At 38.2% G+C, this 144179-nt stretch overlaps 3 protein-coding genes and 2 pseudogenes across 6 annotated transcripts in view; 2 read left to right on the top strand and 3 right to left on the bottom strand.

Annotated features, from left to right (window-relative positions):
- Positions 1–18854, bottom strand: part of LOC127633971 (polyadenylate-binding protein 2-B-like) — a 24296-nt gene extending 5442 nt beyond the window's left edge. For 2 of the 3 annotated variants that reach the window (XM_052113340.1, XM_052113341.1), the window contains exons 1-6: positions 18379–18854; positions 11127–11235; positions 10756–10823; positions 4354–4460; positions 3462–3549; positions 3039–3190 (exon numbers count right to left, since the gene is read on the bottom strand). In XM_052113340.1, coding sequence (XP_051969300.1) covers positions 3039–3190; positions 3462–3549; positions 4354–4460; positions 10756–10823; positions 11127–11235; positions 18379–18513 — 659 coding nt within the window. In that variant the 5' untranslated portion in view covers positions 18514–18854. Of the gene's footprint in view, positions 1–3038; positions 3191–3461; positions 3550–4353; positions 4461–10755; positions 10824–11126; positions 11236–17954; positions 18081–18378 lie in introns of those variants that run through there. The other variant, XM_052113342.1, reaches the window with a different exon arrangement.
- Positions 18855–25237: 6383 nt separating this feature from the next.
- On the bottom strand, positions 25238–36888 carry LOC127633966 (zinc finger homeobox protein 4-like). 2 transcript variants are annotated; one of them, XM_052113334.1, is made up of 5 exons: positions 36758–36888; positions 32604–32762; positions 32470–32530; positions 27918–31783; positions 25238–27759 (listed from the first exon to the last, which is right to left on the bottom strand). In XM_052113334.1, exons 1-5 carry the CDS (start codon positions 36761–36763, stop codon positions 27385–27387), a joined length of 4467 nt encoding a protein of 1488 aa, XP_051969294.1. In that variant the 5' UTR covers positions 36764–36888; the 3' UTR covers positions 25238–27384. The 2 variants fall into 2 exon arrangements, with proteins under 2 accessions (XP_051969294.1, XP_051969295.1); XM_052113335.1 differs by lacking the exons at positions 32470–32530; positions 32604–32762; positions 36758–36888 and adding an exon at positions 31899–32455.
- A 1089-nt stretch (positions 36889–37977) lies between these two features.
- Positions 37978–44093, top strand: LOC127634142 (thiamine-triphosphatase-like; annotated as a pseudogene).
- Positions 44094–53284: 9191 nt separating this feature from the next.
- On the bottom strand, positions 53285–109601 carry LOC127634688 (junctophilin-1-like). Its single transcript, XM_052114335.1, has 6 exons — positions 108962–109601; positions 105560–106322; positions 84344–84462; positions 57807–58375; positions 57606–57702; positions 53285–55988 (listed from the first exon to the last, which is right to left on the bottom strand). Exons 1-5 carry the CDS (start codon positions 109338–109340, stop codon positions 57622–57624), a joined length of 1911 nt encoding a protein of 636 aa, XP_051970295.1. The 5' UTR covers positions 109341–109601; the 3' UTR covers positions 53285–55988; positions 57606–57621.
- Positions 109602–120343: 10742 nt separating this feature from the next.
- Positions 120344–123903, top strand: LOC127634141 (ganglioside-induced differentiation-associated protein 1-like; annotated as a pseudogene).
- The last annotated feature ends 20276 nt before the right edge of the window (positions 123904–144179 follow it).

The following is a 144179-nucleotide window of genomic DNA, read 5'->3' as shown; positions in this document are numbered from 1 at the left end:
ATGTCACATTAACAGTACACAAACTTTTCATATACACCATACCTCTCCCACTGCATCCTTAACTGCTGAAACAAGTTAAATGTCTTACAACACTATGCCAGTATTCCCCACACTCCGATAGCCATGACAGTGCTGCTGAAGTCTTAAAGGAATAGTTATATTCTCTTATTATTCACTTAACCTGATGCCATCCCGGATGTGTATGACTGTCTTTCTTCAGCAGAACACAAATGAGGATTTTTAGAAAATGGAGCTCTGTCAGGTGCTTATAACAGAAGTACACTGTTTCCAGTTCTTTGATGGTCCAAAAGTCATAGGCAGCATAAAAGTAATCCATCTAACTCCAGTCGATCAATGAATGGCTTCTGAAGCAAATCGATACGCATGTGTAAAAAATAAATCGATAATTAAAAAGTTATTAACTTTTGAAAAGCACTTCCTGTCAGCAGCTTACGCAAAGCGTGTCGGCGAATTCACATGAGAATTTGGAAGCGGTGCTTATTTACAACAGAAGAATGAATGTCACACAGATTTAAAGTAAAAAAAAATTTCGACTTGTTTTTTTTCTTCCAATTTGGAATGTACACACTAAGTCCTTGTGATGTCGTAGTGACTGTCCGGGTGGCAGAGGCTGGATCCCATGGATCCCAGGCATAGCACATGTGGAGGCTTCACGCCATCCACCGCGGCAAACACACCCAACTCACCACACGCCCCACCAAGAGCAAACCACCTTATAGCGACCACGAGGAGGTTACCCCGTGTGACTCTACCCTCCCTAGGATTCGGGCCAATCTGGTTGCTTAGGACATCCGGCTGGAGCCACTCAGCATGCCCTGGGGGTTCAAACCAGCAAACTCTAGGGGTCCCCATTAATTTGTTTCTTACAAAAACCTATCGATTTGCTTCAGAAGACATTTGATCGACTGGAGTCGCATAGAATATTTTATGCTGCCTAAATATGACTTTTGTACTGTCAAAGGGCTGGCAACTGTGTAGTTCTATTATACGGACCAGACAGAGCTCCATCTTCTTTTAAAAAATCTTAATTTGTGTTCTGCTGAAGACAGACAGTCATACACTCTGGTACGTCATCCGGGTAAGTGAATAATTAAAATTTCTGTGTGAACTATCCCTTTAAAGGAGCCACGCGTCATTTGCAACATGAGCGATTGGTTTATGTGATAAGCCAAACTACCGATCGATGTGAATATTGGCCGATAACGATCGGAGCATCCCTAGAAATGGCCCGTCAAACATCATAATAGCTCCATTGCTTGATTTTAATCCTACTGTAATTTTTTCTACACTGTTTACAGGGTTCACACGAGGTATATAAAGTGCTAAAAGTGCTTGAATTTAGCTTTTAGAAATAGAAGTAGTGGAATACTTGTAAAATCGACTTGATTTAATGAAAAGTGCACAAGATTGAAGTGGATCGTTTACTCCATATATCAAAGATGAGGAATATAAAGAAGTAGGATACTGACTCCCAAACCTCTGGTGAGAGCAAAAAGGTCATTCCATGCCCAGAATCTTACACTGCATGAGGGGAAATGGTTAGGGATGATGGCAATGACTGTACATGTGTGCATTTAGGTTTCTTAATTCTTCCTCAGTTTTCCTTGTAACATGACAACACACAGGATTTTGTACAGAGAGTGCAGACTACAAAGCGTGGTGCAGATACCCCACACACTCAGAGGCATTAAACAGGGGCATACATACAAGAGGCAGGCTTTAATGCACTTTTAAACTACAGAGCACCACATAATTATTTAAAGGTAACAGGCAAAAAATAAATCATTAATAATTTAATTTCCATTCCTGATTTGTGTTGGACTCCACTGCTACATATCTCTGTGTGATGATGACTAAATGCAGACGGTGCCAGCCAAACATCACTTCAGTCATTACAATGGACTTCAGAGGATGAACTGATGCCAACTCCAACCGTAAAACATGGGATACTTCATATTCCATTGTCTGAACCTTGGACTTGGGATAGACCTCACCGAAATTACCAGCTGGTTGAACTGTGATGCACCTCACTGATCTCTGCCTGTATCACCTTGGTCTAATGACAGACTACACTCTTGAAATGCAATTCATAGACTATCAATTAATTGCCAACAAAAGCCTTCATCAGCCAAATAACAAAGGACAATGCAGCTAAATGAACTTCTGCAGTTAATCCAGGATGAACTTCAAAGACATTAGTCATTAATCTTACGAAATATTTGTTTAAACACTGACCCTTAACACTTAATTAGTTTAATAATTTTAAACCATGACTTGCACTGCACATAATTAAGTAATATTAGCATTATTTTCATGATGTTAGCCAGAGGGGAACTGGCCCCACATGTGTGTATTTATCTACATAGATAAAAATTACTTGACTTGAATAGAGGGGAAAGGAAATGAGAAAAACATGTCTGATTTTCAAAATGTTTCCAAAATGAGAAGACACAGACAAAACTAATCTTTCTAATTTCACAAGCACCGGTAATAGTATGCCATTCTTAAAAACATACACCCATGACAAATTGTAGCATCGGAGCATCTACACTTTTAGATACATTTCTACTTTTTTCCTCCATTCTGTTGTCTGTACTCACAGCCCCATTTGATAAAGAATACATTTAGCACTTAATGACAAACACCTAATATATACCTTTATCCTTGTATGATCCTTGATTACAGGCACAATACTTAAATACACACCTAAAAATATAGTGAAAAATTATTATGTATCTTCCATATCACTTCTACAGTTCAGAGATTGCAGATTATTAAATATGAAACTGCCTCCATCCTATTAAGAGTGGTTCTACTTTATTTCTTGAGCAAAACATCCTTGAGTCTCTGAGTTGCAATGGGTATCAGTTGGCCATGTTAACATGCACTCTCTTTAAGTACAGTCTGTCAGATATGCCCACTGCCCTGCTGCACACACAAGTTCACAGTTGCACTCTCTGTCAGGATGAAGCCTGTGTGTCCGTCACAGTCAGTGTATTTGTTGATATGGCGCTCACCTAAAGGCCCGTCCTCTGCCTCTGGGGGGTGTGTAGCCACTGTAGTAGCGCGCTCGTGATGAGAAGCTTCCTCCCCGTGAGCGGAATCGGGCCCGGGGGAAACCGCGGTCTGTGGTGCTAATACCAGGACGATTCGTTCTCTTGGCCCCAACCTGTATAAACAGTTAACAGATCTTAGGAAATATCCTAAATTTGACCTTCAAACTTGTTCCCAAATGTTATTGATTAAAAAAAAAGAAGTTAATCTGAAATAAACAAAAAGGTCCAGAAATTTGACAGCAAGTGTACGGTAAACTGATCTGGGAAAAGGGAACTAAATAGTCCACTTTTACCATTTCTTTCTGCATAAAATTCCAGCAATATGCAAAAAAATTAAATAAATCCAGGGTGCACCTTTAACTTGCATTCAATATCTCATCTCACCTTAATCTGTCTTCCTCTGAATAAGGACTCGTCCAGTGCCATGGCTGTCCTGACAGACTCCTTGTCTGCAAACTCTATATATGCAAACCTATAATGTGAACAGGGAAAATAGTCACATAAGTCCAAAATTAACACAAAAGCATATACTGATATTGCAGTGAATTATTTTTTATCTAAATTGACTACAGAGAGACTTATAACTTTTCAGCAAATATATAAAGTGATGCATGCATCACAAACTAGGTGCCCTTAAAGTAAGATCAAATTGTAAAAAGATTTTTGTAAATAACCAACATGTAAACAGAGCACAGTGTTTGCAAAATCTGTGAACGTTACCCCATGCAATGAAAATGTCAGCAAATTATTAATGGGAAACAGCTTGAGATAAAGAACAATCTCACACTTCTATGAAATATACTCAGTTGTTTATGGCCTCCAAGTTTACATATAGGAGGGTAAAATCTTTACACATCAGCAAAAGGCCATACTAATTACTGCCATGACCTGCAAAGAGCCTAGAGATTTGTATCCCAAAGTGCAGAGGCAAAAATAATGGAATATAAATCTTCATGTTTTAAGATCTATATTCTCAGGAAAAAGTGCTAAAGTTTTCAAATAATTCATGATTTTGCATGAAGCTAGATTTTACTTAACATAAGTTAACTAAATTAAGCTAATTCGCCAGTGCAAATATAAGAAGTGCGTTCTTTTTAACAAACAGCCACAGTTCAGTCACGAGTGAAATGTTTTAGTCCAAAGAATTACAGCAAGCACCTAATGTGTCTATTCTAAGCAGAGACTGTCTGCCATACAACAAAGAACATGAAATGACACACCATAAGATGAAAGGTGGTAGTTATGAAAGACAAGTGGAGGAGAATGTATTAATTACCCTTTGGGGTGTCCTGTAAACTTGTCACACAAGATGGTGACTCTGTTTACGGAGCCACAGCCATGGAAGTGCGCCTCCAACTCTTCTGCGGTTGCACCATAATCCACCTGCAAGAGAAAGATAGAAACATAAAATCGCACAGTTTTCTGTGATTTATCGCGATCAATCATGGTACATGAAAACATTAACATATAATTAAATATATTTACTTTATATATTGTCTGAAAAAAAATAGAAATGTTAAAATATAAAATTTTTTGCAGATAGAGTTAGACACATTTTTACAGGTATAAATCTTTGATAAAAGTATATGTTTACATGCCATCAAATCAGTGGACATGCTGTAGTTAGAAGTTGCATAAAATCTTCAGGCATTTCCCAGTGGATTTTTTTTATATACTGGGCAGATTCAATTCATAGCAAGCTTAAGATAAGCTAACGTGTACATTGTCAATTGGGATGGGTAATATGACGATATTACTTTTTTTTTTTTTATGCAAGAACAGTATGAGAATAGTTTATGAGAATGCTGCAGATGACCTCAGACATCCCAGCTCAGGAGGTGTTTTTAGTTTTTACTTTTTTTAACACTTTATTTTAATTGCTTTTTTGCTTTGTTTGGAGTGCAATTTGAATTTAGACAAGTATTTGAATTTTTTTTTTTTTTTTTAAATACATTTAATTTGATGCAAAATCACTCAATCAAGAATATTCACTGATCCCTCAGCCCGGGTGTTGTCGATGTAATTGGATATTGTGATATATACATACACACACATAAATATTAGGGCTGCAACAAATGATTAATTTGATAATTGATTAATGTAATGATTATTAGAACGATTATTGCAACGATTAATCATTAGCTCTCAACCGATTATTCAGCTTGTGCCCCGGCATGAAAGGTTGTATTACACGTGCTTACGAACAATAAAGAGGAAAACATTTTCTTTTAAAAATACCTCTAAATGACATTCACTGAATTAAAGGGGGAAAAATACTTTTTATTAAGTTTAAGAAATTCACTGTATAAAAAACTATCAAGAGTTTTTGTCTTGTTTTCCATTTAAAATGGTCCAACATCCTAAAAACAAGATAAAATTTACTTGAGTACCATCATATAAAATATTTAAACTTGCTTTAAGAGGATATATCTTAAATATAAGTGTATTTGTTTAACTTGGTTATACTTCTGCGAGAGCAGTAAAGACAAAATATATGTATATTCAAAATCTAAAAGCATGTATAAATATATTGTATGCGGCTTCTCAAGTGAATTTTTTTTTAAAGGATTTCTAGATATTTTAAAATATTTGTATTTTTAATATTATATTCAACATTCTCAGATACCAATTTTTTCTTCTGCGTTATAGCTGCTATAGAAAATTTACATTGTTTTAAATGAGCTTTAGATATTTATTTTGGAAAACAAGCAAAAACAAATCAAAAACATTTTACTGCAGTGTATTATGGGGTGAATACTTACTCTCTCAACTTTGTTCACTTCAGTCCATCTTTAACTCACAATAAAACAATCTCTCTCTTACTAATAAAGCTGCGTATTTCCAATTTTCTTCACAATAAGAAAAGCACAGTGAAATTTTATGATTCAATAAGTCGTGAGCCATCACGTTATAATCTAGCTACAGCAAGCGTAGAGGGGCGGGAGAGGGACGAGCGTCCCCACGACAGAGTGTGCATCAGTCGAGTGCAGTTTCAATCTCTCCCCCTTAGATCGGGACATTCGTGCAACTCATACAAGAGGCACTGACTACACAGAGAAATGCTACAGTCGGAGTTTGTAGTTAATTACATGATTGCTTCTGTATTATTTGAACTTCAATAAAGCTAGAATGCATTAAATAAAACACTGGGGTGTTTCCTTTAAAGAGCTCCGACTCCACTTATTCCACAACGAGAGTGCTTCTGTATTTACTTATTTTGTATAATTCCCTCATACTTTGCGATCTACATACATCACCTGAAGCAGTTTGGAAAGTTTAGTGTGCATCTGGACTGTGCACTGTGTAATTCTTCCTCTCCTCAGTCACACGCGAACTGTAATGCAGCTCTCACACATCATCATTAGGGTTTAATGTGATCTCATGTTACGCTAAAAGATCAAACGACTATTCGACAATGTAAACTGTGTTGACATTTTTTTTTTTTATTGTTGACGTTGCCGATAAGTAATCGTTTCAGCCCTAGTACATATATACATATACACACACACATACACATATATATATATATAAACGTATACATACATACATACACACACACATAATACAAATATATCTGTACATTGCTGCATTCATCTTTCCGTCGATCCTGACTATTCTCCCAGCTCCTGAAAAACATCCTACAGCATGATGCTGCCACCACCATGCTTCACTGTAGGGATGATATTGGCCAGGTAATGAGCGGTGCCTAGTTTCCTCCTGAAATGACGCTTGCCATTCAGGCCAAAGAGTTCAATCTTCGTTTCATCAGACCAGATTGAGAATAGAGAATTTTGTTTATCATGGTCTGAGAGTCCTTCAGGTGCCTTTTGGCAAACTCCAGGAAGGCTGTCATGTGCCTTTTACTGAGGAGTGGCTTCCGTATGTCCACTCTATCAATCAGGCCTGATTGGTGGAGTGCTGCGGAGATGGTTCTTCTTCTGGAGCTCTGTCAGAGTGACCATCGGGTTCTTGGTCACCTCCCTGACTAAGGCCCTTCTCCCTCGATCGCTCAGTTTGGCCAGGCGGCCAGCTCAAGGAAGAGTCCCGTTGTTCCAAACCCTTCTTCCTTGAGCACAGGCCACTGTGCTCATTGGGACCTTCAATGCTGCAGAAATGTTTCTATACCCTTCCCCAGATCTGAGCCTCAATACAATCCTGTCTCAGATGTCTACAGACAATTCCTTGGACTTCATGGCTTGGTTTGTGCTCTGACATGCACTGTTAACTGTGGGACCTTATATAGACAGGTGTGTGCCTTTCCAAATCATGTCCAATCAACTGAATTTACCACAAGTGGACTCCAATCAAGTTGTAGAAACATCTCAAGTATGATCAGTGGAAACAGGATGCACCTGAGATAAATTTTGAGTGTCATGGCAAAGGCTGTGAATACTTATGTACATGTGATTTTTTTCGTTTTTATTTGTAATAAATTTGCAAAGATTTTAAACTAACTTCTTTCACGTTGTCATTATGGGGTATTGTTTGTAGAATTTTGAGGAAAATACTGAATTTAGTCAATTTTGGAATAAGGCTGTAACATAACAAAATGTGGAAAAAATGAAGCGCTGTGAATACTTTCCGGATGCACTGTAAAACTCTCACACACACACATATACAGTATCTCACAAAAGTGAGTACACCCCTCACATTTTAGTAAATATTTGATTATATCTTTTCATGTGACAACACTGAAGAAATGACACTTTGCTACAATGTAAAGTAGTGAGTGTAAAGCTTGTATAACAGTGTAAATTTGCTGTCCCCTCAAAAAACCTCAACACACAGCCATAATGTCTAAACTGCTGGCAACAAAAGTGAGTACACCCCTAAGTAAATGTCCAAATTGGGCCCAAAGTGTCAATATTTTGTGTGGCCACCATTACTTTCCAGCACTGCTTTAACCCTCTTGGGCATGGAGTTCACCAGAGCTTCACAGGTTACCACTGGAGTCCTCTTTCACTCTGGTGGATGTTAGAGACCTTGTGCTCCTCCACTTTCTGTTTGAGGATGCCCCACAGATGCTCAATAGGGTTTAGGTCTGGAGACATGCTTGGCCAGTCCATCACCTTCACCCTCAGCTTCTTTGGCAAGGCAGTGGTCGTCTTGGAGGTGTGTTTGGGGTCGTTATCATGCTGGAATACTGCCCTGCAGCCCAGTCTCCGAAGGGAGGGGATCATACTCTGCTTCAGTATGTCACAGTACATGTTGGCATTCATGGTTCCCTCAATGAACTGTAGCTCCCCAGTACCGGCAGCACTCATGCAGCCCCAGACCATTACACTCCCACCACCATGCTTGACTGTAGGCAAGACACACTTGTCTTTGTACTCCTCACCTGGTTTCCACCACACACGCTTGATACCATCTGAACCAAATAAGTTTATCTTGGTCTCATCAGACCACAGGACATGGTTCCAGTAATCATTGTCCTTAGTCTGCTTGGTGTCAGGGTCTTGGTAATCTTCTTACAGCCTAGGCCATCTTTATGTAGAGCAACAATTTTTTTTTTTCCAATCATTATAGAGTTCTTTGCCATGAGGTGCCATGTTGAACTTCCAGTGACCAGTATGAGGGAGTGTGAGAGCGATGACACCAAATTTAACACACCTGCTCCCCATTCACACCTGAGACCTTGTAACACTGACGAGTCACGCGACACCGGGGAGGGAAAATGGCTAATTATGCCCGATTTGTACATTTTCACTTAGGATGTACTCACTTTTGTTGCCAGCAGTTTAGACATTAATGGCTGTGTGTTGAGTTATTTTGAGGGGACAGCAAATTTACAATGTTATACAAGCTGTACACTTACTACTTTACATTGTAGCAAAGTATAATTTCTTCAGTGTTGTCACATGAAAAAATATAATCAAATATTTACAAAAATGTGAGGGGTGTACTCACTTTTGTGAGATACACACACACAGGGTTTTTCCTGGCTCAAAATGAGGACGAGGTGGTACCATACTGATCAAATAAATTATGTTAAGAACACGTAAACATTGGCTTTGCATTAATACACTCCTAATGACCTGGCAACTGAATAATAGTGTTAATTTTGTCATCTGTTTTTTTTATTTAGTCTTAGTCCTGTTCAAATGTCCTTTTTAGTTTTTATCATATTTATTCAACCTTATCCTATTTGTACTTATTTATTTTTTTCTATTTTTAATGTAGTTTTAGTCAATGAAAACGGTTGAAATTTTAGTCATATTTTAGTAACATTTAGTCATAGACATTTTAGTCACTGAACACTGTAAACATTTTAGCCATAAGAGTATTATTGATGAGCATTTGTCAATCTTGTAATATATATATATATATATATATATATACACACACACACACACACAAACACACATTATTGTTGTCATTTTAGTGTTATTTTTTCACATAAGATTGATCTTATGATGATCTTTTCAATGATGCAACATGTTGCAAGCTGCAGACAGCGGGGGTGAGAGATGAGCGTCTCCGTGTTAGAGTGCTCATCAGCCAGCGGAACTTTAAATCTCTCTCGACTCCCGATGGGATTGGGTTGATCAGCCTTGCTTTATTTTGTAGGTATAGTATCATAGTACCACCTAGCGGTTCGCCGGTTTCATTGAGTTGTTTTTTTTTCTGCAACCAACCGACCAATCAAAAACTGGTCGACCAAGACTCTTCTCATCGACTAAAATTTGGTTGACTATTAGTGGGCAGCTCTATAAAAAACCTAATGGAAAAAGGCAACTCCACAGAATGAGATGCTACCAAACAAGTCATGAAAATGAAGTGGTGCGTGATATTAAAACAGGTGTGACATATGTGCGGTGGCTTCACAATGTTGACACAGAGCAGAAATATGTAATCTGCTAACTGTGTTACACGATGGTGAGTTTTAATTGTATTTTTTTATATAATTACATTTAATTTTGAAGTTCCAAATGTAGGCATTAAAATATTTTTATGTAAAATATAAACCAATTTTTATTGATTTTCCAGAAAACGTTTAACTCTTTCCCCGCCAAACACAGAATTTTCCATGTTTTATGAAAAAAGCTTCCCCGCCAAACACAGAATTTTCCGGGTTTCCGTGTTTTAGGTGTTATACGGTAAGGAAGACACCTGCGCATGTTTTGAAAGAGTACGCAACTCTTTGATCAAAGAAACAGACTGCGATCGTCTCAAACATGAAGAAGTGGAGTATAAGAAGCTCAAAATATCAGACATAAACATGCCTTTTTCTCAGCTTTTTGTCTGAAATGTTGTTTTTTGACAAAACCTACCTCTGTTCAAGTCGCAATAAAAAAAGAACAAATGAATATAAAATAAAATCGTTTTTTTTGCCTAAACGCAGAGGCCCAGATCTTTATTTTGATATATAGCATCTTCATATATTCATGGAAGAAAATATTCTGCGGCCATTAAAGTTTAGCGAAAATCGTCAAAAACCCTGGCGGTGGCTGGCAACTTTTTTTTTAAAACGCTGGCGAGGAAAGGGTTAATATAAAATTATCTTAATTTTTTTTTATGCATCTCGTATTTTCTTTAAAATCCATATATAAAACACTTTTAAAAAAAAAAAAAAAAAAAAAAAAAAGGGATACTGCATTAATTGCTGAAAAAATTAAATAAAATCACATTAAATAGCTTGTGACAGACTAACAAATGCTAGATGAACAATTAAACGTACATTTCCAACGTAAATAGACCTCCCATCAGCTTCCATCTTCTCTTCAATGGACATAATAACAGGGCCGGCTGCAAAGAAAAAAAAACATCCACCAATGTATGATTTTAAGTGCAAGTTTGCAATTTAAACACATTATCTGCAAGGTTATTTCATAACTTCACGGCTGAAATCTAGGTTTTGTTCTGTTCCTTGATATCTTCTCTCCATTGACCTCAAACAGTCCAGTGCTCATTATACTTTTCCCTCTAATGCAGTCCTATTTATCAGCACTGTCTGTTCTGCAGTGTTCTCTTTCAGTACTCCTTTGTGCACAATCTTTCCTCAGACTTGCTCGTTTACCCTCCCTCCCTCATTCGTACAGTCTCACATACCAGGTGGAGGACTGAGGTTCATCTGTTTCTCCACCTCGTTCTGTAGCTCCTTCAGTTTCTCTGCCTCTTCCTCCATCTCTCTCACACGGGCTTTAATTGCCTCCAGCTCCTGAAAAGCCAAAATAATATACATGTATAATCCACATCCTTCCATCAAAATCTATCACACAATTACATATAGCATATTACAAACATAAAATTGCCACACACACAAAAAAAAAAAAAAAAAAAAAAAAACTATTTTTAAGCACTATATTTACTAAATTTCACACTTAAATTTTGTAAAACAAAATATATATATATATATATGTATATATATGATATATATATATATATATATATATATATATATATATATATTGTATTTTAAATGGTAGATTCTTCTGATTTCTTTTTAGTCATCAAATTTTTAATATATATATATATTTATTTTTCGCACATGAAGAAATTGTTAATATATTAGGATGAAGAAAATATCAGTACACACACAGTAGTCCAAGAACCATGGATGGCATGTCACATTAACAATAGCATTTTCTCATAAAACACTGAACCAAACCAACTGCACATACACTGTATAATGAATAAGACATTTACTTATATCACACGTGAAGCGCTTTTACTTTGAAGTTGCACTCATGCAGATCCAGCGCGAGCAGGAATCTCCTGACAGTTTAAACAGCCAGGATCACCTGCTTTGATTGTCATGGACTGACTGTCATGATTTGTGAAGAGGAACTATTTATTGATCCTGAAGTTTTGATTCCGGCTGATAGAATACGAGCTTCAGGTGAAAATATTAGATTGAAGATATTACTTGACGAGAAGAAAACGTTGGATTTTCAAGAGATCCGTGAATTACATCTTTTTAAACAAGATATCTGCATATTTGCATATGGCATATAATATAACTGTATTGATATTTGCCTTTTATAATTAGAAAAGTTACAGGGAACTGCTGAGGACAGACTGTTAGAATACATGCTTCAGAGGAAGATTTATGAGCGCTCCACAAGACAGCTGGATCTGCTGAATTGGTTGGTTTATTAAATCTGTTTAAATGAGATATGCTAATATTTGCAGACAATATATCATATTATTTTTATTGATTTTTGCCTTTTATCATAAGACAAGACAGTTCAAAGTTACAAGGAACTGTTGAGGAGAGAGAGGGAGAATGAAACAGGCGAGCACTTTAATATTATGAGCTCAAACGCATCTGCCACAGCTCTGATATGCGGACCATTTAAATAAGGCTGTGTTGCATACTGGTCTATTATTGTAGTAACACAATGGCACCAGAGTTTCCGCTAGAAAAAAATGGTGCCGGTCGCAGAGGTTTCGTTTTACGGACATTTTGATGATATGCCGGTCATATATATCGCCGCTTAATTAGTCAAGTTGAGGAAAACTGGAGGCAGTCTATGTAACTTAAAAAATGACATAATCAGGCCGTATAGAATGCAACATATTATTATTAGCTTAACTTTCAAATAGACGAAAAAAAAAACATGAACGTCCGATTGGCGTCAATCAACGCCAATTGTATTTTACTGTGGTTTCACACACATTCACTTTTTGAAACATTGAGGCACGGATGTACCTAATACAAATAAATAAAACATCTCCAGTTAACTAGCAGATCATTCATTTAGTCCGTTATTAAATAAGAGATCTAGCGCTAAAATCTGTTGTTTTTTAAATCAAGCTGAGCGCTCGTGTCCGCTGCTATCAGTTGCATGGACGACGCGCTGCGCGAGTTGCGCAATCTTCACTAGGACGCGCGTTTCAATCTATCGCCGTTGCGGAGACTCTCTATTAATTCCGGTGAAATCACAAAATAAAATGCACACAAACGTGTCCCTGCTTGATATAGACTGTAACCATGCACTGATGAACATAGGCTATTCAGTTTTGATGATAGAGAAAAAAAACTGCACGAATGCGCGGATTAGAAGCACTGATCTATCTATAATGAGATGTTCCTGATTCACCATCGTCTGGCCTCTGAAAAAAGCTTTTAAAGCTAGTCTGCCTGGGCCTGGCCATATTTGAAACGTCTCACTCAATCGTTCGTTGTTTAGGTCTATATTGCAGCCGTTTTAGGCGTGCGCTTTATTTGAAATGCAGCATGCGATGTTGTTTCATAACTTTCAAACGATAGAGCCTGTTCCTTTATAACATAGCAAGAGATCGGTGTATTTTTGCTTTATACATTTTAGGCTTATTCTCAAATTCAGATTGTGTTAGGGGGACGGGATTATTAGGCAATTTTAATCGGACAATTTGGCCGGAGAGATTTAATTTTGTCGGACATTTAATTTTTTTACCGGCCAATGTCCGGTAATTACCGGACAACGGAAACCCTGAATGGCACATAACAACAAAAACTGTGACTGATCATTTACATCTCTCAGTTGCTTCACATGCAAGCAGGCGATTCTCAGCTTCCTTAAGAAACAAATCGGCAAAAGGGGAAAATGTCGGCTGATGACGATAATTAAAAAAATCAAACTAATCACTAATCAAACCCTGTATTGGGCATATTGATACCAATTACTTGGCATTACTTAATCCATTTTTTAATATAAATCATTTGGAAACTTTGATGAAGAAAACCTGGGAAAAGAGAGTTCTTGGAAAAAAAAATGCATTAACATTCATTATTTTCAGCAGTGATCATAGTTGTGTTGGGAAGTCCAATTCTCAATATTCACCCGTTCTTTTACATCATCGCGTAATGATGTCACTGTACATAACGCATCGTGGAACACAATGAAACACATTCAATAAAGCCATATGTAAGCGCATATTGTTGATTATTACATTTTATTTAATTAAGTCATAATAATAATGGTGTTTATTGTCATCAGTGTTTCATTTAGTTGTCTTACAATACATAAGCACCAATACTAACAAATGTACTGTTGATGTGAGAGCTGCTGTAACCGAATTAGTGTACTGTTGTCTCGCGAACTGTAGTGAGCAAATCAATGTACTGTTGACGTGAGACCTGCTGCGCCCGGATCATTGTACTGCTTACTCAAGAATTGTTGCGAGAGAGACAGCCCTTTTCCACCGAAATTGCGATGGATCTCGTGATGACTATGTGCTCCACTGGTTCATGACCGGGGCAATCTGGAGCCATTGTAAACAGGCCGCACTTTTCCACTGACCTGAGAGCCGAACGGTGACGTAACTGATTACTGTCTACATGGTGGTTTCACGTGACTCAAACATAAACAAATATGGTGGATCACAGTGTTTGTATACAGCTTTTACTCTTTTTTTTTTTTTGTGGACATATTTAAACATAAGGCTAATGCAATCGAGTATTATTACATTGCTCAAGATCTACTCTAAAGAAGACAGGTAATGTAATTTCAGTATGAAATATGGCTTACCTTGCTAAGTTCTGTAAACGGTTACAGTTAAATCATTTTAAACATTGGTGTAGTAGATGGCTGTGTATTTGAATTTGTCATCGCATATAATATTATTGATTGAGAATCCCACAATTTTACTTAACAGATAGCCACGATCTTCCAAAGTGAGTAGCTGGTCAAAAATCTGCTTATAGAACAAAACAATGCACAAAATAAGATGACAACAGTGTAACGAAAGCTAACAAAAAGTTGGCAAATTTAATAACTTACTGAGATCAGTTGCTGTGGACATCAGCGATTCACTGTTTATCACAAGCGTTACTGGCTGAATTCAATGCCCCAGTTAGTTAGCAGGTTGATAGGTGTCAGAGTAAAAAACATTGCTGCTTCCTCCACAGTTGCATTTTGCTTATGTCCTTTCTTATGGTCATTGTACTCCCTTAAGTGTTTTTCCAATTTGTTTATGATTTGGTCAATTGACCGATTGAAGGCAGCGTGCATCACCGAAATTCTTTTAAGTATTTTTTTTCCTTTGCAATCTCTGAAGTTTATCTCGGATCTTCATAAATACCATATCGCAAGTAGAACACTCATTTCATCGTGTTACCTGAACACTTTTGATGTCTGTGTTTTTTTATTTATTGTTGTTATAGAGTGAAGTACGCCTTGCTGCAGACTAGGGATGCACCGATACCACTTTTTCTCTTCCGATCTGATATTGGAAATCTCATTATTGGCAGATACTGATCCAATACCAGTGTTGTTTTTTTGCATAATCAGTTTAGAATATCTTTACAATATTGTGTGGAACTAATTGGGTGTACTCTTTAATATGTATAGAAACACAAACCTCTAACTACACATTATTTCAATATAAATGTACCGGTATAGCTTATTAAGAAACACTTTATTGTTAACTAGTATACTGGATAATGTAGCAGCAAAATGAACAGTAATTCCAGTATAAGTCATCAGTAGAAAAGAAGCAGTTTTCTTTTTTTTGCAACATTTTAAACTTGTATCTGGACTTTAAAGGATTCAGCTCTCTTTATTTTTTTCAATTTAGTTCAAATACATCAGTCCACTTTTCAATCATACAGTTATTTTTTGGAACCCATTCAACATAAATATTATAATAATATATCTCAATCATGCACCTTTATCTTTTAAACCCTCACGCTTTTATTTTGACATTCTGAACTCTCCAGGAAGTTCTGTATGTGTCTGTTTGTAGGCAAGTTCACAGTAGTTTAATTCGCTTGTTATTCAAATTCTGGTAAAACAAACACCTCCGGTGCCGATCTAAATGGTCACCCATTATTTGTGAGCCGAACTTTTGAGCATCTACATTAGAGATGATGTTTGGGAGTAGCGCTCAAATATTGCACATCGCGTGAAGTGTGTGTGTAAACCAAGGAGCACCATTCACTGACGTGCAGAAGATGCGCGTGCATTTTATATATTTACGTATTAAACACAGTTTTTTGTGATTCACAGAGCTATTGCACGTTTTCAAGTGGCACTGAATAAAATGCATAAGTCATATTAACTACTTTAATGGTGTTTTAATGGTTCTTTTATGTCATTTTTGGAGCTTGACAGTAACAAACATGACTAACACACAGTATCGGATTTGAATTGGATTCGCCGGAACGATAACCAATCCAGGTATCGGAGCATCCCTACGGCAGAAGGTAGCTACTGTTGTTGTTTGGAAAAACGAACATGGTGATAAAATATTTCCACGCACCCTGACGTAATCGGTTCCTGCGTAGAGACCATCAAACTTTTGGGGCCAGTGTCGAACCAGGTTTTTGCCCCGGAATGGCCTTTTCTGCGGTGGAAATATGTGTAACAGTTCAAGAATTCACACCGGGCCAGGAACCCGCACCAAAACCATGTAGGTGGAAAAGGGCTATCAATGTACTGTTAACTCAAGAGCTGCTGCCTCAGATCGGTTTACTGATGACTCAAAAATTGTTGCCAGTGGATTATCTTCATTCGTTGATAAAACGGTAATACAATCAAGTCATAAACATATTTCCAGTACATTTTATTTGTTTAACTCTCTGCTTTTCAGCTAAATACACCACATACATTTCGCCATCACACGTATACTAAGTATCAGCAGCTCATCAGTTCTCAGAGTGTCGGACACCTCTGAAAGAGGCGATTAGTTCAGTGTACTGTTGACTCGAGAACTGTTGCAACCGGAGCATTCAGTCCGATTTGTGAACTAGTTGGAGAGGTTCATTGCAAAGAAGAGTTAGGAAAAGCAGATATCACTAGTTCTAGGATTATATTACTCCTGGTTATCGGCTCATTTCGAGTCTGAGTGTAAGGCACGTCTGAGAGACTGGTTAAGATATTATTCGGAGTAAATTTTGGATCAGTGTTGACTCCAGACTTTAAGTGTTTCAAACGATAAAGTCCGATATTGTGAACTGTTTCAACTCTTTCACTAAAAAGAACAGGTTCAAAAGAACGATTCATTCACGAACTGGACATCACTAGATCCAAGACACAGCATGCATATTCATTCTCACACACGTCACAAGATTATGCACTTGAGGGCTTTCAAACTGCCTTTCATTTCCAAAGTAGACTGTCCACTCTGCAAGACGTCCTTGCAGCACAGTTTTGGATAGTAAAGACTCCCCCCTAAGCACGATGCCATCCGTGCACGCACCACTGTGAGTGAGCAAACACACTTTTGGTGTGTGCGTGTGCACGCGCACAGTTTCGGAAGTGCTGCATTGCAGGGCATTGGGAGTCGATCCCTCCTAAAGATACACAGCACGCATGTGAAGGCCCCTTTACCCAGTTAAATCAAGCAAGTCTAAACAACACCTTTATAACAGTTAATATTTATAACCCATAAGTATATATGACGATCTGCATACAAAGTGACTCGAATGATTAAATACTGCTCATAGAGCATATATTCTGATTGAAAGAACAAAACATGCATGCATGCATGCATGCATTCAGCACGTAATTGCATGACCTACTCTTTCCCCAGTAAAGTTGATGTGTATGGAGAGAGATGCACCAGTCCAACCCTGCACCGCACAATTGGAAGCCAATACACCATCTCCATCCCAAAATGCATCAACGCCAATAAGCAGCGTTTAAACACTAAACACGTCGTTAACAATGATCATGGCAATTGCAGATGTGCGTTAATATATGCTAGGCAAAACTACAGTGCAATGAATCGATTCCTTTATTTGTTACCAATTCGATGCCATTCAAAAACTGATTTTCCAAGCATCTCGCGTTCATTTTTCCATGCGTGACACATATCGCATAACAGTTTGTTTCTTTTCAGAGGCCGACAACAACCTGCGTCTGTTCGCGCAAATTTAACTTACTTTTGTACGCGATAAAATCAGCTGCAGACAACATGTAATAACGCTGATAAGAAAAGAGGCGTGTTTACCGTGAGCCGTCTGCTTCTTTACGGATGGACCCACACTACTGCGGCTAATGGCGGCCTGTCCTACCCTCGCCCCTGTCTATTATATCTCCCGTCTCGCATTTTTGCGATGAATGTTTTTTTCCCCCCACTAGGTCGACAGATCTGGTGCAGAGGAACCCAAAGCGATGTTGCGCCAACATGGCGGCCAGCAGCACGCATTCTACATTCTACAGCACTGCGTGAGCCACAATGGCGGACAATCCGACCTGGCATAACCGGTTTCACGCTCTCATGATTATTTGGTTGCGGTTTGGAATTTCCACATTTTTTATTGATATGGTATTTACATGGAAACATAAGGCAAATATATATTGTTTTAACACGGGTCTAGACACAAAACTAAAACCTAATGTTATATAGCGAGTATACTGCGCCCTTCACTCACCGGATCTTCAATAGCGGCCTCTCCCTCGTCTAATCCCGGTTCTTCGTCGCCGACGCCTGGGTCTTCAAGTTCTGAGTGACCCGGATCTGAGTCCAGCAGAGACTCCTCTGCCAGTCCGTTACCGAACTCCGCCATCGCCTGATTCCCTGTGGTCTGACACGCCTCGTGGCTGCACTACAGGCCGCGACTCTCGCAAGAGAGGATCAGGGGAGGGAATAAAAAACGGCGGAAAACGCCGCTCACTAAAGTTAAAATGGGGAATAAAAAGCCCGTATCGTTTCCTCTGGAGCTCCAACGTGTCCTCCAGCGGGGGGAAATCTCACTTTAACCAGATATAATTAGGTTTCGTTTAACCAATACCTCACACGCTACTTACAACTCTATTTACATTAGAAGACAATTTCAGAACAGCAAATGTGTATTCTTCGCGAGGGCTAGTAGTGTGTTCCACCACAAAAATGGAAGCCGTGGGCGGCGACTCCGAGCACTGCAGGCGGACTATCGAGAGGTGATTGGTCGATTCTGTACTTTTGACACGCCCCCTTAACGTATTGAGATGCTCTTTCAGGACATTTCCCTGAGCTTACCGTTTAGACTTTAAAACAGCTATAGAAGAACATAAAGAACCCCTACCCTGTCACCCCCTTTCTTTCTTTCTTTCTTTTTTTTATTATTATTATTTATTTATGTACTTCAGTTTCTTATCCTTTATGCTTGTCTGTTGTCTGGATAATAAATGTTTGCTATTGTACCAGGTCATTTATGTTTGTAATGTACCTTTCTTACTGCTCAATAAAAGTAAAAAAAAAAAATTCTATGAGACGGGTGCCATTTGTGTCCGCAACGTTTGATGAGATGCATAAGGAACAAAAAATGTCCCAAAGTGTGTTTCCAAAGCTTAAAGTTATTAAATCAAGTGTTCTTGTTAAAATGATACATGATAAAAAATACTATTCTTAAAGAGTAACATACTATTTTTAATAATTTTTCATTAGTACATACATAGCCAATTTCACATGTCCATGTTGACAAACATGACACTTCCATCTAAAATATCACCATATAAGTTTTATATTTTTTTCAAACATTTATTTTTTTCAGGATTTTATGTGTGTCCCTGTATATATGAGATATATTTATTCAAAATAAACCTTATTTTTTTGTAAATATTTTATGATTTGTTTGCGTCCCTCAGTTTGACTTACCACCCCGTCACACTAACTTGTTTTATTTATAAATATGTACTGTTGCTTTAAATGACATCACAAAGTGGAAATTACATAATTTGAGCCTTATAGCCACCAAGAACAAAAGCAGGCAAGTACTGACATTCTTTTACTTTGTTTATTTGTTGCTTTTTCATGTTAGGTAGGGTCCATCAATCTTAAACCAACCACCCCGTCACGCAAAATAGATAGGGAAAACTGTTTTTTATGACATTTTTTACATTATTAATGCAAAGAAAATTATATTTCAGATTGAATGCATTTATACTATGTGCAGAACTTGACCACATGTGAGATCTGCAGCCATTTTGGGATGAAATTTACCACCCATCACATACCACCCCGTCACATGTTTTATTGTGACGTGCTGGTAAGGGATGTGATGGGGTGGTTCTGCTTCCCGTTTGAATGTGTGAAATCAAGGATTCTAATATAGGCTAATCAATTTATTTTCTGTTAACTTAACCCTGTTTGGTTCACACACTCATCACTCACTATATCTTTCAGTCACTCACTCACTCACTCTCTCACTATATCTTTCACTCAATCACTCATCATTTATCTTTTTTATTTACTGTACAACTTCCTTTATACAGTTGAATGCAAAACGTTTTGTGACGTATATGATCAAAGTCTAGAATTTGTTTTTTCATTATTACAAGGAAGAACATTTTCAAAAATTGTTTGTTAATTTTATTGTAAAATGTTCAAAATATCAATACCCATTTCTGAATGTAATAGCAATGTTCTCAAATAATATCTTTGTATCTTTTTCCATTAAATGTTCATCCAACCTCTTTGGGTACTCTTCGAGCAGCTTTTTTGTAGTTTAGAGGGATGTGTGGACACTCCCATTCACAATTATGATGCTCTTTTCAGGTATTCAGAGCATGACCAAAGTTTTCCAATATATATCCAATTTAAATTTTCCCACCCCCAGTTTTATAAAGGTTAAAACCAGCAGATCATATAGAAAAACACATTGTCCTTACCACCCTGTCACAGTGAACCACCCCACCACATCAGTTACCACCCCGTCACAGGGTCATTTATTTTTTTTATTTTATGGAAAGGAAATTAAATTTTACATAAATGAATGTTGAATGATTTTCTTGTTGTGTGGACTAATCAGATAAATGTAACTTTATTTGTATTTTTTAAGTGAATTTGTTTTTTTCAGTACAAACAATGAGGCCATTGAAATATCAAATTCATATTTCAAGATTAAAAATCTAAAAATACAAAAATGTATACAAATTACAGACTTTCTATTGATGGTTTCCAAAAAAGGGACATTTTACTATAGGAAAACATTAGATTTTAAAAATCTATTTCTTGTTTTACTACTCTAATGGTGTACATATTTTCCGTAACAGGGTGGTACGAGAAAGACAATAAAATGCCTGAATAAAAAGGATAATTTTAATAAGGATTTTGTGCCTGAGGTGGGAAAATATGTTTTTTTGAAGGATTAACATATCTTTCAAGTTGTAAGTTTAAAAAAAAAAAAGTTTGTTCTTAATGAAAATTTTGAAAATTGCAAAGTGGAAATGGCACCCGTTTGGCAGAATGACTTGCATCGAGTGACACACGGTGTGACGTTTCCCTGAACTATAGTGCATTGTCGCGTCATCAGTGTCTCATAAAAAAAAACAGCGATGGCGATTGGATGACAACAGCGCCATTCACTGCTCACAGACCACATATTGATTGCAACAGCATGTATCTACTATGAATGCACTGTGTGATCACACGAGGCCACTAAACAATTGCATATTTATCCATTAAAAGACGAATCTCCATGTCTCTAAAGACCACTTCAGCCTTTTAAATTGCCTACCGCATTACGCAAAACATGAAGCAAGTCAAGTGGTTTTTATTGTCGACCATATACAGTTAGTACAGTACACAGCGAAACGAAACAACGTTCCTCCAGGACCATGGTGCTGCATAAAAACAACATAGGACAAACACAGAACCACATGAGACTAGACAACTAAATAAAATACCTATATATATATACCTATATACCAATATAAAGTGCATGTGCAAACATGTGCAAAAACTACAGGACAGTACAAGAAATTTCTAACAATGAACAGGACAATATGCACAGTGAGAGACAGTGCAGTGCCAACCAGTACACAGTAGTGCAAAAAGATGACAGTTTCTAAAAACGTAAACATAACATACTATGAGATAATGTTCTATGCACATAGCAGTTATTGAGGTAGCAGACAGTTATAAAGTGACAGTAATTAAAGTGCAACTTAGGACACGTGTGTGTGTGTCCAACCAGTCTCTGAGTATTGAGGAGTCTGATGGCTTGGGGGAAGAAGCTGTTACACAGTCTGGCCGTGAGGGCCCGAATGCTTCAGTACCTCTTGCTAGATGGCAGGAGGGTAAAGAGTTTGTGTGAGGGGTGTGTGGGGTCGTCCACAATGCTGGTTGCTTTGCGGATACAGTGTTTTTTGTAAATGTCTTTGATGGAGGGAAGAGAGACCCCGATGATCTTCTCAGCTGTCCTCACTATCCTCTGCAGGGCTTTGCAGTCCGAAACGGTGCAAGTCCCAAACCAGGCAGTGATGCAGCTGTTCGGGATGCTCTCAATAGTCCCTCTATAGAATGTAGTGAGGATGGGGGGTGAGATTCTCAGCCTTCGAAGAAAGTAGAGACACTGCTGGGCTTTCTTGGTGATAGAGCTGGTGTTGACTAGGTGAGGTTCTCCGCCAGGTTAACACCAATGAATTTGGTGCTCTTGACGATCTCCACAGAGGAGCCGTCGATGTTCAGCGGAGAGTGTTCACCTTGTGCTCTCCTAAAGTCAACAACCATCTCTTTTGTTTTGTCGACATTCAGGGACAGGTTGTTGGCTCTACACCAGTCCGTTAGCCGCTGCAGGTTAGGTTAACCTATATAACTTTGTGCTTCAAATTCACAACCCCAGTAAATATGAATACAATTTATGTGAAGATGACAACATTTAAATGTATTTAACATATACGTTATTAATATCTGTAAAATAATTTAATTAGGCAGTTTTGTAAAGGGTTCCAAAATGAGTACACCCTTGAACAAATTCAAATAGTGTACTATATTTTAGTACTTAGAAAGTCCTCCATAACTTTTAAATAATACTCTGACCATTCTTGAAATCAAGTGTACAAGTTCCTGATACATTGACACACACATCCTCTTCCACTCCTGGAGGATGACCTCCCTGAGTACTCTGTTTAATGGGGAGTGATGCTCGACTTGCACCCCACAGGTGCTTAAATAGGGTTGAGGTTGGGTGACATACCATCTTTATCCATAGGAATGCAGCAAGGGCTTTAGAAAAATGTTAGGGGTGTTGTCATGGTAATAATAATAAAAAAAAGTGCCCAACTTCATGGTGGGAAGAGAGGGTGGAATCTTCTCTTTAAGATTTTGAAAAAAACCAACAAAAAAAAAAAACGTGTGAGTTCATTATGCAATTGATGACGTACAACTCCCCCACACCTTCAGCACACCTAAATCCCCATATAAGAACTTTACCACCACTGTATACTACGCATTTTGGATTCCATCAGATCCAAAAACAAAAAATGACTTTGGGCTCATGAGACAAGCTTATGGATTCTCAAAGGTCTGCACCTTTATCAGTATGGGCCTTGGCAAAAGCTAAACAAGCTTTTTATGCTTTGGGTTCAACAATGCCTTCCTGCGTGGATGACAACCATGCATTCCACTTCTTTGTAGAATGTCTTACTGTGTGAGATCCCTCCAGTTTAGCTTCCCACAGCATTTGCCAGCTCTGAGGCACATGTTTGAAAATTCTTAGCAAAAATCATTCATCATGAGGTGAAAGCTTACAATGACTGTCAGAATATTTCAGCAATATGGTCACAAGTCCATTCAAATAAATGTCTGTGTTACCTTTGCTACTGTGTTTTTGCAATGATTTGCAATGATTTCCCAATAACAATGATTTGCTAATACTCTTGTACCACTGTTACCTTTTGTGCAATTAATTCATTTTCTTTTTTCATTTACTCGACAACTCTCTCCAATGTGGTCCATTTGTTGTTAGCATTGAGTCACAGAGTGATTCAATGAGTTATGTAAAACTTTTACACTTTAACCAACTATGTCCATTTATATCTGTATGCAGTTGAAGTCAGAAGTTTACATACAACTTAGCTAAATACATTTAAACTCAGATTTTCACAATTCCTGAAATTTAATTGTAGAAAACATTCCCTGTCTTAGGTCAGTTAGGATCACAACTTTTTTTTACAAATGTTAAATGTCAGAATAATAGTAGAGTATTATTTATTTCAGCTTTTATTTCTTTCATCAAATTGTAGTCAGTGTAACTGAGTCAGGTTTGTAGGCCTCACACACACTTTTTCAGTTCTGCCCACAGATTTTTTTAGCAATCAGAGGTCATTGTATTGTGATGACCACTCCAATACCTTGACTTTGTTGTGCTTAACCCATTTTGCCACAACTTTGGAGGCATGTTTGTGGTCATTGTCCATTTGGAAGACCCATTTGCGACCGAGCTTTAACTTCCTGGCTGATGCCTTGAGATGTTGCTTCAATATATCCACATACATTTCCTTCCTCATGATGCCATCTATTTTGATAAGTGCACCAGTCCCTGATGCAGGAACCCCACAACATGATTCTACCACCCCCCATACTTCATAGTTGGCATGGTGTTCTTTGGCTTGCAAGCCTCACCCTTTTTCCTCCAAACATGGGCATTATGGTCAAACAGTTCAATTTTTGTTTCATCAGACTTGAGGACATTTCTCCAAAAAGTAACATCTTTGTCCCCATGTGCACTTGCAAACTTTAGTCTAGCTTTCTTATGTTGGTTTTGGAGCAGTGGCTTATTCCTTGCTGAGAAGCCTTTCAGGTTATGTTGATACTGGACTTGTTTTACTGTGGATATAGATAATTGTCTACCTGTTTCCTTATGCATCTTCTCTAGGTCCTTTGCTGTTGTTCTGGGATTGATTTGCACATTTCGCATCAAGTCTCCTTCCTGAGCGGTATGATGGCAGTGTGGTCCCATGGTGTCTATACTGGCATACTATTGTTTGTACAAATGAACGTGGTACCTTCAAGTGTTTGGAAATTGCTCAGAAAATGTTTTCTGAGATCTTGACCGATTTCTTTTGATTTTCCCATGATGTCAAACCAAGAAGCACTGAGTTTGAAGGTAGGTCTTATTATACATCCACAGGTACACCTCCAATTAGCCTATCAGAAGCTAATTGTCTAGTTGTGTAAAGGCTTGACATAATTTTCTGGAATTTTCCAAGCTGCTTAAAGGCACAGTTAACTTAGTGTATGTAAACTTCTGACCCACTGGAATTGTGATATAGTCAATCAAAAGTGAAACAATCTGTCTTTAAACAATTGTTGGAAAAGTACTTGTGTCATGCACAAAGTAGATGCCCTAGACTTACCAAAACCATATTTTGCTTTTATGAAATCTGTATAGTTAAAAAACGAGTTTTAATGACTTCAAACCTAAGTGTATGTAAACTTCTGACTTGAACTGTAGTTCAGTATAAATCATCTGGCTATTATAAGGAATGGAAACATTAATACATAAACTTCAGTTTATTTGTTTTCTGCATAAGAAAAAAAAAAAAAAGGAGAACCAATGCAAACTGGAGGTACAAGTGAGTGGGAAAACAAGCTTAATCAAGTCTAATTTTCATAACAAGACTGCCACCATTATCATTCAATATGCATATCAATAACATCTCTAACTTTGAGATGCCATTCAAAATAGTTATGAATCAATAATAAAACAGTGATGAGAGTACTATGAAATAGTAAGTAGTACAGTTATAACAAATGATAAGTGTCAATGAAAAAAAAGTTTAAAGATAATATAAAGCATTTCTCCATATTCTACCTATATACTCCGAACAGTGCTACATCGTGCGATCCCACGTCCTGTAGCACTGTACTACAACCCAGTCCAAGTTCATTCAATATGAGCTACAACTTGACACTACGTTTAACAAAAACAACTTGTATTTGCTGGGATATACTGAAACAGAATGTTTCTATGAATTTCAAGTGTTCCAAGTTGAATTGTCTTAAATGCTCTGTAGCTCATGCTTAAACCCTGGACTAGTTCAAAGTGACAAGGTATGGGTAGTTCCTTTGTGGTTTGCATTATGAACACTTCCAATCAAGATTGCTTTTTGGTTTCTTTAATGAGACAAAACAAGAGAAACAACTTTGGAATATCATTTTCTTAATATAGTTCATTAAAAAAATTTTTTTTTTTTAGTTTTGCATTTTGTTATAAGTATTAATAGTATCAATAATAATATACAAAATAAAACCAAAAAGGAAAATCATCTTTATTATTTCATGTCCTTCAAATTGCACCTCCTGTTGCCCTGATGAATAGTTTCCAGGTCCACTAAATGGCACCGTCTTCTCTTCTGGTGGGTTTACAATACTTTAATCTACTCCGTATGAGCACTTGGTTTGCAACACAAAATGCTTAATGAAAAAACAAGAAAAAAAAAAAATGACATCTTCCTCCCATACTTCTAAAATGCTTTTGCTTTTACATAAATAAATGATTTTTGTGTTAATTTCATATCGACAAGCTGGGGATATTCCCTAAACTAAAAATTATTTTGCTCAGAGGGTATAAGGTATAGAATTTTCGATGTTCCACAAATCTATATAAAATTGTTTAAGTAAAGACTTGACTTTGGCTTCGTTCACAATGGCTAGGTCTGATTCACCCCCACCCCGTTTCACTATGTGCAATGCACATTCTTTAAAAATAACATTAAAAGCTGATTAATACTTTATTATAGTTTGACATTACTGTATTTCACCATACAACAAAATTATGTTTATTTTGTGGAACACAAAAACCTATAAAACTTGTCTGAGATTTTAAAAGGGTCAAAGTGCTGTATGATGACCATCTGACACCTTAACGTTTCAACTAGAGCTTTGCTGATGAACATAGGATTGTCATGATGGCTGTTTAAAAATAGCTATTATATGGTTCAAAACTTACTTGTTTTAATGTGTTAGGATTCAGAACACTCTCCCAAATTCTCCAGATTCCAGACTAAACACATTCTCTGCTTTAATTTTCATCCCTAATATTTCATTACCATCAACTGTTAGTATAGACATTTCTTTCAATGAAACCAGTTGTTATCAAAAACTTCTGTTTACAGAATACATTTCTTTGAATCAACAAGACAATCAAAGATAAATTAGTTTAGAAACAACTTATCTATATAGGCTTTAAAACAGGCTAATAAAGACCACCCTGGCTCAAGTAAAAGCAGTACCAAAACATAATTGACAACCCATAGCACTTTGGTTGAGTTTTTGGGTGCTTCCTTACCATAAATTCTCCCAATCAAATAAAGTGTTTTGTGTGAATGTGAGTAGATTATTACCAGACATAACCAAGATGAAGTTGTGAAAGATGGACCATAATCACATAAGCATTAGCATGTCCATGATTACCATTTCAGTAGAATATTTATAGTAAAATGATGCTGTGGCAATAGTTAATTAAAAGGAGCCCTGTAAGTATAGACTCTATGTAATAATGTCTTGCTGATATCCAAGGAGAGCAAGTGGAGATGGCCAGAGTCATCTGGGCATACCCCACTCTTAGAGCCTTGAAAAGAACATTAGCTTAAAAGACCAGCACCCATATTCTGTCTATTGAAAGCCAAGAAGTCTAGTGCATCCACAAACTGCACCAGCTTTAATTAATTCTTTAGCTGGAGCTGCTAGCTGGTGATGGGGAAGAAGACTGGCTAGCAACACCAGTAGATCCAGTACCAGATCCATTGCTCATCACCAATGCTGGCTGACCGAAGTTAGTGGTTCTCAGTGTGGCAAGATGCCGAGGCGAGAAGACATGGTCACGTGCTGCAGCCCTGGATTCAAATTCAACACCACAGGCCTGACACTTGCCTCTTAGAGTCTCACGGCCTGTTGACTGGCCAATGGTGTATGACGGAGTAGGTTCCACAACTGTCAGTTGTACAGGTTTGGGTAGGATGGGACGGTTGGCTCGGAGGGCATTGTATTGTAGGTAGCTACCGGAACTGATGTCTACCTTCTTAGAGGGGTCTCTGGGATTAGCAGACTGTGTAAAGAGGGAACCATAAAAAGAGAAAATGTCTATTTAATTTTCTTTAAAGAAAGTTGTATCAGTAAAATCAGAGAAGTTTTCTGAAGAAAATACAGACTCTAATTGTAATGAAAATGATATTGCTTTGCAAAATAAGACAAGAGAAGTCTTACCATCTTCTCTTGTTGAAGTCTCCAGCGTTTCTCCTTTGCACGTGTATTCTGGAACCAAATTTGCACAACCTTTAGTGGAAGCCCAAGCTGTGTCCCCACCGCATCACACTCCAGTGCATTAGGATGAGCACATGTCTCATAGCATGACTGCAGGATAGACAGCTGAAGACCGTTCAGGTGAGTTCGAGGTCGCCTTGGGGTGGAGTTCTGCTGCATAAAACTTGTTTCTTTTTGGATTTGACCACAGGATGCAGTAACCGTCACAGGGGATGGTGTAGTGGGGACGGGGGTGGGGGTAGATATAGGTCGCTGAGAGCTTAGGCCTAACTGTTCTCTTGATAGAGTGTTTATCTTGAATGGACCTTTTTGAGACCAGCATTTGAGTCCATTGGGTTTCTGAGATGCCAAGGCAGAAGATTTGTTAATTGGCATTGTGGACAATTTCAGCAATTTCCCAGACTCAAGACCTTTGAAATCAACATCCTCTTCATCTGTATTGTCCAACTCAGCCTTTACCTCCTCAAGCTTCCTTTTCTGAGCAGATTGAGATGTTGAAGTCCCACTGACTAACAAAGGAACTGCAAGTGGACTGGCTACTGCCTTGGGAGCTATTTTAACCATTGTAATGGGAGTCGTTTCTGCTTTGGTCTTTGGTACTAATGATGGACTTGTGGACACAACAGTGAAGGGTGGCTTCTCATTTGGTCTACTTGGACCTTGAGTGGGGATTTTCAGAGGTTCATTGACCACCTTAATCTTTGGAGGAACATTTCCAGTCTGGGGTTTTGAAGAGGTCCAGCCAGTAGAGGGACTTGGGTTAGATTTAGGTGGGGTTGAGAATATGGGCTTAGAGAGTGGCCACGTGAACTTAATGAGAGGTTTTCCAACAGCTGCCAAAGTGCCATCACTGATAAAACGGACCTCTCCCTTGCGCTCCCTAGCTCTCATATTCTGAAACCAGATTTGAACCACTTTCTTTGGAAGGTTAACCCACTCAGATATTTGTTCAAATTCGTGTTTTCCTGGATTTGGATCTTTGAAATAGCATCCATAGAGAATATCCAGCTGATCAGCATGAATGATGGTCCTGGATCTTCTCATGTCCCTGAACCGCCGTACTTTAGGCCTCTTATGCTCTCTCTCTTTTTCTCGCTCCTTCTCTTTATCCCTTCCCATGAGTGACGTGTTAACTTTTTCTGCTGCCCTCATGTATACAGTGCTAGTCTTAGTCAAATTATTGCGATTTGATAAAGTATTTTTATTGGAAGATGGGATTGCAATGGCAGAATCTGGCTTTACCTGAACAACAATAAGCCCTCTATCTCCAGGAATGCCAACAGTTGCTGGTCTCAGTCCCAGACCATCGAGCAAAGTGGTTTTCTGTAAGGAGGACATGTTGGCTGAAGAGACAGATGATGACATTGTAGAGCTGTGGTTTTTCCCAATGCTTAGATCTAAAGCAGACTCACAATCATTACCATTAGATAAGGGGAGTGTAAGAGAAGTGGCAGCAACTGCTTGAGGGTTGGAAAAGGCTGTCACTTTACCCCGATCTCCTTTAGCAACCCCAACTCCAATGACTGATGAAGGAAGTGAGAGAACATAAGGACTATATAACTGGGAGGAAAGTGGAGCCAATGAGAGGGACAGGGACTGCAAGATACCAGTTGGGATGCCCTGATCATCAACTGCAACTGAAAGAGGAGTAGGGGGGTCAGCTTGTGCCTCCAACTGAAGATCAACATCTATATCTTGTTTCTCTCGCTTGATTTCCACATCTTCCTTGTCAATCTCACTCTTTCTCTTTTTTCTCTTTGTGCTCAGTTCATCATCATATTCATCTTCTGCATCCGAGAGAAAGACTGTGGTAGAGCGAAGAACCTTTCCACCACCACTTGACCTTTCACCTTTTATTGTCTCTACCTGTGAAGGCTGTTTGATCGGACTGCCTGAATCTTCCCTCACAGAGCTACTTTGACTCTCTTCATCAGTCACAATAACTGAGGTGTAGAACTCTTCATTTTCAGAGTCAGAGGTCAAAAGCAGCTCTCGGGGGCTTCCCTTATCAATACTTTCACTCTCTCTTTCTGCATTACAGGATAAGTCAATTGCATAACTGCCTGTAGCTGATGGACTGTCTTCGTCTTCACCCTCATCTATCATTAAATCACCTTCGTCATCCTCCAAACTTCCATCTCTCTCATCAGGGAAGCTGTCTAATCGGTCCCTTTTTTTTGCATTCCGGGCATCCAAGAACCATTTGCGTACCTCTTCCCCGGTTAGCCCCACCTCTCTGCCGAGGGCTTCACAATCTTCCCGCTGAGGGCTAGATCCTTCAGCCTCATCTCGTGACTCTAGAAAGGCCCACAGAACCTGAGTCTGGAACTCAGTCAGCATAGGACATCCTGAAGACAAGTGGGGATGAGCTTTAGCACTCTTATGGCCTGAAGATCTTAAGGCAAGGTTAGTGTTACGAAAGGTGCAGTTAACAGGACAAGAGCTGTTAACAGTACCTGTATGGCTGAGAGCATGGTCTACTTTGGAGTTTGCATCAACCTCCTCACTTGTTATCTCAACTTCTATTTTACTTTCTTCTTGCTCATTTTCATCACACATCGTGCCATCAGCCATGTACTTATTCTTCAATTGGCTGAGCTCTATTTTGTTTACAACCTTGTTACACATCTCTTTCTTTATATCAATTTTCCAGTCCACATCAGATTTCTGTGACGTTTGCTGATCAGACGGCTCAACTTTTATCTCACTTTGTATTTCTGTCTTGCTTGTCTCTTCCAAATTAATTTGAGTGGTGTTAGGGAGGCCAAATGCAGGCCAATGACTTTGTAAGCCACCGAGTCTTTGGGCCAAGAGAGCCTGTTGTGCGGCACTGAGACCAAGAACTGGCACTGCTTGTTGCAAAAGCTGGTCCGGAGACTCTGGATTCTGGCCCTGAATTTGGGTCTGGAGCCCATTCAACATCAGGGGCATGAGCATCTGAGGCTGGGATATAAGCTGTGGGGTAGCTGCCCCAGGTGTTGCAGATGCCCCAGTTGTAAAGAGAGAAGGAAGGATGGAGTGAGGAAGAGAATTTGGGCTGGAAGTCAGGAGAGAGAGAATAGCAGACATTGCTTGTGCAGAGGCCACTGGAGAAGAAAGTAATGAGGGTGCTAGTTGAGGCTGCACCTGCTCTCCGTCTTTGGTCGTTACTGCTGTGGTCAGGTTTGCTTGTGTGACACAATTGCTGATGGAGGCGTTAACTAATTGTGTGGTGTTTCCCATGGTAATTGCAGCCATGTTTGTATCCATGGTTCCAGTTCCTGTATTTGCAGTGGAACTAGTAGCAGCATTCCCAGCACTCCTGCTGCGACTCTGGTGCAACACAGATTTTAAATGACTTTCCAGGGTGATAGCGTGATTGTAGGAGACACGACAGATGGCACACTGGTATGGTTTGTTGGAGACGTAAGGTCGAGCAAGGAAGGGTGTCGAGTCATTTTCTTTCACGGCCCCTGTTCTCATCCTCTGAATATGGGTGGCTGAATTATAATGAACACTCAGCGCAGTTCTGCTGGGGAATGACTCCAAACATGCATTACACTTGAATGGACGGTTATCACCCTCAGAGCCTACATTGTTTTTGCCAGTGGACCTGCCATTGCTAACAGAAGCCTCTGATGTTTTTACAGTTTGTTCAACATTGTCCTGATCATCACTATCCTCATTTCTCACTTCCTCCATCTCTTCATCAATATCTTTTTCATGTAAAGAACCATCTTTGTCACCTGCATCTGTAGATTCACACTCATTTTGGGAAGCCATTGAGGGGGACTTGGTGTTCTCTAAATGTTTCAACTGAGATGTGTCATCTGATAAATATATATATATAAAAAGAAATAAATTAGTAAAAATTAGTAAAAACAAATTTATGTTATTTCTTAAATAGTTAACCCAAAAACAAAAATTCTGTCATCGTTAACTCACCTTCATGTTGTTCCAAACCCATATGACTCAACCATGGAACACAAAAAGAGATGTTAGGCAAAACAACAGCCTTAGTCATCATTCATTTTCATTGTATGGAAAAAGATGCAATTAAAGTGAAAGGTGACCGAGGCTGTGTCCCTAATATTCTGCCAAAAATCTCGCTTTTAGTTCCACAGAAGAAAGTCATGTGAATTTTTACAATACATATTATGTAAAATGTCAAAAACATTTCTTTCATTTTTGAAAGAAATCAGTAGAATGTAATAAAATAGTCCAGGTGCTACTTTTTTTTTAACAATCATTTCCAGTAGTTGCTATTAAAACTTAATACTTGTGGGGGACCTCACTCTTTCCCTCAATAGGCAACAACCCACAGGTGTTTCATTCCCATGGAAACTACTGAGGCAAGGTGGTCACCAATACAGTCAACTGAGTGTCCAGTGGTGCATAAACTAAGCCTGGTATCAATGACATTGCAACCCATGATCTGGGTGCTGGGATACAGTGTTGGACCAATATTGCACAAATACAAACACTTCTGAGAATATTATGGATGATCAAAACTCACCTGCATCATTTTGGACTTTGGATTCTTCATCCTCAGCAATAGAAGGGTTCTTGGGAGCAGCCTTATGAAAACAAGCAACCAATTATTTAGATAAGATTCACAAACAAGATCAATATCTCTGTAACTATACTCACAATATCCAGTAATTTTTCAAGGCAAGCAGGGAGGACACTGTGTTTCTCTGACAGGTGACGAGAGAGATTCACACGGTCTGGTTGACTTTCTTGACATAGAGGACACAGCCATATCGACCCCCTGTTGCTGCCACTTCCCAGCGTTTCTCCTGGCTCCTCCTGAAACCAAATTGGCACTACTAAATGAAGTAACATTGAATTGATCTAAAAATATTTTACTTTACAAATATTATTTCTCATTCTAATTTACAAAAGGCTCCATATATTTTAGATTATATTGTAGACCATTTCAAGAATGTAAACAAAAATATTGGGAATTAGGACAGTCAAAACACATTTCTGGATCCATTCAACTAGGGCTGAAACGATTAGTTGACGTTTTCGACAACATCGACAATAAAAGAAAATTGTCAACCAAAATTTACATTGTCGAATAGTAGTTTGATCTAATTTAATGTAACATGAGATCACTTTAATGTAACATGAGATCACTTTTAAAGTGCAGCTTTCATCTAATGATGAAAGCAGCACAGCAGTTCATGCCAGACTTAGGAGGGAAAGAATCACACAGCTCACAGTCCAGATGCACACTAAACTTTCCAAACAGCTTAAGGTGATGTAGATCGCCAAGTATGTGGGAATTATAATGCAAAAATACAAAGTAGCAGTTTTGTTGTGGAATAAGAGGAGCTGGCGCTGCCCCTCTGCTCCACTGAATCAAAACTTGCGTGTCGAGGGCCTTTAAAGGAAACACCCCAGCGTTACATCTTTAATGCAGTTATATTTAATGCATTATAGCAGATCATGTAAATAACTACAAACTCCGAAACTGGAATTTTTCTGTGCCTCTTCTATGAGTTGCGTGAATGTCCCCATCTGAGGGGAAGAGACTGAAACTGCACCTGGCTGATGCACAATCTGTCGCAGGGACAACCATCCCTCGAGTGCACACGCTTAATACAGCTAGAATATAACGTGATGCTCGTGACTTATTGAATCATAATATATGTCACTGTGCATTTCTTATGAAGAAAATTGGCAATATGCAGCTTTGATAAGAGATCGTTTGTTTTTTTGTGAGATAAAGATGGATTGAAGTGAACAGAAAGGTGAGAGAGTTTAGTATTTGTCTCATTATACACTGCAACAAAATAGGTTTTTGATTTGTTTTGGCTTGTTTTCAAATATAAATATGTAAAACTCTTAAAACAACAAATTTTTTAGCAGCTATACAGCAGAATAAAAAATTGTTATCTGAAAATGTTGAATATAATATAAAAAAATCTGACAACACTCTTAGGATGGGTGAACAAGAGACGGACACAGTGGGTGTTGCATCTGGCCACGGAGAGGCATTTATTTAAAATGTCCAGAACATAGGGGAATCGTGGTGGAAAGGGCTATGTGAAGAAAAGCAGTGAAGACAGGGGAAGACTCGCACCGGAACTCCGTTCCTTGACCTGCGAAGACACCAGCAGATATAGACCGGTCTCTCGAGGAGAGCAGTGCTCGGTATTTAAAGGAAACAGTGATGAGGCTCTTCACTGGGTTCAGGCAAGCCAGTCACGTGCCGCTAAACGGGAGGGGAGGGGCGTGTCGTTCCATCACAACTGGTATAATAAATTCTGCGTCTTTAACTCAGATAATGCATTTTTACCATTTTGTATTGCTAATGTGCATGCAGGTTCACACCTTGATTGACAGGCAATTTCTGTATCTAAAAGGTGATTGGCTATTTTACTTGTAAGGCGGGACTTCCATTCTACAGCCATTGAGCGTTGGCTGCCATTGGGCATTCCAATTTCTCCCATTAATTTTAATAGAAGTGGCTTGTCTCTGCTAAATAGTCTCTGTTTTGAAAAGGAGGAAGCGTTCATGGAACAATGACATCACTTGATGTCACCAACGAACAGTCCTTGAAATGGTCTACATAGTATATATTCTTACTTCAAGTAGCCATGCAACATGCTGTGTATTGTAATCAGGGTTTCACACTGGTGAATTGGTGAATTAGTGATCTGAAAGAATGTTGAGAGGTATATGAAACCAGTGCAACACTTCACAAAGTAAAAAAGTATTTTTTTTCCCCCAAAGGTTGTACAAAAAGACTAAAAATAGATGTCAGTATCAATTTTTAATACAATTCTTTCCAACTTCCCAAATAAATTCTAACAGAATTAAATATAAGCTTAAATCACCCAATAAATATTACTAATAATAAATATAACAAAAATAAACATCCTTTATAAGAGGCGCAATAGCCTATTCAGCTATTTGAGTATGTTCCTCAATAAGGTCTGTCTGACATGGTGGCTTGTAGTTATTTAGCCTATATAGGCCACACAATCTGTGCTACACACATCTATCAGTACTACTGCAAGAGACCAAATCTGATTTACTGATGTAGCCATGTTATTTCAACCACATCACAAGTCACTGTTACCTTGTGACCTGTATATAATTAATGATTTTTAAATGTACCTCACATTAATTGTGGTATCCAATGTTAATCAAATCTGTTTACACTCAAACAAACAACATTTTTGAATGGGGAATTAAACATTTACTTCACAGTTCAGCAACAACTAGGCTATTTAACGTCAAAGAAGACCTAAATAATGACCTTGCCTCAAATATGCTGATGTGAGTGAAATAATAGTGCGCTTTTTGTCAACATGTTGTTGCCCCATGTGAAGGTGGCTTAGGTTGTAAATAACAGATAATGGGTGCAAATCCCCTGGGGATGTAAGTGATGTATCTTAAAAAACAATAACATAAATATCAGATTCGTCGACAGCAGCTAATTAACATCTTAATTTCAACCATGCGACTTAATTATGCTTGTGCATGCGTAGTAATTTAAGTGATAACGTTTTTAGCATGCCACTGTCAAATAATGCTTACAGACCAAATGCCAACAGTGCTACAATGCCACGCTAATTAGCTTCCCTGCTAGACTGCAAACATGCACTGAATCCACAACACAAGTACTAATAACTTCTCATAAAAGTCAATGATAGACGAACCCACGCGCCGCAGGACACTACCGTTCGACTGCGAGCGAATTCACGCTCATGTGACCGTCATAACTCTTGATTATTTAGTTAATTAACCCACAGCCTAATTAGCAAGTCCCGTACGCTGTTAAATCAATTGGAAACTAGGAGAGATTTAGCCTGCCTAGCTAACACACACACGTCAAACACCCCATTAAAGTGCATCGCGCCGCAGTCTGGCGCCCTAATTACCCCTTTTCCCTACTTTGATCTCTGCTAAGAGATTTATTTTAGTGACCTCTTGAGCGCTGATGTTAAAACAAAAGAAGCCATTTTTTTACTGATAAACATTCGTGACACTTCACTTCACATGGCTAGCCCAGCTAACAACACTAAACAAATTGGTGAACTAATTGTGCATGGCGTCTCAAGCAGCAGATCGCCCACAAACTTGTCAAATACACAAAACGCGAGCTGAGTCGGCTATATTGTAGTTTTAAACGGTCACACTGGGCGAGATGCTGCAACCAAGTACGGTTTAATGCACTAATTGAATTGTGTAAATAAGCTTTCGGCTCTTCGATGTAAAACCTCGGGCTTGATTAGTTTCTCGCCCCCCTGATTGTGGCTTGTTGGTCGGGCATTGAAACATTCTCCGCCCGCCGTCCGCGCAACAGGGGAAATTGAGGCCTACACCTACTAAGCTATTTAATTAATGAATTGGGATTGCTTCATACTGATGTGTTACAAAACAAGCCGTCCAAGTACGGTACTTATCTGACCCGATACCTTCCGTTTCTCCGTCTAAGTTAGTTATTCAATATAAAATGTAGCAATTGAGCATCATAAGTGTGTTTTAACAAGTATGCAGAGCAGTCATTAACGATGGATGAAGCACGTAGCTGCTTGAAAAGAGAGACATGCAACACAACGAACTGCGAAAGGGGGTGGTGGGGCTAAAACGACAGACCGAGGTAGAAAAGTTTGGAAATTTAACACTCGAATTGCAACATATTCACATTAAAATGCCATGCATCATATTATCGGTCTTGCTCGAGACGCGATGAGGTGCGCGTTGCCCCCACGATCGCAACTTCGTGACCAATTCGGCGTCAACATCGTTTTAATTAAGACTAAAGCAATTAGCTAATGCTTTACCTGCATGGTTGGGACTCCAGCGCACGCTTCCTCTCGCTCTTTAAAACTGAAAAGTTTTCTCTCTCTCTCCCTCCCTCCGTCCGTCCGTTACCCACTCCCTCACTCTATCGTCCTCTCTCTTGCATTGCTCTCCTTTAGTAAACACACGACAGCTCCCCCAAAAGCTGACTGCTCATTCTCTCCAAGAATGTCCTTCACAGTAACGGTTCATTAAATGATCCAACACACCTAAAAATCATGTTGGAACAATGTTACAATGTCTGCCATAATTTAATATTTGCAGCTTTTGTCGCTATAAACGTTGCGTTTCAACGAGGGCAAATATTCAACACAGCACAAACAAAATGAGAAATGCCTAATTGACAGCTTAAACTTAGATACTGTAAATGTAAACATATATTGCAACGTATAATAATGTTATATGTTATAATTTATTAACATAACATATATATTATAACATATAATAATAATGTATAAACTATATATAATTAATGCATTATTCTTGCACGATAATATATTCAAATTAATAAATTATTTATCGTATAAAATCACAAATTGTATAAATTACGAAGATATTTTTTATGAAATAAAATTGCAATTGTAAAATTACATTAAAAAAGCCTATCAGTAAAAATAAGCCAATTTCGGCTCTTATTTAAGATATATAATATAAAGTTCTTAAAGCGGATCTAATGTCCACGTGTGCTACTTGATTTAATTGCAGGCAAATTTAGCAAAGGTCATACGTTTAGAGACATATAACTGTTATAAGAATCGTTATGTAACCTAGATATTTATCAACTTCTACATACAAAAATTAATCCTTAATATCACTTTGTTGCGTATGCAGTGCGCTTAATGACGCGCAGAAATCAGGGTGTCCGTTCATGTGCCTGAGCGGAAACAGCCACGCAGGACCCCCTGTGCAGCGTATGTACGTCTGTCCTCATTACACTGATTGATTGGCAAGTTTCCCTTGCTGTTGATTTCGTATTGTTTTGCTTCTTTGTTATTGTATATTACTGCCCCAACCAGTTTTAACCACATTAGTAGTTACAATATAATTACAATGGAACTATAAGATTAGTAAGCTGTTATGAGGTTTGGCGCACTATTTAATATAGGCCGTCTCAAAACTTACAGAGCTCCCTGTCTAGTGAGACGCAGTCAATCTCTGCTGTAATCTACTGATTTAGTACTTTTTGTGTGCGTTATGTATAATGACTTTGAACGGTATCTCTTGTTTTTATTATTACGTCTCATGGGACAAAATAACTGTAAAGTTGGAGAGACAATTCGTTTGTGATGCAGAAATTAAGAGGACTCTAAAGGATATTGGAGGTGCGATCTTACTTTAAACTTTTCTTACATGGGTATAATGAATGATCTAATTTTAACTTAAAATCTTGTTACATTTTAAGCAATGTTGCTTTTCCGTTTCTTTCCTTTGCATCCAGTTTGCCTGATTATTTTATTCAACATTTAGCACTTCTTGAAATATATTTAATTAATTGTTCCTCGGAAGTTATTGATAATATATTACAAAATTAAAATACCTTAAATAGTGTATCACTCATTCAGTAAAAGTATTTGCAAAATATATGAACACTGAAATAAATTTTTATATGTAATAAATAATATTTTATTTACTTATTATTATAATTGTAATAAATTGGTGATCTTAAAGAAATGTTGAACGGTATGTGAAAATCAATTTACAAACTTGAATTTAAACTTTTGTTTTTGTCGATTCACATTCTTTGTGCATACTGCCACCTACTGGGAAGGGAGGAGTATTTATAGTAAAAAAAATGAAATATTTTTTATATATCTGTTTCTCACCCACACCTGTCAAATTGCTTCTGAAGACGTGGTTTTAACCACTGGAGTCATATAGATTACTTTTTTTCCTTTATGTGCTTTTTGGACCATCAAAGTTCAGGACACCATTCACACACAAAAAAAATTAAAAATATTGTTAACCATCATCTCTCACCTTCCTCTGTATTTGTGCTTCTCTAAGCAATTTGCAACTTTGTATTACAGCACTTCTCTTATTACTGCCCTCTTTGGATTAATCTCTTCTATTGTTCTCATTTGTATGTCACTTTGGATAAAAGGATAAATGAAAATGTTCTCTTGCATTGTATGGGCCTACAGAGATATTCTTCTAAAAATCTTCGTTTGTGTTCAGCAGAAGAAAGAAAGTCATACACATCTTGAATGGCATGCACGAGGGCAAGTAAATGATGAGATAATTTTCATTTTTGGGCGAACTAACCCTTTAAATAATATTTGGAACCCTGAAATTACATGCAACCATACTAATTGCTTTACTTTATTTTGTGTAAATGTTTTAATATTCAATTTTTTTTATTTATTTATCTCTACCCAGCTAAATGTATTGGCCAGTTTCAAGACTAATACTTTGACTCTCCAGATTTCATCCTCACTCTAAAAGATTTCTGGCTGCGATGCCGAGAGGGATTTTGGGAATTGAAATGCACCGCAGTTTCAGGGACTAAACCAGAGGATGAAACTGATACCTTGTGCACACAATACAGACAGAGAAATAACCAGTTTCCCTCTGATTCAATCAGAAGTCAGGAAGCTTATCAGGGAGCACACCGCTGTAGGGAGTGAATCAAATTCCTCACAAAGGGAACAAATCAACAAGGTCACAGAAAATGAAGACATAGAGAGTTGTTCAGCAGATGATACAAAATTGCTGACTAACCTAAATCTAGTATGTTTTGCCGAGTACAAGACATACTGCTGTTCTTACAAACTACAGAGAGAGGAGGGTGCACAGCGAGTGGATTTGGACCAGGCTGACTGGTGCCTGAAGGAAGTGACATGAATGCATCTCTGCAGAGAATTACAAGAATCGCTGCAGAACTGGGTGAGCTGATGTGTTGTGTGTGGTCATGTGTACAGGGTGAATTTCTGTCAACACTAGGATGATTACTTGCAAGCCAAAACTGATTAAAGTCAAAGTCAATTGTATATTGTTGTCTTAATCAGTGCGCTGTCAGCTGTGCAGAAAGAATATAGCCACATTTTTACACAAAGTGCATGATACAATGTTTCCCATGTTTGTAATTGCTGTGTAATATATCATACTAAGTGATTCACAAAAACAAAACAAAAAATACAATTTAAAATTAAAATCAAAAGGTGTTAAAGAAGTAAAAGCACCCAAAAAATAAGTGTCAATAAAATACAAAGAATAAATAGGCCTAAATATGGAAGTTAGAATAATTAATATACTACATTGTTGCCACAGTATCTCACAATTTGCATGTTTAAATTTGTGGCATCCAGTTATCATCACAAAAATATGGTTAATTTGCATTTAATATCCAATTTTGTGTTTAAATGTAATAATCTTTGTCAGTCAAGTCAAATAATGGGTTGAGAAGATTAAAATATAAAAAATAGCTAATTTTACAAATGCCATTCTGCACATTCACAAACAACCCTGCTTGGAAGCTATACAATGTCTGAGCAAGGGGATTTTGGGTCTTGGAGGTACAGACAGCATTTTTCTTATTAGAAAGTTGACAAGATATTGAAGTTGACTTCTGTTTGCCTTCTGCCTTCCATAAAGAAAAATATCAGTGTCCAATTTCACATCTAATTTAAAGAAATCAAGGTAGTGCTAAGTTAATGAAATTTGCTGACAAATAGCTAGCTGGCCATTTAGACTCACTTAGATGTTAATAGTGGAGATGTAGCGGTTCAGATAAGATAATGACATATCACACATAATTCTTCCAGTTGTTTCATGCCTTTATAAATATGTATTCTTGTGTTCTAAATACTTACTTTTTTATGCGCCGTTTCGGAATACATTACTGTTTACATATAAGAGATAGCTTACATAAATTTGGGGGCTTTACAGCATGATGCCACAAATTGAAACCAAGCGATCCACAGAATTTCCCGTCACTCATTGGTTAGGATAAACTCTGATTAACATAGAAAAGACAACTTTTATCATTTGTCGTTTGCTGCCTGGTTATGACATGGTGTGACTGTGGCTGCCTTTAGACTCTTCTCTCTCTCTCACTCTCTCTCTCTCTTTGATTTCCGAGTACTCCAGTTCAAATAAATAAGGCTGGGCATAGAAATGCATCTATTCTTCGATTTAAAACACTTCAGATGTGTTTTGTATGTTCTATTCTCTGGTTTGTGTGCAGCCGTGTTGAGTTTACTGTTGTTAATTTCACTTCTGGTCTGGTTAAAGCGAAACTCTCGCGGGCAGGGGCTACGTGAACTGTTGTTCTCGTGGGGAGGGGTTACGTGAACTGTTGCTCTCGTGCAAACTTATGAACGCACAGAGGAAATCAATCGGTTTGTCAAGAGTTTGACTAAATAATCAATTCGATTTCGGTTTGTTTCTGACCTAACCTTATCGTATGCCTTCAGAACAAGGCACATACAATAATTTATTAAACTTCTGAATTATAACTTTGTGTACTTTTGGTGTTTGGAGAGGTGGTTACCATAGACTTCCATTGTGTGACATCACTGAGCACAACATAATTTCACAATTACTCCCTTTGTGTTAAGAAAAAGAAAGAAAGTCATATGGGGTTATAACAACACAGGGATGAGTAAACAATGACTGCATTTTCTTTTTTGGTAAACTACCCCTTTAAGGATTCTGCTCAACCCTGTTTATTTGCCTCATGTCCATCAAATCCACTTGTAAAATGCACTGAAAAAACAATAAACGACAGCAAGAAATCTGACTGGCTGATAAATGTATTTAAATACATGCTAAAATGTTAATTACGGACCCTGGTGTTACATATTTTGAAAATTCATACACTAGATGGCCGAGTGCATACGTGCAGATAAAGTGCATATTGTTTAGGCTTCAGTCTCTTTACACTCCACTACAGCAGGTGGCGGTATGCACCTACTGTATTTTAACTTCCGGAACCCGACTGTTGCGCTTTACATACACAGCCATGTTTGAAATTCAATCGGAGGAAAATTATCCAGCTCCACAAAAACTATAATTCAGGGTTTACACAAAACACACATCCAACTCAAAATAACAAGAACAACAAAGTCAGAGAGACATATTGGATTCGAAATGCTTCTAATGGTTAACTCAAGCCCAGCAATTAACGCTGACATGAGTCGATCATACATATAATCCAGCAGTGGAATGGAGCAGAACAAACAGCGTTTTATAAAAGTTGAACTTGGTCAGCTCAACTCGAAGATTATCTACACTAACTTAAAACGTGAAGAATTTCTACATACTCAAACCTCACTTTGCTTTCTTAAGATAATTTAACCTCAAACAAATATTTCGTATCCGTTTATGTATTTATAGCAATAAATTACACATGATTAGAGTCCTGATGAAACATAACAAATAAACTATTCACTTACTGGCTGTACTGTCGGGTCAAATATAGTTGGCACTGCTCCATCTTTCAAAAAAAGTTTCGTTGCAAAGCCTGCAGCATGTTGTGAGTGATTCACAAAAGCATCAATAGTAAAATGTTTAGAACAAACAAAGGTTCCCACATTGACTCGATCAGGCACTTCGCTAAAAATAAATTTCAGCCACTGGTTTTTAAGGTTTGGATCCTTCGGAGGCCGATGCAGAGATACAATTTTTCTACAACCAGGAACAGAACAACGTCTGGAGACCTTATTCGACATAGCACCGATGAAGGAAAATACAATAGAAACAACCGTAAGCTATCTCTATTAATTCATCGCGACGATTTGTCTGCTGTGGAGGTGGAGACAATCCAATAAACATCACATCCTGACGTCACAATGTGGCCGATTTCAAAACGAGTTCCCTCTTTTTTTTCCAGAGTGGAAACAATAAATGCACATTTTGGACTGAAGAGGGAGTTTGAGATCTGAAACTCTCAAAGTGAGCGGAGAGTAACAGGCAGAGACTATTTTGCATGCTGAATTTCAGTATTTCCACATTCAAGTAGGCCTAGATAGGTTTTGTGCTTTTATGCCGCTTATTTAAAAAGAAAAAGCTGCCCAGCATGCCCGATTGTGTTCCAAAAATGACCGCAGAGTGGACTGACTTGCCTTTAAATTAACTCTGATCTATTAAAGGATCACGAGCAGGTGCCGGTTGCACTAGCTGTGCGTAAATTCTAATTTAGCCTAATTGTTGCGTAAATGGGCACTAAGTCACAATTTACACACTACTAAATATTTGAGCGTTGCACCATTAAACTTACGTAGGACGTAACCATACACCTACAAACAAAATATTTACGGCAGCCTTAGCCCGTGAATAACGAATGGCTGGAATGAGATGGCAGCCAGATTAGAGTACATCGCTGAGATTATCATTGAAAATGAATATAATGTACCGCAAATTCGTCGAAGAATTTTACGAGACAGACATCATCCTTTGGATATTTATGATGATGTGGACATATATGCTCGTTTACTGTTTAAAATAGAGTGAATAATGCGGATAACTGATTTGATATCGACTGATATCCAACATGAAACAGACCGAAACGGCGCACTCTCTCCAAGCCTCCAAGTGTGCTTTTCGTTACGTTATTTTGCCACTGGATCAGTGCAAAATGTAATAGGCGACAGCATACACATTTTTTTGTCCTCCATGTGTAGGGTATGAAAGATATTTTAAATTAAATATGTAATGTGTTAATATAACTTCTTAGATTGTACGTCTTCGTTTTGACAGTTCACGCGGCTCCTGTTTACAAATTTATAGGCTACTGATTGGATTACAAAAAAATACGTCATTCTGTGCGACTACGCATCACTTAACGGAGAGTTTACGATCTACTAGATAAAATCTGCCCTAAGAACAGGTGGTACAACCGAATAAGCACTGACTTAGTTACAAACAAACTAGTAGTTACTAAGCCCTTAGTGTGAGCTTTACGTCCTAACTTAGGTGAGAATTTACGCCAGCTGTTGCAACTCTACCCAAGTACGCTGATAAAGAAGTGCACGTGACTGCCCAACGTTGCAGTAGGAAGAGACGTGGACGATGTTGCTCACGCCCCGGTCACATATCATGCAGACTAAGGACAAATATATTTCTCGTGATATGACCCATTAGTATATCGCCTATTATTATATTTGTTTTACTTTTAACATTTGCGCGTTTAAAATTCATGTTAAACCGGACAAACAATTGAACGTTATATAACCTATTAGAAGTAGAGAAATAGTGTTGTTGCGTTAAAATTGTATTTCTAATGTATTTCCTCTGTCTTTCACCTCAGGTCTGAATAGTGAGAAGAGTGTTGAAGGGAAAATGCATGTCCAGCTTCAAAGATATCGACCAGACCACTAGCAAAACTCCTTAGTGCACTTATTTTATGATAAATATTCAGTTACATAACATAACTGGTAGTCAATGATTGTGATTAATTACACAAAAATCCTTATTTTAAGATATAAAACGTTTCTGTAACAAAAATAAATCCATGCTGAGATGTCTTTATTTTTGAGAGAGAGAGAGAGAGAGAGAGAGAGAGAGAGAGACTATTAAGAAAGGATCATTTGCATCATGCAAGACAGTGCATGTTTGGGCCAGTCAAATTCAGCTCAAGTGAACAGAAAAAAAACAAAAAACTTTACCATTGATGCACACTACCAGGTTAAAGTTTTGAAACACCTACTCATTCTTTATTTTATTATATATATATTTCACATTTAGAATAAATGTGAAAATATTAGAATATAGAATATTAAAGTCATCAAAACTATGGAATAACATAAATGGAAATATGGGAATTATGTTGTGACTAAACAAAATCCAAAATGAATCAAAACTGTGTTATATTTTAGCATCTTCAAAGTAGTCACCCTTTGCCTAGAATTTGCAGACATGTACTGTTGACATTTCTCAACTAACTTCTTGAGGTATCACACTGGGATGCTTTTTAAACAGTATTGAAGGAGTTCCCATCTATGTTGGGCACTTATTGCTTTCCTTTATTATTTGGTCCAAGTCATCGCTTTAAAAAACTTTGTTTTGTAATTAAATGTTAGTTTTATAATGAAATAACTTAATATTGTGGAACAATTATATTTTTGTCTACAAAGCCAATTTCAAACATTTAAGCGTTTCAAAACTTTTGACCATGTGTATATTAAATAAATATCCAAATAAAACTATAAACATCTGTATTTTTTATTTTTTTGAAAATAAACAATAATTTATGAAAATGAATGGCACTGCATTATAGTGCACTTTTCTCTCCTCTCAAGTAAACCAGAGACAAGCAACAGTGAAAGACTTTATTGATCAACAAAAACCTGAATTGTATAAAATATAATTATCTAATTATAATTTATAATATTATTTCTGTTATAATCAAGATGTTTGTTTTGAGTTTGTCTATCCTCATACTGTCATGTGCCACTATTTACTCACAAGATGGAGCTATTATCACTGTTGTAGGTGTTCAGTGAATATATGGTGCAATGCGATTCTGTTATGACATTACTAATATTATATAGTTATCTCAGCCTGTTTCTTATATGAGAATTCCTTAACAATAAAAATATCCATAATTCAGAAAAGGTTAAACATTTTCTAATAGCTAATTGAAGGCTTGCGTGTCCAAAAATATCTTAAAGGAATATTCCGGGTCCAATAAGTTCAGCTCAATCAACAGCATTAGTGGTATAAGATTAATTACCACAAAAATGAATTTGGACTTGTCCCTCTTTTTTTTTTTAAATAAATAATTTGTTCCAGTGTGACACTCACAGCACAATGGAAGTGAATAGGTTCAATCTGTAAACATGAAAACCTTTTCTGTGTAAAGTTACAGCCAATTTTACAACTTCATTGCCATGATGATGTAATGTCAACAAACACTAAAACGACTGTAAAAATGATGATTTAAACAACTTTACAGCTCAAATAATAGATGAGTTTTAACAGAAGAATTAATTTATATGTTTTTATTAAATTATAAGCTTCACATTTCTGACTTTAAACCTTCCAAAAATTGGCCCCATTCACTTCCATTGCAAGTACCTCACTGTAACTTTGATTTTAGCTTTTTTCTTTTTTAAGAAAGTCAAAATCAGTCAAAATTACTTTTTATACAACAAATGCTGTCAATTGAGATTAACATATATATTGGAATATTCCTTTAATATAATATAATATAATATAATATAGTATAATATAATATAATATAATATAATATATATAAGATAAATAAGAAATTCATTATATATTTATATATATTATTTATTATTATTATTTTATTGAGGAAATCTACACTAAGTAGTTTCATAGAACTCAAAATTTGGCAAGATCTGTCAAACTATAGCAGGAATATGAACATTTTTGGTGCCATTAAAACAATTGTTTTCACCAATTTTGACGCATTTATTTTTTTCAAAGCAAAACAATTTATTTGAATTTTAAGCACTGCAAATACACAATAAATAATACACTATAAATATTGTAAAATAATAATAATAAAAAAAATTAAAGGTGAAATATAGAAGGGGAGGTCACCGAGGTGACAAGCACGTGTGCAAAGCTGAAATAAAAGAGAGCTTGTATGGTAGAGTGATTCAGGAGGTGTTTATTTCAGCCACAAGTCTTTAGGCTGAGTGAAGAGAGAGAAGGCTTTTATGATGGAAATATTAGGAGAGGTGAAATATGAGGCACTGACGCTGCATACTCACTTTAAAATGCAAGTATCTTTTGCTTTCTTTTCCCCATTGCAAAGCTTATACATTCAGACCTTGATTAATTTATATTGATATGCCTCAGAAAATGACTTTAGGTATTTACTCAACCACCTTCAGTATATATTTTTATTTTCATTGAAATGAAGGGAAGCCATTGTGCAGGGTTTACAGTGAGACAGGGAACAATTAAAGTGCCATTATTGCAACAGAACTTTCAGATGGGAACAGAGCAAGAGAGACAGAGGTGTATTTTTCATATCCAAACCAATGAATGCCTTGTAATCTTTGCTAATACAAGCTTTAAGTAAGCTAACAATCCTACAGACATCCATTCAAGTTCTCAAGTTCTCAAATCTTTTGAAAGTTCTCTCTCTCTCTCTCTCTCTCTCTCTCTCTCTCTCTCTCTCTCTCTCTCTCCTCTCTCTCTCTCTCTCTCCAAACAATCAGTGACCTTCCTGTCATCTACAACACTTACACAGGTGATCAAATGAAGCCACATGGTGTTGTTGCTTTGAAAGTTCTCACATTTAACTTCTCTCACAGCAGCTGTTTTACACTATTTTTGTTTGGCTTTGGCAGTGCCTAACCGTAACCTAACCCCCACACATACAGATCTGGTTTAAATCATCCACCATCTCCATTGACGAATAAATCCCACTAAACACACTTGTGCACTGGAGTAAAACATCCAGAAAGTCATTAAAAAGGATTAATGATTACATGAAGTCAGCTATACACAATGTGATATGGACAGAATAACAGTTTCCTTTTTTCCTAGATAAAGATTTGCATTTAACATTTTGAGATTTATGTTATGATTTCTGATTAATAATTAACATATTATTATTATTATTATTATATATAATTAACACAATAAACAAGAAATGAAATGAAAGAAATATTCGGAGTTCAATACAAGTTAAGCTCAACTGACAGACGTTATGTTGATTACCACAAAAATGTATTATGACTCATCCTTCCTAAATCTGTTGTACAAATCTGTAGAATGGAAGTGAATGTGTCCAATCCATTCACATTAAAATACTCACTGTTTCAAAAGTACAGCCAAAAGACAAACAATATGTATTTACATGATTTTAGGGTGACAAAATTGCTTTCTAACCTTTTTGGTGTGAGGTTATAGCCAATCTCATCTTCGTTGCCATGATGATGTAATTTCAGCAAACCCTAAAATTGAACATTTACAGGTCAAATAATACATGATTTTTAACACAAGAATTGATGTAAGTGCTTTTATAAAATTATTAGCTTCACATTTCTGCCTTTAAACCTTTGTAAAATTCCCCATTCACTTCAATTGTGTGCCTCACTTTAACCTCTATTTTTGCATTTTTTATAGAAAAGGAGAAAAGAGAAATCTTTTTTTTGTGTTAATCATCATTTTGCCACAAATGCTGAAGATTAAGCTGAACTTGTATTGAACCCGGAATATTCCTTTCATTTCAATTTCTTTTTATGTTGTAATTTGTTACTTTGACCTACTCATGACCCAGTAGATTTTTTTGAAGACATTATTCCCTCTGTTCCCATCATGTGTGAATGTTATCTCATATAGTAACATTGTTTCTATATGTCAATTTGTCAGTAAAATGTTGCATATGAAAATGTATTGCAATTATTATGTTTTACTGTATATCTGTGGATCCCAACAGAAGTAATGAAACATTTTTGATGGCGTATGGCTGAAGTTTTTATTTTATTTACAAAAATATAGTATCAACCAATGAGGTTTTCGAGTTATTAAGGGCCTTGGGGTCTCTCAAACAAAAGTTAAAAGTTGTAATTATGACTCGTTGTTCAGAAGTTTAGTTAGAGTGAGTGATTAGTGTGACAGAAATAGCTCATACATTTGATGATACTGTACCTAGATTAATAAATAACTTGAGGAAATTGTTTAAATTCAGTGTTATGACTTAAATAATTTGATTAATCAAAAACATAAAAGAAAAAAATGGCAAGGAAGAAGCATTTGAGAATGATTATAATGCATTACAATTTAAGGTGTTACTCTTATTACTTTATAAAATGATGGTACTGTACAAAATGTACTATACACAAATAGTACATTAATGTCATATTTCATGTTTTAATATTTGCACAAAGTTTGGGATCTCTTTGGTTAGGACTTGACTAAATTAATGTCAGTTGGTATATAAGGACAATTGTTTGCATCCTTTGTTTTCTCTCTGAAAAGTAGAGCAACTTGTCATATTTGATTTCTCATAGCAATCATGTGAGCCTGAAGCCAGATCTGAGCTCCTGTAACAGTTCTGTCAATTCTCATTTCATTTGTGTGCATATCTAGGAGCACAGACCCAAGTCTTTTATTCTTCTGGATCAACATTAAACCAGAGGTTAAGCCATTATTTATAAACTATGATTCATCATAAACAATCTTATATTTACTCTTTGATTTTATTGTTATATATGTATCTAGTAGGGTGGATTATCAATAAAATCCACTAAATGAATGCACAGGTAATGCATTTTTTTAACCCTCCTGTTATGTTCAGTCATTTTTGACCGAGTGTAAAAATAATCTTAAGTGTGGTCAAAATGCATGGGGTGAAATGTCACCTGAGTATCTGGACAAACCGACAGCTAGAATGCCAAGGATCTGCAAAGCTGTCATTGCTGCACAGGGAGGATTTTTTGATAAGACCACTTTGAGGTTTGACTTTATTTTTTCAAATTGTAATAGTTATTTTTCACATTATTAATGTCCTGACTATACATTGTGATCACGCCATTAATCGCAATTTCCCCGGATTCCTGAGAAATGCACGTTTGTAGTACCACCTGTTTACTCCAGAGGGCAGTAAGTGAAACTTCAGCTGTGCGGTAACGCTCGGTAACAAACATGCATTACATTCTTGCGTTCAAAATACTTGATGACGCGCAAATTCGAACTAAGGGATCTCAAGATGTATTCTAAGTATTAAACTATATTTAACTTGATACAGTGACCTAAAAATTTTATGTTTATGATGCAATGCACCCGAGACGCTACACAAGCATCTGTTGATGCAGGTGAACATTGACAGGCCCATAAACAAGCCCTCATAATAAATCTCGAACTGATTGACAAATTCACTTATGAAGTGGATTGCTGTGAACTGTATGCCAATGATTGACTTATGATCAATAATATGGTAGTAAACAATACATTGTATTCTAAAGCCGCTTTTTGTATTGTCTTATCAATGATGAACTCTTCTGCAACAAGAATGTAATGCATTTTAATTATCTGAATATTTGTAATTATACAGGTGAAACTCGAAAAGTTAGAATATCGTGCAAAAGTTCATTAATTTCAGTAATTCAACTTAAAAGGTGAAACTAATATATTATATAGACTCATTACAAGCAAAGTAAGATATTTCAAGCCTTTATTTGATATAATTTTGATGATTATGGCTTACAGCTTATGAAAACCCCAAATTCAGAATCTCAGAAAATTAGAATATTACATGAAATCAATAAAAAAGGATTTTAAATACAGAAATGTCGGCCCTCTGAAAAGTTTAATCATGCATATGTACTCAGTACTTGGTTTGGGCCCCTTTTGCATTAATTACTGCCTCAATGCGGCGTGGCATGGATGCTATCAGCCTGTGGCACTGCTGAGGTGTTATGGAAGACCAAGATGCTTCAATAGCGGCCTTCAGCTCTTCTGCATTGTTTGGTCTCATGTCTCTCATCTTTCTCTTGGCAATGCCCCATAGATTCTCTATGGGGTTCAGGTCAGGCGAGTTTGCTGGCCAATCAAGCACAGTAATACCATGGTCATTGAACCAGGTTTTGGTACTTTTGGCAGTGTCAAGTGTCAGTGTCAGTGTACTTTTGGTGCCAAGTCCTGCTGGAAAATGAAGTCAGCATCTCCATAAAGCTTGTCTGCTGAAGGAAGCATGAAGTGCTCTAAAATGTCCCGGTAGACGGCTGCGTTGACTCTGGACTTAATAAAGCACAGTGGACCAACACCAGCCGATGACATGGCTCCCCAAACCAACACAGACTGTGGAAACTTCACACTGGACTTCAAGCATCTTGGATTGTGTGCCTCTCCATTCTTCCTCCAGACTTTGGGACCTTGGTTTCCAAATGAGATGCAAAATTTGCTCTCATCAGAAAAGAGGACTTTGGACCACTGAGCAACAGACCAGTTCTTTTTTTCTTTAGCCCAGGTAAGATGTTTGACATTTGAAGCCCATGTCCAGGACCCGTCTGTGTTTTGGCTCTTGATGCAGTAACTCCAGCCTCAGTCCACTCCTTGTGAAGCTCCCCCACACATTGGAATGGCCTTTTCCTGACAATCCTCTCCAGGCTACGGTCATCCCTGCTGCTTGTGCACCTTTTTCTTCCACACTTTTCCCTTTCACTTAACTTTCTATTAATGTGCTTTGATACAGCACTTTGAGAACATCCAACTTCTTTTGCAATTACCTTTTGAGGCTTTCCCTCCTTGTGGAGGGTGTCAATGATGGTTTTCTGCACAACTGTCAGGTCAGCAGTCTTCCCCATGATTGTGAATTCAACTGAACCAGACTGAGAGACCATTTAAAGGCTCAGGAACCCTTTGCAGGTGTTTAGCTGATTAGAGTGTGACACTTTGAGCCTACAATACTGAACCTTTTCACAATATTCTAATTTTCTGAGATTCTGAATTTGGGGTTTTCATAAGTTGTAAGCCATAATCCTCAAAATTATATCAAATAAAGGCTTGAAATATCTTACTTTGCTTGTAATGAGTCTATATAATATATTAGTTTCACCTTTTAAGTTGAATTACTGAAATTAATGAACTTTTGCACGATATTCTAATTTTTCGAGTTTCACCTGTATATATATATATATATATATATATATATATATATATATATATATATATATATATATATATATATATTAGGGCTGTCAATCAGCTAACATAGTTATCTTTAAATATTAAAAAATTATATATATTATAATATATAATTAAAATGCATTACATTCTTGTGGCAGAAGAGTTCATCATTGATAAAACCATTCAAAAAGCAGCTTTAGAATACAATGTATTGTTTACTACCATATTATTGATCATAAGTCAATCATTGGCATACAGTTCACAGCAATCCACTTCACAAGTGAATTTATCAATCAGTTCGAGATTTCTTATGAGGGCTTGTTTAAGGACCCATCAATTTGAACAAGCGTCAGACATGCGTCTCTGGTGTGTTGCGTCATAAACATAACATTTTTAGGTCACTGTGTCAAGTTAAATATAGTTTAATACTCAATCTTTAAACACATCTTGAGATCACTTAGTTCGGATTTGCGTTCCATCAAGTGTTTTGAACACAAGAACGTAACGCATGTTTGTGTTGTGTGTCTACTGGATGGTTGTTTTCTTCACTAACTGAGCGTTACCACACAGCTGAAGTTTCACTTACTGCCCTCTGGAGTAAACAGGTGGTACTACAAGCTTGCATTTCTCAGGAACCTTTCTTATTACAGTCCAGGGTGCAGTGCGATTAATTGTGTTAATTTTTTAGCTATTTTTAAAAAATTTGTATATAAAACTAATCGCACTGAATTAACACGTTAAATCGACAGACGTACTATTTATATATATACATTTTTTTTTATATTTAAAGATAACTTTGTATAATTATTTCATCATTACATATTTAATTATTGTTATATGAGGGGCTTTCTCAGCAAATATTTGTATATGCGATTAAATGCGATTAATTAATAACCCCATGTAATTAATTCAATGAAAAATTGTAATTGATTGACAGCCCTAATATATATATATATATATATATATATATATATATATATATATATATATATATATATGTATAGCAAGCTATATCCAACATCATTATGAATAAACATGTTCATTTTAGGGTATGAAATACATTCACCGGAATACTTTTGGCCTATTCTGAATGTAAAAACATCAGAGATGCTGAATCTGGGAAGTTGTACATTGTAAAAAAAAAACTAGACAGACTTATTTCACTTTCTAACAGTTGTTTATGTCAGGAAAGCAGAAACCAGGTTTGTTTAGACTACCAGTACATGAGTCATTTGCCAAGTACATTGCTCTCAGACTCTCAGTGCTTACAATTAAGGGCACAAGGGAGAAACACTACATAAGTGAACTTTTATCCTTTGAGATGATCAAATATGAATGATCAATGTGAAACCGTAATTAAAAAGATCTGCATTTGGGTATGCAGGAACTATATGTATATTTACATTAGTTGTGCATTATTACAACAGTTATCCAGAGTGATCCATTGATGCTGACTTGATAAGCTTAGGAAAAGATAATTATAAATAAAAGATACAGAAAGATAATTTGCCTATACTAATGTCTTAGCAGCTCTGTTTTAAGAAATCATCTATCCAGCCATATCCCATCACTGCTTACTAGTCTTAATCCAATCTCAGCAACACGTAATATTCACTTTTTAGAAGGTGGTAGCTTTGGCCTCTGAAGACGTTTAAGATTACACATGTGAAACTGATTCTGTAGCATGGTGCTCACGCTATGCATGTCTAGATTTAGTCATGCAAAAGTGAAATGTATTTTAAACAGCTAGCGTATTCATATATTTTAAACAGCTAGAGTATTCATAGCAACATGCACTGTACTGTAATCTGCATCTTCAGAATGCAAAAGAAATTGTGGCGCTTGAATACATAAATGTGCATTCACACTAGATCTTACATTGTTTAGCGCTAAAAACAACGTGTGGGGAAAATGCACAAAAATAGTGTAGAGTGAGAGAGAGAGAGAGACCAGACTTACAATTTTTTTTTATTATACAGATAAATAAATTTTTAAATTACAGAAATATGTGGGGTTTTATGGGCTTAAAATGGCTAAAGTAACAGATGGGGTTCAAAGAAGAATTCCTACATCTTATTGATCCTTAAATTCATTTGAAAATGATGTGGAATCAAATATAGGTTTAATATTGTGTAAGATACAATGCTTGAAAGAAGTTACTGCTTTTGACAAAATACAGTTGTACACTTCTATAGAAAAATATCAAAGAATTCATTATTGTTATGGCTGTGCTCTGTAAAAATGCATATAAATAGAATAAACCTTTTATCCTCATTTGTTTTTAGAAAAATAATTCTTAGCTCAGCCCTGTTATAACAAGAGCTTAAAACTCTCCTTTAGAAAATATATATAAAAGAGCCCATACACATTGCACTGCAAAATGTTTTGACCAATGCCCAATATTCATCAAATATAGTTAAAAGCATTAAAATATCCTTTAATCAGAGTTTTTGAGTCTCTGTATGCAAAAACACATTGCCTGAAGATGTTGGACAATGCCAAATGTTCACTGTTGCAAAGAATTGAAATAAAACATGTATTAAATGTTATTCCTTTGCATATTTCCCCTCAGAATAGTTGTTTTGAAAGTAATATTAACAGGTGATAGTGCATTATAAAGACCCCATGCAACAAAAACTAAAAGCAGTTTTCCCAAGCCCTTATACACTCACCAAACACTAGAAACAATATCTATAATTCTATATATAATAAATAAATCTTTAATAAACCTTCTGAAGAGGGAAAATGCACATATGATGTATGTATGAATAACAAATAAAAAGTTACATTTTCATGATTTCCCCCAAAAAACACAATATAGTGGCACATTTAAAGTCATTTCCAATGATTCCCTCAGTCAGAATTTGCATACTACAGTTTTAAGACAAAAACTTCATCTCTTCATTGTTTTTTCCTTATCCTATTTCTTTTGAGGTAAACAGAAGTACTGTTAAAGACTTTTAAAGGCAACATCCTACTTCATCCAGGACCACCCTGACTGTGGCACTACCTGAATACCTTCAGACTTTTGATATCCCATGTTTTCAAGGTCACAAACATGCAAGCAAGCTCTCAACATATTTTTTTTAAGTACCATATCAAAACTTCTCACCTGCTGTCACATGTCATACCTGACATTTGAAGTACAAGAACTCTTCCACAACATTGCAAGCACAATTTTATAGGCGTAATTAACATTAACATGACAAATAATTCTCAGAATTCAATAAATAACACACTTTATAAGACTTTTTGAGTTCAGTTCTGCTGTAATTTGGGTGGGCTTGCTCACTGAAATGTGGAGAATCACAAACACCAAACCTGTCGCTCCCTCTCCCCTTACATTATACCCTTCTAAAATGTTAAACTCTGTTTCTCTTTGAATTCTGCTTATGTTTACTTTTAATTGAATATTGAAAGGTTGAATTGTGTTCTTTGAACAAGAGTATTTTTTGTTTTTTATTTTCAGATCAGGGCAAGTTGTCACATTTTAAATATTGTTAAATGTGTTGTATTAATTGTAATGTACTAACTACAATTTCTGTTAGAAAAAGGTATATATATATATATATCTACTTATATTAATATTATTTATTAATTTTATATTCATAATAATACTTAATTTAATAATTATTATTTAATGATTGATATGATTATACTTTTGATGTTTCAATAAATGTTTTGATTTTCACAACTGTTTTACTGGTTAAATTTAGCTGAAAAGCCAAAGCTTTTAAATGGCAGAGTGACCACTGTGACAACTTACCCCATGTAATGTGACAACTGTGGACTGAAAAGCAGAACAAATGGGACAGAACTGTGAAGCTCCTGATTGGTGACAAATCCAACTCTCTACTCATAAAAAATAAATGCTATTGCACATTATCAATAAATAATATATTATTTTTCATTTTCGAAAACTATACTGTACCTTCATACCAAAACTCACAAAAAAGTGTGACTCGTGATTGGTATATTTAGATTTTCCTTTGCATTTAATTCAAACACAATTGTGATTGAGGTTAACAAACATATAGAAAAGAAAGAACAGTAAATGAAAACAAAACAAAAAGTGACACTACAGGGAGCATCAACTAAAAAGTGAATGCAGTAGATGCTAGAAGAAACTGCGGTGGGTTGGTAAAGGGAGTAAGACGGATGAGTGACGCTGGTGTGCGCGTTTGGTTTCCTCTGGCCAAGAGTGCCTGCCCACTGCGACAAAGTCCCCTGAACACATTCCTCTGGCACTGTAAGTGCATCTCCCAGTTACACGTCAGATGGTAAATGAGTAGGGCAGCTGTTCTTGCCAATCACGTAAAACTGCATCATCAAACATTTCCAGTTAAGTCTCTGTCAGAACACAGAGGCCTATAGAGTGGCTGCACATATCAGATATTTAGACTTTCCATTAGTAGATATGATTGACGTTACTGAGCATTTTCTTTGCCTTTTTTCCATTTTCAACTGTAACCCCCCCCCCCCCCAAACAATTTTTTCCTCTCTTCAGCTTTTACCAGATTCACATGACATTTGATGAAGTCAGAAGTTTCAAACTTCCATATGTTGATTCTTCAGCTACCTCTGCCATGCTGGAGACTGGCTGGTGCAATTTTGATTCATAAAGGTCACTGACACATCTGTGTGGGTTGCCAACCAACATCACTAAAGGATGAAATATAGGGTTACAACAAATATGGACACATCAAGATCAATTACGAAGATCAACATGCTAAAAAATAGCTTCAACTAGCTTAAGGTGGTTTGCTTTTCTTAGGTGGTTTATCTGGTCTCCAAGGCCAGTCTTCAGTTGGTCTAGCATGTCTCCCATATTGACAAAGCTAGTGTTTAGATGGTTGGGAAGGTGGTCTCCAAACCTGGTCTCCATTTAAATTTGATTTAATTTCAGGTTGAATTGGAATTAAATTGGCATTCTTAATTAAATTCTGAATGATGCACAACTCTTGACTGAACATCTGACAAGTGCCTAAACCAGCCTAACAGCTTATCCAAGCTGAGAGACCAGTTAACCACCTTAGGCTGGTCTAAGCTGTGTTTATCAACAGGGCAATTCAAGAACACAAGAGATGTTTAGGATAATAACAATAAAAAAAAACATATTGTATTCTATTCTATTTATAGTAGAGCTATGAATCAATTATTATTTTTTACGCAGTTTTCTGTGATTAATCGCTATTAATCCTGGTAGATGGTACATTAAAACAAACATAAAAATATAATCATAAATATATTACTTTATACTTTGTCTCAAAGAACATCAACATTTATTTTTATGTTGCGGATAGAGTTTATTAGACAAATTTTACAAGTATAAATATTTTATACAAGTATATGTTTACATTCCATACAATCTGTGGACATGCTATAATTAAAAGTTGGGCAAAATCTTCTTTATTTTCTAAATAAAAGGACTGATTGGGCAGATTCAATTCATTGATAAACTTTCAAGATAAACTTTAGTGCACATTGGCAATGCATTCATATACACTATACATATAGATACAAACCTAATTAAATGCTGAAGTTTAAAATCTCAAAATATTTTCTCTGGCTGCAGTTCAGTCTCTATCGTTTACATGCTGAGTCTCTCTCGTGCAGTTTTGCTTTTGACTCTGGTTCAGATTTCAGGAAGTGAAAATGTTTTGGCCAATAAGAAGAGATACGACAGCTTGCCTTAATCTCTCCCACACCTGGCTCGCCACTTGCGGGTGAAGTCTCCATTCTTTGTACAGTAAATGTGCTATGTTTATTATCCTGGGACATGCATCAAGCATAATGAATAAGCATGCACTGCTGCACACAATCAGTGTCACAGGAAGTGGGAAAAACATTAGTGAAGATTACTGCATTAACTCTGTTCATTTTTTCAACGCGTTAAACAGTCAACTAGTAATCGCAGAAATGAACGCATTAAATTTCCCAGCCCTAATTTATAGAGTATATATTTATAGCGCCTTGCTATTTTTATGACTCTCAAGGCGACTTTTGAAAATGAGCTCTAGAAAACAATGACAAAGCAAAACTGAGTTTTCAAACGAAATTGAATAAGTGTGGACATGGCCTAAGTTTTGGTGAAGTAATCCAAAACTATCTTTTTAACTATTTGTGTGTGAATGTGAGTGTGAATGGGACACAGTGTAAAGCGCTCTGGTAACCTCTAAGGTTAAAAAAGGCACTATATATGTGCAGACCATTTACCATTTATACTTTTAACACAAAGGACACAAAGAAAAATAAATAGACACACAAACAAAATCTTACCTGAGATTGTACTTTTTCATGTCAGAAAATGGACAAAAATGATTGCCAATCCAACATTCAAAAGCATCACCATTGCAACTAAAATCGAGTTAGGACCCTGATTAAAAAGACACAAGGTGTAACAATTAAAGCAACAATCCTTAACACTGAGATCTGTAAAGGTGTGTTTAAACAAGATGACAAACTTATGCAACCACTTACACTTTCTTCCTCCACTTTTTCATTGGCAATCTCTATGTTGGCTTTCTTGCTTTCTGCTAAGCTCTTTGGTTTAATAGACTCTTGTTTCCTGATCTTGGAGTCTAGTTTGGGAGTGGGTGTCCTGGCCATTTTAGGTGGTGGATGCATCCTCGCCAGGCTAGACTGTGTCATCTCAGGCTCTTCATCCTCTGGTTCCTCTGGTGGAGGGATCTTTCCCATAGGTTTTACATAATAACTGTGATAAGCAGCATGTAGCTGTCCATTACCCGTGCTCACAGGTTTAAGCAGGGACTCAGGTGCTTTGGGGGGCTTTGGAGGTGGCACTTCCTGCAGTTTATTGGCTGCTACAGGGGGAGAGGTGGTTACTTTGGTGATCTCAGCCACAACTGAAGCTCTCTCTTCTTTGCTTATCTTGTGGGTTACACTAGTACCGTCCTTGCTTATCTTTCGGGATACGCTGCTGTTGTCTTTGCTTATCTTCCGGGTGGGCTCCTTCTCCTCCTCCTTCGGTGCTTCCTCTTTTACCTCCTCCACCGGCTCACTGAACTTTTGTCTGATATAGTCGAGTCCTGTCAGGAAAGATGTTGGGGAAATTTAGGGATATTCCAAATGAGAAAAGACAGCCAACATAGATCTGTAATACCTGTTGTGAACGTCCAAGGACAAAGGTTAGTTTCTTTTGTGAAACACCAAAATAGATGATAGGCAGAATGACAGCCTCTGTCACAATTTACTTTAATTGTATGGAAAGAAAAAAAAAAGACACAATGAAAGTGAATGGTGACTGAGACTAACATTGTGGATAACATCAAATTTTGTATTCAATGGAAAAAAACGAATACAGTTTTGGAACAACATCCTTGCCTAATCAGATTTCAGAAAATAAATAGTTCACACAAAAATGAAAATTCTCTCATTATTTACTCACCCTCACGCCATCCCAGATATGCATGTCTTTCTTTTTCTGCTAAACACAAACGAGGACTTTTAGAAAAATATCTCAGCTCTGTAGGTCTATACAATGCAAGTGAATGGTGGCCAGAACTTTAAAGGTTGAAAAAGCACATAAAGGCAGCATAAACGTAATCTGTAAGACTCCAGTGGTTTAATGTATGTCTTCAGAAGTGATATGATAAGTGTGGGTGAGAAACAGATCAATATTTATGTCCTTTTTTATGAAAAATCTCCACTTTCACCTTCACACTCTTCTTATTCTTTTTTTGTTTGTTTGTTTTGTGATTTGCATTCTTGTATATCAGCACCTCCAGGGAGGATCGTTTAAAAAAGGACTTAAATATTGATCTGTTTCTCACCCACACTTTTCATATAACTTCTTACGATATAGATTTAACCACCGGAGTCTTACATTTATGCTAAGACTTTTAGGACCTACACAGCTGAAATATTCTTCTAAAAATCTTCATTTGTGTTCAGCAGAAAAAAGAAAGTCATACACATCTGGGTTGTCATGAGTGTGAGTAAATTATAAATGTCATTTTTGGGGTTAATACAGAAACAGAATGGAAAACTAATCCTGATGGGCAAAAAAAGGAAAAAAATCTTAGTAACTTAGTAACTGTCCTTAAAAACTTGTTTCTTCAAGTTCAACAGGTGCATAAACTATGGTAGACCAGAAATATTTCCTCTAATTGGATCATAATTACTTTAAAACGTGTTTTAATGAGTGGCTTTAAGAATTAAATAAAATATATAAATCCTCCTCAAGTTGTATTAGGTGAATGTCACTCAAAATACAAATAATGTGACTGTGACTGATCTGTCAGTTAACCTTGCTTATGCTGTAAAAGATAGACATATCTTTAATACTGTATATTGACCTCTTTCGGTAATGAATGGAAAACACCCGTAAAATGACATAAAAAAATTTATTAAAAAAACTTTTTGATCCATGCCAAGTCCCAGCAAAGGTGTATTCAGGTCTGAGGTAAGCACAAATATTGCCAAATTTGACTTTCGCAGACATTTAAATATATTTTATCCACAATTCATCTTTTTACGCAGGCGAGTGTGATGTGTGACCGGTGAGCACACAGGCCTACAGGTACATCACAGTAAACATCTCTCAATCAGATGTTACAAATTGTTGTTTTCTGCTTTGAGTTGGTCAAAATATTATAAAACGTATGTGATGATCCTGTCTATATGAATGTAACAGCGGCTTTTAACACATAAATAAATCGACACACATTTCTGCATATATACAGTGAAATTATTTATTTTTCACATATCCCAGCTAAGCTGGGGTCAGAGTGCAGGGTCAGCCACGATATGGCACCCCTGGAGCAGATAGGGTCAAGGGCCTTGCTCAAGGGCCCAACAGTGGTGTCTTGGGGCTTGAACCCCCAACCTTCTGGTCAGTAACCCAGAGCCTTAACCACTGAGCCACCACTGCCACATGACGAATACACAGAAAGCAAGAGAGGCAAATAGATAATAAGAATACTACATTTACATTGTAGTCTAGCAGTGTGAATAAAGTCTGTGCTTAATAATCTTATGATGTGTTGTTTATTGACTAACATTAGTATATACACATTATATATTTATATTCACATTATAGTGCTTTTTCATTCATTAAAACATGTTGCAATTATCACATACATTTATACTGTCTGAGAGTTATGAATAGCATCGTCCTATGTGCATTTCCAGTTTTAATACATCCGAATCAATGATTTTATAAATATAACTGACACGTGTACAGAAAACTGATATGTCTGAATAAATAAACAAAGACCCACAAGTGTTTTTATCTGTGCTCAACCCCTTCATAGCTGCTTGACTTTGGTGAAATTAAGCTGTGTCACTTAAAAGATAAATCTTTATTGAAAGAAAACTTTTGACTCTGGCAATTAAACAGCAGTATCAATTTTAGAAGATTTATAATACAAACAAAAATTTCACAGAATTTTGCTGCATCCCACAGCGCAGCACAATGAAGAAATATGCAAAAATAGCATACCGGTCATATAATGTCACATGACACAGGCCAACACAATGTGTAAGAACTTTTGAATGCCAACAAAATAAGTATTTAGACACCTCGGTTCAATTTCACCCTGCCAGTAAAACCCATTGTTAAAAACTCTGGATCAATTGATTTGTTAAACTGTCTAACATCAAAACTATGAATGACACAACACTGACTTTGCATAATAGGGATTTCCGAGAAATTAAACGGCTCCAACTAGCTTAAGCCCAAACAATTGAACTGCAATTTGGAATTCTGAATTCACATGACATCCCTGGCATCCATGATGGCCAGCTTCAAAGAGCGAGACGGCATTCTTAATGTTTAAAGGGCTTAAAGTATCTTCTGAACATAATTTTTCACAATAACATGATATTGTGAATACACTTCATGCAAGATTCCATTCTTTTTTGTTCAGTCCCAGCAGACTCTTGTCGCAAGTTCCAAGCATTGTCAATGTGCTTTAGTCCTCCAAAGGAACCATGGTGGCTCATAGCAAGCTTAACTCACTGCCAATCAGACAAATCTCTTCTGCAGACATTAAGAAAATACACTGATCTACTCTTCTGACCAGCTATAAAACAACTTAATAGAAGAAGATAATTCATTTAAAATAATTATTTTTAAATGAATTATTATTTGACCAACATGAGGAAATCTTTTCAAAGGAAATCAATGCACCCCTTAAACCCAGCCATTTGTAATCATATGATGTCTCATGTTACAAGTCTTTGTGTACAGTGTGTTTTCTCTTACCAACGCCAAGAACTGCTATTCTTCTAGTTGCGGAGCAACTTAAAACAAAGTCCACATAATGCACTAAGATTGCTTTTATCTCTCTTTAATCATCAAGCATGACTCTGAAAGTGGAAGACCCTAGTGAGGGATACCACAAACTGAAATACTAGGGCAAACATTCTTACTATTAAAGCAATAGTTCACCCACAAATGAAAATTCTCTCATCATTTACTCACCCTCATGCCATCACAGATGTGTGTGACATTCGTTCTTAAGAAGAACACAAATTAAGATTTTTAGAAGTATATTTCAACTCCGTAGGTCTATACAATGCAAGTGAATGGAAATGTTGATGCTCCAAAAAGCACATAAAGGCATTATAAAATTAATCCATAAGACTCCAGTTCAGTGGTTAAATTCATATATTCAGAAATTATATGCTAGCTGTGGGTGAAAAACAGATAAATATTTAAGTACATTTTTGCCAGAAATTATTTTCCCTGCCCAGTAGGGGCGTATGCATGAAGAAGGTGAATCACCAAAGAAAAATGTGAAAATGAAAGTTAAAATGGAGACTGACTGAGCACGGAGGTGAATTTATAGTAATAATTGACTAAAATATTGATTTGTTTCTCACCTACACATATCATATCACTTCTGAAGATATTGATTTAACCACTGGAGCTATGTGGATTACTTTTATACTGACTTATGTGATTTTTGGAACTTTTTACTTGCATTGTATGGACCAAAAGAGCTGAAATATTCTTCTAAAAATATTCATTAGTGTTCTGCTGAAGAAAAAAAAGGGTGGCATAAGGCATAAGGGTGAGTAAATGAGAGAATTTTCATTTTTGGGTGAACTCAAAACAAAAAAATTCAACAACACTGCAAAAATATTTTTCTTAATATGTTTGCCTTGTTTTCCAGTAAACATACCAAAACACCCTTAAAACAAGCTAAATTTAATTGAGAAGCAAAACTGTGTAAGATAATAAGACTTGTTAGACTGATGGACATTGTTAAACAAACAAAGTAAAAAAATAGTAAGAGTGAGACATGTAAATCGAAACTTTCTAGAAGGCCACATTGCTAAAACTGTTCGAAATGGAAGAAAAACCCATATATACAGCTAAATGAAGCAATGAATATAGGATTATAAACATATTTAGAATGATACATAAACCAAATCACTAAAGCAGGTTATATATCTCAAACACGGCACATAGGGCAAACTAGCAGTCAAAGAAATATTCAGGGTCAACGTTAAGCTCGACCAACAGCATTTGTGGCATAATGACGATGACAACAAAAATGTATTTCGACTTTTTTTTTAAAGCACCCAGGGGGTGGACTGGCTGATGTTGGAAACACCGGCAACAAAATGTATTTATAAATATTTATTATTATAAATATATTAAAATCATTACATTACAATCATATATTTATTATAAATAGATTTTACAATATATAAAAAATATGTATTTCACATTAGGCACAACTTGTGAATGAAGGAAAAACAATGCCAGGGGAAATGGAACAATTATGTAGAAAAACATTTTATGCCATTTTGTAGGAGAAAAAACAAAACAATGAAAATGCAGATCTCCGATCTGATCAGCTCTGATAATAAACATCACTGAAAAGAATAAAAAGTTTTGATGTAACATTGGCTTTATACATTACAACAGCATTAAAAATAACTGCATTAAACTATTATTTTAATTAATTGCATAATTTTTAATATGACCCCCTCAGTAATGTGCAAATTAGCTTTCCAGGGTGTCTCCTGTTACAGTTAGTGGTCTGAGACCCCCCTAGACCTCCGTAATTTGCACCATGCCTATAAAACATCATTTTTAACATAAGAATTAATGTAATTGCTTTTGTTAAAGTATAAACTTCATGCCTTTAAACCCTACAAAAATTAGCCCAATGGTTTTATAAGAATAAACCTTGAAAAAATATCCTGGATAGTCCTGGGCATATTCCGGCTTCACTAGGCATAGACAGGCAGACGGGGGGCATGGTAGACTGTCTGTTCAAATCCTTTAGAGCATTGCACTCTCACAACCTTAAATTACAGTGAGCATCAATAACGAGAGACGAGAGGATGTTAAAACCTCATTTCTGAGGTTGTGACGGAGTTGTGCAATGTCCAGTGCTTTTGTGGATTAGATTATGGCACCTGTGCAATGCAGTTATGATGAATTATAATTAAGTAACATACTGGGCCCTACTTGTTACCTTAAAAGTAGACTTCATAACAATATGATAAGACATCAATACGTATAATGAGAACTGTCATTTTGTTAAATTTAACTACAAAATTAAGAGGCGGCAATAGCATCTCATGGGTTCAAAACAAGGCATTTGACCAAGATCCAGAGGCCTCTCTTATGAAATGAGGATTATGAAATCTTTTTACCAGAAGTTAAGAGACACAACTCAGTTACCCCCAACATGAGGGTGCTAAACACTAAAGCAGTACCACTGTTTGTACATATAACAGATTACATTAATATGCACTTTTAAGCAGTGTAAACAATCACAACACATTTGAAGAAAAATAGAAAAACGTCTTAGCGCAGTAGGTCTTTAAAATGCATGTGGATGGTGATTCAACCTTTGAAGCTCCAAAAAGAACAGACAGTCAATATAAATGTCATCCATCCATGATTAAATGAATATCTTCTAAAGCGAAAGATCACTTTTGGTGTGAAAAATATCAATATTTAAGTACTTTAAACTATAAACAAATGCTTCCGGTAGGCAGCTCTATGTACATTGATGACAGAATTCATATCGTGCGCTGGTTAATGCGCAAGTTTTTCTTTTTTTCTGTCTTTTTTGTTCTGGGGGAAGTTCGGGAGTTGTTTGTTGCACAAATGGGGAATGTGGTTTTATAATTTTATTTTTGACACAAAATGTTTTCTAATATGTCAAAATGTTAATATGAGTGGATTGTCTCTCTCCACATGGAATGTGAATGGGTTGGGGCACCCAAAGAAGGTCATTTCTTTTTTATACGTAAGAAATATGATATAGTGTTTCTTCAAGAAACGCATCTTTCCCTGCAGGAAGCTGAAATATTTGGGTAGAGATGGGGTAGACAAGTTTTCTTTAGTGCTGGATCAAGTAAGAGCAGGGGAGTCATTGCATTGATAAATAAACATCTATAATTCAAATGTCTAAAACAGAATAAAGATAAATTAGAAAGAGTAATTATAGTTTTAGCAGAAATTCAGGGGCAAAGGTTTATTTTGGCTAATATATATATATGTACCTAATATGCACCTAAAGCTGATGATTAAGGCTTTTTTAAAGATCTTTTGCACTGGCAAATGTCGCTGGCACCCCTCATGTTATAATATTGTGAGGAGACTTTGTTTCTCCCATTTTTCTCCTAATTTGGAATGCCCAATTCCCAATGTGATCTAAGTCCTTGTGGTGGTGTAGCGACTCATCACAATAAGGGTGGCGGAGGACGAATCTCATTCCCACTGATGTAGGGGTGATGAAAATTATGTGGCAATCAAATCAGATTCCTTTCTTTTCTTTTCTTTTTTTTTTTTGCTTAACGTAGGCCTATATGGAAGTGATTTTTACACATTTGATACTGTAACAAAACAGCGCTGTCCATAGCTGATGTTGTATGATGTCTGATGTTGATGTTTTCAAAGTTAAATTGGCTTAAGTAGGCTAGCCTAAAATCTTCAAAATAGCTCTTATTCAATTGAGATAACGTTAGTAGGCTGTGGCTGTTAATGAACATGTTTCCAGTTTAGTTATTTGACCGTCGAGGGTTATCTGTTCAGTGATCAGAAAATAGAGCTGTCCATCGTGCTGATGTCGTTCTATGTCTGATTTTGTTGGCTTTGGTTATAGGGCTGTTGAGAATACTTTTAGTTTTTGACTGTGGAGGATTCTGTTCAGAAGGCTAATTTGAAGTTTCCCAATTGCTTGAATGTGGTAAAAATGTGTGGCAAAGTATGTCACACAATATCTTTTAAAAAGAAAGACAAACATGTTTGAAATGTTTTGAAAAAATATTACCTATTTCAGAATTAAACTGAATTTAAAATGGAATGTTGATAGCCTAATAAATAAGTTTATCTTAATAAAAAAATAGTGTGTGTGTGTGTGTTGTTTGGTTGGGGGGGTATAATGTGATTCCAAATATTCTGTTTTTATGTATTTTTTATTTTATTTTTTTTGTAATTTAGAATGTTTTATTTTTGAGAAAGCATACAAAATTTGTGGAATAAAAGAAAGAAAATGTATTTTGCCACTATTATCCCCATAACCTCCCCCCTTCCCTCACACAACCCATTGCACTACAGGACAGATATACAAATAAAATGGGATAAAATAAAATAAATACATAGATAAACAAATAAAATAGTAATAATAATAATAATAATAATAATAATAATAATAATAATAAAAACAGCAGAAGCAGTAGCTGCCGATTAAATGTCCAAAATTTCCTTAACTGTAGATATCAAATTCTTCCACAGACAAAGTCACAGGTTTAGAATGATTAGTCTGCGCAGATGACAGTTCCAGATATAGTATCTCCAATAAAGAATGTAGCCAATGTTTAGTTAAAAAGGTCATGAGGAGGTTTCCAGCGTTGAACAAGTGGCTTCTTTGCAGCAGCCATGGCAGCTAGCCAAAATGTCCGTACCCTCTCACTTTGAGGAAATTGAGAATTTTCATTCAACAATAAAATAACAGGATCTTTGGGAAAACGAATCCTAGAAGCCTTGTACAAAATGTCAAGCACCATATCCCAGAATTTTTGCACATCTGGACAGTCCAAAAGAATATGTGTTAAAGTGTCCATTGCATCCAGGTCCCAAAAATTACAATACGGGTGGGGTGATAGACCCATAGCTTATAGTATGCGTGTGGTTAAATAACTTTAAAATGAATTAATCGGTGATTAGGATTATACATGGAATGTATTATCCCACACTGTATCCCATTCAATGATTCTGTTAGAAGTGTTCAGATCCAATAACAAAGCTTTAGGGAAATTATCTGTATTAAGATTTAAAATGCAAAGATAAAAATAAGAAAGAGTTCCTGTGCTTGGTGCATTGTATATCCAATTCATCACTGGGTGAGTTTGAAGATTTGTACCCCAATGTATCTTAAAGCGCCTTTAACGCGGCACGCAATTAAAAATATAAAAATAAAGTGTCATGCAAAATAGTAAATCTTTAAATTTTTTTAATTGACAACTCTCCTTTTATGTCATTTAACATTAGAATACCTTTTATAGCCCAGGATGGCAGCACAAAAGGTTGTCCTCCAGAAAGTAAATTTAAATTGTGCCAAATAAGAGTACGAGTGTGCCATATAGTTTTAGATGAAAAACAGGCTTCTATCTTTTTTAGACCATAATATAATGAGCAATTCCTGTGTGAAAGGCTTGAAAATAAAAAATCTTGCAAACGAATTGGTGAAATGCACTCTTTTTCTATTTGTTTCCATGAAGACTGTGAACAAGGATCAAACCCTTTCTGACTAAGAGCAGGATAAAGGACCAATGAGGGCAGCACAATCCACAGTTATTTTACTTCTTTGAAGTGTAGACCACTTACTGCGGGGACGCTTTCCATTCCAAATATATTTTATTACTAAAGAATCTAGCTTTTTCCAATAATTTACAGGTGGGGGAGAGGAAGCATAGAGCTAATAAAATTAATGCGGCAGAATATACATTTTTATTGTTGATATTAGGGCAGATGGTGATGAAGGCAGACACACCATCTTTGAATATCCAACTCAACTTTTCCATAAACTGACATATGATTAATTTTTGAAATGAGGGATAAAGTGGGTCTCAGCTCAATCCCTAAGTATTTGACTTGTGTTGATATATGAATATTATTTGGAATAATTAAACCAGAGAAATTAAAACCATCTGAATTGAGAGGCATCAAAATAGTTTTAGAATGATTCATTTTAAATCCCGATAGTGTGCCAAATTCATCTATGATTTGGAGGGCATTAGGAAGTGAGCATTTTAGATCAGATAAAAATAATAAAGTATCATCTGCATATAGAGATATAGAATGGATTGATGAGCCTAACTGAATTGGAGAAACAAGTTTACTCTCTAACAAACTGCACCAGAAGTTCTATTGATAAGTCGAACATGAGGGGGGAAAGCGGGCACCCTTGTCTCATGCCTCTGCAAATATTAAAAGTGTCTGAGATGAGTCCACCAGTAGATACCCTGGCCATGGGATTAGTGTATAGAGTTTGTATCATTCTAATAAACTGGTCACCAAAATTGAACTTTTTCGAACAGTTTAGGCACCTTTCTGGTGAAGCTTGAATCTTACGGCCGAAAATGCCTTCCTCTTTTGCACCGTCTCTTGACTGGTAAACAGCATAGAATTCCAGTCACACTCCTCTGGGCAGAGTGAGTTCTTTCCGCTTAAAGGATGGCTTGCCTGTCAGGATTGCAAAGGAGCTGGAATATCAACGATCGTGGTTTAGGTGAGTTGGAGTTGGAGTATATTCGATGAGCTCTATCGATCTCGATCATGATTGAGCACGCCAAAAGGTCGGGATCCAATTAGGTAGCATTTTCTGTAGAAAGCCGACAGCATCATCCCCTTACATTCCTGTTGGTAGATTAACCAGATGGACATTGTTGCGACGTGACCGGTCTTTGAGGTCATTGCATTTTCACTGCATTTGTTCAAGCGGAGACAGGGTGAGACAGATATGAACCTGAGAGGTTCATATCTTTGTTTATTTTGCGTAAACTGCCTTGGAGATTGTCCACTTTCGTTGTGATCAACGGCATACTTTTACTCAGAGAATCCATTTCTTCTTTCAGAGATCGAAGAACAGCGCTGTTTTCGTTAATATAGTCATTGAAGGGATTAAGGGCTGACTTTCTTGCCTCTGTCAACATACGGGAAACCATTTCTCACATAGCCTCCTGTTGTGCTTTGATTGCATGGCTAACAATTGAGGTTATGTCATCCTCGAGCATTTTGAGTCATTTGCAGCCCGCAGCCGATTTTTGGGGAGACATACATTTTTTACTAGTTGCAATTCTTGAAGAATTGTCAATATCTTTCCTCAATGTGAAAAAATACCTTAAATTAGGAGGTTTTAGTCAGGAGCCTAGTGCTGATTGGCCATCTTGCAGCGCGCGCCACCGGAAGACCCTTTTGAATTTTTTTTTATGTTATATGGAATTGTTAATAACAAAAAATAGGTAGGGGAACAGGACCGACAAGGAATGACTGAAAACACATACAGGAGCGACTTGATCACAAGCACACAAGTCGAACTGGCACTGAACAGCAAACACGAGGAGACTAAAATAGGGACAGAAATAAATCGATGCCCCGCATTCTCACACCAAACGAAACCAGAGTGTACATCGCGAGGCTAACGACAAACGATGCACGCAACAGGCGACAAAAACAAGACATGACACCTGTGTGAGAGTTCGGCCACACACAAACCCCGATCTCAGACCGAAGTGACCGAACCACAGCACAACGTGAAGACAGCCCGCGACCAGGGTGCGCAACGTGAGTGTGACGCGAGGCGCACCCGTGTTTGCGAGAGACAGACAAAATATTGACGTGAGTGCATACTGCCAAGATGACATAAGCACGATGCACCAATGTCAATAACAGACAGACGTGGAGCACGAGTGTCCAGATCCCGACACAGACCGAAACGGAACCAGATTGGAAGTCAGGATCCAGACACCATACTCCAGACATGGAACAAGACAGACCAAAGTGCGCACGGGAGGGAATTCAAACGAAACCGTGCGCTCACACAAAGACAGACAACGAAACACAAGACATGGGATGATGATGCCACGGTCCTGTTAGGCCATGACAGACAGTTTAATTAAAGGTGCTGCAAGTAATTTTTTTTACTAAAGGAATCTTCCAAGTTCCATACAATTTAAGCTCAATTGACAATTTGTGGCATAATGTTAAATACCACACAAATTTTTTTTCGTTTCTCTATCTTTCTTTAAAATAACAAAAATTTAGGTTACAGTGAGGCAACTATAATGGAGGGAATGCGGCCAAGAGGGTTTAAAGGCAGAAACGTGAAGCTAATAATTTTACCAATGCACTTACATTAACTTGTTTGTACATTTTTACCTGGGTAGCTCAGCGATTAATGATGCTGACTACCACCCCTGGAGTCTCGAGTTCGAATCCAGAGTGTGCTGAGTGACCCCAGCCAGGTCTCTTAAGCAACCAAATTGGCCCAGTCGCTAGGGAGGGTAGAGTCACATAGGGTAACCTCCTCGTGGTCGCGATTAGTGATTCTCGCTCTCAACGAGCCACGTGATAAGATGTGCGGATTGACGGGCTCAGAAGCGGAGATAACTGAATCTTGTCCCCTGCCACCCGGATTGAGGCCTACTAAGTAGTGGGAATTGGGCATGCCAAATTGGGGTGAGAAGGGGATAAAAATGTTATTAAATAAATCATAATTTTTACAATCATTATTTTGACATTACTTTGCTGCGTTTGACACTATCGACCATCATATTCTTCTCAATCGCCTAGAATGTATGGTCCTCCAGTGGTTTTCTTCCTATCTTAAATGACATTCTCTGTAAATTTAGGTCATTTTTTTTCTACATCTGCTCAATTACAGTGTGGTGTACCTCAAGGGTCAATTTTAGGACACTTGATATTTTCCTTGTATATGCTTCCTCTGAGCTCTATTTTTCTGAAGTACAGCATATCATATCACTATTATGCTGATGATTCCCAATTTTATGTCCCAGTGAATGTAGACAAGAATTGTTCATCTGAGAACGCCCTAAATTGCTTAAAAGATTTTAAACATCAGCTGGCAAAAAAATGTCTTACAGCATTTATAGTAAAAGACATGAAAGCAAAACCAAAGTTCTGATTTTAGGATCCTCCATGTCCTCTTTACCTGGCCTGGTTGCCCAGTTAGATCCACTGTCGTCAAATGTACAAGATCATGTAAAGAGTCTTGGACTGATTTTAGACTCTTCATTTTCAATAAGCAGATCAGTGCTGTTGTCAAGGGTAGCTTTTTCCACCTAAGATATATTGCTAAGACATTTTCTTTCCCATTAAGACTTGGAAATTATGATCCACTCACTTATTACATCAAGGTTAGACTATTGTAACTCATTGCACATTGGTCTTCCCCAAACTGCATTATCCCAACTACAGCTAGTTCAAAATGCAGCAGCTAGGCTTTTAACAGGGTCAAGAAAGAGGGATCACATTTCCCTGGTTTTAGCATCTCTACACTGGCTTCCTGTAAAATTTGGTTGATTTAAAAATTTTGATTTTTAATTAGATTTTTACCCATATATATCAGTGACCTTCTACACCCTTCCCCACCAGAGCACTCAGGTCTTCTGATCAACTTCTATTGAAGTTTCCTCATTGTCGCTATAGATCTAAGGGTGACTGTGCCTTTTCTGTGATAGGTCCTAATCTATGGAATAGTCTCCGTTTCCATGTGAGGTCAGCTTCATCACTAGCCATTTTTAAATCTTCTTTAAAAACATATTTTTATTCTGTAGCTTTTGAACAGATCACTGAAATGGATAAATACATGATGTTGAATTTAAATGTTTTTATTTATTTTATTATGCATTATATTTAACTTTAAATTAATCTGTTTTTATATCTCTGTCATTTTGTTTGTTTGATTTGTAAAGAACTTTGGGTCAGCTTCTGTTGTTTTTTAATGTGAACTATAAATAAATTTGATTTGGCTTGATTTGACATTACATCTTCATGGAAACGAAGTTGTAAATTGGCTATAACTTTACACAGAAAAGGTTAGTAAGCGATTTTATCACACTAAAATCTCGTTATCAAACATATTGTTTATGTCTTGTGGTTATACTTTTGAAATAGTAAGTATTTTAATGTTTACAAATTGGCCCCATTCACGTCCATTGTAAGTGCCTCACTGGAACCAGATTTTTGCTTTTTTTTAAAGAAAAGGAGGTGCAAGTCAAAATTAATTTTTGTGATAATCAATTTTATCCCACAAATGCTGACGATTAAGCTTAACTTGTATTGAACCCAAAATATTCCTTTAAACGATGTGCAAAAATATCCTTTTTAATAGTCATATATAATTGAAATAGGTGCCATGAAATATCACACCTGTCTCTGTGGACTCTGTAAACAATGGCTCAGTTAAAAAAACAAAAGCGAAAAAGATGTCTGCAGACTGCTGTCAGGTCGTTTGTTTAGCCAATCAGAAGACTTTCTGCCAGTCAATCATTGTGCACCTTTATAGGGCAGCCCATGTATGCTCGTATATGTGCCTGTACATTGTCCTGCTCCTGCAAAATGCTCAGGGGTACCCCCGCCCTCCATCTGCTCTAATCGACCTTATTTTGCAACATAGAAGTAAGCAAACGGTTGCATTTCTGGCAAGTCTGAGAAAATTCTGTTGCCATTAGCTGCAATGTAAATACCTGGAAGGATAAAAATACCAGAATGCAATGGTGTGGGCATTTAAACTATCACAAAAACACATGATGTACATTAGAATAATATGCTCAAGTAGGATAATTTTCTAACAACAGCATTTATAGTAAAAGAGTAAAAAGTTCATTCACTCGTTGCTGTGTGTTGAAGAGGCGATAATAAAATCTGCTTCTTACTTTATCTTCAGCGTGACGATGCAGTACTTTCATGTCTCAGTGTAAACCTCCATTCATATGAACCTGCATAACCTAAGATGACACCTTTATTTATTTATTTATTTCCAAAGACGATATTCCATAAGCCATGCTGAATGCGAGATCTGAGTGTCTGTTTACATTACACCATAAAGAAAAGGAGAGAGCATGTTTATTATTTTGTCAAAATGAAACAAGATACACTTTAGGTGCAATGAATGTTGAAGATGCAATAAAAGTGCATGCTGAATCGAGCTGCTTTTTTTCCTAACTGCTTTCTGCAACTCTCTTTTTCCCTCTCTTTCTGCTGGTTGTGTAAAATTTGTTGCAGCTGTGATAGACAGATTGTTCCTCCAGTCGTCTACCTGTGCAACAGTGTGTGATGAAACGATGGCAAAGAGTGATAAACTGTAAAACTATATGAGCATTATATGAACACTAATAATTAATTATATTAATATGGTGAAATACATTGCACGCCTTAAATATAAAGCAGCATCATTTAGTATTTTTGCATCGCTAAAATGGCTGAAAGTGGATTTTACCGCAAGAGGTCCACATTCAAGGATGATAATTGCCCCAATCTGGGCTGCGTTACAGTTAAAATTTGAACGCCCTTCCTTTGCTAACTTTACTCCGATCTTCATGGATTTGGAAATACGTCATTGCTTACGAGTGCCCACTACTGGTAGAAACCTTCCTGCAGGACAAAAACTGCTTTCACAAGATAAGGGGTATTTTTTCATGAATATCCGGTTGGGGCAAGTTGTCACATGTGTTTTAAATATTATAAACTTCAACAATTTATTAATAACTAAATTTGCTGGTCAAAACAGTGGTTTGATATTTCTGTACTTTACCTTTCAATTTGTTTTGTTTTTATGAAGTGTTTTGTAATTCAGAATTGTTTTACTCTGTGGTTACACTGTGGCAACTTACCCCATATAGTGTGATAAGGCATGCTGTCACAAGATATTACCAAGACTTAAAGGTACATTTTAAGGTACAGATTAAGTCAGAAGTTTACATACACTTAGGTTGAAGTCATTAAAACTCATTTTTTAACCACTCCACAGATTTAATATTAGCAAATCTTTGGCAAGTCATTTAGGACATCTACATTGTGCATGACACAAGTAATTTTTCCAACAATTGTTTACAGACAGATTGTTTCACTTTTTATTGACTATATCACTATTCCAGTGCCAGAAGTTTACATACACTAAGTTAACTGTGCCTTTAAGCAGCTTGAAACAATTCCAGAAAATTATGTCAAGCCTTTAGGCAATTAGCTTCTGATAGGATAATTGGCTAATTTGAGTAAATTGGATGTGTACCTGTGGATGAATTTGAAGGCCTACCTTCAAACTCAGTGCCTCTTTGCTTGACATCATGGGAAAATCAAAACAAAATCAGCCAAGACCTCCGAATTTTTTTTTTGTGAATTGTCAAATGCTTGAAAGTACCAAGTTCTGTACAAACTTGAAGGTTCATCTGTACAAACAATAGTACACAAGTATAAGCACCATATGACCATGCAGTTATCATACCTCTCAGGATGGAGATGCATTCTGTCACCTATAGATGAGTGAAGTTTGGAGCAAAAAGTGCAAATCAATCCCAGACAGCAAAGGACCTTGTGAAGATTCTGGAGGAAACAGGTAGACAAGTATCTATATCCACAGTAAAACCAGTCCTATATCGACATAACCTGAAGGGCTTCTCAGCAAGGAATAAGCCACTGCTCCAAAACTGCCATAAAAAAGCCAGACTACAGTTTGCAAGTGCACATGGGGACAAAGATCTTACTTTTTGGAGAAATGTCCTCTTCTGATGAAACAAAATTGAACTTTTTGGCCATAATGACCATCGTTATGTTTGGAGGAAAAAGTGTGAGGCTTGCAAGCCAAATAACACCATCCTAACTGTAGGGCTGGGCGATATGGCAAAAAATATTATCACAATATTCTTTTTCATATAATTCAATATTGATATTTATCACGATATTCAATCACATTTGTACATTGCAAATTTTTTTCCCAAAAAAAGAAGAGAAAACAAAATCCTAAACAGTATAATCAGTCTTTACAAAACTGCGTTGGGGGCCCAGACACATCCAATGCAGTGTTGTCTGAGGGATCTTCTATGAAAATATTACAATATTTAATAGAGTTCATCAATTGAGTGCAGTTGGATATGAATGTTATAAGATGATGTTCATTTTGAATCATAATGAAGGTATATATATAAATATATATATATATATGACGGTTACGTCATTAAAAAATAAAAAAAATATTTTAAAGTTAAGATGGAATCAATCTGGGGTTCGGATCCAGAACGCGGTAACCTGCGTAGCGGGGCATAAGCAACTTCATACAGTCTGAGGCTGCGTTTCCACTGACACGGAAGAAATCCGCACAAAGCCACTCCCAACGCTCCCACACTGCAGTCAATTTTACAATCCACCTCGCGAGCTTGACGCTCGGCTTCCAAAGGAAGGAATTGAAAGCGCTCGCTCACATTCGCTCACTACGCGCCAGTGGAAACATACGATAAGAAAGCCAAACTGCTAGTGTTTTTAGCAACACAAATGTCTTAGATGTGGAACACAGGATAAATATCGAAAATTACTCAAAAGCTTGTCATCCATATCATGGAGTTTTTTTATTGCGATAAATATTGATATCGTTTTATTGCCCTGCCCTAACTAACCGTGAAGCATGAGGGTGGCAGCATCATGTTTTGGACGTGCTTTGCTGCAGGAGGGACCTGTGCACTTCACAAATAGGTGGCATAATGAGGAAGGAAAATTATGTGGATATATTGAAGCAACATATCAAGATATCAGCCAGGAAGTTAAAGCTTGGTCGCAAATGGGTATTCCAAATGGACAATGACCGCAAGCATACCTCCAAAGTTGTGGGAAAATGGCTTAAGGACATCAAAGTCACGATATTGGAGTGGCTGATACAAAGCCCTGACCTCAATCCGATAGAGATTTTGTGGGCAGAACTGAAAAAGCATGTGCGAGCAAGGAGGCCTACAATCCTGACTCAGTTACACCAGTTCTGGCTGGAGGAATGGGCCAAGATTCCAGCAGCTTGTTGTGAGAATCTTGAGGAAGGCAACCCAAAACATTTGACCCAAGTTAATCAATTTAAAGGCTGTGTATGTAAACTTCTGATTTGAGGTACTCAAGTTCATACTTGGACTCAGGTCCGAGTCACAAATCCAATTTTAATGGACTTGGACTTGTGACGGACTCGGATGCATTTTTACTCTGACTTAACTCGGACTCAAGCCTTCGGGACTTCGGATTTGTGATGCAATGAACAAAATAAATAAATAAAAATAATGAAACAGAAATAAATGGACACTCTGTTTGCAAGAAGTTGTAGCACCCCCTGATGTCATAGAAGTAGCCAGAGTTTGTTTCACCATGTTGAGGAAATACACCTGCAGAGCAGCCCACTCAGTCAACCAATATGCTTGAATGTTACTATGGAGACCGTTGTATAAAATCGATTACCGACATGGCTGGCACGACGAACACATAAAGACAGGTGTGTAGCCAATGTACTAGAAACTACAAGGCAGTTTCGCATGGCACCTGACAACTGGTAAAATCGCACGTGGCATTTATGCAGATAAGACGATGCTCGCATCGCGGTTTCATCGTGGTTAAGAACTTCATAATTTAAGTCACCCACATCATGTCTCTCACAGTTTGCTAAAACAACATATAAAAATAACAATTCCGAAAAATATTATTAGTGTTGGGCTATTAAGTCTTTTTAGGCTTAATGTATTCACGTAGGTAGGCATCTGAGTCTCTTGTGGTCCAGGCAGTGTTGTCAACTTAAACTGGTCCTTGATGAATTAACTGTAACTTTTTAAATAGTCGGGGAAACATTTTGAAAAACAGATAAACAGCACCTATTTATTGTTTTTCTATTTTAAAAGCATTGACGAGCTGCTTAAAATATGTTCTTTTACCGTTTATTCCACAATAACATGCAGCGAAATGTTTTGTTCATAATTTAATTATAGATTTGGTGACAAGTCATCCCGGTTTATTACACAGAACAGACCTGGTTTTTGGCAGGTCAATGATTTTTTCTTCTTAAATTAAATCTCCTCATTGTCCTTCTCACAATTGTCTCTTGTATCGTTTGCAGAGATGAAAATACATTTAGTTGTGTCTCACTTTGATTTGACAGTACATTTATTATAGTCTTCAGCAAATCAGCTAAAATGTGTCTGGTTACCATGGCAATGACGTCATGTGTTTAGAGTGCGAGCATTATGTCATACCGTCAGTCGTGTAACTTCTCAGCGAGTGCTAATTACTACTGTGTTGACTAATTGTTTTCCCAAACCAGTCGGCAGATAGAGACAAAAAGAAATCTCAGTATATATTATTTCTTTAGATAGGGATCATTAAACTATTTGAAAGGACAAATTGAAAATGAAGTAGAAATAAAAAACTAAATAAAAATTTGAAACAATAATAACTGGTTTAATGACTAATGCAGCTTTCACTTTCTTTAGTTTACGTTTGAGTCGAGGGGTAAAAGCAACACATTTTTTGTTGCTTTAGGTGTAGGAACACAGTTTTGTGTTCCTACACCTAAAGCATATGCTTTCATTCTAAAACCACTTTGAAGTTTGTTCAAACTAATCATGAGGGGTTTTTGTTACATTTACATTGACAATAGTTTTTTTGTTGTTGTAAAAGTTGAAATAATCTTAAAATATTGATGTTGAGTTTATGGTTACAATATGAATTCAGATTCATGAACAGATTCATTTGGACTCGGACTTGACTCGAACTGCCTGTTTTGGACTCGGACTTGATTGTTTAAAGACCCGGACTTGACTCAGACTCGAGTAAGGTGGACTTGAACCCAACACTACTTCTGACTCACTGGGAATGTGATGAAAGAAAAAAAAAAAGCTGAAATAAATCATTCTCTCTACTATTATTCTGATATTTTACATTCTTAAAATTAAGTAGTGATCCTAACTGACCTAAGACAGGGAATGTTTTCTATGATTAAATGGCAGGAATTGTGAAAAACTGAGTTTAAATGTATTTGGCTAAGGCGTATTTAACATTCTGACTTCAATTGTATATAGATAAACCTACTCTGAGAGTAGTTCACATTCAATGGAGTTAAAAGTGTGACAACTAGCCCCGTTTTCCCCTATAAGAGAAGGATAGACAAATGGTTGGGGGGATGTAGGTCATGAGGTCAGGGTTGCACCTGACCTCTGTGCACCTTGCATTGAGGAGATGAGCAATGAAAGATTGATTTAAAGGGAGGTGGGCAGAGGAGGTGCAGCCAAGGGTTCAAACTTCTGACTGAAGGAATGGACAGCTGCTGTGAGAGCCCTGCCATTTCAGTTCCCGACCATTCCAACTATACCTCTGTTAGCTCCCCATAAAGGACACACTCGCTCCAAATATAGCGCACTTAACATCACTCTATAAACCTCATTGGGTTGGTGATTTCAGATAGGGCCAAAAGACAGCAATATAGACAGTACAGTGTTCTTTCATAATGTGTTACAAAGGCATACTTAACAACTGCTCTAATCTGCCATAAGCCAGAAATGTCAATTACGAGTGTGATGTGCAAGAGCTAGTTAGCGAACAAGGAAAAGCTGGGGATCAGGCAGATCAGGCTAGATCATTTCAGAAAAGCCACTTTGATTTTCATATGCAGACTGATCTCACAGTGAAATCGGAAACAGTAGGTTGACTTTTCTTTAGGTAAATCCCTAACCCTAACCTGTGCTTACTGAATTATTAAACACTGTCCCCAGTGGCCAAAGCCACTGTAAGTGTTGTTGGGCGTATGGATATGTGTGAGCTCCATTTTCTGGGTGAAATGTCCACGGAGGGGTGCCAAATGCATGAACCCCCCAAACCCTAAACCTAACCATCAGTGTAGTAAAAATGTAATGTTAGAGTAAATAAATACAACCTCAGAATCGTCACTTATAATGAGAACACGATTCCAGCATCCAGCTGATAACTGTGAATTCAAAAATACAATTTCAAATTAACTGCAAGTTTCTACATAGCAATCGTAAACAGGCTAATAAACTATAATTCTTTGAAAAGAACTGATCAATAAATAATAAATCTAAATATTTATTGCATTTTTACACATATTGCCAAAGATTTATAAAAGCAATACACAACTCAAAGCTGTGCGTTACAGTAATTTCACCACAGTTTAATGGCTTTTTCCATGTAGTGTCATCCCTAAGAATACCCCTTATCCATTGTAAAATCAATGTAATGCATAGCATCTCCAATATAACACTGGAAATTGGCATGCTGTTTCCGAATGCTCATGTACTCTAAAATCAACCCCATACTGCAGAATTAATGGCAATGCCATCCCCCATGTCCCAAATTTCTAACAAGTGACATTTTTTATCAATTCAAACTTAATCACCTTTGCATGTGGCGCTACTTATAGAGCTTTGACATGGGTCCTGGTCCCATGGAAATCAGTGGTGAGCGTGATACAGAGGTTGCATATATTTGCTCAAAAATTATATTTTGTGGTAGGGATTTTATATAGAATTATATTGACAGTAGGTTTTAGGACCGGAGTTTGGGTTAGGATGTAGGGTTAAAAAATATCCATTCTATTGTGAGTGTTTTACGTAATTTACAGCAAAAAATACAACTCACTTTTGGCGCCCCCCTGTGGACATTTCACCTCTACAACCCTTCCAGCTTCGGTCACTGGAGTTGTTAAAATTTTAGTAAGCACAGACTGATTTTAGCAGCAAAACTTTGTTCCTCCTTTTTCCGAATTCACAGTGCGATCAGTCTGGAATCTTGCAGCTTCCTTCTTTATAATACGTTTGACCAAAAATATATACTGTATGCACTGTATGACCTCATTCCATGCATTTGTTAAAGGTACATCAAGACTGAAACAGTACAAGTGCCACTCCAGTTACACGTTACAAGCTGAAATATGAGAGTGCCCTTTTTGACAGTGTTTGATGTTGCACTAAAAGTTTGTTCAACTGGTTGCAGTGTTGGTTCAAGATATATTGTAGGCTATGTGTGAGCGGAGTGGAAAGAATATGGGCTTAATGATATAGGGGTTATTTCTTATATTAAACAATATTTGTGAAATAAAAAAATTACAAATTACCATGGCTATACCAAACACTGCACAAATATAGTATAGTTTCAAATATTTTTAAATGACTCATCAAAATCTATCACCAATAGATTATCAATCAGTTGAAAATTAAATACATTTAATTAATGTCAAAACTTTATGCAGCATATTGCATATTACAGCTGTAAACCTATAAACCATTACATATACTGTGAATACAGGAGCGCCAACAGACTTTTTTAGAAATAGGAGTGCCTGGCTATTCTGGTTGTAGTAGGTGGGGCATTTATTGAAAAGTTATCAGCTTAAATAAACACATGGTAGTTCAGAACTCACCAAGTCTGTTAGTCATTTAATCCAGTGATACTTATTATAGGTTGTTTAAAAATGTATATACTTCAATGGATTAATCTTCCTCTAATTTCAGAGGTACTACCATCAAACTAAATGTGCATATGAACCAGTCAATTTTAATGAATCTAGAATGATCAATGGAAATGGAGAATCCTTTAATCAACACAAATTGAGTCATCATTTACATAGTAATGTGTTTCTGATTCCACTGATTCTACACAGTTGCTCAATAGATTTCAGTGCTCCTGTTGCACTTACTGAGTGCTTTATATGGGCTATACAATAAGAATGATCTTCAATAGATGCAGTCTTACATTACGAATTCTTACAAAACCAGTTTCACTTCACAACTGAACAAGCCGGCATAAGGTAGTGAGTTTAAACACAGTCTGGCATTAGATTTCACAAACAATGGATTATAGTTTATTATAATCATAGAGGGGGTAGATTAAGTCACAAAGAAAGCAAAAAATAGCACACACACACACACACACACACACACACACACACACACACACACACACACACACACACACACACACACACACACACACACACACACACACACACACACACAAAAGTACAACCTAGGTGATTACAACACAGGACAAGATCTGAGCAGTAGTCGTTGAATGGAAGTGACATACACCCAGTCATGTTGAAATTCTCCTGAAACAGCTGCTTAATTAACAATGATATCTCCCTTGTGGTGCTTGCATAGATCTCACAGAGATTAAAATAGAGATATGATTAATTTGCACAGTCACATCGGGTCCAACATAAGCCTCTCTCTCTTCTCTAGAAGGTGATTTCCAGTTATAGATCTGCAAAAGGCTATGCATCTGGCCCCTTGTGAGTTTGACCTTTCTCCCTTGACCTCCCTCTGTTCAGCTGGCAGGAGTTTGATGGTGGTTTGGGTGGGGCTTGCTTCTGAAAACTAAAAACTGTTTCTGGGACCATTTACATTTTGGGTGAGCTGCACAATAGGGCTGTAACTTCACATGCTTATCTGAATCCACTTACTGATAACAATATGCTGTAAGCGAGACACAATTGACAAGCCTTACATTCTTTATCCAGAGAACTTTCTCTGTTTGATTTGGACACCAGCACTTGTACATTCTTTGGCTGCTGTCTGAATTATTCCCAAAGGGAACAGTAGGAGTCTTTTAGTAGTTGTTGATGTGTGTGTGTAGCTGTGAAAGACTACAGTTGTAATCAATTAGGGATTAGGCGATATTAACATTCTGGCCCATACTGATAAGCCGATTATTATTTTCATGGCAAATAACTAATATTGTTATTAGAAATCTATAGTATTTTGTCTTACTTTTTGTCAAGTGAATTTAGTCATTTCAACATTATAATGTACAGTATGAAGTATGGACAACTATTAATTTAGAGATATGGTAAAGCAAAAAGTTCGTTTGAATGAAAAAAATCCTTATTCAATGCAGTACTGTGCGACATATATGTCGCACGTGCGGAAAAATCGGTCAGTGCGATTAATGAATTTACCATATTAGCACCCGTGTGACAGTTTTGTGTGAGGCAGAGCCACTTGTTTGTGTGAAGTGAGAGATTGCTGTGTGCTTGTTTGTGTGTGAGGTTAATCAATGGTGCATCGCTATTGTACTTGGTAGTTGTAGTCTATTGAGCGATTAAAAATCATGTCCCGGCTGCGTAGTCCATACGTCTAACACCAATTCCCACAATTCCTAAGGAACAATCCCATAATTCCTATGCAGTTGCTTCTTTGCCATTTCCTCAGCTAGTTGAGCGAGTTAGATGATGACAGGAAAATGAAGCGGTATTTTCAAGTCCTCAAGTGCCAAATGAAATTAAGGGAGAAACTAAAGGGAACATTTTTAGATACAATGCCGAGAGGAAAAAGTATTTTCCTTGGCTAACTTTTTATGCTAAACAACAGCTCTTGTTGCGATGGACTGGCGACCTGTCCGGGGTGTCCCCCGCCTTTCGCCCAATGTTAGCTGGGATAGGCTCCAGCCCCCCGCGACCCTGTACACAGGATAAGCGGTTGACGATGGATGGATGGATGAACAGCTCTTGTTCTGTTGCTGGTGAATGGAGGCTCCAGAAAAGATTAGAGTAGACCAGGGGTGGGGAACCTTTTTTCCATTAAGGGCCATTTGAGTATTTACGAAATTATTCGGGGGCCATACAATTGCTTGCAATTTCTGATTGGTGGTTGAAATTAATATATGCATTCCGTTACGTGCCCACACACCAAAAACACTAAAAGGTCTGTCTATTATACAATATTTTGTGTTGTTATCATTTAATTAATTGAATCAAGGCCATTTTTGCTTTTCAAATGATTTCTCAAATGGCCTCACGGGCCGGATAAAAGGGTTTCGTGGGCCTTATATGGCCCTGAGGCCTGACGTTCCCCATCCCTGGAGTAGACAATCTTTATGTAATGGGTAGCATTTTAAAAAAGGGATAACATATAAAAAACAGCACTTCCCAACGCCACATCAGGAGACCAAATAGGAAAGCGTGGCCAGCATCTGTGATCTGTAATTCACACGTGCACACACACACACACACACACACTAAAGCAATAATAAAACTGTTGACAGTGTGAATCCAGTAGAGGAGTGTCACAGTTTGTATGAGTTTGCTGGTTTGCAAATAAGAGAGTTCTTTTATTAAGAGAGGATTTGTCCTGCTAATTTGAAGTGTAATATATGGATGTTGTTTGGATTGTGATTAGTGATATAGGACTACACAAACAAAATTGACTTGATGTTAAGCAAGAGGTGTTATATTCTTGCAGTCTGCCATTTTGGGCAAATAAAGAGTGTTTATCTGAAAACATTTCTTGTTAAGGTTTGGATTTTGTGTGCACTGTATGCAACATTAAATGGCCTTTGCCAGTCACATGCCTGTTTAAGTGATGAACTGCACTACTTTGTGGTTGTTTTCAGAGATGGTAACAGATGTTTTATACTTGTGCTACAATTGTGCGACCTGTGCTACAAAACTTTCAACACTTGTAGCACCAGTGCTATGTGCAAAGTTAACGTACAGCCTTGTTATTAAATAAAGGTTATATGAAATAGTGCTCTTAAAGGGTTACAGCTTTACTCAAATCTAGTGTTATCCCTTTGAGTTAGCACTAGATGATGGCAAAAGCAAATTAAATCTAAAAATAGGTAATAATGGGATTAGACCAATATCAATTTCCATGCTTGTCCATGCTGGTGTATGCAAGTTTGCTATTGGTGTACCTGCAGGGTTCACACTCTTTTCAAGGCAAAAATTTCCAGGACATTTTATGTGGTCAATGGGTGTAATATTAGAGTAAAAACACAGCAGAAGTCATGATGTATATTGTGGTTATTTAATGGTTATTTTTTTCTGAATTCATTACACACATTCATTTTGAAGTGCACAGCACATGCAGATTATATAATTATGCAATTAAATCGCAGCTTTTGCAGTTTAATTATCACACTAGGAGATATCACAATTTTAATTTGTGGATCAAAAAACATTTTTTTCGACCCAAATATGTTAAATTCCAAGACATTCCGCAAATTATAGCTAATAAAATCATAGGACCCTACATGTGGTAACCATGGTATAATCAGACTCGGATCGTTCATTTATTACTGAAAATGAATTCACATCCTGAGGTGTAAAAGTCACATCACCACGCTCAAATGTTTTTGTAGTTAACAAAACAGAAATGTAGAACATTTTAAATCAATACCTAAACTATTTAGTTGGATCAAAGCAGAGATGACAGCATATGAGAAGAGAATGTACTTGACAGGGCCTCTTTTATGACAGTCAACCATTGACATTGTTTCACAATGTGCAGCAACCGGCAGTGACAAAACTAGGGATGCACTGATGTATCGACTGTCAATATTTATCAGCCAATTATTGACCAAATTAAAACTATCGACATATTGGTTATAAGCATGAAAATGCAGATATGAAAAAATGGTGGTTGATTCATGACTAATTAGTAACACTTTTTGTAAAACGGATGTAACAGTTGTTAAAACAGCACTTACCTATAGGCTACATGATGAGGGTGACCACTCAAAATGCTTTGAAACCAGCAGACTTCATCCAATCCATGTTCAATGAAAATGATGTATTGTTAGAACAGTTAAAAAGCTTTTGTACATCTTTGTACACTTTTAAACATAATTCCAAAGTAAAAAAAAGTGTTAAAATCAGTATTGGCTAAAAAATGTCATATTGGTGCATCCCTAGACAAAACTATACAAATTTGTCTATCCCGAATTCCGGTAGTTACCATGTTTTTGTGCATGCATCAAAAACCATGTTAGCCACAAGGTCAAACAGATGTATTATACTTCCAGGACAAATACAAATTTTCCAGTACATTTTTGGTATTTTTCTCATTTTCCATGACTTTTATTATTTCTCCGAAGCTCATATCCACCCCAGCTCCACTTGTCTAGACCTGCCACCAGACACCAGCACACCACTAACCCATGACGGGGACCAGCCCTGCTGCTTGTTTCAGCAGGAAAGTCTTATACTGAGTGTTTGGGAAAGTAACGTTGTTGATTTATGTAATTTTACCTGGTTGATGGAAGCTGGGAGATAATTCATAGGCCACAGTTCTGGCAATGTCCGATTCCTGACAGGCTGCAAGTGCGGCCTGGTCCGCAGCTTCACTCTTAGTTCTAGCATGGGATGTCCTACACACACAAACACAATTACAAGTTAACAACAAGTAATAAGTCACCATTTTCTCAGTATTCAACAATATAATTCAATGATACAAATCACATAAACAGAAGGTAGTTTGTACAAGCCATGTAATTCTTTAAAAAACTAAATAATTGTCTAGCGCTGCATAAATTAACCAAATTTGTGGGCTAAAATGCCACTAAAATTCTAAATTTGTGGGGGAAAAAAGATAATTGACAAATAAGTTTGTCCAAGATGATAAAAATTGAAATAATAGAAATAGATGAATAGAAATCACCTAAAAATGTAGCTTAAAACAAATGAGTCAAGTTCATATAAATGTAATATTTGTGTCTACTGTCCATGTTGGTTTCATACATTTTTGAAAAACAATTGTAGCATTTAAAAAATAAATAAATAAAAAGATTTGATGACTTTAAAAATGTCAAGTGGTGTAAACATCAAGTAAAATGTATTAAAATATTTGCCTTGCACCTTAAAAATACATGAGTGAAAGAACATAATCATTTTAACTGATTAAACTAAACTAATAAAATGTAAGAACAAAATTAGGGCACTGTGTGTTTTTATATGGTTCGAAAAAAGCCCTCATAAGAGGCTCTCTCAGTTTTCTTTCATGAATGTGGGCATACTGTATGCTCGTGCATTTATCTGAATGAGTGATTTGTTGAATGCTCATACTTGTGACTGAGTCACTGAAAGGAGAATGCATTAACTCTCGTATTGATGTGGCCTGCCTTTAGCTGTGTATAGTGTACAAAGGGGGGGCTGTGTGTATGTGCACATGTGTGTGCATGTGTCTCTCTGCATGTGTTGTGTGTTTGTGCTAAAGGGGTGTGCTGACCCCCCTGTTTTTGTCAAATCCAAATCATGCTTTTACAAATGGATGGGGACAAAGCACTTAATCCGGTCAGAGGGTACAGACCACAGCAACACTCGCCTCTCGCTGTGCAGACAACAAGCAAGGTTAAAAAAATTACTGCTGAGATCTTCTGATAGAATGCTAATATTGTACCACTTTCTTAATAATACATTCAAAGATTGCTCTTTCATACTGGTAACCTACAATTGCTACCTTATGCTACCTATCCCAGATGTGTACGACTTTCATTTTTCTGCTGAACACAAATGAAGATTTTTAGAAGAATATTTCAGCTCTGTAGGTCGTTTCAATGCAAGTGAATAAAGATCAGAACTTTCAAGCTCCAAAGTCACATAAAGGCAGCATAAAAGTAATCCATACGACTCCAATGGTTTAATCTATGTCTTCTGAAGCGATGCATTTGATTTGGGTTTGAAAAAGATCAATATGTAAATCATTTTTGCAATAATTCTCCACTTTCTCAATGTGACAAAATGTGAAAGTCGAAATGTATAGTAAAAAAGGACAAAAATATATATCTGTTTCTCACTCAAAGCGACTGCATCACTTAAGAAGACATACAGTGCATTCGTAAAGTATTCAGACCCTTTCATTTTTCCCCCACATTTTGTTATGTTGCAGCTTTATGCTGAAATTATAAATTATATAATTTATATATAAATTATAAGTTTATATATTGTGTAATTTCAAACCAAGTTATTACTGAAGACAACTCTTTAACTATGATCACCAGAAACCATCATGAACTGAACTAACACCACATCACAAAAAATCAACAGGCCTGGCCTGTGGGCGGCTTTTATAAAAGTACGCATCGTGCCGAGACATAAGCTTATGGATGGGAATCAAGAGGTGACCTGCTTCTCAAATCCCTTCAAAACCCCCAACATGCTGCAAAACACACACTGTTTTCATCCTCTCACAGAACGGCCAGATTGCGCCTGTGCAGCATAAGCATAAGGCATTGGATGGGGATGTTTACCATAGTTCCAGGGTTATTACGATAACTTATGCAATCCACCACCAAAAGCTAAAAAACAAAACGCTCTAAAATGCATGGGATTATTTCAAATTTGTGCTTCTGGTAGAAACTGCCTCCAAATATGAGTAAAGTCTAAAGAGGTGCGAAGCAGAATTGGAATATTTCCACTTGCATTGTACTTTCAATAGAAACAAGATTTTAGTGGCCTAAATAGTACTAATCAGCTCTTTCCTGTGATCATGATGGATTGAGATGTCTATGACTTCTTTAAACTCTTCTTGGTAAATGTGGAAGTCTGTTTTAATCATTAACTGTGATCTCAAAATATTTAAAATGCAAGAGGCCAGATGCTTTGGGATATTCTGGCCGCCTGGACAAATATAGCTTATCATGGGGGACAAAGAGGTGCTTTTTGCCCAGCCTCATATTCTGACATACATATGTCTCTATTACAGATGGTCACATAATAACTATCATTGTGTTGGGCTCATGTAGACAGTGTGAAGCATGTAAATGAAGAGATAAAGCATGAGGATGTCACTAGATCAAAGCAATAATGATTAATCAATAATACATGTTAATTATTACATCAAATGATACAACACTTTTCTAAACAGCTGTATCTGGTTGTTTTGGGGGTCATAAAGAGTCTTTAAGGTGCATTGAAAGGACATATAACCTTACAGCCCTTATTAACCTTTTGCGACCTTGCATACACATGCATGAACGTTGCATTGCATTTTGGGTTTGCTATACGCAACACATAATTTAAATTTATTTAAACCGACTAATTGGGTTAAACTTTCATGTCATATGACAAAACATCATGGTACCGATCACAGGGGAGTTTGTATTAGGTTGAAACACCAAAACAACGACATCTGGTAAGAAACCTAATTACGTTTTAACATTGAAACCTGATTGAGTCAAAAGATTAGAGTCTCTAGTTTCATCCGATATGCAGCTTTTAAATTTGAGCAATTTATCTGGAAATGCCATGCTGATAAACCCAATGTACACTTATGTGTATATCCTTTAGTGCATCTTTTGCTTAGAAATCCTATATTTACTGTGCATGATCACATTGAGAATCAATGGGTTATCCAAAAGCTGAAATATTTTGCTTTCTGAGGCTTTATATGGAGTTAGGATGAAAATAAGACCAGATCAGTACAGACAGCAAACTGGAGGTTAAGTCATTCACTAAATAGTGAGCAAGTGAGCATTCTATAGCTCTCTAGTCGATGCAGAAGTGCATTCAATCCAAACTTCCTATAAAAAGTTCAGTTTCAGACTGCAGATGATGTTTGACCACTCAACCTGTTGAATGTTGACCACTCAACCTGCTTGGCAGACATGGGAAAATGGTAATCAGTACATAGATTCAGAATTCATCATGTATAATTTTATGTTAACATGATTGGCAGTGATTGGATGATGCTGGCCATTACTTTGAATCAGAATTAATTATGCTAATTTCTGATGTAATGTCTGTAACATCTCAAAAAGCAACACTCTTGGAAACATAAAAAGAAGTTGCTAAAAAAAGGGGACCTTCTATAGCTTGGTATTATTTAAAAGACCCCAACTTTGTTCAGCTGTCCACTAAAGTTGTCATAATTTTTTAGGACAACTATTTGCTCTAGAACATTATTTTTTTGCCATATTTATTAGGTCCTACAAGTTACAAATCAAAAAGGGAAATGGAAAACACACACTGCAGTCATGCTCGGGTCTCAGGAGCTTAAAGGAATAGTTTGCCCAAATTAAATTAATAATTTACTAAACCTCATATTGTTCTAAATTCTTTATTCTGTGGAACACAAAAGGAGATGTTTGGCAAAATGTTAGGGACTGACGGCTTCATTATGCACTTTTTCATGTTTTTTATACAACTAATATAAATTGTGACTGAGGCTGCAAGTCCATAACATTCTGAAAGTCATACAGGTTTGGAACAACATGGTTCAACAATAAGGTGTATAAATCATTACAGAATTTTCATTTTTGGAAGAACTATCCCTTAAAGACTCAAAAAGCCCCCACACTCTGTACTTTTATAATTTTATACTTTACAGTATATCCTTAATGGTGCAAACAGTACATATGGGGTATATACACAACACAATGTAAAGTGTTGTTAAATATGAATAACACCCGCATTATATAAAATGTGGGTAGACACACATATGCTTTAAACAATTACATTTACACTCTCTCTCTTCAAAATGCATCAGTATCTGTGTGTACCTACTGCAAGACCACAGGGTATTTAAAACCATGGTATGCATCTCTGCACCACTCTTATTTTATGGTGCACTTGAATTTCACCCCCTGCATGCGACCTGCTTTCAGACCAGGGCCAGGACAAACAAGTGTCTATCCACCCCAAGGATTGGCTGGTCCCCCTCAGGCCACTGGCCCATTTTGAAAAGAGCTGACATATATAACTGATCCGAGACCAGTTTTTTGATTTTCCATATAATGCTTATAATGGGGATTGTGGTACCACAGGCTGTCTCTACATCACTGCAAAAGGTCCACTCCTACCCGGAGCTATTTGTGGAATCTCTGCAACATTTGCTGACACTGCTTTGCCTTGAGCCAGTGTTGGCAAGTGGAATGTAGTCGCCTCTCTCTCACACTCTTTCTTTATATGCCAACCTCTCCCACCTATATTTAAGTTATATGGAAAATATTTGCATTTGATTCATGGGCCAAAATCTGCCCATAAGATGCTCCAGCAGAAAACTAGGTCCTGTAAACTAGGTCCATTTCTTTTAATCACATTTTTCATGTTAAATAGTTCTGCATTTTCATAATGCATAATATGCATAATAAATATAAAACAATATTTAATAATATTATATAAAATAATGAATGCTGGAAAATGCTGTTTAAAAGCATTTTAGATGGAGTAAAGCATGCAGGACAAGTCAACTAATCAGATAAATTATGTATTAAACATATAGACCATTTAGTAGAATGCACTTTAAATAAGCTGGCAGATAGTTAAATATAGTGTTGAGCACACCAAAAATTGTATACAATTAACACGTTTCATTCCCATATGTGCAATATCTAATGCTAGCATTTCCAGCAGGTGGGAATGTGGAATTACATGGACAATACCAATGGCTTGCTAAAATAAATAAGTAAACATAAAGATTTATTCTAGTTGTGTTGATTTGCAAATGAGCAAAATGTTTTTAGGGACATTTACAACCTAAACATGATGACAAGAATACAGTCGGTTATTGTAACCATTAACATGTTGATATCGTGGCATTCTGTTTACATATCCAACTACATTGCTCATAGGAGACTGATAGCATGGCACTACATCAAATTTACTGATTAGGACTCTATGTCAGCAAGCAAAATGCCAGTATGTATCTGGAAAAAGAGATACAGCACCACAAAACAGATGCTTTTTCTTGTATAAAATGAGAGCCGTGCTCCTGAATGAGGTAAAGGCATCGGCATTCAGGGACAATAAAGATAAAATCTGTGCTTTGAACATGAACAAAGCAAACATGCAGACAAAGGAAACAAAACAAATGACTTCGAACACAAGAAGACACTCTGCGGCACGATATCACTAAATTAATTCACTCCAAGATGATAAAGAGCATCCTTTGGATGGATGGACAGATGCAAGATGTTGTATTTTGTGAATTTGCTGTGATTTTATTTATAGCAAACCTAGACTGAAATAGCCTTCTACCATACTATTTTTTTTATTATTCCATCAGTATATATATATATATATATATATATATATATATACTAGTAGAACCTGTATGACTTTCTTCAATGGAGCACAAAAGATGTTAGGCAGTAAGTTTATTGCATATTTCTTTAACACAATGAAAGTTAATTTAGTGTTATTTTGTGTTCCAAAGAAGACAGAATGTCATATGGGTTTAAAACAACATGAGGGTGGGTAAATTATGAGAACATTTTCATTTTTGAGTGAACTATCCCTTTAAGACTGAGAATTTATCATCGACCAATTAATATACACCTATTTATTTGAATGTTTACCAATTAACTTCTATACAAATGCTTTGTTTTAGGTTTGCATCCTTTGGACCCTTTAAATGAGATATGCATCTTTTCATGGTTATCTTGTGATCAGCGAACAGTAATCACATTGCTATTGCTCTCTAATTTTCGCTCTTTATTTAATAAAATATATAAATAAACAGGAAGTAGGAGCTAACCATTCGCCTGGGCGTACAGTAACACTTCTATTGCGGAAAAGCGGTGCATAGCAGACATAATGACTGTATGCGGTCACCATGGCAACGCTACAGCACACTTTGCAGGTGCTTCTACACATCATCTGGCTCTGTGTTAACAAGTAGCATTTACAAATGAAGTGGAATAAAGACAGCTATAGCACACATGATCCCATATACTCACTTAGCATACACACGCCCACCCACCCGCCCACACACAAACACAAACACAAACACACATCTTTCAGAGTAGGATACTGCATGTTGTGCATTGAAGCAAAAGCTTTGTGTACTTAAGCACACATGCTCACGTCCGTTGTTGAGGAACTTGATGTCTCTCGTACAACATTCGTAGCACCCTGTTAGAAGAAAGGTCACATCGCCTAGCAACAGAATACATCGAGCTCCAGTTGCAGTTTTAATTAGGGCAGGACCATTTCCTGCCCTTCAAAACCCTGCTTCCTTTACTTCCATTCACAACCGTGCAGACGAAACATGCAGGGGAAGTGGGCATGTTTTCCACCTCACCGACGTAATTCATGAGCAAACAAATCCATATGGCCCAAACACACAATTCTTACTCTAGCACACATCTTATATTATAATGTAGGTTAAAAGGGAATCATAAATTCAATTGTTAATCCATATATGCTGCTGTTCACTTTTCCAAAATTAAAGCACATTTTTCGTATTCCATTAGGCACTGTACTGATTCATATATATGTATTAGGTCATATAGGGCACTGTAAGATATAAGCTCTAAAATAAGTGCAAAAGATTTGAATCCTACTGAATTATCTAATGAGTTTAGAATTTTTTGGCTTTAAACAAAGGCCAGACATACATAGTGCTGGGGAGTGAAAACAGATTGTGATTAGTTTTAGGACCTTTTACAACTAGTTTACCCTCAAATAATTAAATTTCTAGGTCTGTGTAACTTTCCTTTTTAGGTGAAAAAAAGAGAAATGTTGAAGAATGTACAGTACTGACCACTATTTAATTTTAAATATTTTAAACCACTCAGCGGTTGAGGCTCTGGGTTACTGACCGAAAGGTCGGGGGTTCAAGCCCCAGCACCGCCAAGATACCACTGTTGGGCCTTTGAGCAAGGCCCTTGACCCTATCTGCTCCAGGGGCACTGTTTCATGGCTGACCCTGCGCTCTGACCCCAGCTTAGTTGGGATATGCGAAAACAACTGCATTTCATTGGCTCTGTACCTGTACTCTGTACAATGACAATAAAGTTGAATATTAATATATTAATATTATTTTCCATATACTGAAAGTGAATGGGGAGTTGAGCTGTAAAGCTCCAAAAGGATAAAAAAGCACAGGTAAATATCATAAAAGTAGTCCATATGACTTGTATGATACATTCCAAGTCTTCTGAATACATCTGATAGTTTTGTGTAAAAAAAAGAAGAAAAAAAAAGAAAGAAAATTACATTATCTTCCTCTCAGCTGTAACTCTCAAATCAAATATGGTGCCATTTTGTGTCAAGTTTAATGTCTATGACAATTAATGATGTTAAATTGATTTCACAATGTCAAACATTACTTAAATTTCAGTCTGTTCATCACACAAAGCTATTCTATGGCATCTACTACATGGACTATAGCGCAAAAGTTGTTTGGCACAGATTTGTGATCTGTTGTGGTCCAAAAAAGAAAGTCATTGGTGTTTGGAATTACAGAAATGTGCCATTCCAGATATTTACTGAGATCTATCTGTTATTAATGTCATGTGATGTTCCAAAAGGGAGGGTGAGGATTGGGAGGTTGCATGTCAAAGCTGGCAGATGAATGCCCGGATAGTGACACACTAATCTTTTCTTTTGCTATTCCTATTATGCAAATGTTTTAATAAAATTTTTAGAACAAAGCTGACATTCCAATTTTCCAGGGATGGCTTTTGAAACCCAACAAACTGATAATGGCTATGGCAACATTTTGAGTGAAACTGAGATGTTATAAAGCATGCTTTCTGTTTTCAAAAAAGTTTTGATTTATGTGTCCTAATTCTGGAACACATCAATTAAAAATTTGAAAGCTGCTTCTAGCAGTCTTTTTAAGTGTTGCTCATATTAAGCTCTGTTCAGGGGACTGTCGGTGATTTCGGCATCAGCACATTTAATTTTAGTGGTCAGGCTGTGCTGGGGGGGTGTAGTGGCTCTCACGTGGGCCTCCGTTGAGCTGGATGTGGACAGGCTTCTCACTCATAACCTGTCAACATGAAGTAATCCCTCACTGCAGTACGGACGCAGCAATGAACAGATGAGTGGGTTTGGGCCACTCAGGTGATGAACGGCTTGTCGAACCAATCAGAATTTGCTCTGATTTTAACCCAATCCCTAACCCTTTGCAAGGAGAAATAGACACAACATTTTTCACACTGTATAACACTGTGTGCTCTACGGAGAGCATCCTGATTCTGAGCCATCTCTGAAACCACAGCCTAAATTGACATTGAACTTTGACACATTGGCTTCAATGATTTCTCAGCACTGTTTGATTAAGAATGTTAAGCTTGTATGCAATTATAGAACAAAGGCAGATGAGGTCATTGTTGCAACTGATGATAAACATTTGTGAAATCGATTGGCACGAAAGACAAAAAACAGCCAGGCAGTGATGGTCTACTGTATCAACTGCGGCTGGCTTATGTATTTCTGTCCAGAGCTGATAAGTTGACTCAATCCTTGCCTTATTTAGTCAGTCGGAGTTCTGTGCTGCTGACAAACCAATGCATCAGAGAGAGAGAGAGAGAGAGAGAGAGAGAGAGAGTGAGAGAAGGTGAGAGAGAGAGAGAGAGAGAGAGAGAGAGAGAGAGAGAGAGAGAGAGAGAGAAAGTGAGAGAGAGAGACTCAGTGCACTGGTTTGTATGTTGATTGAGCATTTAAACGCTCCTCTACTCTGTCCTGTTTTTGTTGAATGACTAATATCAAAGGGAGCCAAGAGTGATGGGAGAAGAGGGTGAGAGAAAGGTGGGTGGAAGTGAAGGGCTCTTCAACCTCTCTCAGTCTCTCATTCACAATCGCTAGCATAACCAGGGGCATAGCAGGCATTATAAGCGGCGTGGGGGTGCATGTTTATGTGTATGTGGATCCCTTATGAGAATCTAATCAGAACCACCATTGAGGAAAAACACAAAAAACACAATGAACACGTTTTGGGGGAAAATGTGTTCATTGCTATGAGAATAATGTCACAATGCAAAAACACTTTCAAGGTCCTAAAAATACGCTTAGTAGTTTTCATGAAAAATATAATGCTGCATTCCATTCCAAGTCAGATGTGGAATATTCCTGCTAGCATTTGTTCCACAAGTAAACAATTATCAAAACAATCTATAATTTACCTTGTTTTACACACCTGTCTCTGCAAATGTTTGCTAAACAAGTTTTATTATCACGTAATGCAAAAATGTTGACTCGTTGATGGATATTATTTAATAAAAGTTACACATTTGAAAATAATTAATTATAGCCAAGTTTCCATCCACTTTTCGACTGTTTTGTTAACGACAAAGTGATTTTTTTTGTGTGCTAAATTTGCCATTTTTTGCTCGTTTCCATTCAAATAGCCTTTTATCGAAAAAATGTGCATGATGTTGTCATGCCTAAAAAAAGGACTCTAATATTGGTCCTGATGTTAGACCAGTTCCAACCCGAAAACGAATCGTCATGGCCCTGTTCAAGCTGGCAACCTTCACCAAGTAGTGGGGGAAATTAGTATAAGGACCATCCAACGATATGTATATGCTTGTGTATGTAAAAATTATGTGGTGTAATATCAGGGTTTACATATGATACATTCCTGATATTTAATAGGCTATTTTATTTTAATTTTATTTGTCATCTAAAATTAATTTTAGCATCATAATGCAATTTACATTTTCTGAAGAAGCTCAGCAAATATTTTTTTTAGATTTAAGATTTAAAATAAATAAAAGTTTTAAAAGGTTCAAAAGCTTGTTTTCTGAAACAAATTTCTGGACAAATAGTTCTGATAGTTTATAGTCTTGAAAAACATTCAGCCATCTTTTTTCATCTACAGAACAGGGTAAGGCTAATTTCAGTTTGTGTAAAGAAAAGGCAAATATATAGGCCTAACAATATAATTTTTTCATTTGGTAATTTTTTAATTTTTAATTTTACGCTTTATTCGTTTAATTTTTTTAATACAGGGAATTTTGTCTGCACATTTTAAAAAGTAAACTAAACAATAATTTTATAGAATTGGGCTGTTAGTGTTCCATAAAGCACACTGAACCTTTTCTCCTAGTATTGTGTATTTATTTTTATATAATTCATATAATTTTAATATAATTTAAAACATCTTTGTGCACAGAAATTATATGTTTTTTTTTGTATTGTGGCCTTATTCCATGACTGCTGACTATTATTTTGAATGGTGTGGAAAAGGAACTTTAATAAATGAACAGATGGCTACCACAATTACATTAATCGCAAAGAGTGGCTATTCATTTGTTCTCCGTGCATTTGTCGATGTGCATGATAAGAGATATTTGTGTTGGCACTCCTGGAAGTGTCATGTTTGCAGCATCAGAGCTATATGCCGTTAAGATCAATCCATAATCATGTGCAATAAATTAGCTTTCAAGGATGTATTCTGTCTTCATGATTAACACAGTCTAACGATTAGTGTAAATTCTGTCATGTGACATAGATTTTGCGACAAAGTGTTTCCAAAACAGTTTTTTGCGACATTTTAAGTATCGACATAGAGATTATGCACTAGAGTTAACTGGAAAAATATTATGTCGACACTTTGAAATGTTAGAAATAATTTGTGTTTCCATCAGCTTTATTTTGATGGGCTAAAACTTTTTTTTGTAAAAAGTACTTGGATGGAAACGTAGTAAATCCCCCTGTGTGAAGTTCAAATTAAAGTGGTGATCCATTGCACTTTTCCTAGTAGGAAGTTGGAAATTCTGACTTTCAGAGTTGAACGGTATGTAACATGATTTAATTAATATCTCGTTCCGTCATTACAATACAATGGCAGTGGATGGTGCATTAATATCAAACTTAAAAAGGACCCAAAATATCATAAATGTAGTCCATAACACTAATATGTATATTTCTAGTATTCTGAAAGCATACGAAAGGTTTCTCACGCAAGAACTTAAATTGTTTAGCGCTAAAAACAACTCATGAACGTGCAACTGATGTCAAATTTTCACATATGACTTTCAGGTTTAAGTCAGGTTACATTTATAATAAATCTATTTATGATCCTTTTGGAAGTATCATAACTTTTTTAAGCTTTAAAATGAGGCACTATCCATTGCATTACATTGAAAAGATTGCAATATTCCTAAAACATCTCCTTTTTTGTTCTGAAAAACTTTTTTAGGTGAACTATGTCTTTAAAACTAATACCGCCAATGTGTAGAACCAGTCAAATTGTCAACATCCTTTTCTTTTCTAAAACAATGTCTTATCCTGATGTAAACCAGTAATATTCTGTAGTTGCCCTGCCACCAAATGCATCATGTTTACTTTCAAATTGAACCCAAGTATACTGGTAAACCTTTCATGATAACCCCTTGAACAGCAGATTCTGTTGCCCACATCAAGGGCCGTACCCCTGAAGGTGAAGGGCGGTCTGCAGTTTTTGAGGGGGACATAGTCCAAAGAGGAGTAAGGGATAGTGTGGCTGTTATACTCATAGGTGTTTTACTCTATCAATCATTATAGCCATGCTACCCAGCCAAGCTCTTGCTCAGCTGTAATGCAAGTAATGCATAGTAAATAATGGCTGTACATTTATTTCATAGCAGTGGTAATGACTCTGTAGCATGAGTCCTGTATCCCTGACCCACTGCTCAGTGAGTGAGAGGTGTAACTACAGATGGCAGGCCAATCCTGAGAGGGTTAAATGCCAGATACTCAATTCAAGGCACATGCACACAAACACGCTATGTTCTGAGTGCATGTATTATAGTACATACAGTGCTGAAATACACATCTAAAAATTGGAAATAGCCTGTAAGTGCCACTCAAATCAACAAGCCTCAGTTAGCCTATATGACCCCTTTGAACACTGGCACCGCTGCTTATATTCTACATGTTATGCATTTATTGATTGATTGAACAATAACATGAGGCCAGGACATTAGGGTCATGAGGCCACACAAATATAAAAATGCAGTAAAAATCTATTCACAGAATATCCAATAATAGCACTTTGGATTAAATGTATCTCCTTAATAACGATCATCTTATTTAAGTGTTAGTTTTGGGGCATTAGAACAGGGGGTAAAACGTATCGGTTTCCTAACGTAACCTCGGTTCTCTCTAGATGAGGGAACGAGTATTGCGTAAGCTAGCTTACGCTACGGGAAAGATTCATCTTTTCTGAGATATTGAAGCCAAAAAATTATTCTTAATTTTTGTATCCATTGTCAACGCAGTGCGGCAGCTGCAGACCTTGAGCGGGCTAGCTAGCGAGCTCATAGGTTGCTCTGCGGCAACTGCTGCAGCCTATAGACGAGCTTGGGCGAACTCGCATCCAATGAGAGGCGTCCAGCGCTCACTGCAACAAAGCCCGCCAAAATGGGCGTGACTAGAGTGCATATAAGCGTAGTTAGTAGGCTGGAACCCTGGTTTTCAGTGACTGAAGCGAAAAGTCAGCTGGTGGCGCGAGCACGGCCGACTACGCAATACTCGTTCCCTCATCTAGAGAGAACCGAGGTTACGTTAGGTAACCGATACGTTCTCTTCACGAGAGGTTCTCTCGTATTGCGTAAGCTAGCTACGCTCACGGGAACCCATTGTCAGCGCCGTCGTGCTCAAGCATCCACTGTATGAGCCCCAGGGAATTAAGGGGGACCGGGGAGCCCTTATGAGTGGGGAAATAATATTTGGCCGGCAAGAATGCGGGTCATTGATTGTGTAATACATAAGCACATAGTGGGAAGGGAGCGACAGAGCGGCGGTGCGGTCTGTGTGGAATGTGTCCCATCAGTGCAGCTCACCAGGGGAGCTGTAGCGTATTAAACCGCTAGTAGTTTTGCCTGCAGAGTGGGCACTTCCATATTGTAAAATCTGACAAAGGTGGAGGGAAGTCCATCCGCTGCCACACATATGTCGTGAATGGAAATCCCGCTGGACCATGCCCACGAGGATGCCATGCCTCTAGTGGAGTGAGCCCTAATGCCCAGCGGGCATGGCAGATCTTTGACTTCGTATGCAGCAGCAATAGCGGCCACTATCCATCTAGATAGTGTCTGTTTCGAGCGGCGAGACCTTTGGTGCGCCCTCGAGCGAAGCGAAAAGCTGCTCAGAGCGTCTGAAGCGGCGGAGCGCGCAGTATACAATCTCAGTGCTCTGACCGGGCAAAGGAGATTGGCGTCGTGTTCAGCTATCGGTGCTGGCAGCGCCGATAGGAAATGACCTGTGCTCTGAAAGGAGTACCGATCACCTTGGGAACATAGCCGTGTCTAGGCTTTAAAATGACCTTGGAGTCACTTGGTCCAAACTCAAGACACGCAGCGCTGACAGACAGCGCGTGAAGGTCTCCCACACGTTTGACTGATGACAGGGCAGTCAGAAAAGCGGTTTTGAGTGAAAGGTATTTCAAATCCACGGATTGAAGTGGTTCGAAAGGGGGCTTTCATAGTTTCGAGAACTATAGAAAGATCCCAGATAGGAACCGATGGGAGCGCGGGGGTTCATCCTTCTAGCTCCCCTGAGGAAGCGGATGACCAGCTCGTTTTTAACCCATGACTGGCCGTGCAGGGGTTCAGCGAGCGCCGCAGCGGCCGCCACATACCACTTTGGCGTGGATGGGGATCTGCCCTTATCCAGCAGCTCTTGTAGAAATACTGAGCAGCGACGACACCCCACATGTCCGCGGGTCCAGGTCTCGGTCGGTGCACCATTTTGAGAACACAGACCATTTTGGCGCATAGAGTCTTCTCGTGGAAGGGGCTCTAGCGTGTATGATGGTGTTTATTACTCCTTCTGGCAGAGCAACGGGTAGTCGTTGATCACCCACGCATGCAGGCCCAGCGCTCTGGGTGGGGATGCCAGATTGTGCCGCTGAGCTTGAGAGGAAATCTGCTCTCACTGGGATGGGCCCGCGGCTGTCAGTGACAGCTGCGTAAGCTCGGGAACCATGTCTGATTCTCCCAGCGGGGCTATGAGGAGCACCGAGTGGCGCGTTTCCCTGATCCTCTGCATTACCTGTGGCAATAGCGAGGCGGGAGGGAAGGCGTAAGCGGGCGTCTGGGCCAGTCCTGGGCCAGCGGCGTCCTCGCTTTCGAGAAAAATATTGGGCAGTGAGAGTTTTCTTTGGGCGCTAAAGAGGTCTATCTCCGCTCTGCCGAATAGGTGCCATAGCGTCTGGACTGTTTGAGCGTGCAGGGACCATTCCCCTGGGGAATATTGTCTCTGGACAGTCTGTCGGGCCGTCGTTCAGGTGGCCTGGCACGTCGCGTCGCCCTCAGCGGCGCAGGTGGCACTGGGACCAACTCAGTATGCGTTTAGTCAGATGGAAGAGGTTCCTGGATCTGACACCGCCCTGGCGGTTTAGGTAGGATACCACAGATCTGTTGTCCGAGCGGACCAGGGCGTGGTGACCCTGAATGACCGGGAGAAGCGCCGCGGCGTACTCGACCGCTATCATTTCCAGACAATTTATGTGAAGGAGCTTTTCCTGAACTGACCATAGGCCGAAAACCGGAGAGCCCTCGCGAGACCGCGCCCCAACCCGTGTTGGGCGCGTCTGTCGAGATGACTTTCGGCGAGATACAGCTCCCATTGTCACTCCCGCTGATATCATTCGGCCACTGTCCAGGGCTGCAGAGCTGAAATACAGGTCTGAGTCACCTTGATGGGCTGGCGGCCTGTGGCCCAAACCGGCGAGGCGCGGGTGTTTAGCCAATGCTGAAGCGAGCGATGTGCAGTAAACCCAGCTGAAGTACTGCTGCGGCTGAGGCCATGTAGCCTAGCACTCTCTGAAATTTCTTCAGAGGTGTGAGGCTGTTCATCTGAAATGACGCGGCTAGTCAGCTGCACACGGCGCGGCTGTGTAGATAAGCGAGCCGTCATTGCCACTGAGTCTAGTTCTATTCCAAGGAAGGAAATTGCCTGACTGGGCTGTAGTGAGCTCTTGGTCCAATTGACTGCAAGGCCCAAACTGTTCAGATGACTGAGGAGAACTGTCCTGTGAGACAGAAGCTCCGTATGTGATTGTGCCAAAATCAGCCAATCGTCCAAATAGTTCAGAATTCGCAAACCCTGACTCTGCAGGGGTGCGGCGCCAGCGTCCATGCACTCGTGAAAGTACGAGGTGCTAAGGACAGGCCGAGCGGAAGGGCGGTGTATTGATAAACCTGGCCGTCGAGCGAATCTCAAGAATGGCCTGTGACAGGGATTTATCTGAATCTGAAAGTATGCATTTTTCAGATCGAGAGAAATAAACCAGTCCCCTGGCGCACATGCTGTGAGGAGTTTGCTGGTTGTAAGCATTTTGAGCGGTCTTTTTGCAAGCGCTTTGTTCAAAACCCTGAGATCTAATATTGGTCTGAGGACGCCGTCTTTCTTGGGAACAAGAAAATAATGGCTGTAAACCCCGACTCAGCTCAGGGAGGCGGCACTCTCTCTATGGCCCTTTTGCACAAAAGGTTTGCTATTTCTGAGCGAAGCATGCACGCTGCTTCCGTGTTCAAAGTAGTTTTGAGCAGCTCTGAAGCAAGGAGGGCGGCGATCGAACTGTAGCAAATAGCCCTGTTTTATTGTGCTTAACACCCATTCGGATATCCCTGGAATATCTTCCCACGCTTTGAAGCGTAATGTTAGAGGGTGAATGGCCAAATCGCTCTGATTGCCGCACACAGCTGAACAGAATGTGTGAGCACGCTTACTGTGCTTATGCTGGACTGCTCGCGAGACAGCATGGACAGGCTGTTCTGTGAGTGACTTCCGATTGAGGTGAATGGGGAAAGAGTCACGTCTGTTAAGTGATCGCGCAAGCATAGCCACGAGCGCGGGACTTACATACAGAGAAGTGTTTGCTGGCCGTGTGACAGAGCGGGCAGAGAATGGGCGCGCGCGCGTATTCGTGAGCGCATGTATTGACTCTAACACTCGAGTGGTTCAGTAACCGCCTTTGAGTGTGCTCTGATGGGGACACGGAGCGTGTAATGCTTGTGTGTAGAGGTGAACACTAGATTGTGGGCACATTTTCTACACATAAGGCTGGTCGTGTGACAGAGCGGCCAGAGAATGAGCAGCGCACGGATTAGGTGAGTGCGTTTATTAACCCTAACACTCGAGCGGGTCGTAACCGCTTTATGTGAGTGTGCTCTGATAGGGACACGGGACGTGTAATGCTTGTGTGTAGGGGTGAACACTGAATTGTGGGCACATTTTCTACACATAAGGCTTTATTTTGAGTCGCCGTGGAAACGGCGTTTGAGTGCAGGCAAGCGGGTAATATCACCGGCTTGTTGGCTGCTGAATCCACCACTGCAGTAGCCTGAGAGAAGGGGACTGACAGGGGCGTCACGGGACTTACATACAGCTGGCCGTGTGACAGAGCGGGCAGAGGAGGGCAGCGCACAGGCTCGTGGGTGCGTTTATTAACTCTAACACTCGAGCGGGTCGTAACAGCTTATGTGAGTGTGCTCTGATAGGGACACGGGATGTGTAATGCTTGTGTGTAGGGGTGAGCACTGGATTGTGGGCACATTTTCTACACATAAGGCATGTTTACTCTTTACAAGATTTCTTTGGGTCGCCGTGAAAGCGGCGTTTGAGTGCTGAGCAAGCGGGTAGTATCACCGGCTTGTTGGCTGCTGAATCCACCACTGCAGTAGCCTGAGAGAAGGGGACTGACAGGGGCGAAGCCTTGACGGTGGTCCGGCCGTGGCGGGACTGAGCCGTCGTTTTCTCAACAACGCTAGGAGGACTTCGGTTGCTCAGGTTTCAGTACAATCTTAGGCCGAGGCCCGCAGGAGGCGGCGGTCTCGCGGCGGCTGTCTGAGCGCGATCGAGGCGGCCGCCCTGTCGACGCTGAGAAGTCTGGCTTGTTGAGCTGGGCGCTGTGAAGAGGCTCGTGCAGGAGGCTGGTCACGTGGGCGGCCTGCAGAGGAGCTAGCGCGACGAGGCAGAAAGAGATTCATGGCTTGGGCTTCGGAACGGTCAACAATGCCACTCACCGCGGAACCGAAGAGACCGGACAGAGAGAGCGGCGTAGTGCGTTCAGCTTCTCCCAAGTCGGCTAGTCAGACCTGAAACAGCCTCTGTCTGTAAGGCGGCCATGGAATGCAGAGCAGATGCGGCTTGGCCGGCGGCGGTATAGGCGCGGCCAACACAGGCGGAAGTAGTTCTGCAGGCCTTAGGCGGGAGCACCAGCTTAGACCGCCATCTTGTGGAGGGCGGGCAAAGGTGCGGCGTGGAGTCTGTTGGGAGCCTGCTCAGGGGCGGTGACCACTCGAGCCCGAGGCGGTCGGCGGCCTGTGTGAGGAGGCGTTAGTTCCCCTCCGACTCGGGCGGGTCCTGCTGGATTCCTGGGCGAGGAGGAGGCGTGTGAGCCTGACCACTCCTCGCTGTCCGAAGCCATGATGGAACAGCCCTTATCCTCCGCTTCTTCGTCCGAGATGGCAGCAGAGCAGCCGCTCGGCGGCAACTGCGCGTCCGGGTGGGCTGGGAGAGTGAAGGCGATGCTCGAGGGAGGGGCTCCGGCGAGGCAATCGCTTCTACCACTGGTTCCGGCAGCCTTTGAGAGCGGCGCTTTTACTGCGCGGCTGAATGGAAGGCAGCCGGCGGCTCGGTCCTGAGTGCTTCGAGTCGAGCCCGCAGGGTCGACATCGGAAGCTCCTCGCAGAGATCGCATCCGCCTTCAGCGAGGGCGAGCTCTGCATGCCCCAGTCCCAGGCAGAGAGCGCAGATGACGTGGCGGTCTCCGGTGCTGAGAGGGGCGCGGCATGAGGCGCAAGTGGAGCGAGGCATCTTTAAAAAGACGCTCGTACTCTTTTGTGAAGTTCATATGAACTAGCTTGCTTTAAAAAAGGATACGTCGCCGGATGGCATAGCTCGCAGGAGGGCTGAAGGTGGCGAAGACGGCCGGCTTCTTCGAGCGCTGTCCATGCTTGCTTGATGCCCCTCGAACGGCGACGCGGCTTCCAGTTCAGAGATGCGAAGAGCTTCACTGAAGAGATGAAAATCAGGGTTCCAGCCTACGAACTACGCTTATATGCACTCTAGTCACGCCCATTTTGGCGGGCTTTGTTGCAGTGAGTGCGCGGACGCCTCTCATTGGATGCGAGTTCGCCCAAGCTCGTCTATAGGCTGCAGCAGTTGCCGCAGAGCAACCTATGAGCTCGCTAGCTAGCCCGCTCAAGGTCTGCAGCTGCCGCACTGCGTTGACAATGGATACAAAAATTAAGGATCATTTTTTGGCTTCAATATCTCAGAAAAGATGAATCTTTCCCGTAGCGTAAGCTAGCTTACGCAATACGAGAGAACCTCTCGTAAGAGAACCAGCAACACTTGTGGATTAAAGTATTTTAACTTTTTTTTAAACCAACTTTAATGTCTTTGGGCCATAAAAAAACACTTCTCCATTCCTTGCGTTCTAACTGGAAATGATCTAAATTAAAATCCATCAACTGCACTGCATCTGATCTGATTTGAGCTGGACCACGTGAATAAAGCATTTATTTCACTCTGTACTGACACATAAGCAAGTCCTAGTTGTGAATCGTAAGCTTTGCTCATAATTAGGCCCACATAGAATTTGCCCCTGCAAAACTCAGCAGAAAGTTTTGGAGATTTATGCAGAATAGGAATTTCTCTCATTCACAAAAAAAAAAAAAAATGTTTGGTCAAATTTGATCAAGCTTTCATCTACTAATAGAGTGTAGTACTTTCAGCTTTGTTTAACAAACTTTACCGTGTTTAAATCCACTGAACAGAATTACAGTTTTTTTTTTTTTTTTTACCAAAATCAGGGAAGAAAGAGTCAAGTTCATCCCACATTAGAGTGGGCACGCCGCACAAGGACAATTTTCACTATATTAAAGACATTTTCAAGTTAACTGGTTAATACAAGTTAAGCACAATCGACAGCATTTGTGGCATTATATTTATTACTAGAGTTTGACCGATAAATCTGTTTTAGCAATTAATCGGTACTGATAGATGCTTTTTGGAACTATCGGTTATTGGAAAAAATCTATGCAGATAGTTGCTGATAGTTTTTAATTATTATTATTATTCCTCTGTGTTCCTCTGGAAATTATTGCTCATTTTGTATTTTTAGCCCATAATGCAATGTTTACATTATTGTTTTTCTATTGTAATACATTGTATATGTTTGTAAGAGTCCATGCTTTGTTTCAATATGTTTTCAATATAAGAGTCAGTGGTGTATTTCAGGCATGTTTATAGTTAAAAGTCCCGCATTATGACCAAATCGTATTTTTTTCTGGTTACTTTTGGGATTTTGTATGCACAATAAACTACATCTGGATATTTTTATTTATTTTTTCTTCATTTTGGACTCTTGATGCCTATGCCATTCACAGTTTTTTTCTTTTTTACAATATTCACTCTTTCAAAAGTATTGCCACAAGATGTAAACAATATTTGTGTTAACAAGATTTTAGTGTGATAAAATCGATTCCTAACCTTTTCTGTGTAAAGTTATATTCAATTCGACTATTTGAATATGTATGTGACGTGCACGCAATGCGAGCATACACGTTTTATTTCTTTGCCTTGTTCCTTTAACTTTTGAAATAGTTAAAATGTTTAAATAGTGTTACCAACCAGAGCTTTGTCTATTAGGTCTATTGAATGCTGAAGAAGATTTAGGACGTTTGACATATGCTATTCCAAAATGGCACATCCAGTAGGTCAAAGCAACATTGGCACATGTGTCCCAAAGACTTTTTAAGAATGCTATGAATTTGTGTGCCTTGAATAAATTGTATACCCAGCACTGTCATTAAAATGTCTGTCTAGTGCAGCTCTTGGCAAAGGAACAAATATCATAATAGTATACTTGATGCATGATCCCATGACTGCTCCTTGTGCATCTGAGCTATGGACAAATAATAGACACCAATCCTCTAAAAGGTTGCTTGCACAACTTGCAAATTCTACAGCTGACTTCCTGGCAAACCCTTTGAGAAGATGAATCAAAGAATAGCTGTAAAATACACTGATCTTAGAACATTTTTGGTGTCTGAAGCTAAGTCTAAAAATAGAAATATAACATATGGTAAATGAATGACTTGTAAATAGTTTCCCCAATGCAGCCATACGTCTGAACCATGCAGACATCACAGCTTAACAGTACATGCAGTTACAATCTTGTGAATGTTATGGAAGCCTTGATGTGGCTGGTACACTTGATCACTGCAACCGTCATGATTACAAATGACATATTACAAATTCTTGATGACTCTAAAGTTGTGTTGTTCATGTATTTTTGTTTAATTGTTCAGCCAAAACTAAAAACTAGTTTTAATTGGTTAGTTCACACAAAACATAAAAATTCTGTCATCAATTACTCAATGTTGTTCTAATCTCATATGATTTTCTATCTTCCATGAAACACAAAAGGAGATGTTTAACAGAATTTCCAAGCTGCCCTCTTCCATACAATGCAAGAGAATGGGTACCATGAGCTGCCAGAATACAAAATGAACAGTACCATAAAGCACCATACAGACAGAACTGTAAGTCATTATTAATAGAAAATCTTGCTAGGCAGCCATGGTACCTTTCACTCTTGTCGTATTTAAAAACTTTTTCCTATTGTATTGCATGGGCAAACAATGTCATAAAAAACAGTAGACACTACATTACATCATCACAGGGGTATTTTGTAGACGTGAATGCAAGAGGGAAAAGACTCATCCAGAAAAGAAATGGGGCTACTGTCCTACTAGGCATTTTAACAGTAACATTTTTGCAGAAAATAAGGTGCCCTACCTTGAAACTGCTATTTCAACTTTAGACCTGGCAATGGCTGCCGCCCTTCGAGCCCCCTCCATGGCCCTGTCCACTTTCTCTTTCGTTTTGTGGTTTTTAAGAGGAATAAGCTGCTTCCTTATCCCACGCACCAATACGTTATTCTTATACTTCCCCTCCTCTTTGGTTCCATCTGGGAATATTGTGCCACCGTATCCATGCCTCTTGTTGTTTATCCATTCCCCTTCATACTTTAACCCGTTGGATCGCTCACTGACCCCAAACCCATTGCGTTTGTCATTCTTCCACTCGCCCATGTAGGACTCGGTGGTGGTGGCATCCACATGGTCCTCCATAGGTATAAATTCATCAGGTGCCTCTCCATCTCCATAGCTGATAGTGGAGTTGGCGTCGCTGGAGCTGATGCGGCTCATGGTGGCGTCGCTTCGTGCCGAACTCCGCTTGCTTGAGATGGATGTTTTGGAGTCAGATTTACGTAGCTGTCGGAGGCTGCCAAAGAGGGACCGGCGGCGGAACAGGCCCTTCTTCTTGCCGGTGACAACTTCGGTGTCATTGTGAAAATTCAAGACAAAACCACCACGGCTACCCACTGGTGTGTCGGGTATGGCATCCAGCAGCATGGTGCCATTGCTCTGCACACTTCTTAGGGAGGCCAGGGAGGTGCGGAGCGGAGAGCGGATAATTGTGGCCATCCCATAAGGCACACTCTGGCGCACGCCATAGCCGTGCCTCATGCCCCCCATCCACTGGCCTTGATAAGTGCCTTATGAAACAGAAAAGGAATATTAAACTTATGTACTACCTCACAATCCATTATGCTAAAGAGCACACAGTGAAGAAATTTCATACACTTAAGTTGGTTTAAAACTTTTTTTGCACAACCAATTGGAATTGAAAAAAATAAACAATGTTTTAAAGATTTCTCCTCTTTTGTTCTATGGAAATTAAGTCATAAGGATTTGGAACAATACAAGGGTGATTTTTGGTTGAACTATTCCTTTAATAATAATCTTGCTTGAATATTAAATAATAAAACAGGATTTGTTGAAGTGAATACTTTATTAATTATGGAATAATTATTACACCACAGGTATAATTAAATAATTAATTGCAATGATAAATTTATTTTTATACTCTTATAATATACTGGGCTATAACTGACTAATGCCAGTATTATTATGTAAATAATTCCTTTAGATGACAATTAGTTGTGGCTAACTCTCTAGTTGATGTCTTTGACAACATTGACAATATAAAAATTGTCTACAAAAATTCCCGACAAGAATTGTCATTTGATCTCATTTAACGTAACATGAGATCACATTAAACTCTAATGATGACACGTGAGAGCAGCGCTGCAGTTCGCGCCTGACTGAGGAGAGGAGAGGAAGAAATCACAGTGCACAGTCCAGATAAACACTAAACTTTCCAAACAGCAGTATGAGGGAATTATAATGCAAAAATACAAAGTAAGTAAATACAGAAGCAGTCTCGTTGTGGAATAAGTGGAGCTAAAGCTGCCGCTCCCCTGAAGCAAAACTTGCGTGACGAGCGTCTTTAAAGGAAACACCCAGGTGTTATATCTTAAATGCAGTTATATTTAATGCGTTATAGCTTTAATAAAGTTAAAAAAACTTTTAAAAAAAGCAGATCATGTAAATAACTACAAACTCTGAAACTGGCATTTCTCTGTGTGGTCAGTGCCTCTTCTATGAGTTGCACGAATGTCCCGATCTAAGGGGGAGAGATTGAAACTGCACTCGACTGATGCACACTCTGTCGCGGGGACGCTCGTCCCTCTCAGGCACGCTTGCTGAAGCTAGATTATAACTTGATGGCTTGCGACTTATTGAATCAAAATATAATGTATGTCACTGTGCATTTCTTATTGTGAAGAAAATTTGAATTTTTGTTTATAATACGAGAAAGTTTTTAAAGATGGATTGAAGTGAACCGAAAGGTGAGAGAGGTAATCTTCACCCCATTATACATTGCAACAAAATATGTTTTAGATTTGTTTTTGTTTTGGCTTGTTTTCCAAAATAAACATCTAAATATCTAAAACTCCTTTAAAACAATGTACATTTTCTATAGCGGCTATACTACAGAAGACAAAAGAAAATCAGAGAATTTTTAATATAATATTAAAAATGCTAATATTTTCAAATATCTAAAAATCCTTTAAAAAAGATGCATTCACTTGAGAAGCAGCATATAAGATATTTATACATGCTTTTAGAGAATAGATCTTGAATATAAGTATATTTTGTCTTTACTGCACTCTCAGAAGTATAACCAAGTGAAAAAATACACTAGTATACAAAACATATCTTTTATGTTGCTTCTCAAGTAAATGTATCATGTTTTAAGGATTTTTAGACCATTTTAAATGGAAAACAAGACAAAAACACTTGATAAAAAATAGGATTTTTTGCAGTGAATTTCTTTACTAAATTAAACTTAATAAAAAGTATTTTTTTCCCTTTAATTCAGTGAATGTCATCTGGTATTTTTAAAATATATTTTTGTCCTCTTTATTGTTAGTAAGAACATTTAATACAACCTTATATGTTGGGGCACAAGCTGAATAATAAGTTAGGATCTAATGATTAATAGTTGAAATAAAAGATGGATAATCATTCTAATAATCGTTAGATTAAGCGATTATCAAAATAATCGTTAGTTGCAGCCCTAATCAGTATCCACAACAAGTGTAGCACTAACAGGGAGAAAGACGCACATTATCAGATGTAATTTATTGTGTATTTCGATTGTATGGAGATATTTTTTTTACAGGGTAAAAATGTTCCGTTAACTTATCTAAAATGCACTTCATGAGGTAACATCTAATACGTTCTTTAATAGGATACTGTTGAATAAACATGAATACCTGGTCTTGTTTTTTATGCCATTAGCACTATTATATACCCCTAAATTGGTAAAAATAGACATTTTTAGCTGCTTGGAATAGCATAATTTATGATAATCATGTTTAAATTTACACAAGTGGGATCTTTTCTATGCCATATAGACTGCTATGTCATACATTGACTATGTCAAACATCACAAAGACATGGCCAATTCTACACATTTGATCAGAGATGCATGACAAATGTGCCCAGATTAAAGACCTCATCAGTGTCATCCTAATCTGAGCTCACTATCCAACTGACAATCAATCAGCGAGGACCTTTAAAAAAACTACGTTGGCTATCACAATGCAATGGAATGCATGCGCAGAGTACTGTAGATTAATTAAATGTCATGTGCAACAAGTATGTTGTGCATTTAAAAACATTCCTTGAAAACATTTATTATTATTATTATTATTTACACCCAATGGCCTATGACCTGACAGTTAATCCCAAACATAAATATCACATTTATAACAGTGGCACTCACCACCATCCCCGTAAGTCTCGACCCCATACCCATCCTGTAGTCCATTACTCCATGTCCCATCATATCTAGCAGGTGTGTTAGTGCTCTGCCGAACTCCATAGCGACCCTTGAACCCGTAACTCCACTCCCCACGATAGAGCCACATCCCCTTGGTCTCAACACCCAGCCCGTGCCGTTTACCCTGCGACCAGTACCCCTGGTAAGTGTTCCCGCTGGGCCAAGTGTAAACCCCGACTATCTCGAAACCGTGGGACCAGGAGCCGGCGTACTCGCCTTGACACTTGGGTCCTGTGCATATACCGTGTCCGTGGGCTTTCCCGTCCTCCCATCCGCCACAGAAAGTGCCTCCATCGTCGAAGTCGAACCGTCCACCCGTCATTCAGAATGCGATGCGAATAAAAACTGTCGTAACGTTGACGCGCGCTTCTTCTTCTTTTCGTTCTCTTTCATTAAACCTTTTTTTCCAGCGGAGTTAGGAGCAACGATGAAAACAATACTACTGTGGGAAAATAAATCGCAATGGAGATGTTTTGAGAGTATGAATGAGTAGGCAGGCTCAGTGCATCATTGCCGAAGCCACCGCACGCGCGTTTCACCGACTCCCTCCGCTCGCAGGCGCTGCGCAGAGCAGACACCTCGAGACAGTAGCGACAGTTTGAAAGATACTGCGAATCCTCTAGCGTCATTACCGTGTCTCCGCCTACTTCATCACTCTGATCTTATTGAGGAGCAAGTTGAGCGAGAGCCCTTTTTTGAAATATGTACTGCTGGTGGAAATATGGCATAGTTCAAATTGCAGTCAGTGCAGTGAGTCAAAAAGAGCCTCCTGTATCATGGACAGGTGAAATCTCTGACAGACTGTTTAAAAAGCTGCATTATCTGTAATAAAGGAATTGTGTGTTGAAATATATTAATGTGTAGAGATTTATTAGGCCTACCTCTTTTAATTTTATCTCGTTAAATAGATATTTTTTTAAACTCCTGTTGATATATGTATGTGTATGCATTACACACTTTACATTTCAGGCAAATGTCATAGTTTTTAAAGAATTAGTTGTCATGAAATTGCATGGTTTACTAAATCAGAGTTACAATATCCGTCAAATTAAAATAAAGGCCTATGTAATAGGTTACCTTTACAATATATACCTATATGTCGTCATGTGTCTCTTGTGTGAATTTATGAAAATTCATAAATGAGGGGTAAAATCTCTCATGTGTCAAACATAATCTAAACTGGATTAATAGACATAGCCTAATCTCTCCCAACAGTGCTCGATTATAAATTTGAAACCATTTTAAGAGGCATTTGATGTTGAATAATAAGAGAATAGACTACAGGGACATCTGTTGGTTAATTCAAAAAGTGCGCTTCAGATTTGGCATTTAAATTAGTTACTTATATTCAATACCTTAATAATTAATAAAAGTTGTTCAAACAGTTATCACTTTTGTTAAATAGTTAAACAGTTATATTTATTTTGTATTATATTTTTTAATACAGTAAAACTTGATTTGAATTTGATTTAAGTAAAAAATTAAAATTAAACACATATCAGGACTTATCAAAATGTTTCACAATGACTGTCGGTGTGGTTGTGCGTCTTTAAAGGAATATTCAGAGTTCAATTCAAGTTAAAGGGACAGTTCACCCAAAAATAAAAATTCTCTCATCATTTACTCACACTTCAGTGATTTTATCCATGTCTTCAGAAGCGATATAGTAAGTGTGGGTTAGTCCTTTTTTACTATAAATCTTCACTTTCACATTCTTTCCTCATTTTGAAAGTGAAAGTGGAGATTTATAGTGAAAAAGGATTTAAATATTGATCTGTTTCTCACCCACACCTGAAGACATACATTAAACCACTGAAGTCGTGTGCAGGGCCGTATTAACGCACGGGTTTACCGGGGTTTAAGCACCTTAATACACCCCTAGCCATGTGGACTATTTTTATGTTGCCTTTATGTGATTTTTGGAGCTTCAAAGTTCTAGGCACCATTTACCAACAGAGCTGAGATATTCTTCTAAAAATCTTTGTTTTCTGCAGAAGAAAGAAATGCATACACATCTGGGATGGCATGAGGGTGAGTAAATGATGAGATAATTGTGATCTATCACGTTAAGCTCAATCGACAGCATTTGTGGCATACTGTTGATTACCACCATAAATAATTTTGACTCGTCCATCTTTTCCTAAAAAAATCTGGGTTACAGTGAGACACGTAGGCCTATAATGGAGAATGTGGCCAATCCGTAAATTATAGTGTGATGAAATCACTTAATAACCTTTTCTGTGTAAAGGTAGCTATATCCAATTTTACAACATAAACAACTGTTTTAAATTCCTTTAAACCTTCAAAAAATGTCCCCCACTCACTTCCGTTTTTAACCATTTTTTTATTATTATCATTTTATTTTTAAGAAAATGAGGGACTTGTCGATAATATATTTTTGTGGTAAATAATATTATGCCAAAAAATGCTGTCGATTGAGCTTAACTTGTATCAAACCATGAATATTTCTTTAAGAATTTGGGTACCAACAATGGAGGCTGCGCTGATCTCGACACATTGTTTAAAAAACCGAGTGAGCTGCCTATCTAGGCGGTATTGAGTCATTAGCATTTGTGAGCATTATAGGTGCATCAGAGTACACGTGAACGCGCATATGACCCCCAAAATGCTGTTGACTCGAAACGCGCCTTCTGACAATCTGATTTACCTCACAGAATGCGCTACCCACACGCATTGCGCATGCGCAAGACGTTTTCTAGCTTGGAAATTGTATATCTGAAGATACGCCCATCATTTTGAGCTACCTTGCCTTTAAAATCACGAGTTTGGGTGAGAAAAGTAAGTAAAATCTTACTCAATAATAAAAAATTATATATAGTATTTTATGGTAAATACAAATCTCAATAATTATAATAATTTCTGCATTTTCTGTGATACAAACACCACCTTTACGTAACTGAAGCTACGTATGTTCGAAAAAGGTGTCTAAATATATATTTTTAAATACTCTAGAACGATATCTGAAATCTACTCGAATGGAACTTTCTCTATAACTTATAGAATTTTGTAACTGACAAGACATCATAAATGAAAAAACAACTATGTTCCCTTCCGAGGGAACTCGCACTGCGTCGTTGAAAACGACTCTTTGGGGAACGCTCCTTAGCGTGCGCCTCTGAATTATGAATGAAACTATTCCAATCTTGATTGGTGTTGCGTCATGACGTAACATGTGACGGCATAACCGGATGCATAAAAGTGACGCCGGTACACACACACATTAGCTTTCGCTCTTCAGCAAGCGCTCTATGTTGAAATTGTTTGTCTTATTTGGTGTTGTTTGTCTGATTTAAAAATATTATGGCCACCGAACAGTTCAAGAAGTGCGTGCGCCCCTGCCCTCGTTTCATTACGGGTAGGGACACGCACGCTTTATGTGTGAACTGTTTGGGAGCGCAGCACGCACAGGCAGCTCTCGAGGGATCTGCCTGTGAAAGTTGTGAAGCACTACCCATGAGCGTGCTGCGCTCCCGGTTGGCGTGCTTTGATGAGCACGGTCAGGCTCGCGTTCCCCACAGTTTTGGTCCCGCGTCTGTTGAGGCAGCGCGGCGATTGAGATCGCGGGGTTCGCAGCGGGATTTTGCAGATGAGAATGAGACTGCTGCGGCACTTTCTCATTCTTCGTTTGAGGATCCCGAGCCTACTGTGAGTGGTGCAGAAGCCCGCGTCGCGGCTTCTTCTGCCCATGATCAGGTCCCGATGCTTGAGTTCACTGCTTCGATGCGGACGACCGTGAGCCAAGCACGCCAGTTTTTGGCCAAGCTTATGAGGAGCTGATTGAGGTTGTGACGCGTGCCGTGGCCAGACTGAATATCAGTTGGCCACAAAATGAGCAGGGAACGCAAGTTGAAAGCAAATTAGACGTGCATTTCCTGCGGCACAGATCACAACCTCAGCGCCGGGGTTTGCCGTTTTTCCCCGATCTCCACAAAGATATCTAAAACGAGATCGTGGGGTAAACCGCATTCGTCCCGTATCTCCAGCCCCAGTGTTTGATTACAGACGATGTTTTGGGGGCACGGGATATGGGCTAAAACCCGGCGCTGCCTAGTAAGCCCTGCAGAGATACATCTGCTTTAATAAGTAGGGCTTACATGGCGGCACACAATCGGTGTTGGTTTCCGCCGTCTCTGACGCTCGGGCCACATCAATTTCCAGCGAGCGCACACCGTGCCGTTAGTGTCAAAAAAAAAAACAAATATAAAAAAACAACAAGCATCAATTGTGGTCACAAGAACCGTATCGACTAAATCCTGCCGGTCTCTCGCTTCAGGAAGTCGGGAACAGTGCTCGAAAAACACCCGAGACCAGCCTCGAGAGGCTGGTTCCCTTAGTAGAAGCTTCGGGAAAGAGGTCCTACCGAGGTGGTAGAACCTCGGAGGGCTGCCCCCGCTGCAGAGCAACCGAGGTTGCTCTCGCAGCGGAATCCTCAGGAAATTGGTGTCGGTTCCCGCCGTCTCTGACGCTTCGGACCACATCAATTTCCAGCGAACGCACACCGTGCCGTTCGCGTCAAAAAATTAAAAACACACATCAATTGTGGTCACAAGAATTGTATCGACTAAATCCTGCCAGTATCTCGCTTCAGGAAGTCGAGAACAGTGCTCGAAAAACACCCGAGACCAGCCTCGAGAGGCTGGTTCCCTTAGTAGATTTTGTAGAGGCATGGAATCATCTTCCCAACATATCTGCATGGGTCCTGCGTATAATAAAATCAGGGTACAGACTGCAGTTCGGGCACCGCCCCCCCCAAATTCTCTGGGGTGGTGCAGACTACAGTGGTTCCGGAGCAGGCTCAGGTGATGGAACAAGAAGTGCAATCTCTGCTGCTGAAGGAGGCCATAGAACGTGTTCCTCATTCAGACAGGGAGTCCGGTCTTTACAGCCGGTACTTTATAGTTCCAAAAAAGGATGGGGGGTTGAGGCCGATTTTAGATCTCAGAGTTTTGAACCGGCCTTTGAGGAGGTTCAGGTTCAAAATGCTTACCATTCCTGTCATCGTGAGTCAGATCAGATCCGAGGACTGGTTTGTCACGATAGATCTAAAAGACGCCTATTTTCATGTACCCATCCTTCCATGTCACAGGAGGTTCCTGAGGTTACGCTTTGGGTGAAGCTTACCAATATCGGGTTCTTCCGTTCGGCCTTGCACTCTCTCCCGCACATTCACCAAATGTATGGATGCAGCTCCTGCTCCTCTGAGACTTCAGGGCATCCGCATACTGAATTATATCGATGACTGGCTCATTCTGGCCCAGTCTCGAGAAATGGCGATTCGGCATCGAGATGTCGATCCTTGGCCATATTCGAAGTTTGGGGTTGAGACTCAACACAAAAAGAGTGTGTTACAACCATCTCAGTGCACAACGTTTCTGGGTGTTGTGTGGGACTCGGTTACGATGCAGGCACGCATGTCTCCTGCACGTATCGAGTCCATTCTGGCGATGATGTCCGGGTTAAAGCTAGGCCAGGCCATCACTGTAAAGCAGTTTCAAAGACTGCTGGGCCTCATGGCAGTGGCATCCAACATTATACCTTTGGGCCTTCTACACTTGAGGCCCCTCCAGTGGTGGCTGAAAGCCAAGGGGTTTTCCCCCAAGGGGAATCCATTTCGTATAATCAGAGTAACGCGCAGGTGCCTTCATTCTCTGCTAATATGGAAGAAACCTTGGTTCCTGTCCCTAGGGCCAGTGTTGGGAGCGTCATGTTGCCGGAAAACCGTTTCGACAGACGCCTCCCTCACTGGCTGGAGCGCTGATCATGGACGGCCGCTTTGCCAGGGGTCTGTGGCAGGACCATCATCATTCTTGGCACATAAACTGTCTAGAGATGTTGGCTGTGTTCAGGGCTCTGAGGAGCTTCCTTCCAGACATCTAAGGTTACCATGTCCTAGTACGTTCGGACAATACATCAGTGGTAGCTTATCTGAACCAACAAGGGGGACTCAGATCGCGCCCTCTGTGCAGACTGGCGCATCAGATAATTCTTTGGTCCCAAGGAAAAATACTGTCTATCAGAGCAATGTATGTTCCGGGGTTCAGAATCAGGGAGCAGACATCCTGTCGAGGCAGGGGCTGAGGCCGGGGAATGGAGACTTCATCCAGAGGTGGTGAAGTCGATAGGGGACAAATTTGGACCATCGGAAGTGGATCTATCCGCATCTCGAGGGACGTCCCACTGTCCACTTTGGTTCTCCCTCTCACATCCAGCCCAACTGGGGTTGGATGCCATGGTACAGGCCTGGCCGAGGCCTCGCCTGTACGCATTTCCCCGATCGCTCTGCTCCGGGAGTCCTGGAAAGGGTCCGCCAAGAGGGCATCAGTCTACTTCTGGTTGCCCGATGTGGCCGGCCCAGTATGGTTCTCAGACATAATTTCACTCCTGATAGCTCCGTCACGGCAGATTCCTCTGAGGAGGGATCTGTTGTCTCAGGCAGGGGGCACAGTTTTCCACCCTCGTCCAGAGCTGTGGTAACTGTGGGTCTGGCCCCTGAGGGGGTTCAGTACCTAAATGCTGGTCTATCAGCGGGGTGGTTGAAACCATACTTAGCTCTAGGGCTCCGCCTACTAGGAGATTATATGGCCTCAAGTGGAATGTGTTCTCCACTTGGTGTAGAGAACATGAATTAGATCCAGTTAACTGCCCGGTGGCTTCAGTTCTGGAGTTTCTTCAAAATCGTTTCTCTGCGGGTCTCTCCCTTCCACACTTAAGGTGTACGTGGCTGCCATTTCGGCTTTCCATGCACCACTGAGTGATGGGCCTCTGGGGAGGCACCAGCTGGTCATTCGTTTTCTCCGTGGTACATGGAGGATGAGACCGACAACCAGGTCCAGGTTCCTGCCTGGGACCTGGCGGTGGTTCTCGAAGGGTTATCCCTGGCCCCCTTCGGACTCCTTCAGTCGGCTTCAGCCCAAGGACCTGGCGTTCAAGATGGCTTTTCTCTTAGCTATTACCTCTCTAAAGAGGGTGGGAGATCTTCAAGCCCTGGCAGTAACACCAGCTTGCTTGGAGTTTGACCCTGGCGGAGTTAAAGCCATTCTGCACCCGAGACCTGGCTATGTGCCTAAGGTGCCTTCTAACACGGCACGGTCTCACGGTCCTGCAGGCTTTTCATCCTCCACCTCATGTGTCGGCAGAAGAAGAGAGGCTCCATTTGCTCTGCCCTGTCAGAGCTTTGGGCATTACCTCGAGAGGTCCTCTTCTTGAAGGAGGTCGGACCAACTGTTAGTGTGTTTTGGGTCACCTAAGAAGGGGCTCCCTGCCTCGAAACAAACCATTAGTAATTGGATTGTTCAGGCTATTATCTCGGCCTACAAGGTGCGCAATTTGCCTTCACCTTTGGCCATAAGGGCTCATTCAACTAGAGGCATGGCGTCCTCTAGGGCTCTCTTATCGGGAGTGCCCCTCCAGGAGATCTGTGAGGCAGCCGTTTGGGCTACCCCGCACACTTTCATCAGGTTTTATAGTCTGCACCTCCCTAGTACGCCTGGCGCACGTGTGCGCTCATCCTAGTTGAGTGCCTGAGTTCAGTTTCACTCTAGGGCAGGCCTTTTTTCGGTGCGTGGCCTAGTGGGCATTCGTTCCCCAAACAGTCATTTTCAACGACGCAGTGCGAGTTCCCTCGGAAGGGAACGTCTCGGGTTATGACTATAACCCTTGTTCCCTGAGAAGGAGCGAGACACTGCGTCGTCCTGCCACGCCCCTCAATGCCTGAGAGCGGCTTGCTTCATCGCTAGGCTAATGTGTGTGTGTACCGGCGTCACTTTTATGCATCCGGTTAGGCCTTCACATTTTACTCCATGACGCAACACCAATCAAGATTGGAACAGTTTCATTCATAATTCAGAGGCGCACGCTAAGGAGCGTTCCCCAAAGAGTCGTTTTCAACGACGCAGTGTCTCGTTCCCTTCTCAGGGAACAAGGGTTATAGTCATAACTCGAGACGTTTTTATGCTAGCGTAATATACTGGCTAGTAGTCTATGTGGTGATGTTAAATTATTTTTTATGGCCGTAGACCAGTGCTTCCCAACACTACATCAATCAAACACCTTAATCAAACACACCTGATTAATTTCATCAGCTCGTTAGTAGAACGAATGTGTAGAAATCATGAGAATGATTTTTTATGCTTTGTTTGCACATATTATATACATGGATATTCTGTAAGTGGTTCTCGAAAGACAGGTTAGTTTCAACCTTTTTGCGGGGTATAATGTATTAATATGAATGTAAAACCTTATAACAAACGGTTATATTATAGTGAATGTTAACAAGTGGGACACAAATTGGATATGCATCTGTCAATGTCAAGTCAAATGTATTTTGTATTGCACTTTTTACAGTACACTTTGTTTCAAAGCAGCTTTACAGAATTGTTTCAATTTTCTTAAAATACATAATACATAATTGAAAATGTGAATTAAAGTTATTAGTGCCAATATCAATTAGCCATATATCACATTTTAGAGTAAAATATTAGAAAGGACAAATAGATGTTTGCAATGTTTTAAGACTAACAGATATTAATTGTAACATGAGATTAGAATTAATAGTAAACAAGTGGGACAACAACAAAAAATGTAATATGTGTCAAAGGTTTTTGCATTAAGCCTAGCAGTGTAAATATAGCATTGATGTAATGATTAGCTGAGTTTCTAACAGCACCTATAGACTTACTCTGCATTTTATTTAACACTGAGTTATGTTAAAGGCGCACTTACTATTTTTTTTTTTTTACCTTTTAGGTGTCACACATTGTTCTCCCCCACACTTCTGAATCATTTGCTGAAACCAGAGCAGAACAAATAGAACTTATTAAAGAAAGGGCAAGTGAAAATATAGTGAAATCCCAGAAAAAGCAACAGGGGGCCTATATAAAACGCTTGTGAAAAAAGAAAAAAAAAATACAAGAACATCACTTTCAATGTTGGTAACATGGTTTTACTCTTTAATGCATGAAAAAATTATGGAAGGGGGGTAGACTCCAGCCAAACTTTTCTGGGCCCTACTCCATTTCCACTATCAGAGGGAAGATGGTTGTACTAAAAAATCAGGAAGGACTTATTTTGAAAACCACATACAATTTAAACAATTTGAAATAAAAAGACAACTGGACAAAAGACAAATGTCTCAGATTCTCAAGTTATCAGAGAAGGTGATCATGATTGTAGATCCACAAGGCAAAGAAGATGCATAGAAACTGGAGGTCATTGCTCACATTTAAAAAAATAATTTAAAACATACTACTTTTGATCAATTTAAGAGTGCACCAAATAATTTCATGGTTGTTTTACTGGCCAGTGCAGTGAAAAAATTACTTAGCACACCTATAAGAAAACTAATCACTGTAATCATGGCTGACAGTGAATAGAGCAGTTCTAAAGTGACACTGGTAACCAACCAAAACTCTTTTTGTGTGATGCTCCACCCACACTTTGTAAGGGATAATGTACAGGCCCGTCGGGGTTTATTATGTGATAACAACCTGCTGTCTGTGCATAATCCTGCTTATTACACAGCTACGAACCAAATAAATGAATACATGGACATAAAATATTGATTTGCGTTGAAATTATGTAATTATGTTTGAAGAAATAAATCGCTGAATGGCTTAAAGTATATCCACCTCAGGTTCGTGTCGGATTTCTTTTTGTGTTTTTTCTGTAAAAATGGCCATCTCACTCTTAATTATGCCGCATTTTACAAGACTACTTGCAAATAAACAAATACATGTTCATGAAACATTGATCTGCATTGAAATTATGTGAGAACAAATATGTAAACTGCTTGAATCCACCTCTGAGTTTTGTTGTTGTGAATTTTATGAAAATGACCATCTAACTTTTTGAGCCTGTTATAAGACTACTTGCCAAATTAATTAATAAATGCACATGAAACATTCATTTGAGTTGGAAATATTTTATTAGCTTACTTGTAGAGAATGCAAAGATCCAAGAAGCAGTAAAGATGGCGTGCAGTACCCGGGCGACTGGTCTGATATGTCTTTCTCAGGCCGTTACAAGGAGATATCAGACCACTAGATTGCCATTGACCAATCAGAATTGAGGATTCCAGACAGCAGTGAAATAATAGGTGTTAGTATAAGTCCAAGACCACTTTCTTATTGGTCAGTGAAACATAAACAGTTACTGAGGCAAAAAAAATGATTGCATCTTTAAGATTTACTTTTCATAAGCAGTAAAAACATTTATAGGTGTCTATCATAATTTACCTGTGCTCTCAAATATAAAATATTTTCTTTTAAAGGTTACATATTTAAACATGCAAAGTCACAATCTGATGCTTGCGACTTGGACTACACATTGTTTACAACATGAGCAATGGATGAATGGGAGCAGCTGTGGAGTCTTAGTTTTAAAAGTTGGGAAACAAAGTATTCTATAATCACATAATTATAGACACAAAAAACAAAAACATAAATCACACACATCCACTACACCTCTCTCTCCACCTCTCTCTCCACTGTCCCTCCCTGAGAGCCCTCCAAAAAAGACATTATTTGCCCCATTTCTCCACAAACAGGTCTAAATTCCCCAGTCTTTTGGATGCCCCTTCCTCAAAAGCTGCCACCCTTGTCATCTCCGAACACCACTCCTGAAATGGGGGTGCTCCAGCCGACTTCCAACCCCTAAAAATGGTCTGTCTGGCAATCATAATACTAGTTAGGAACCAGATTTTATGTGCTTATTCTCCAAATTAATGACCGCCCTATCTCCTAAAATAAGGGACTTGTTGATACTTGTTGATGCATAATTTGGAGTAACCAACTCGTGCTACAGAATTTAATTTCCATCGCAGTAATTGATCGGCATATTACAGCAACAACTTCAGTAGCATCACAGACATGCTCGCCAGTTGCCGCTGGATTTCTCCCACCGCACCATCCAAACCGAGTACCTGGTCTACCGGCCCGTCCGAGACACCAGCTTGAGCACATAAGTGTTTATAAATATCTCCAGAGCCCAAGGACATTGAATTCTTTGCCATCTTGACTTCAAAGAAGAACAGATATGTAGCAGGGTGTATTGAATCTCACCGGTTTATGACAAAGTGCAGACGTCCAGCTACCACTGTATCTCAAGATAACAAGACGTCCTACCCGTTTTTACATCATTTATTAAGGTGGTTTTTAATATAAATAGTAGCTCATTCTGAGAAAGAAGCACATTTTGTTAGACAATATGACAGCTTGAACTACTGGTAGCACATCCTGAGCGGGTAGGACAGATTGTCAGAACACCGGCAGTCAGCAATCTTTTGCGGCACAACCACTGACTGATAAAATGGCGGTGGAAAACAACAGTGAATCATAAGATGAGAAGGAAACCCCTATTAAGAAGGATGTCAAGAGACAGTGGTGAGGCAGTCGAAAGCACAAAAATTAAAGAGTCCAAACTGATTTTGTACCACTGGACGCAATAATTTAGCTCTCAGAAGGTAAGCGATGTAATAATTCAGCACCACTGACGTGGACAGCTCAATGGGATCAGGGTGGGCAGCCGACATGAACGACACAGCACGGCTGTTTTGACAGTGATATTCACATATGTAGATGACTTGGTAGTATCTGGACATAAAATAAGGATGCTATTTGTAAAATGTATACATTCTCATTCAATTTGTTAGCTCAGTAAATTGCTATTAAAGGGTAGTTCACCCAAAAATGAAAATTCTCTCATCATTTACTCACCCTCATGCCAGCCCAGATGTGTATGACTTTCTTTTTCTGCAGAACACAATTTCAGGATTTTTAGAAGAATATTTCAACTCTTTGGGTCCATACAATGCAAGTGAATGGTGACCAAAACTTTGAAGCTCCAAAAAGCACATAAAGGAAACTTAAAGTAATCCATAAGACTCCAGTGGGTTGTATATGGCTTCTGAAGCGATATGATAAGTGTTGGTGAGAAACAGTTTAATATTGTATTCCTTTTTCTGTCACATTCTGAATTTGAAAGTGAAAGTGGAGATTTATTGCAAAAATTATTGAAATATTGATCTATTTCTGCACCCAAAGTGAGTGTATCGCTTTAGAAGATACAGTATATTAAACCACTGTAGTCTTATGGATTACTTTTAACTGCCTTCATGTGCATTTTGGTGTTTGAAAGGTCTGGTCACCTTTCAACTGCACTGAAACGACCTACAGAGCTGATATATTCTTCTAAAATCCTTTGTTTGTGTTTAGCAGAGGAAAGAAAGTCATACACATCTGGGATGTCATGAGGGTGAGTAAATGATGAGAGAATTTTCATTTTTGGTTGAACTATCCAAACTATGATTGACCGCCAATATGTTAATTTTTCATAATATATTTTTTTAATTATGCATGCTATTAAAAGTGTGTATGCTATGTTGCATTAGCTACTGTAGTTCCAACTTTCCCACACATAAAATATTTAAAGCCAGAACCACAACGATATTTTAAAATTGTTAAAACAAAACATTGGAGCAATAATTTTTGTGTCGTAGCTGAGACTGGCAATAGCAGAGAAGGGCCTTCAGGGTGAAGAATATGATGTGAGTCTACCATTGAGTGAACATAATGAGCCCTGGTTCATGCGTCTAAACCTCACTGGAGAGGTTCCTGTGCTGGCTCACAAAGACATCTGTGACTCCACACAGATCATGGACTATTTGGAGCAGAACTTCTGTAATGGTAAACACTTACAATTACAATTGTATCTATTCACAACAATTAAATTCCAGATTTTAAGAATAAAAATGTGTGATGCATCATATATGCAAAATAATTAAGGACAGGTAATGATGATTTAATAAATGTAGGAATAAACTCATAAAATCCTGTACCTATAAACACAGTTAATGAATGCATTTAAAATGCCTCATTGTCATTACGACTGGAATGGCGGCATGTTGGCTGATATTTCCATGTGTTGGGGGCTATAATTGTTTACTACTGCAAGTTTATGTTTGATTATGTTTTGTGTGGCCATTTTTTCCTCTTTATGAGTGTTATCTCATTTTCATTTAGCTATGTTTATGTTTGCAATAAGCTGTGTGAGTTAAGCATGCCTATGCAGAAATTTGGATAGCAAGACAATGGAAGGTGAGTTAATATAAGATGTCTGCTCTGGAGTGTTACTGATCTCAAAATTTTTCATTGCATAATTTCTAAGTAAATTTTAATGGTATACAATTAAGTAAAATATACTTTTTTTTCATGACAAAATATTTATTGAAGTGAGAGAGTAAATTTAACTTAAACAACTCTGCAAATCTGATGGAATGGTATTGATGGTATTTAAATAAGCTTAGTGAAATGTATATATATATATATATTTATAATGAATGTGTAACTTTAAGTAGAAAATTAACTTCGGACTTCACAAAACAAGAAGTTGACAATCATAACAACAAATTAACAAATAAACTTGCAAACAGTGAAACCACGCAAGCTCATTAATTATTCAAGCCCAGTGCATGCTGGGAACAACACCTTCGAATAGTTACATAAAATTTACTTATTTTATTTACCTGTGAAATTTACTCAAATTAGCAAATAAATATGACAAGGTTTTCTACTTTAGGATTGATACATGATGAAGCTATGTAAAAATAACATTCTGTATTTACCTATGAGCTAAAGCATTAGTTTTTACATGTTTGGATTAAAAACAAATGTAGTATTTACTTAAAATTTTCAAGCACACGCTTAAAATAACTTCATTCAATGTTGAAAGTACTTAATCTTTTTTGTTATATTTACTTCACCACAATATACTTTTTTTTTCCAGCAAGAGACATTGCCAAATACATCAAATGGTCTTGAATTTGTTTTCTTAGAGCATGTACATATCATCTAGATCACTATATCATTTACAATGCCAAGAAACTGATTGCTGAACTTCATCTAAGGAATCTTATGAATGAACAGATACGTTCTGTATCTCTTTAGAGTAAATTGTTTGAACATGATAACATGAAGTATCTGAAGAAACTCCTGGGTGATCTAGAAAATGTTCTGGATCAAGTGGAGACAGAGCTGCAGAGGAGAGTTGAGGAGACACCAGGTTTGAGAAGCTTCTGATATTATTCACAGTTGTTACTAATAATCATTTAATTCTTAACAGTTGTTGTTGTTTTCCCTTCTTATTACCTGCTTCTATACTGAATTGGAGCTTCATTCAGCAAACAGTTTCATCAGAGTCAGTGATCCACAATAAATAAATAAATAAATCAATTTTATTTTCACAAATGATGCCTACACATTAAACTGCCGTTGAAAAACTATTTTGTTTACCAGGGCCCATTTCCGGTGCTCATTAAATCTGTACCTCCATGGAAAGCAAAGTTAACAAAACATCTCCATTATTTCACAAAACAAAGGTTAATAAATAAATCAAAACGTACTCACAATTCCTAATTAATGTCACTTGTCAAACTGTATTATTCAAAATTGCGTTACATACTAAAATGGCCATAACACTGCTCATCACACTTTCCTCTCTGCCTTGCCTTGCCTTGCCTTGATGGCATTCAGCAGACTTGGCTCTGTGGAGAGTTCTTCAGCATTGCAGATTTCTCCCTCGCTGTCACTCTTCACCGGCTCAAGTTCCCGGGCCTGTCCCGCCGGTTCTGGGGAAATGGGACCCGGTTCAACCTGGAGACATATTATGAGCATGTCTTGAACTGGCCCACCTTCCGCAGAGTGCTTGGACAAGTCAATATCATCCTCGTATCCGCTGTGCTACCCACTGCATTCAGGGTGGCAAAGAAACTAGGTCCAACCTTTGTAGGTGCCACATTGTTGATTGGATTGCTAGGGGGCGCCACTTACTTGGCTTTCCATTATTTCAAAAAGAGACTTCTTGTATCTTGAGACAGCTATTGGGACTCATTCCACATTGTTCGGTCTTTGTAAATTTATTACATTTGACTTATACAACAATTGTGAAAATTGTTGGACAAGAAGCAATTGCAATTGTTTTTTTGCCATTATAATAAGCAAAGCAGTTTCATTAAACTGTGATTAATGGCTTCACTTCATACTGTAGGATCTTTTATGGCCAATATGCTCTTTGTGCTAGCAGGATTAAAATGGTCCTCTTTTGTTTACTTTGCGCAGTTATTTCTGCTTCACTGGCTGTGTTGATTACTGTGCTGGAAAAAAGAATTTCCATTTGCCCAGCATCAGTTATGTATAATCCTACATCCTTTCACATCAATGATGTATTTAGAATGGAAATTGGTGTCAGTTCTTCCCTGGTAAATTGAATTCATTCAAAAATGTTTGAAAAATCAAAGGATATACAATACTTTATACAACAGTCCTTTCTCCGTACAAAAGTCAAATATAATAAAGTGTATTTCTCTGTTATGTTGATGTCTGTTTATGTTTTGTTTGAAATCAGTAGACCTACTGCAAGAAAGTTGCATCTTTGAAGTTAAACAGAGGTATTGCATTGTCCAACAATAACGTAAAGGGATAGTTCATCCAAAAATACTTCTGCTGAACCCAAACAAAGATTTTTAGAAGAATATCTCAGCTCTGTAAGTGAATGGTGGCCAGAACTTATAAAGGCAGCTTAAAAGTAATCAATTAGACTCAAGTGGTTAAATCTATGTATTTAGAAGGAATATGATATGTATAGATGGGAAAAAGATAAATATTTTAGTCCTTTTTTACTATAAATTCTCCTCTCTGCCCAGTAGGTGGCGATATGCACAAAGAATGTGAATCGGCAAAAACAAAGCAAGAATATATATATATATATATATATATATATATATATATATATATATTTAAAAAGAACTTAAATATTTATCTGTTTCTCACCCACCCTTATCATATCGCTTCTGAAGATATGGATTTTACCACTGGAGTCTTATGGATTACTCGCTGTCCTTTTCTACATATCACGGCACCGTTTTGTTGTCTATTCTGCATAATGCGGCGCCTCATTTTAGCTTAACGCGGCCCATTTGGCTGTTCTCCCGATGGCCAGTCTGCCCCTGATCGGCCCCAAAGTGCGTCGGCCCACCGGGAAAATGCCCGGTATGCCAGATTACCAGTCCAGCCCTGTCTGCATCCTGTGTCTGTTAGGATATAGCTGCAGGCAGAGGTCCAAAAAGGGACGAGAGCTTCAATCCGCAGCAAAGATATAGGGAGCCCCTAACCTAACCCTTTCCTTAACCCTAATCGTGAGTGGAGGTGACGCCCCCTTTTGGAGATGGCACAACCATCTTTGGAGTAACTCCGCCTCCTTATAGAATAACTCCCCCCTCTTTTGGACCATTTGGAGAACTCCAGCCTGCAGCTATACTACATGATCTGGTAAATGGAAAGCCTCATTGATGTTGTAGAGGACCACAGTTACCATGAGATGGCAGTAGCCTAATATCCTGTTCCTTCAAAGACTACAACTCTAGAGGGCTAGTTCTAGTGATCTTTGTTTGAGTGCAGAACTTCAGATCTGATTGCTTCGTGTGGACTAATATAAAATCCAAAACACGATCATGCAGCTGACTAAATAAACCACATGTTGAAACTCTAAACAGTTGCATATTTCTCAGCTGATTGGACATGACATCTTGCCATTCAGTTGTTTAAAACTCAGCAGGTGTTTTTTTTTTAGGAATTGGCTTCTTCTCACCTTCCAAAATGTAAAAGATATGATTTTACATTGTAGTCCTTCAAATAACCAAATAATTTTACTGGTGTCTGGTGTGGTTTCATGGATTGCAAATATTGCAAATGTCGTCATACCAAGGTGTTCTGGCCAAATTTAAGATACAGTATGTCTCACATGATTCTTGGATGAGCCATTATGCTGGCTGGCATTAGATAAATGAAAATAGAAAACCAGAGTCTTTCTATGAATACACAACATTTTTTATAAGCACCATGCTTTGTGCACACCTCTGATGCTGACGTGGTGAGCTTGTTTGAACCGTTTCCCATTTTACATTTGTATTCTTAGACTAGTTTTATCTCAACAAAAAGAAAACATTGAAATCCAATCGCACTTCTTTAATGTCACAACAAACTTGACTTGTTTGGCCATTATTGAGATAAACTATTGTGCTACTCACAAAACAATTGTACTAGTTTAGCTTTTAAGTAACCTTAATGTTGAGGAACCATTGCATTTATACTAGTAAACCAGGTTATATTTAAAGGTGTCCTTTTTATAAAAACCTTTAAGACTAAAGAAATGAAAAGTACTTTTGGGTTTTAAATCTTACATGAGATGCAGAATCCAGTCTCATAAGTGGCCTAAAATCTCCAGGAAAACATACAAAATGTTTGCGTGTGCCTTTAAATCCCTTGAAAGAAGGCAGAGATCAGAAGCAAATTTTCACAAAGCAAGCCATTTGTACTGTTTCTACACATATTACACAAACAAACTCACAATCAGAGCCTGATTGCTATTTTTTTTGTTATATAAATATCAGTGTGACTGAGTTTTGGCTACTTAAATCCCCTGGATGGTCCAGGACCAATTGATGCAGTTTAAATTTGGCTGTATTTGAAACATCTGTCCTGCTTACTTTTAGGGAGGAGCCAATTCATGCCCAGCCCAACAAAAGAGCACAGTGCCTTGGAAACTCTAATAAGATAGGCACTAATAAGACAAAAGTGAACAGGGTAAAAGAAGTGCAGAGTAGATTAGAAATAGAGGATTTTGGCCTGGGGAATAAAGTAAATATCGTCCCACACAGCTCAATGTGGAGTGGCAACAATCCCGGTCTCTGAGAGGGTGGGGTGCATGGAAACTTCCAAGGTGCTTTTTTGCACCAGTTCATCTTCGCAGCCTGAGCACCGTACAGTAGATTAAGACAAATGCTGAAAGTGGGCAGAGAATACTGTTTCCAGAGACAAGTATGATATACACCTACAAGTATATCATAAGTATGCTACACAAGATCCCCAGAAATATTGCTTCATGTGGCTTTGTCTGTAGTCTGTCACTGGCACATGAATATATGTTTGATGATTTTACTGTAGATGTATCATTCACCAGCCTTCTCCATTGGCAATTTCAGGATATGATGTCTGGTGTTTAAGTTACAGCTTTCATACCTTAACTGTGAACGTTGTCAGTAAGCTTTCCCAGAGGTGAAAGACTGTAAATTTCAGATATGTACATCTACTTACGGTTCATTTTGTCAACTTTTTGGAGTACACTAATACATAGATAGCCTCAGAGCAAATAGAGCACAACAGTGAACACCCACTTTTTTTTTACCCCATCTTGGTTTCAGAAGTGCTGTTTCCATAGAGATTTCATAAAGTACTTCATAAAAGAGTTCTAAGCCATGAACCAAACCGGCCAGCTCTGAGGTGAATCACAACATTGCAAACTTTGATTTTAAGCATAAAACGTATTTGAAAATCAGACAATAAGACAAAGGTACAATATTGTGCACTTAACGTCTTTAAAGATATAGTTCACCCAAAAAGGATAATTCTCTCATCACTTACTTTCACATATGTAGTCTCAAACTCGTAAGACTTTCTTTCTTCCGTGGAACACAAACAAAGATATTTTAATGGAGATATGATGTCTATTGGTCGATACATTGCAAGTGAATGGTGACTGAATTTTCAAGCTTTAAAAAGTACATAATGCAGCATTAAAGTAATCCATGTGACTCCAGTGTTTTAATCCATGTCTTCTGAAGTGATCCAGTTGGTTTTGGGTGAGAACAGACCAAAATATGACTCCTAGTTTCTAGGTACGATCGTGATTTCAAGCTTGATTACACTTCCTAGTACTTGACACATGTGCAGAGCACTACATGGCACTAGGAAGTGTAATCAAGCTTGAAATTATGATCGCCAAAGAGACTGATGATGTCAAGATTTATTGTGAAAAAGGAGTTACATTTTGGTCTGTTCTGATACAAAACCAACTGAAACACTTCAGAAGACATGGATTAAACAATTGAAGTCTTATTGATTACTTTTATGCTGCCTTTATGTGCTTTTTGGAGCTTGAAAATGTGTTCACCATTCACTTACATTGTATGGACAAACAGAATATCATCATCAAAATATCTGCATTCCGTGGAAGAAAGAAAATGTAATACGAGTATGAGATGACATAAGGGTGAGTAAGTAATGAGATAATTAATTAATTACAATCCCATGAAGCATTTCGAATGATGTAATCGAAATAAAAACGATGAAAAATATAAAACTACTAATTTAAAATGTTGATTATAGGTATGAAATGTAAATATTTTTGTTTATCGCAAAATATTCAGATATATACAATTAGTAGTTTTAGAGTTTAGGGCGACCGACTTGATTGTGTCATTCACAGTGTGGGAGTGGGCAGTCACTGGTGGGATCTTTTGCCACAGATTGTTTGCCGCAACCCTCAGCTTGTTGGATTTTCTCCCTCAGGATCATGAATAATGTACTTCTTCATCAGGAATTCCACAATTAAACATGCTTTTTAAAAATGTAAGTTGAAATAATGCAGACTGATGACTTCTGCAGAAGCATACACCATCGATTACCAACCTCAGAGCTCATGGTAGGTCTGCCTTTAAAGGATTAAAAGCCACAAAATATACACTTCATTTGTTGGTCTAGTTAACGTGTTTTAGATAGCATGTCAAGTTAAAAGAGTTTAGAACTCTGCACTTTGTCTAGCTGTTGTTGAATGGAAGACATCCTGTGTGAAAAACCCTTTACTGTAATGCAGCCTCCCAGAACTATGGTAACTGTGTCATTAATGTCCACTAAGCAATATTGCATAAGACCCTCAGACACAGTAGTGGATGACGTCAAGCAATTTAGAAGAAGATAAAGAAAAGCTTGTCGGATTGTCACATTTGGCGTAATCTCTTTGAATTCAAAGAGAAAATTTCTCTTAAATGTGTTGGCTCATCAAAAAAAAAAAGCATTTTCAAAAACAAGAGCCTGTCTTCCAGAAGTTTCTTTCAGGGTCTGTTTTATGGTATTTACTGATTGGCTTGCTTAGAACCTGGGTTGTTGACATAAGTGTTCGAATGGCCCCCCTGCAAGTTTGAAGACCGTAACTTCACGATGAAATCTGCTGCCATCATCCATCTGTACATGTGCTCCTCAAATGTTTAAACAAGCATTGCATAAACACAAGCACACAGGCAGAGAGGGGAGCCAAGTAACCACGGCTAGGCCCATGCACTGTAAAGCCTACTCAACGGGATTGTCTCAGCCAAGCAAAGCATACCAGCTCATTTTATATCCTTAATTAATTTTTTGAATGCGCAGAAATGAACTTGTTGCCTCCACTGCAAAAAATCACTGCTTCATTTTGGAATGTACTGTATGATACCACCTCATTGTTCAAAATACCATATTTTTTATTGTAACACATTGCACATTATATAAAAATAGTTTTGGCATTTACGACCACACAGCAGCTACCGAAAGTTCAGAATGGTATACTAGCTTCTAGTTACTTAATACTGTTACCTAAAACTTTTTAAATATAGTAAGTGAAATAGTAGGCAATATTCCTAGGCATACAGAAAGTGTTCATACAGCACAGTATACAAACTCTATACTGCAGCAAAGATAAAAGTAGTATACTGCAGTAATATGCTATTCCATGGCCATCATTGCTGGTTGAAAAGCAATTTTTTCGTGTTGACCGTAGTTAAAATTCTTAACATAACTGCAGCTGGGAATTGGATAGCCTCTGTCCAAACTGACACAAGCAATGAAATACTACACATTTTAAATATGTACAAATTATTTCATAACCTCAGGCATCATGCAACCCTATAAACCTGAGTCCACTACAGTTAACTGATCTTTAAAAGCCATTTTTAATCAGTCACATGATGTTACATTCAAACCACCATGGTTGACCGTTGACCCTTACTCATTATTCTATATGGTTGTCATATACACATATCATTGTGTGACAACATAAATTCAACATGGCTGATGAAAATAGTGATGCACCAACAACCTCATGAAAGACCCCATGAAATGGCTTGACGAGAACAGTTTTCTTTCCTGCATCGACACATTTTCTTTTGAAACAGGAAGTTTGGTTGGGACATCTCAAAGGGCTCATTCTTTTATTTTTGTATTTTCTTCAAATTGCCAGGCTTAAGTTACGTCATCAATATTATTTTTGTTCCATTTTAACAGAGGATAAAGACTGTCAATTGTAGTAGACGTAGTGTATCTCTGCTAAAACTCAATTTAGTCAATATTTAGGAGTACACTAGCATTTAGATGACCTAAGAGAAAATATACATAGACTAAAAGTCTCAAAAATCTATTATATTTCATAAATACAGGGTTAAAGTGAAATACTTATCACTATTGGTTGTATATTCAGTTCAAGGGAAACACAAGAAAAAACATTATAGGATTACCCTGTTCACTTTTGTCGTATTTATCTGATCAGAGTTTCCAAGGCACTGTGCTCTTTTGTTGGGCTGGGCATGAATTGGCTCCTCCCTAAAAGTAAGCAGGAAGGATGTTTCAAATACAGCCATTATAGGACTAAATTAACCTCACCTTGTTTCAGTATTGAAGTACAACTTAAATATTTAAGTTGTCTTTTTTGAGAGATTCAGTATGTGTGTTTGTGCCTGTTAGAGTGATGGACAGTCTTTTCACCCCTCTTCTCAAATGCTTGTCTCTGTGTCGCGAGGTTTCTTTTAGCCAAGCCAGTGTTTCAGCTCTCATGCTCTGGTTGGGTCTCTGTGTCTCCTCTCACCAGCCTGTGACTACTCATGAGTTTGCTACACAAATATGCCAAGACCATCAGTGTCCAGCAGCTTTGATTTATAGCGGCTTAGGCCATCTCAGGCTTTGGGTAGATACTAACATATGCAAATGTGAACTCTACATCAAGCTGAATGCAAAGATTAAAAGGGATGTTATTTCATAATATTTGGGAACAATGCATGGTATTACTTACAAATAGAGGAAGTGTGTACCGTCAATGTCAACACTTTTTAACTTCCTGTTACATTCTCTCCCATGACCTCCAGGTTTACAGACCTTTTGAGAGGTACAGTATCGGTCACAACCATTGGAGCACACTTAAATAATTTACAGTAACGCACTTACAATAGTCTATGGGGCAAGTCTATCCAGAAGTTTTATAACCAGAAATGTGGAGCACGCATTTTTGTTAAAGCTCTTAAATTCATTCTTCTGTACCAGCTATGTTTTTAGCAATAAAGATGTCTAAATCTTTTCTTTTAGCGGTCAGACTACTGTTCTAGGTAGATAAACTTACGGATAAACTGGTTATGTGGTTCAGACGTATTTCCTGTGGGCAGACTTTACTATGTGTATACAGTTCCTTTTTTATATCCTTGCATGTACAATGCTACAACTAAAGGGTTTACTAACTTAACATGGTCATTACAGGAGTTGAAAATCTAGTTTATATTATATCGCATGGCACATGGTTTTCAGTCATATACTGTAGCAGTAGCAGAGCTGCAGCACAGCTGGAATGAATCATAAAAATCCATGCATTGGCCATTCCTCTCACATGGGTCCACTTTTAATGCAAAGCTCAATTTGTCATAAATGGACTGTGTATGAGCTATATAACAGTATGGTGCATCATTTCAAATATGATTCAAAACAGAGTTTGTAAGAACTGTTATTTTTACAGTATGTGTGTGTACAGAATTAGTTATAGTTTGAGGACAGATTTGTCCCCAGAAGGTAAAATATGACAACAACTATGAGGACAATCGTTTCATAAATAAAATAAAGGTTAATATTCCAAAACGTTTTCTTTAACGGGTAGTTTCCTTGCTGACAGTTAAGCTCAAACACAGGAACATTTTAAAACAAACAAATCAGGTGGTTCTAGGATAATGCTATTTTTAAACATTATGTCCTTATTGATTACGAAGAACATTCAGTTGCTAATCAACACCCAGCCTGATACCACAAAATTAAATTACGTGCTTCATTACACTTTTTCACTGCAGATTCCTTGTGAAATGTCCAGCAGGGTGCGCCAAAAGCGAGTGAAATGGTGTTGTAGTAGACAAGGTTTTTAAGGTGAATCTTAGTAAAATTTGTAAAAAAAAAAAGTTAAATGTACTTCCAAAAACCTAAAACTTTAACCTAAACTTAACCAATAGTGATCTAAATGAGGTGAACAAAACAGATATATTTACTAATGCCTAAACCTAATCGATAATGTTCATAAAGATGAATATGAGGTGAACAAAACAGACATCATTCTCTTAAACCAATACATAAACCTAACTGATAGTTTGGAAAAAGTAGGGTTGCCGATCATCAGTTTTTTTTCACGACAGTCCTTATTTAAGCACTTTTGTAGTGTTCTGACTTATTCTGAAAAAATTTACATTTTATCCTGTATTTCCCCTCTCCAAAAATGTCTCTATCGCCTCTGCTGCTTTCTCAGTTACGTGAGTATTCTAATCAAAGGAAGCCAAGGATATGGCTTGTGAAAACAATAAAATCACACTGTGTTATTTGAAGTACATGATTGGATTATACTATCCAATCACAATCCCCTATCAATAGACATCCAGTTAATGAACTGATTGAAGAGTCAGTTTGAAAGAGCACACAGATGAAATTGAGGCTGGAAAAATGTCAAGGAAGCGTGCATGTACATTAAATAGGATCTTCAAAAAGAGATTACATTTCTAAAAAAGGAGTCACAGACAGAGCCTAGTAAAATTAGAAAATAGCAAAGTGTGCTTTTCGCCACTTCATTACCATACATTACACCCACAGTTTGCGTGCATACACCCACAGTTAGCACAAACACTCCCACCCACACCCACTTGCAATTTGTGCTGGCATGAAAATTGCGCTTAGAATTAGCTCTCACGTGAAAATGGGATAAGACGTAGCGCAAGGTCTTGCACGCTTACGAAAATAGAGCCCTGGAAAACACTGTAGGTGGTGATATTTGATGCTGTCAATACAGCTTAATTTGTATTGAACCCAGAATATTCCTTTGAATAATTGACTATCTGTATGAATATACAAAGAAGCAAATATAAATCTATACAAATAGTACAGATACATCTATACAGATCTTTAAGTAATTAAATACTAAAAAATTTAATATTGTCTGAAAATATTGAAACAATTGTGTTTGAAGGTAAGCAGTCCACTGTATTCCTAGAAAAGTGATTTTCATGCCATAACCTTTCAAGAGACACATTTTAATCACTAAATTGCTGATTTTGCTCCAATTTAAGGAGCTCTTGGTCTTACTAGACAAATACAGTTTGATTGGGCTATAGCCAAAGATAACGTCAGCCATGGTTTCTTGGCTAACCTGTACTTGTGGACTTAGCTCACCACAGCATTTGGCAGGGGAGTTCTGGCTTTCATGGGCCTATTACTATGATCTCTATCAGCCACTATTAATGCTAATGCCATGAGGGGGCCTGCATCAAATCAACAATATACACTCATGTAAATAGCCCAGGAGGGAAGCTAGTGAACAGGATGAACAGCACCCCTGTTAGTAATCCATCAAGCTCATGGCAATTTTTTTTTCATACTGTTCAGTGTATTTAAATTCAGGATATCTTAGCATCAGTACATAATGAAGAAACTTTCTTCAGTAAAACAGATATGCATGCTAATGTAATATCTTGCAGCTAATCAAGTCATTTAAGCCATGACATATTTGCAGGAAGGCCACCAAGCATGCGGCATTACATTGTGCTGATGTTTATACTGGACTTGGAGACAAACTAAAGCTAAAAGTTTAGGTGTATGATACTATTGTAAACCCAAGTGAATCTGCTAATAAACAGCTAGAAATATCCCATTGTTGTGATACTTAACAAGCATTAACAATAATTCATTGTAATGTACATGGCAGATGGCAGAAAGGTGTACTGGTGTAACATATACACTGAGGATCTCTGTTTTCTCAGACAGGGCCGAATCCATTGCTTTGGCAAACTAAAAACCAACTATTTTCCACTGTTCAATTTCCAGTGTTTAATTCTTTAACTAAACTCCAACAAGCCACACTTGTCATCTCAGAGTCTACTCAACACAAACTTGTCTGTTTCAGCTGCTCACATAACACTTTCACCACCCCTCACGTGTCAAAAGTGTCCATGTCATTTACTTTTACAGTCATTTTCTTGGCAGGTTTATTCTTACCATAGCAGCTTACAAGAAAGTGCATATTTGTGTACAAATCCACAAAGTTCAGAGCACCAAAGATATCATATAATACATTGTTGATTGTACTACAAAAATACTTCAGATAACTTTTCATTTTACCCCATGAAATTGTTTTAGTGCAGTTATCCTTCACAAAACTTGAATGGTAGCTGTAGATTTGGTGACAACTGTTATGGATGTGGAGGATGCCTCAAGCACAGTTCAACACCTTAATATCACATCTGCACCTGTGATTTTCACAGTGAAAAAGGCCAATTGCATGATTTTGTCATGAGTTTATCTTGCTCAAGCCATAAATCAGCATTAATCCTGCCTCTAATTTGAAGAAACATATCGAGGTAAATTTCATATTTCTGCTTACTAGATTCTTTGTGTCTATAATGTAGCATGTAAATTATCTATCTATCACTGAGATTATTGGGTTGATGTGAGAGGTTAAGGCAATGTTATCAATAGGGCTGGGCGATAAAACAATCTTGATGTTTATCTGAAAATAGAGATGTCGGCGATATCAATGATAAATTTGAGTAGTTTAGAATAGTTTTCTAATTTAGCCTATGTTCTACATCTAGAACAGGAGTGTTCATTACATCGCAATAGCAAGACAACCACTGGTTGGTTGATCTAGATAAAATATAAAAGATTGAATTTTTAAGATTGACGGCCATGCACACCGGATATGGGACCCAGGGAATGAGGAAACTGCTCTTTTGTTGAATTTTTGAGTACCGCAGCTACAATGAAAATGAAACAAAAGATTCTCCTCCTGGCTCTCCTCCATGGGATGGAGTGGTCTGTTCACCAGCTCTGGAACAGCAGGTCTCCTTGTACCTGGGTCACCTGTCTCAGGTGCGCTTCGAAGTCTTCTTCTTGGCGGCCGGCCGCGAGACGGGTGGCGTCTGCTTCCTGCGGGGGGCTCGACCCCAGAGCGGGGCCATGGGGGCGGGCCGTGGTGGAGCCGGTGCAGTCGCCGCAGGAGGACACCCTTGGTGATGAGCAGATGGGGTATGGGATCTTGAGCCATGCTGGGACAGGATGTGTTTGATCGCCTCCGTCTATTGCCTCACTGCCGAGAACTGCTGGGCAAAGTCCTCAACGGTGTCGCTGAATAGGCCAGCCTGGGAAATGGGGGCGTTAAAGAACCGTGTCTTGTCGTCCTCTCTCATCTCAACCAGGTTGAGCCAAAGGAGGTGGTCCTGGACCAACAAGGTGGACATCGCCTACCCGAGAGACCGGGCCGTGACCTTTGTCGCTCGGAGGGTGAGGTCGGTCGCTGAGCACAGTTCCTGCATCAATCCTGGAGTGCCTTGGCTTGGTGGACTTATAGGAGAGCCATGGCGTGCAGGGTGGAGATGGCTTGTCCAGCGGCACCATAGGCCTTGGCCGTCAGGGACAAAGAAAACCTACAGGCCCTGTACGGGAGCTTCGAGCGTCGTCCATTTACTTGGTGGAGGTGGTCCCACTGAGGTCCACAAATCGTCCCCAGTGCTAGCGGCGCTGGACTCATACCCGTAGGTAGAAAGACATAGGCGGGGAGCAGCTGGGGTGGCTTGCTTTCTTACGAAGGCAAGCCACGACCGCAATGTTGCCATGGTCATGTTCTCGCAGAGAGGATACGACTCATCCACGAACAATGTCTCCGCGTGAGCAGCGCCCAAACACAGCGATAGTGGCCATTGGAAGGCGAGAGATAACGACTGCAACCAGGAATGACACACAAACGGAAAGGCATCTTTAAAAAGACGAGTCTTTAAAAAGACATTTCCGTGTGTGCCGCTCTTTTAGAATATATTATTTTAGGATAATATGCTTTTAGAATATACTCTTTCAGTTTTTTCTGCCGAAGCACCCAGGGGCCGCTGTAATGCGCTGTCAGAAATCCAGCAGAGGTGAATGGGAAGCCGTTGGAATTCAGCTCAATGAACATCAACCTCTCGGCTCCGAAGAGAAAATCTGAATGAGCGGTTCGCACGCCAACTCCTTTATACCTGTATATTCGGGGGAGTGGCATGCAAATACCACTCGCCAATTCCCATTGGCCTTTTATCAAAGATCAGAGGTCTCGGGCTCCCAAGAGTGACCCCTAGTGTCACTTCATCGACACAACGTCTAGTGAGCGACAGATAGGGAACTTTAATTCTTCAGTTACTTTAAAAAGAAGAGCCATACTTCATCTTTAAAAATAGCATATGGGAGGTATGACACATTTAAGCGATATCACATACAAAATACTGTTCAGAGTCTGAAATGACTTGCATAATATGGCCAGATTTTTGTCTATTTTTGCTCCTCTAACGAAAATGTTTCCAAGCAAAGTCAAAACCGGTTCAACAGTTGTGTGTTTCTCAGTTCTGATTCTTAATGTCATCGTTTTCCAAAGTATGTGGTGCTAGAAGGATTTTCGAAAATCTCTGTTTTTGATTGAGAAATACACCATTTTAGTGTGAATGAATGGTGTAAATTTATCATATTAGTGCATTTTCCAACCTCAAAGAATGAAAGAATCACAAATTGTTTTGCAAACTGAGTTTTATGTTTCCCTGCAGTTTCCTGGTGAAATTAACACTAGAGTCGCTACAATAACATTGCATTTTATTCATTTTCACACAAATCATGTGTACTATTGCTGATTATGACTTTATAAACATGGATTTTTCACACTATTAATCACACACACGGCTAAGTTATGATAACGAAGCTCTTTTATTCTAACACATTATTTGAACAATTACACATTTTTACAGAACAGCCTACATTTACTCACTTATTCCAATGTGATTAGATTTTGCGGTAGCACACCTTATAGAGTGTTGGACTTTGGACTTGGTGACCGAGATTTGAGCCCAGTCAAGGACGCTCGAGGCAACATGATATGACATGGTTGCTTCAGAAAATGTGCTTTTAATGATGAATTTGCTTTTAAAACACTTGTTTTCAAAGTATCAGGTTTAGGCGTTGTTTAAGGTTTAAGGATGTCTATTTTGTCCACATCTCATCGGTTAAGATTATGGGTTGATTTGGGGTGAGGAAAAGCTTAGTTCATTTAATTTATCTTTTTTAACAATATCGATTAGGTTTGGGTTAATGTTTAAGGAGATTCATTAAAACATCCTTCTAAAATTCACCTTAAAAACCAAGTCTGTTTACGACACCATTCACTCGATTTTGGTGCACCGCTCTGGACATTTCACTGGGAAAATGCAACCAAAGTGTAATGTCCAAAAATGTTGCCATTTATTATGAGATCAGGCTTGCAATTTCACCGTATGATTTGGCTTTTTGTTTTATGATTAACAGTGGTCATACACAGTGGTGTAGTAGTAGTGTCTGAAGAGAAGGGCATACTGTGAATTTATATTTTTTAAAGTGTTTTGATCCATACAGAAAGTGCAGGTGATGCAGTTTTTAAAAGTTACTCTACAGAGAAAAGGGATTTAATATCTCCCATGAAATCAGTTCTAAATCATTCAAAAAGATTAAACATATCATTCAGCTCTTATTTCCCATGGCTAAAAAAAACACAGATTAGAAATTTATCTTCCACTCAAATTGCCAAACACTCTCATGCCAGAGTCTTGTGAGACTTGGATGGAAAATATTATTGTGTTAATTTAATTCACACTGGGAAAATACATGAACTCAGTGCCCTCCTGTTTATTTACTGCTTTAAGGTTTTAGTATTTACACTTTCCTACCCTAATAAACAAGAGAAACCACAGCTACATTGCCATGCATTTGGCTTGAGACCTCACAAACAAAGCCAAAATGAGTTTGTGAATAGTCTCTTCATTTTCTTCACTGTGCCTGGTTGGGTAGATATTGCACCTTTTATTTAAAAGAACCCACAAAATCAAAATGGGAGTTTTGTGGCTTTTAGCCCATGTCTGTTGGCTTGGAGGTCATCTACAAATGTACTCCTAAAAGTAAACAAAAATACTATAACTTTTAAAAGATAAACACATTTAAAAAGTGTTTACAGTCTTTCTCTTTCAGGAAAATGGACCAATGATACTGATGACTCAACTACCACTACTTCTGAGAAGCAATGGAAAGTAGCAAATTATGGTTCATTGCTTTGAATGTAACAGAAGTCAATTGGCAATTTTAAAAAGCAACATGACCTTCAATATATCCCATCCCAATGTCCTTTTTGCAATAGGAAATACATCATCACAGGAAAGAAAACTGTGATCGTGAAGTGATTTCATGGGGTCTTTAAGGATGACAAACTATGAAGTGGGCAATGCAAACCAAGCTCCTATGCAATGTAAGCAGCAATATCACAGCTCAAGAACATCATGCAATGTAAGCAGCAATATCACAGCTCAACAACATCATGCAATGTAAGCAGCAATATCACAGCTCAAGACCATCATGCAATGTAAGCAGCAATATCACAGATCAAGACCATAATGCAATGTAAGCAGCAATATCACAGATCAAGACCATCACGCAATGTAAGCAGCAATATCACAGCTCAAGAACATCATGCAATGTAAGCAGCAATATCACAGCTCAAGAACATCATGCAATGTAAGCAGCAATATCACAGCTCAACAACATCATGCAATGTAAGCAGCAATATCACAGCTCAAGACCATCATGCAATGTAAGCAGCAATATCACAGATCAAGACCATAATGCAATGTAAGCAGCAATATCACAGATCAAGACCATCACGCAATGTAAGCAGCAACATCACAGCTCAAGACCATCATGCAATGTAAGCAGCAATATCACAGCTCAAGACCATCATGCAATGTAAGCAGCAATATCACAGCTCAAGACCATCATGCAATGTAAGCAGCAATATCACAGCTCAAGACCATCATACAATGTAAGCAGCAATATCACAGCTCAAGACCATCATGCAATGTAAGCAGCAATATCACAGCTCAAGACCATCATGCAATGTAAGCAGCAATATCACAGCTCAAGACCATCATGCAATGTAAGCAGCAATCTCACAGCTCAAGAACATCCAGCAATGTAAGCAGCAATATCACAGATCAAGACCATCATGCAATGTAAGCAGCAACATCACAGCTCAAGACCATCATGCAATGTAAGCAGCAATATCACAGATCAAGTCCATCACGCAATGTAAGCAGCAACATCACAGCTCAAGAACATCATGCAATGTAAGCAGCAATATCACAGCTCAAGAACATCACGCAATGTAAGCAGCAGTATCACAGCTCAAGAATATCACGCAATGTAAGCAGCAATATCACAGATCAAGACCATCACGCAATGTAAGCAGCAATATCACAGCTCAAGACCATCATGCAATGTAAGCAGCAATATCACAGATCAAGACCATCACGCAATGTAAGCAGCAATATCACAGATCAAGACCATCACGCAATGTAAGCAGCAATATCACAGATCAAGACCATCACGCAATGTAAGCAGCAATATCACAGCTCAAGAACATCACGCAATGTAAGCAGCAATATCACAGCTCAAGAACATCACGCAATGTAAGCAGCAATATCACAGCTCAAGAACATCATGCAATGTAAGCAGCAATATCACAGCTCAAAAATATCATGCAATGTAAGCAGCAATGTCACAGCTCAAGAACATCACGCAATGTAAGCAGCAATATCACAGATCAAGACCATCACGCAATGTAAGCAGCAATATCACAGCTCAACAACATCATGCAATGTAAGCAGCAATATCACAGCTCAAGACCATCATGCAATGTAAGCAGCAATATCACAGATCAAGACCATAATGCAATGTAAGCAGCAATATCACAGATCAAGACCATCACGCAATGTAAGCAGCAATATCACAGCTCAAGAACATCATGCAATGTAAGCAGCAATATCACAGCTCAAGAACATCATGCAATGTAAGCAGCAATATCACAGCTCAACAATATCATGCAACGTAAGCAGCAATATCACAGCTCAAGACCATCATGCAATGTAAGCAGCAATATCACAGATCAAGACCATAATGCAATGTAAGCAGCAATATCACAGATCAAGACCATCACGCAATGTAAGCAGCAACATCACAGCTCAAGACCATCATGCAATGTAAGCAGCAATATCACAGCTCAAGACCATCATGCAATGTAAGCAGCAATATCACAGCTCAAGACCATCATGCAATGTAAGCAGCAATATCACAGATCAAGACCATCATGCAATGTAAGCAGCAATATCACAGCTCAAGACCATCATGCAATGTAAGCAGCAATATCACAGCTCAAGACCATCATGCAATGTAAGCAGCAATATCACAGCTCAAGACCATCATGCAATGTGAGCAGCAATATCACAGCTCAAGAACATCACGCAATGTAAGCAGCAATATCACAGCTCAAGACCATCATGCAATGTAAGCAGCAATCTCACAGCTCAAGAACATCCAGCAATGTAAGCAGCAATATCACAACTCAAGAACATCATGCAATGTAAGCAGCAATATCACAGCTCAAGAACATCACGCAATGTAAGCAGCAGTATCACAGCTCAAGAATATCACGCAATGTAAGCAGCAATATCACAGATCAAGACCATCACGCAATGTAAGCAGCAATATCACAGCTCAAGACCATCACGCAATGTAAGCAGCAATATCACAGATCAAGACCATCACGCAATGTAAGCAGCAATATCACAGATCAAGACCATCACGCAATGTAAGCAGCAATATCACAGATCAAGACCATCACGCAATGTAAGCAGCAATATCACAGCTCAAGAACATCACGCAATGTAAGCAGCAATATCACAGCTCAAGAACATCACGCAATGTAAGCAGCAATATCACAGCTCAAGAACATCATGCAATGTAAGCAGCAATATCACAGCTCAAAAATATCATGCAATGTAAGCAGCAATGTCACAGCTCAAGAACATCACGCAATGTAAGCAGCAATATCACAGATCAAGACCATCACGCAATGTAAGCAGCAATATCACAGCTCAAAAATATCATGCAATGTAAGCAGCAATGTCACAGCTCAAGAACATCATGCAATGTAAGCAGCAATATCACAGCTCAAGAACATCACGCAATGTAAACAGCAATATCACAGATCAAGACCATCACGCAATGTAAGCAGCAATATCACAGCTCAAGAACATCACGCAATGTAAGCAGCAATATCACAGCTCAAGAACATCACGCAATGTAAGCAGCAATATCACAGCTCAAGAACATCACGCAATGTAAGCAGCAATATCACAGCTCAAGAATATCACGCAATGTAAGCAGCAATATCACAGCTCAAGAACATCACGCAATGTAAGCAGCAATATCACAGCTCAAGACCATCATGCAATGTAAGCAGCAGTATCACAGCTCAAGACCATCATGCAATGTAAGCAGCAATATCACAGATCAAGACCATCATGCAATGTAAGCAGCAATATCACAGCTCAAGAACATCAAGCAATGTAAGCAGCAATATCACAGCTCAAGAACATCATGCAATGTAAGCAGCAATATCACAGATCAAGAACATCATGCAATGTAAGCAGCAATATCACAGATCAAGACCATCATGCAATGTAAGCAGCAATATCACAGCTCAAGACCATCATGCAATGTAAGCAGCAATATCACAGCTCAAGAACATCAAGCAATGTAAGCAGCAATATCACAGCTCAAGAACATCATGCAATGTAAGCAGCAATATCACAGACCAAGAACATCATGCAACGTAAGCAGCAATATCACAGCTCAAGACCATCATGCAATGTAAGCAGCAATATCACAGATCAAGAACATCATATTATCTATCTTTTTATTCCCAACTCCTACCCTAGCTAATTGGGAAAATATACTGACTCGGGCAGCACCAAAGACGAGCCAAGGAAACATGTCCATTATATTCTCTTTTGCCATAGCAGAATTGTGCCAGGCTTTTTAGAAGTTGCCCTGGCGAGGCATCTGAAATCAACTTTTTTGACCCAGACACAATGTCCAGGCTTTCCTTTGGTGACCACATTATTAATAACCATCAGAATCTGTCCTTGGAAAAAAGCAAAATATAGATAATAAAATAACCGTATCTTCCCCAGTGGAACAGCAATATTAAAGTTAACAGAAAATAGCATGCTACTGTCCACAAGACTTTAGGCTTGTAGACTGTTATTGTCTGAATTGAAGGGCATGTTGGCTATTAAAAGTATAAACTGGATTTTCAAAGCTGTAATGACAATATTTATTTCCCTGAACGGTCGAAGGAAATATTGAAATATTGAGTTGGAAAGATTACGGGATATCTGCAGGGCCTATTCATGATGGTAGTGTTCCATCCATAAAGTAAAAGGAATCAAGCTGAATTAGGTTAATGTCATCATGACACAAGGAGATATTTTGTACTGTTTTCACAAAGAAAATCTTAGTTGCTTTTGATTTAAAATAATTTATTTTGTGTTAATTAAAGTAGACTGTATTTAGGTTTTACTGACTAGCATCCAGGTCAAGTTATATGCATTTATTGCATTAACTGTGATGTCATCGAGACAACAGAGTCTTATGTATTGCAAATGAGTGCATACCGTATCTCAAGAGAGTTTTAAGCAGGATAACTTTGAATATCAAAGCTTGGATGACCATTTAATATGTCTTGTATCTAAGATAGCTCATAAATAACAACTTCAGACCATTTATTACTTAGACCTACATGCATCTGCAAGTCCCAAACATCAATAGTAAGACTACTTTCTTTGTGACCTAATTTATTAGAATCAAACTAGGTTTTAGGATTGTTACTTCTGCAGAATATAAAAATAAATGTTTTTTTCTATAATTTCCAATGACAAAGCTTTTGTAATTGAATTCAAGTTTATATGAACTGCTCCATACAACAGTATGTTTGCTGAGAGTGTGTGTATTTGTGGATCTGCATGAACGAAAACAAAATGTTATGCTTCATCAATGCATTTAGAGCACAAATCTTTGTGGCAGATTGCGTCACTGTGCCACTGGCTCCCCTAGAATAACAGATATATTGCAATCTGGGATTGATGTCTGTCAGTACCATTGGGGAACTTTTTGGTAAAAGATTTACTCATGAATTGATTTAGGATTAGCTTCATCTGTCTAAAGCAGGATGGCAACTCTGACATTCTAAAAACTTCCTTTGTGTCCACCAGCCAGCAAAACAATAAGCAAGTAAGCAATAAAAAAATACAAGCAATGATTGAATACGGCATAGAGAGACATTTACAATACAAAGAATTACGTTTTGGTGATGCAGGCAAAAAGATACTTGAGGGACATATCATTATGAGAGTGTGTTTGTCCAAGCCTATCCCCTACCAATAAACTGTTTGCAGATCAGTTACAAAAGTTACTTTCTATACTTATATCCAAGGGCTTCCATTTTTATTACTACTATAGCCAACCTGTGCCCTTGTCCAAATGTTATTGAATTAAGGGGTTGTCACAATACACTTCACTCCCATTCAAAACCATCCAAACATGGGAGACCGGAAACACATGCTCATGTGAACAAATTTTGTACGACACTGTGAACCAAAGTTCAAGCTTGGTGAACTCTCAACAATGAATTCGTATGACCAGGACGCATGACCAATAGAAGATCAAAACGTCAAACGTTGACGCTAGATGTGTATGACTTATATTCTTCTGCTAAACACAAATGAAGATTTTTAGAAGAGTATCTCAGCTCTTTGCATCCATACAATGCAAGTGAATGGTGGCCAGAACTTTGAAGGGCCAAAAAGCATAGAATAAAGGCAGCATAAAATTAATCCATAAGTCTCCAGTGGTTAAATCAATGTATTCAGAAGTGATATAAGGCGAGAAACAGGTCAGTATTTAAGTCCTTGTTTTTAATATTATTTATTCTCCCTGCCCAGTAGGTGGCAATATTCATGCAGAATGTGAGTCGCCAAAAGCAAAAGAAGACTGTTGAAGTAAATGTGGACATTTATAGTAAAAAAAAGACTTAAATATTGATCTGTTTCTCACCCACA

The sequence above is a fragment of the Xyrauchen texanus genome, chromosome 41 (assembly GCF_025860055.1).
Source record: "Xyrauchen texanus isolate HMW12.3.18 chromosome 41, RBS_HiC_50CHRs, whole genome shotgun sequence".
In the NCBI taxonomy this organism is placed as follows: domain Eukaryota; kingdom Metazoa; phylum Chordata; class Actinopteri; order Cypriniformes; family Catostomidae; genus Xyrauchen; species Xyrauchen texanus.
This window is presented reverse-complemented; position numbering and strand designations above follow the sequence as displayed.

Bases quoted from the DNA above. Each gene is read 5' to 3' on its own strand.
- LOC127633966 (XM_052113334.1), bottom strand. The intron at 31,784-32,469 runs GTGAGTTTTGAT...TATATTTATCAG, and splicing joins CAAAGTCCAAAATGATGCAG to ATGACACATCTCAGTTGAAA. The intron at 27,760-27,917 runs GTAAGACTTCTC...CTCTTTACACAG, and splicing joins GACTTCAACAAGAGAAGATG to TCTGCTAATCCCAGAGACCC.
- LOC127634688 (XM_052114335.1), bottom strand. From the start codon at position 109,340: ATGACGGGTGGACGGTTCGACTTCGACGATGGAGGCACTTTCTGTGGC. The intron at 106,323-108,961 runs GTGAGTGCCACT...CTGTTTCATAAG, and splicing joins CGAGACTTACGGGGATGGTG to GCACTTATCAAGGCCAGTGG. The intron at 57,703-57,806 runs GTAAGTGGTTGC...CTTTTTAATCAG, and splicing joins AAAAAGTGGAGGAAGAAAGT to GGTCCTAACTCGATTTTAGT.